This window comes from Coregonus clupeaformis, unplaced genomic scaffold (genome assembly GCF_020615455.1).
Source record: "Coregonus clupeaformis isolate EN_2021a unplaced genomic scaffold, ASM2061545v1 scaf0012, whole genome shotgun sequence".
Taxonomy (NCBI): Eukaryota; Metazoa; Chordata; class Actinopteri; order Salmoniformes; family Salmonidae; genus Coregonus; species Coregonus clupeaformis.
This window is the reverse complement of record NW_025533467.1, coordinates 962,801-1,106,979: the sequence shown is the minus strand read 5'-3', so window position 1 is coordinate 1,106,979 and position 144,179 is coordinate 962,801. Positions and strand designations below refer to the sequence as shown.

At 44.7% G+C, this 144,179-nt stretch overlaps 4 protein-coding genes and 1 pseudogene across 7 annotated transcripts in view; 2 read left to right on the top strand and 3 right to left on the bottom strand.

The window, feature by feature from the left end:
* LOC121545441 (adenylate cyclase type 6-like) overlaps nucleotides 1-43,175 on the bottom strand; it is a 51,659-nt gene extending 8,484 nt beyond the window's left edge. Inside the window, exons 1-9 of one of the 3 annotated variants that reach the window (XM_041855973.2) lie at nucleotides 42,940-43,175; nucleotides 35,026-35,287; nucleotides 33,847-34,783; nucleotides 6,344-6,493; nucleotides 6,082-6,203; nucleotides 4,732-4,843; nucleotides 4,450-4,577; nucleotides 4,133-4,291; nucleotides 3,880-4,021 (exon numbers count right to left, since the gene is read on the bottom strand). In XM_041855973.2, coding sequence (XP_041711907.1) covers nucleotides 3,880-4,021; nucleotides 4,133-4,291; nucleotides 4,450-4,577; nucleotides 4,732-4,843; nucleotides 6,082-6,203; nucleotides 6,344-6,493; nucleotides 33,847-34,783; nucleotides 35,026-35,045 — 1,770 coding nt within the window. In that variant the 5' untranslated portion in view covers nucleotides 35,046-35,287; nucleotides 42,940-43,175. The other 2 variants (XM_045212417.1, XM_045212416.1) reach the window with 2 other exon arrangements.
* An 8,218-nt stretch (nucleotides 43,176-51,393) lies between these two features.
* LOC123483025 (putative nuclease HARBI1) lies at nucleotides 51,394-53,032 on the top strand. 2 transcript variants are annotated; one of them, XM_045212422.1, is made up of 3 exons: nucleotides 51,394-52,406; nucleotides 52,485-52,848; nucleotides 52,983-53,032. In XM_045212422.1, the coding sequence occupies exons 1-2, from the start codon at nucleotides 51,737-51,739 to the stop codon at nucleotides 52,829-52,831; spliced, it is 1,017 nt and encodes a 338-aa protein (XP_045068357.1). In that variant the 5' UTR covers nucleotides 51,394-51,736; the 3' UTR covers nucleotides 52,832-52,848; nucleotides 52,983-53,032. The 2 variants fall into 2 exon arrangements, with proteins under 2 accessions (XP_045068357.1, XP_045068356.1); XM_045212421.1 differs by having other exon boundaries at nucleotides 52,485-53,026.
* Nucleotides 53,033-69,213: 16,181 nt separating this feature from the next.
* Nucleotides 69,214-105,959, top strand: LOC121546445 (voltage-dependent L-type calcium channel subunit beta-3-like). The gene is made up of 14 exons (XM_041857725.2): nucleotides 69,214-69,279; nucleotides 78,764-78,856; nucleotides 90,986-91,105; nucleotides 94,658-94,780; nucleotides 97,533-97,648; nucleotides 99,452-99,529; nucleotides 99,660-99,684; nucleotides 99,814-99,891; nucleotides 100,484-100,542; nucleotides 100,783-100,883; nucleotides 101,048-101,199; nucleotides 101,382-101,477; nucleotides 101,718-101,888; nucleotides 103,819-105,959. Exons 1-14 carry the CDS (start codon nucleotides 69,214-69,216, stop codon nucleotides 104,266-104,268), a joined length of 1,728 nt encoding a protein of 575 aa, XP_041713659.1. The 3' UTR covers nucleotides 104,269-105,959.
* A 3,315-nt stretch (nucleotides 105,960-109,274) lies between these two features.
* Nucleotides 109,275-128,687, bottom strand: LOC121546444 (annotated as a pseudogene).
* Nucleotides 128,688-144,037: 15,350 nt separating this feature from the next.
* The window catches only part of LOC121545440 (rho-related GTP-binding protein Rho6-like), a 13,450-nt gene continuing 13,308 nt past the window's right edge, over nucleotides 144,038-144,179 (bottom strand). Inside the window, exon 5 of the mRNA XM_041855972.2 lies at nucleotides 144,038-144,179. This exon is cut by the window's right edge and continues 2,827 nt beyond it. The gene's annotated coding sequence lies outside the window, so the exon portion shown is untranslated.

Here is a 144,179-nt window from a genome sequence, read left to right as displayed (position 1 = left end):
ACAATGAAAAACTGGATATCCTCCCATAGCCCCCCCGCCACCCGGACACGCACAGGGACAATGCGCCGGGTGATGAAGCCCGACCCCAACGGCCGGCCGTCCAGGCCCATGACCGGAACCGGCTCGGAGAGGGAGAGTAACGGAACGCTCCACCCTTGGGCCAACCCCGCGTCCATCAGGTTTACCGCGGCCCCAGAATCCACCAGTGCATGCTCCCGATGCGCAGTGCAGGCCCACTGAACCCTTACGGGGAGAAAAGTCTGGGAGTCTCTGGAGTTGGGGTTTCGGTTCCGCCTCTCGAGCCCGGGTCTGAAACTCCACGGAGTAGTACGCCACCGAACGGTCACCCTGCCGACAGGCCGTGAGCCGCCTCCCGGCCTCGTGTCCCGACACCACACGAGAGGTGTCGAACACCTTGCGTAGCTCCCGGGTGAATTGGTAGGAGTCGGAGCACGCTGGAGTTTGGCTATCCCACTCCGTGGTAGCCCAGGAAAGGGCCCGACCCGTCAACAGAGTGATGATGTAAGCCACCCGGCCCTGCTCCGTCGGGAAGGAGGAGGGTTGTAGGCTGAATATCAGGGAACACTGGGTGAGGAATTCCCTGCAGCCCTCTGGACGTCCGTCATACCTCTCCGGAGGTGGTAGGCGGGGTTCCTGCGATGTCGCAGGTGAGACTGAAGACGCCGCGGCCGCGGCTTTCGCTCCGCCGGCTGCCGGGGCTGGTCGGGTGTCCACCCGGCCCTGCGCGGCGATCATCAGCTGGCGGAGATTCTCGATGATCTGCTGCAGGCTGCGGTCGTGTTGGTTCAGCATAGCTCCCTATGTTGCCAATGCGCTCCGATACTGTGCTGCCTCCGCTGGGTCCATATTGGCTCAGTTTTCTGTAAGGGTTGGTGTGAGGTGTGACACAGGTGCGGTGCAGGATATACAGTAGGCTGTAGGCAGAGATGGTGAAACAAGGATCTTTACTGGTGGTCCCGAAGCCAAAATACAACAATACGGACTTATCACGATAAAAGAAAGGCGGAGCAAATAAGTCTCCAAAAACCGGCTGACAGCCAAAATACGAAATACTACCTACGACTGAAACAAATAACGAAACAGGGAGAACATTTCTCAAGTACCTGTACATAGGTCTCCGATCAGACACTGAGTAGTACTGCTGGATATAGAGAAACTAACAGAGAAAACTGAGCAAGGGAACACAGGGAAGTGAGGGCATAAATACACAGGTGAACAGGTAGACACAGGTGACACCAATAGGATACTGATTAGTCCAGACTGTGAGTGAGGAGGTGCCTGAGGGTGTTGGAGGATGACACCTGGTGGGTCGCTCCGGAACTGCGACCCCCTCCTGTAACAGTAACTTGGTCAAAAAATACCTTGATTTCACTTAATTTTAACATTCTGTCATAAAGGGCACATGTTCAATATCATACATTTTTTAAAATCTAATCTCAATAGGTTAAAGAGCAACTATGCCACTTTTCAACCTCATATTCATTATCTTCAGCACCAAACCAGTGTCTGTGTGAAAACAGGCGCATTTCTACATTTTATAGAAATAAATATATACTGAACAAAAATATAAACACAACATGCAACAATTTCAAAGATTTGACTGAGTTTCAGTTCATATAAAGAAATCAGTCAATTAAAATAAATTCATTAGGCCCTAATCTATAGATTTCACATTGTCATGACTCATGGGTTGAGGATCAAACATGCCGGCTAGGCAAAGGTTTGAACACCCCCTTTCCTGGGGGCCAGTTTTATGACCGGTCATAAATACCGTGCAGACTTTCTCTTCCTTGCCATGATGTATTGGGAGAACCCCTTTGTTAACAAAGTAAGTTTTCCTGCCAAGACTCCAACAACCAAAAGTGGATAATGAAACAATATTCCTACTTAAAAGAATGTGGGAAATGGTTGGTGGGGACTTAAAGAAAAATCATGTCAAATTCGTTACTATGTTGTGATGTCATTAAAGATGGTGGAACATAACTGTATCTCTGGGGGTGTACACTTCCCAGTTATGAGGTTTGCATCCAATTGTTGTATAAAACGAATGATTAAATATAATAATACTTTTGTGAAGATAACAATGTGATTTTAGCATTCTAGATGAGATGATTGTTTTCCATATTGATTTGTTCTCAGTCAGTGGCCACGCCCCTTTTACCCTGAGTGCATAAAAAGCCTCGTGAAGAAATTCACCTCAGACCAGCAGACGTGAAGTGTGAGCTAAACGTTGCAAATGGTTGAATTTCATACCAGACCAGGAAGCCCACGGCTTAGAATGGTTGACACTCTACAAGACCAGCAGACGTGAAGTGTGAGCTAAATGCTTCAAAATGGGTTAAACTACAACTCCATTACCAAAGGAAGACCAAGCAGATTTCGGTATAAGCCGAATGTTGCAAATGGTTGAATTTCTATTAGACCAGGAAGCGTGAAGCTGAAGCTACACGGCTTAAAATGGTTAGACCAAGAAGACCAGGAAGCCCCACGGCTTAAAATGGTTGAAACTCTACAGACCAGCCGACATGCAGCGCGAGCTGAATATGGCAAAATGTTGAAACGAGGTGAAGAAGAAGACAACGCACCAGACCTTATCATCTCAGTCTGCAGCTGGCATGTATAGTCGTCTAGAGAACTTTCACTACAGACATGAGAGGAGAGGACAATCCCTCTCAGACAACCGCTGGTACATCTGAAGTATATATTCTAACCACTAATACGACAAGAAACTCTACAAAGGACATTGGGATCTCTGGTGGGCAAACCAGAGTCCTACATCATCAACTCAACTATCGAGTACAGCTACACGTAAATACATGTTGCATTTCTAATCCGAATGAGCGTTATTAGGCTGCATAAGTATTATGATTTCCGTGAGTGTAACCACGATAGTTTGAATCTCTGTCTCTCCTTTCCACTCTGACCCTCCTTCTACCCAAGCATTCATGCTATTGTTGGTCCAGTCCACTAGGGACCTGTTTTCATTGTATTACGTTAGTAATCAATAACCTATGTGTGTGTATGTGTGTGTGTGTTTGTATTGTGGTATTATTTAGTTAGTTAGTAAATAAATAATTAAGCCAATTTGTGTATTGCTGATTGATCAATACATTTAGGGTTCTTGCAGGTTCAAGGATTTTGCGACATTCAGAATGAGACTGATAAGAGGTAATTATTTAATAAGTGACTGTTATCGATATATAAAATATATATATCTTCGGGAGATGGTAACTTGTTAAACAACTTCTTCCGTGGTGCCCCAAATTCCTAATGAGTTAATTGTTACATTATTAATTTAATTGAGTGACAAACATAGTTAAGTGATTCGATAAATAACAGTCATACATTAAAGTAAGTCACCTCACGACAACATGACTGGGCAAGGGCGCAGGCATGGGTGGGCCTGGGAGGGCATAGGCCCACCCACTTGGGAGCCAGGCCCACCCACTGGGGAACTATGCCCAGCCAATCAGAATGAGTTTTTCCCCACAAAAGGGCTTTAGAAAAGGGCTTTAGAAATGGCTTGACATTTTGGGGTTAAGTAGTTTACAATCTTCCTAGACGTCACAGAGGGTGCACAGAGTGACATGTCAAAGTCTTTATCAAGTCTTTATTCATATAAAAAATCAGATATATTGAATTATCCATGTGGTCTATATTAAAGGGCACTTAATTTAATATAACATGCTTTTAAAATATATTGGTGCACAATGTCTACTTCAAATATCAAAGGGACGCAAAAGGCACTCTTCGTGGAACAACCTCAATTCTCTAGTGTTTGGAGAGCCCTGTAAACTGTCACACAACTGTATGTATGTGTGGTGGTTGGCAAGAATAGGAAGTATTTTTATCCCTGACCCGTTTCTGGCTGCAGCCCAGCACTAGGAAGGTCTCAATGCTGTTCTCCTTCAGGTAGGCGTTCCTCTCCCCTCCGAAACCCGGCTCCACCTCATAATCCCCATTCAGATACTGCAGGGTGGCCTTGGTGATGTGGATCCTCCTGGGAGAGGGACACAAGGTCAGTCTGTGTGTGTGTATGTGTGCGCACGCGCGTGTATGCATACGTGTATGCGTGTCTGTGTGTGTGTGTGTGTATGTGTGTCTCCCTCACCCTGCCTTGCCCCCAGCCTCCATGTGGTTGGCTAGTGTGACATCGTTGGACCACACGTCAAACTGCCACTTCCTGAGTCCCAGCACCCCACAGTGCACACGGCCGCTGTGTATGCCCACACGCATGTTCACGTTGACCCCCGTCACCTCACGCACCAGCCTGCACACACACACAGAGAAGATTTATGTTACATTTCTTTCCAAAAAACACATGATACTCCAACAGGCTGAGGCAATTCATTTATGATTTATATTTTATGATTTGTCATATCTAGAAAATATGGCATCTCCCCACACACAGACGTTCCCCATACTCACGAGATGGCCTCTATCATGTCGACGCCCATCTCCACACAGCAGTGGGCGTGGTCAGCGCGGGGCTCAGGCAGCCCAGAGACACAGTAGTAACAGTCGCCCAGGATCTTGATACGCAGACAGTGGTTCTCCTACAGACAGAGAGACAAAGCAGTTATGACAGTTAGCGAGACAGAGAACAAATGATATTCAATTGGATGGGGAAGACAGTAGTTAACGGAGAACATTTTCAAAAAAAATGGGGGGAAGGTGAAAAGAGAGAGGTGAAGAGAAATGCTTATTTACCGATGCTAGTTTGTCGAAGCGGGCGAAGAGCTCGTTGAGCGTCATGACCAACTCCTGAGCCGTACACTGAGACGCCAAGCTGGTGAAACCCTCAATGTCTGCAAACAGAATACTGAGGAGAAAGAGAGAGATAGGATTGATTGATCAGTAACTAATCAGATGACCCTTCATCCTCCTGTTCTGTGAGGCCAGTCTCTGTGTGTGTGTGTGTGTGTGTGTGTGTGTGTGTGTGTGTGTGTGTGTGTGTGTGTGTGTATGTGTGTGTGTGTATGTGTGTGTGTGTGTGTGTGTGTATGTGTGTGTGTGTGTGTGTGTGTGTGTATTTGTGTTTGTGTATTTTTGTTTGTGTGTGTGTGTGTGTGTGTATAGTCGCTGTAATTGAATCTGGGCTTGAGCTCCCATTCTTTGGGGATTATTTTATCTTGGCTGCTGGTAATTAATTATTCCCTTACTAGTGTTAATTAGCCTGCTCTCTGCCAAGCCCTGAGTAAGGGTGTGTGTATATGTGTGTGTGTGTCGGCGTGCATCTCTATACAGTGTGTGTGTATGAGAATGTTGATCTGCATGTGTGAATAAATATAAAAGTACCCAGACTTTATTTGATCAAAGATACCGTTGAATATGTGGCACAGAAATGCTAACAGTAGTTTGCTTAGAGCAGTTAAATGAGGTCAAGTGATAAAACACATCAACATTATGTTATATGTTAAGGCGTCCGCATGCTTCCCAGCGAAACAGTTCGGAAGAGCTCGTGTATATATTATGACGACATTTTGTGACGTTTTTGTTCATTTTGGAATTCGGTGAGGGTTTTTTCAACTGTTCGGGCATAATAAAAAAAAATCTAAAGGCAAGCCAAAGTTCGGAGCAGAAGTCTAAACCCCTTCGTCGGTGATTGGTCAACATTCTTCTTTGTTGTCATTCAATTAGGGACAACTCGTTTTCATGCAATTTTTTCATTGAGAAATACTGCACCAAACATCTTAGTTAGATGTAAAATTGTACAACTAAGATCTCCTCGGCAAAAACATCAAAATTAAAGACAGATTTCTTGAGTTATTTTAGATTAGTTCTGACTATTTTGGCTACGGCGTCTCAAAATGGACAAAAAGTACAATTGCGTTTTTTTCTCGTTTTTCAAGCGAAGGTCTTTTAAGGGAGTATCCGAGCACACTCGTTCGATTCTCCTAGCCGACTTCGGCTGGACGGCAGCCGAACTGAAGCATGCTGACGCCTTTAGAGGTCATAGCTCTTGTCAGTTTGGTTTGTTCAAGTAATGCTGTGGTTATTGATATGTAGTTGTCAGGGCAGGGCTACTGAGGTTACCAGGATGATTGTGTCTATGCTGACCTGACGTTGTCGTGTTTCTGGATGTAGATCTTATGGAACATCATGTCTTCCTTCTTAGCATTGATGTCAGCCTTCATCTCCATGGCAACATGCCTAGGCAACACAGACAGCAAGAGGCGTTCCTGAAGTGTTGGGAGAGAAGAAAGACAGAGAGAAAGAAACTGGCTTAGTTAGTATCTGCATTTAATACATATGTCCTTCAAAATTACTGCTTTTTGTCAGTCAGTGGAGGTGTTTACGCAGTGTGTGCGTGTGGGTGTACCTGCTGCTGGTTCTCTCTCTGCAGGTGCAGTCGGGCCTGAATGTATCCTCTGGTCTCCTGGAAGGCCTGTCTCTGAGACACCTCAGCAGGGTAGTGGGTACAGATCCCAATGATGTTAGTGCACAGGAAGATCAGCACATTGGCACTCAGCTAGAAGAGAGGAGGGTGAAGAAAGGGGGGACATTTAGAGACTTGACCCCACATCGGTTTTTCCAAAACATTCTGTGCTAGGGAGCATGGTAGAGCCTTGTTGTGGGTATTTGGATAGGGATGTACAGTATTAAACACAGTGATGAAACACACATGGAATCTGATACTGAAATGGTGCTTTCCTTGTCTTGCATTAAAACAGTGGCATAGGTATATTGACATTTCTACAGTTGACAACAGTTCCAGGAAATGCACCTAATTCTCTAGTGGGAATTGAAAGCAATGAATACATGTACCGATAATCTAAAATCTATTTCACCCCATCTTTCTCTCCCACTCTCCCCCTCTCTTCTTATACCTCTCTACCTCCCCCTTCTATCTGTATATATCTCTCTGTCTCTCTCCCTGCACATCTCTCCCTCTCTTTAATTCTATGATGGCATACATACAGATTCACTGGTCATACTGTGGTCAATGACACATTGTGCTTCATTTTACATTTTAGTCATTTAGCAGACGCTCTTATCCAGAGTAACTTACAGTTAGTGAGTGCATACAGAACGCCATGCTCTACCAACTGAGCTACACGGGACTCAAGGACTGAGATGTACAGTTACATCATTATAATACATTACATACACCTGACCTTGTATGGAAATACACAATATCCATGCATTTACTCACACATGCACTCCTTCACGCACACAAATTCACACACACACACACACACACACACACACATACACACACACACACACACACACACACACACACACACACACACACACACACACACATGCAAGCATGCATGCACACACACGTGCAAGCATGCACACACACACAGACAGAGCACACACACAAATATTAACATTCCCTGTGGAGGCATGATGATCCTGTTTGTGGGACCGTGTTTCCTCCTGCTCTCGTCCTCTCATGGCAGTCCATTGACCACCTCATGTTTTACAGCTTGCTTTCTGAACTTGTTAAACTTGAAATGAAACAGGCGTTTTTTTTGTTTCCTGCCTCTGGGACCTCCCCTGTCACACTGTCCCCGGAGTGCCCCAGCTGTAGCGTGGGAAAAAACGCTGCCCTCTGACACGCCAAGAGGCTGTTTCCTTTAAAGATGGCCTCTTGTTTACAGTCTGCTGCGTGAGAGAGTGGAAACACTCCACTCCTCCCAAGGCTGTTTTTGGACACAAACACCGGCTTGCCGCATGCCAACAGGAAACACTGTTATGTCACACCCTATGTGGCTACCCTAAATTAGCACAGCAAATAAGTTAATGGGCTAATGTGCCAGCTAGGGTTAACCAAGGTCTTCCCAATCTAAACCACATCTTTCCTTGGAGGTATAAGATTAGATATTTTTCTAAATTCAACTCTTTGCCAAACCTCACTCTCTCTTTCTCTCTTATGCACTCCCTCTACTTTATATGAAAGTGATTCTACCGTCCTTATAAAACTTTTAATCATCCTGAAATAGACAGTTGATTGCCCCATCATTATGCAGGTGAAGTCTGACTCCTACTGGGCAGAAACTGTAACACAGGTAGGCTTGGTTTGAATGACTTCAGTTTACAGCAAACATACAACCATTATATTGCACACTTTAAAATATTCCTCCTCCTAAGAATATTACACAAGACAGGGATGAAATTCCACCTAGCCCATATATGTGCATTTCGTCAAAGAGTGAAATTAACTGAAGAAGGCTTGGTTTAGCTTGATCTCTTAATCCACATCTGGCCCATTAATTTACTTTGAACTCTCCCTGACCTCTCCGAGAAAAAGTGCATAGGTGAATATGCAGAGTTTTTACACCAAGGAAGAGGGAAATAAATAAAACAGGAAGAATAAGAGAAAAGAGAAATAAACAAGATACATGGAGAAAATGGGGCAAGAGGGAGCGAGAGATTTAGAATGAGAAGCAGCAATAAAAAAGAGAGAGAGGAAGATATGTGAGCTAAGGGAAGGGGGAATAGACTGGGAAGGGAGGAGCGGTGAGAGTAGAAAATAGAATAGCATACAACGGACAACAACAGATAACATGGAGACAGGGGGATGTTAAGGGGAGGAAGGATGTGGTGGTAGTGGAGTGAGTGAGAGAGAGAGAGAGAGAGAGAGAGAGAGAGAGAGAGAGAGAGAGAGAGAGAGAGAGAGAGAGAGAGAGAGAGAGAGAGAGACGGAGAGAGACGGAGGGAGTGAGGGACAGAGAGAGACGGAGAGAGACGGAGGGAGTGAGGGAGCGGGAGAGAGAGAGAGATGGAGAGAGAGAGAGTGAGAGAGAGAGAGAGAGAGAGAGACAGAGGGAGAGAGAGACAGAAAGAGACGGCGGGAGTGAGGGCAGAGGGAGAGAGAGAGACGGAGGGAGTGAGGGAGTGAGTGAGAGAGAGAGATAGATAGAGAGATAGAGAGGGGGGGGTGAGGGAGAGAGAGAGATGGAAGGAGTGAGAGAGAGAGCGGGAAGAGGGGGAGAGAGAGAGCAAGAGAGAGAGAAAGAAAGAGAGAGAGAGAGAGAGAGAGAGAGAGAGAGAGAGAGAGAGAGAGAGAGAGAGAGAGAGAGAATGAGAGAGAGAGTGTGAGAGAGAGATATAGAGGACAGATATGGGACACAGTGACATTAGGCAGATGGTTCTGAGCGCTCAGCTCTGTTTACATTACTCTCACTGTTCAAGCAAAAACAGCCCAGCGAGAAGAGAGAAACCTGCTGTGTGCGTGCGTGTGGTGTATGTTTACTTAAGTGGTCTGTAGAGAGAGTACTGGGTGCATATTTGTGAGGGAAAATTGACATTGCCTTCTTGTCTTCTTGCCTGTCTTCTTGTCTGTGACGGAGTGTTGTCTGTGTGTATAGTTGTACTGTACGGTATATGAGTAGGCTCACAATTGCTTGCTTTTCTCAAGAGGGAGAGGGCCTGCAGGTTGACATGGTACACACATTCAGGTCCTGTGTTTACACAATAGACACACACCTACTCTTCAGGAGCTCCACTCAGCACTATCTACCTGTAGTGGGCCTACAGCTGTCCCAGAACATAGTCACTGTGTACACACACACACACAGTAGGGCCCTTATAGTGTCCATGCCACAGTACAGTTGGAGGCATACTCCTATTGTCCACTAATAATGTTATGTCCCCTCTATTACATAGTGATTATGAGGACCCTCTAAAACAATAATACTTGTTGTATCTAAGGAGGTATAGTCCATATTTCCCTCAGAGTGACATACTGAGGGCAGCCAGCCACTCTGTAGACAGAGAACCTAATCCTTGGTTATCAAAATGGAGTTACGTAAGCCAGTAGTCCCTGATCTAGAAAGGGAAAAGAACAACAGCAGCAGCCATGACAAAACAACACAGGATAGATTAAAATGCATTTATTACACAATAAACCTCCAAAAAAGGCTTAGAGAGTATGAACAGGCTCAATCAATGAATTTCCAAATTACTCAATGAATACACAGCGGAATAAAAGACTGACTGACTCACTCAGTGATGACCTGAGATGCCAGAAGTCTTTGCTGCTCTACATAGGGTTCTGACAGTCATGGAATTTTGGATGACGGTTATTGGTCGTTTGAATAGCAAAAAGAAACACACCAAAAAAGAACATTTTCTCCTCTCCTCCTCCTGACTGCAAGTGCTGCTGCTGCAGGGAGGGGGCGTTGCCTAGGCAACCAAAGACTCGTTTTCTACAACATCTTGCTTGTTTCACCAAGGAGCAACAAAGTTTTATCAGGTTGTAAAGAGTCCATGTTACTGCGGAAACGGACTCAACTGCATGAATGCTCAGCTGTCCGTCTTCAGTCAGCTGTTTGTTCCACACAAAAAAACTAAAGCAAATATAGATATTTTTTACAGTTACAGTGGTTATTTTATTTTCATGACAGTCTTTATCTATAATCGTCAGTTACACAATTATTTGGTAATTGTGCCAGCCTTAGTTCTACAGTCTATACTTTTACATTACAGAATCTGGTACAACTTAGTTCCTCACAGCAAGAGAATGTTCCAATGAATTCGCAGTTAAGTTTTGTTTTCAATCAGTACACACTGTTTTGTTCAGAGTTGTATAATACTTAAGTAAAAATACTTTAAAGTACTACTTAAGTAGTTTTCTTTTATATCTGTACTTTTACTTTGCTATTTATATTTTCGACAACTTTAACTTTTACTCCACTACATTCCTAAAGAAAATAATGTACTTTTTACTCCATACATTTTCCCTTATACCCAAAAGTACTCGTTACATTTTAAATACTTAACAGGACAGGAAAATGGTTCAATTCACACACTTATCAAGAGAACATCCCTGGTCATCCCTACTGCCTCTGATCTGGCAGACTCACTAAACACAAATGCTACGTTTGTAAATTATGTATGAGTGTTGGAGTGTGCCCCTGGCTAGCCGTAAATTAAAAAAACAAGATTGTGTCGTCTGGTTTGCTTAATATAAGTAATGTGAAATGATTTATACTTTTACTTTTGATACTTAAGTACATTTTAGCAATTCCATTTACTTGTAATACTTAAGTATATTTCAAACCAAATACTTTTAGACTTTTACTCAAGTAGTATTTTACTGGGTGACTTTCACTTTTACTTGAGTCATTTTCTATTAAGGTATCTTTACTTTTACTCAAGTATGACAATTGAGTACTTTTTCCACCACTTTTTCCACCACAATGTCAGACACCTCTCTGCGAGGCACAGAACAGTAGGCTAAGTTATGAGGGGAAAAGGGACCAAATTATTAGGGTGAGGCATATGGGCTACTAACAGCTTACTACACAACATACACTTAGTATTACTTTCTTAGTTACAGTATACATATCTCACCGGCATATTACATCATTTATGCAGCAGCATACAAGATATCTTTGGACTCACCTTGTTATGCTGTGGTCACTTGAAAAGGAAGGTTGCGCGACTCCTTCATGGGTAGATTTTGTAATCAAACTTTGTCATCAAAGTCTGTCATTCTCTGGATTTATGGTGCTTTCAAGACAACTGGGAACTCGTAAAAAACAAGGTTGAATCATGATGACGTCAGTGATCTTCAGGTTGGAGCTCTAGAAAGAGGCCCGAGTTCCCGACTTGCAATTCCGAGTTGGATGACCATTCAAAATGTGTTTTCCTAGTCGGAGCTCGTTTTTTTCAGAGTTCCCAGTTGTCTTGAACACTGAAGTCTGCGATTTCCCAGTTCTGAGTTTCCAGTTATTTTGAGCGCGGAAGAAGTCATACTGGATTGACAGCATGGCCAATGTTGAATGTTTATCCTTTTAAGCTTGGAAAATAGAACCTTAAACCCAGACTTGGACCACACTCCCACTCCACTGAATAGCAGGCTAGTGATTGCTTTGCAATGCTTGCAGTTAACCACTGATTCCTTCCAAACCACTCATTGTTGAATTTGCGATTTCCAACTTGTTGTGTAATATTTATGTCCAATGGCCGGTGAATACCGATACGTTTAATCTATAATTTATCTTCATTATTTCTCTTCATATGACAAGGATTGAAAAGGATTTGCCAGTAGATTGTCGACTTGATTCATGATGATGACTGCTAGCTTGCTAGCTAAGATTTTGAAAGTACGATGTTGACATGATCAGTCCAATCAAAGCTACGGTAGATATAACATGATTTGACGTCATTTTATCTGTGGCCAATGACCTTGAGCCTTTTTGGATGGGCATTTCTAATGTAACTCCATGGCAGCTTGAATTTTCGAACTCTACCCATAGATTTTGCGGTGACGTGGTGTCCCCATGAGTGACACAACACTGACCCAATCATGGCGCAACTAGAAAACATGACCAACCCCTACGCTCCGTATTTTCCGCTGGCTGCCCCACCACCACAGAAAGCACTGAGCTAGGCTGAAACACCTGCATTTTGGAGCTGCCTTACTCAAGAAAGTAAAAAAGAGACCAAATTTGTATGCGGCTTTATTAACTCAATGATTATTTCTTAATTTTTTTACATTGTTTGCAAACTGATATGTGACACATATTAATGTCAAAATAACATGCAAAACAGGCACAAAATAAATATATATACACTACCTGTCAAAAGTTTGGACACACCTACTCATTCAAGGTTTTTTCTTTACTTTTACTATTTTTTACATTGTAGAATAATAGTGAAGACATCAAAACTATGAAATAACACATATGGAATCATGTAGTAACCAAAGAAGTGTTAAACAAATCAAAATATATGTTATATTTGAGATTCTTCAAATAGCCACCCTTTGCCTTGATGACAGCGTTGCACACTCTTGGCATTCTCTCAACCAGAGATAGTCACCTGGAATGCATTTCAATTAACAGGTGTGCCTTCTTAAATGTTAATTTGTGGAATTTCTTTCCTTCTTAATGCATTTGAGCCAATCAGTTGTGTTGTGACAAGGTAGGGGAAGTATACAGAAGATAGCCCTATTTGGTAAAAGACCAAGTCCATATTATGTCAAGAACAGCTCAAATAAGCAAAGAGAAACGACAGTCCATCATTAATTTAAGACATGAAGGTCAGTCAATACAGAACATTTCAAGAACTTTGAAAGTTTCTTCAAGTGCAGTCGCAAAAACCATCAAGCGCAATGATGAAACTGGCTCTCATGTGGACTGCCACAGGAATGGAAGACCCAGAGTTATCTCTGCTGCAGAGGATACGTTCATTAGAGTTACCAGCCTCAGAAATTGCAGCCCAAATAAATGCTTCACAGAGTTCAAGTCACAGACACATCTCAACATCAACTGTTCAGAGGGGACTGTGCGAATCAGGCCTTCATGGTTGAATTGCTGCAAAGAAACCACTACTAAAGGACACCAATAAGAAGAAGAGACCCGCTTGGGCCAAGAAACATGAGCAATGGACATTAGACCGGTGGAAATGTGTCCTTTGGTCTGGTGTCCAAATTTGAGATTTTTGGTTCCAACCGCTGTGTCTTTGTGAGACTCGGTGTGGGTGAACGGATGATCTCCGCATGTGTAGTTCCCACCGTAAAGCATGGAGGAGGAGGTGTTATGGTGTGGGGGTGCTTTGCTGGTGACACTGTCTGTGATTTATTTAGAATTCAAGGCACACTTAACCAGCGTGGCTACCACAGCATTCTGCAGCGATACGCCATCCCATCTGGTTTGGGCTTAGTGGGACTATCATTTGTTTTTCAACAGGACAATGACCCAACACATCTCCAGGCTGTGTAAGGACAATTTTTCTCACATATTAGTGTTATTTAACACTGTAAATGAAAAGGAATTAGTTGTTTTCGGTGGATTTTTCCATCGTGGCATAAACAAGAATTTCCGCTTATATGGACAGACTGAAACATAACTGCTTATAACTTTGGAAATATGATGAGTATATGCATAACCATAGTATCACAAGAAAGGAAATACCTGACTGGAAGAATATGGTGTAGGCTAATGCTCAGAACATACTGTAGTAGGTAGGAATTACAAAGTTCAAATCACTAAAGTGCCCTTGCACCGTCCAACCACCCACTAGCCCTTCACACCTAGTCCAGGCCTTGCTCCACCAAGCTGAGCTCCAGGGGGTATACTCCCCCTGAACTCCTCTCCTCTCCCTTGTACTCCCTGAACCCCACCACATCTCACCCTGCTCTCCCTTTGCTTTTCCCAGCCATCATCACCCTGGGAAGCCAGATGAAGATGAGAGTGAGTTAATAGAACCTCCAGAGGGTTTATTTATCATTTCTGCTCCTTTATGATGGATTTAGCTCACCGGTCATTTACTTTAGCAGGATGTCTGTGCTCTGGCCCCAGTGTCTATAAACATTGTCTTTTAAGGCCAGAAGATATCCTTTCAATATGTCAGTCCCACCGGGGAGAGAATTGCGCTTAGAAGGAGAGAGAAAGTGAGAATGTATTTGGAGAGAAGAGACAGCTGGGAGAAGAGTAAGACGCACAGCAAAAGTTACCTCTTATACTTAACATCATCTGACACTGATCGCACCATCTGAGTCATTTAGCAGTGTCATATCCAATATACTTAGCTAATAATCTGTCAAGAACCCCTATCTAGTTGCCATTAGAAATCAACCATGCACTGCCCAAGCCTAACATCTCACACCTTATACGATCTATGATCAAATGGGTTTTACTTGGGGAATGCTCGCTTTGACCTAATCTCAGAACCCAGAACCAAATGTTACGCACGCTATAGCTAGCTAACTGTTCTGTTAACGTCTTTCACCAGAGATGTGTGACCTAAAACTGAGAGGGAGGACAGGGTCTATTTGGGGTGCTTATTCGTGGAAGCACATGGAAGCACATGTTTCCTTTCTTTCTTTTTCTGTTCCCAGCAAGGACACATACAGTATAGTAGTACTACAGCAGGCTATCTCACGCCCACCCCTCTTCCCCACATCCTCCTCTCCTTCTTCCCCCTTTACAATACTCACCCAACACCCAACACTGAGGAACCAATCACAGCTGGGTGCTAGGAGCTGGGAGTGTGTGTGTGTGTGTGTGTGAGAGTGTGTGTGTGTGTGTGTGTGTTTGTGTGTGTGTGTGTGTGTGTGTGTGTGTGTGTGTGTGTGTGTGTGTGTGTGTGTGTGTGTGTGTGTGTGTATGTGTGTGTGTGTGTGTGTGTGTGTGTGTGTGTGTGTGTGTGTGTGTGTGTGTGTGTGTGTGTGTGTGTGTGTGTGTGTGTGTGTGTGTGTGTGTGCGTGCATGCGACTGCGCATGCATGTTTGTATGAAACCAGCAACCAGTGAAATCATTTGACACTTGAGTTTGCACCTTTGAGCATTCCCCCTCACATCCATTTCACTTTCTGTGACCGTGAGCATGCAATTGTCTCCATGTTTGATGTCGTTGTTCAGTCCAGTCATAAGCTCCTCCTGTGCTCTTACACAGACAGAGATACACAACATTCAAATCAAAGGCCAAGGAAAAATAGAAATACTGTATAGTTGACATTATCCGGGAAAAAAGTATTTCGTCATTAATTTAGGTGTAACAGATAATATGCCTTGATGATGATAATTATACTAATGATGCTGATGTTTTTTTCATCAATATTCCTCTGTCCTCTCCCACTCTTTAACCCTGGGGCTAAAGGGTTGTGGTTAGCATTAGCCCTTGATGGGGCGAAGGCCAGTGCCTCACACCCTGAAAGACTGTGACCTGTCAGAGACGCTATCACCACACAGAGTTCACTTAGCAGTCATCACCCACATTCCACAGGCTCCCTCCAAAGACCTGCCATCCCCTGCCCAGGAGGGGTCACTGAGGGTACAGACCTGGACCTAGAGAGGGAGGGTGGAGGGTACTACAGACCTGGACCTAGAGAGGGAGGGTGGAGGGGTCTCAGGCTAGCAGCTAGCTATCACCGTTTGGGACCACTATCACTGACGTGCACTCACTGTTTGTTCACTGTAACCAGAACCAGATCTATTTGGAAACAACCAGGCTGCCTTCTACATGGAGAACAGTAATATCATGGCTCTACAGTAGGAATTATATTACTATTGTGGTCATTTCAAGACATGGAGTAAGACATGTAGCACTAGCTGGGAAAAGTCATTTAGTGGAAAATAACAGTACAGGAAGTGGAGAGGAGGAGAGCCGCAGTGAATTTATAAGTCCATTTTCCCAGTGGGAGCAGTGACAGATGGGATATTGTTGTTGAAATGGGGCCAGGGAGAGAGCAGTCGGAGCGCTATGGCCTTTGTGAAGCATCTGGAAGTCCTTCAAACATCTGTGTTAGATCAGTCTATAAAACGCACTCTCGCACCCAAAAAGAGTGAACTAGTAACAAATCACTAACAGAAGATGCATCATTCTTTCTGAGCTGTGCCTCGTGTCTCCCTGTGTGTGTGTGTGTGTGTGTTTGTGCATACGTGCGTGCGTGCGTGAGTCTGCCTGTGATTGTCTCTCTTTTTCTTTAGCTATCTCTCTGTTTTTCTGTCGCATTTTCCCTTCTTTTTGGTTTCTCATTGGCTCCCTTTTTCTCTCCCTCACTCAGTACCAGTCTCTTCCTTTCCATTCCTCCCTCCCTCTGTTGTGCATCTGCTGGGTTTGTGTACTCAGCCTGAGCTCCATGTCTACACAGCTCTCTCCCTGCCCCTATCTGAAATGACCAGAGTTGTATGGACAAATAGAGAGAGGGAGGCCCCGCCTATTCCAGTTCTTTAAGCCTCCATGTCTTCTGTATACTACTGTCAAAGGGTGCTGACTGACTAACTACTGTCAAAGGGTGCTGACTGACTAACTACTGTCTATGGGTGCTGACTAACTACTGTCAAAGGGTGCTGACTGACTAACTACTGTCAAAGGGTGCTGACTGACTAACTACTGTCTATGGGTGCTGACTAACTACTGTCAAAGGGTGCTGACTGACTAACTACTGTCAAAGGGTGCTGACTGACTAACTACTGTCAAAGGGTGCTGACTGACTAACTACTGTCAAAGGGTGCTGACTGACTAACTACTGTCTATGGGTGCTGACTGACTAACTACTGTCTATGGGTGCTGACTAACTACTGTCAAAGGGTGCTGACTGACTAACTACTGTCAAAGGGTGCTGACTGACTAACTACTGTCAAAGGGTGCTGACTGACTAACTACTGTCTATGGGTGCTGACTGACTAACTACTGTCTATGGGTGCTGACTGACTAACTACTGTCTATGGGTGCTGACTGACTAACTACTGTCAAAGGGTGCTGACTGACTAACTACTGTCAAAGGGTGCTGACTGACTAACTACTGTCTATGGGTGCTGACTGACTAACTACTGTCTATGGGTGCTGACTGACTAACTACTGTCAATGGGTGCTGTCTGACTAACTACTGTCTATGGGTGCTGACTGACTAACTACTGTCTATGGGTGCTGACTGACTAACTACTGTCTATGGGTGCTGACTGACTAACTACTGTCTATGGGTGCTGACTGACTAACTACTGTCTATGGGTGCTGACTAACTACTGTCAAAGGGTGCTGACTGACTAACTACTGTCAAAGGGTGCTGACTGACTAACTACTGTCTATGGGTGCTGACTGACTAACTACTGTCAATGGGTGCTGTCTGACTAACTACTGTCTATGGGTGCTGACTGACTAACTACTGTCAAAGGGTGCTGACTGACTAACTACTGTCAAAGGGTGCTGACTGACTAACTACTGTCTATGGGTGCTGACTGACTAACTACTGTCTATGGGTGCTGACTGACTAACTACTGTCAATGGGTGCTGTCTGACTAACTACTGTCTATGGGTGCTGACTGACTAACTACTGTCTATGGGTGCTGACTGACTAACTACTGTCTATGGGTGCTGACTGACTAACTACTGTCTATAAGTGCTGACTGACTAACTACTGTATATGGGTGCTGACTGACTAACTACTGTCTATGGGTGCTGACTGACTAACTGCTGTCTATGGGTGCTGACTGACTAACTACTGTCTATGGGTGCTGACTGACTAACTACTGTCTATGGGTGCTGACTGACTAACTACTGTCTATGGGTGCTGACTGACTAACTACTGTCTATGGGTGCTGACTAACTAACTACTGTCTATGGGTGCTGACTGACTAACTACTGTATATGGGTGCTGACTAACTAACTGCTGTCTATGGGTGCTGACTGACTAACTACTGTTTAACTACCCCTTTCTCTCACAAACTCTCAGCATCATAATTCAGAATCTGTGCCATCAAAGAGGTCTGTTTAACAGAGTTCCACACAGACAGGATCATAGAATAATAACACCCAAACAAAACCCCAGCCAAACCATTATCAGAGCGAGGCGATCGGGTTATAGAATGACAGCCTCCTTTTTATTGTATTTTAATGTTTACATTGGCTCATCCTCCACCACATATACATTTTACACACATGTTTCATATATGTTACTTTTATACACAGTAGTTACATAAAAAATATATAGTTTTTTTGATTATACACATTACATTTTGGATACATAGTAGTCAGACATCTTTATAGTGTTTTCAGTAATAACTATTACCGATCATTCGTTTTTTAATCCCACCCCTCTGCTACTCTCAGCCCATCCCACCTACAATACATGTCCAAAAGTATGTGGACATCCCTTCAAGTTAGTGGATTCAGCTATTTCAGCCACACCCGTTGCTGACAGGTGTATAAAATCAAGCACACCGCCATGCAATCTCCATAGACAAACACTGGCAGTAGAATGAAGAGCTCAGTGACTTTCAATGTGGCACCTTCATAAGATACCACCTTTCCAACAAGTCAGTTCGTCAAATTTCTGCCCTGCTAGAGCTGCCCGGGTCAACTGTAAGTGCTGTTATTGTGAAGTCAAAACGTCTAGGAGCAACAACGGCTCAGCCACGAAGTGGTAGGCCACACAAGCTCACAGAACGAGTGCTGAAGAGCGTAGTGCGTAAAAGTCGTCTGTGCTCGGTTGCAACACTCACTACCGAGTTCCAAACTGCCTCTGGAAGCAACGTCAGCACAATAACTGTTCGTCGGGAGCTCACTAATGCTCTTGTGGCTGAAGTCCCCACAGCAATGTTCCAACATCTAGTGGAAAGCCTTCCCAGAAGAGTGAGGCTGTTATAACAGCAAACATGATTTTGGAATGAGATGTTAAACGAGCAGGAGTCAACATACTTTTGGCCACATAGTGTATCTCTGTAGACCATCTTCTTTTGATTTCCACGTGCCATATATTCTCCAACTGTGCTATGATGTCTTACATTAATTTTTTTACCTTTCTAGTCTCATAGTATCCACAGATTGTAAGTTAAACATTAATATTTTCCCCATAGTATTATATTGTTGATTGATTGACTATGACTTTCCAAATCACCCAACAGTGCTATTTGTAGGGTTAATTTTAAATGAATGTTGTGATTTTTCAGCCATTCCTGAACCTGTGACCAGAATCAAGCTACATGGGGACATTTACATTTTTACATTTTGGTCATTTAGCAGACGCTCTTATCCAGAGCAACTTACAGTTAGTGAGTGCATACATTATTTTTTTATTTTTCATACTGGCCCCCCGTGGGAATCGAACCCACAACCCTGGCGTTGCAAACGCCATGCTCTACCAACTGAGCTACATCCCTGCCATTCCCTCCCCTACCCTGGACGAATTGTGCGCCGCCCCATGGGTCTCCCGGTCGCAGCCAGCTACGACAGAGCCTGGATTCGACCCAGGATCTCTAGTGGCACAGCTAGCACTGCGATGCAGTGCCTTAGACCACTGCGCCACTCGGGAGACGAATACCAGAATAAATTATCTAATGATTCTGTTTCTTCGCAGCAAAATCTGCATATCTGAGATTGTTGTATGCCCCATACTGTATATTTAACATTCTGTTGTTGGCAATAATTTTTTAGAATAATTTAAATGGTAAAACTCAAAATGTTGAATCAAGCGTTGTTTTGTGTATCAGTTCATAAACCATGTGCCATGGAATCAGTACATCGAAAATCTCTTCCCAACTATTTTGCAACCTGTATGGTGCAGCTGCCAAAGTGTTTGTCCACAAATGAAAGTAGTGTATTATTCTATTTATGCCAATCTTTTTCAGCCAATTTTGGTCTTTATTATAAGTTCCCTACATTCTCCCCCTTCCACTTGCCTCCTCCATTTTTGTGGTAATGCTGCAGTTGGTTATAACTTTGGATTGAGCAAACGTTCCCATTTATTTTCGATAGCTGCATGTGTGACATAACTCCACCATTCCTATTCATAATATCATTAATAAAATATAATAAAACAATTTATATATTTTTTTATCAATCAATTTGAGTTTAACCATAATATTTGTTGTAATATTTGTTCAGTTTTTTTCTGGAGGATAACATTTAAATTGTAACCAGCATTGTATGCCTTGTTTAAGAAAGGGCGATACTTGAAAAAGGTTTGATTTTCTTACTAACCGAAAATGAGAAGTTGTAATCTGTATAAAGGCAACAAAGGATGAACGATGGATGAGCCTTCCTTAGTCATCTACTGGAGAACCAGTTCAGGTTTAAGTATAACTTATGTATTAGTGAAGATTTTAATGAGACGTTTAATGCTTTATTATTTAATAATTTCAGCCCCCCAAACTCATATTCATTATATAAATAGGCACGTTTAATATTGTCTGGCTTAGCGTTCCAAATAAAGTGCAATATTTTTTGCTCCTTGATTTTTTTTTAAACGAGTCGTCTGGAGTAGGCAGCGTCATAAGTAAATTGAGTAAGCTGTAATATACCTAAAGAGTTAATCAGTGTGATTTTTTTAACAGCCTCCTCTTCCCTCCCCCACACTAGGCCTGAAAACACAGTGAGCTTTTACAATGCCCCGGAAGCATCCAAAACGTGCAGCGTCACAGACCCCTCAGCTAGCTGACCACAGATAAGCTTCTCTGAACCAGACGGACGATGGCAAAAAACAACACACTGTGTGTCCTTCTCCCTCCCACATATTGCCCACAGTCTCCACTCAAGTGCCTTCTCTCCCAGCCATAGTCCATTCTACATTTGGACTGTGCCACGTCCACACCAGAGGGGAGAACAAAGGCCTCTACGCAGCCCAACAGCTCAGCAACAGAGCACAGCTTGTATACAGCACAATGTACTATGCCTATGGTCATGCCTGTGGATGGCAGCGGAATCTAGCCGCCATTTTGTAATTTGTGTTAGAGAACAAAGCTGAGTCCTAGAACAACGGTCAGTGCTATATATACACACACACAGAACACAACCCCTGGTTTCTGTTGGTTGACGGTCAGTGCTATACACTACCCTAACCTTAACCCCTACCCTAACCATAACCATAACCATAACCATCACCCTTGCCTAACCCTAACCTTAACCCTTACCTTAACCATTTTAAATTGCTACTTCAATGGGGTAGGGATGTCACAAGGAACCCGGATAGCACGGACCCTAGAACAACCCAACCACTAACATAAACCATTACCTTGGCCTTAACCCCAACTCCTCATTCTGCTGTCCGGATGTAAAACAATTGTCACAAAACTAAGAGGTCCCTCAACATGAATGATACAGGCTCAGAATCATGGTACGGGCTCAGAATCATGGTACGGGCTCAGAATACGCCTATATGGTTTCCTTTTCCACAATCTGATGGATAGAGGAGAAAAAGTATAGTATGATCTGATTTAAAATGTGCTAAAATGCAACAGCAACTCAACTGTATATATACCAACACAGCCTACTGGGTCTTGACTACTTGAGCCATAGTTGTTTCCGTGGCAACCGCTGGACTGAACTGAACACAAGCACTGAGGGAGACATCATTGGTTAGCAGTGGTGCTGCTTTTTTTTGTCCTAGTCATTCTCAGAAGTGATGCTAAAATGATGATTCCTTTCTTATGTTGCTCATTGGTCCTTACTTCTCTAGGGGGCCTGTTACAAAGATCATAGAAAACCTTGCTGCTTCACAAGAAACAAAACAACAACCTTCATGAACAGCAAATACTGAATATCAAATGTGTGAACTGTGTAAAGTGTGAACATGTGTCAAGTGTGAACATGCAGACTGCAGACATGAGTAAAAACCCTGTATGTCTGCGTTTATGTATAGGTCAGTGTGTAATATCTCTTGTAAAAACCCTTGTGATCCCGTCTGTCAGAAGACGTCCTGGTAGGAAGGAGAATCTCAGCATGACAGGTAGCCTCGTTAAAATGCTGCTGCGGCGTTAAATCCACAAATAATTTATCAGTGAGGCAGTGGAAGCCTGCATGGGGAGAATATCAGATTCTCCTCCTCCTCCTCCTCCTCCTCCATGAGGTATCTTATTCTACACTTACAAACCTGAATGGCTGGTTAGGGGTTAACACCTCTTGTGACCGGTTCTACACTGCTGAATAGGATGCCATGGGTTAGGATGCCATGGGTTAGGATGCCATGGGTTAAATAGTGTTTCCTTTAGTGTTTTCCTTGTCTAGGTGGGGTTCTTCACCTATAGCTTCACCGCCAAGGCCGAAGATCATACATGTAGGCCTGCCGCTCAAGACACTTATCTCCCTCACTATCTTTAAGCATCAGTTGTCAGAGCAGCTTACTGATCACTGCACCTGTACACAGCCCATCTGTAATTAGCCCACCCAACTACCTCATCCCCATATTGTTATTTACATTGTTATTTATTTTCTCATTTGCACCCCAGTATCTCTATTTGCACATCATCTTCTGCACATCTACCACTCCAGTGTTAATACTAAATTATAATTGTAATTATTTTGCACTATGGCCTATTTATTGCCTTACCTCCATAACTTACTACATTTGCACACACTGTATATAGATTTTCTATTGTGTTATTGACTGTACGTTTCGTTTATTCCATACGTAACTCTGTGTTGTTGTTGTTTTTGACCTCACTGCTTTGCTTTATCTTGGCCAGGTCGCAGTTGTAAATGAGAACTTGTTCTCAACTGGCTTACCTGGTTAAATAAAGGTGAAATTTTTTTTTTTTTCAAAAAGCTTAATATGGGAATATTCAACAGAATTTGTGGGTCACATATTATGAAAGACCTACAACACACTGTATTATTCAATATCCATACAAAAACAATGACCCTTGCGCCATAAACACAGTTGTTTACCCAGGAAAGAGCTATAAATACTCAGTCATTTTCAACTTATTTAGTCTAATAAAATAAATACTTTTTTTAACCGTGTTGTGAGAAGGAGACAAACATGCTATTGAAACGTATTGACTGTCCCCTGACTCAGAGTCCCACAGCATGGCTCGATGTTCTGTCCATCCATCTGTCCGTCCGTCCATCCGTCCATCTAATGGGCTTTCAGGAACTCTGCGGTGGTTGGGGATCAAAGGGGAGAAAATATCTATCCCACAATGCATTAGGTTCGGTGTCATGAAGTGCCACGGAAAAAATTACCAGTGTGTTTGACTTTGTGTGTGGATGTGTAGTACCTGTGTGTGTGTGTTTGTGTGTATGTGTGTGTGTGTGTGTGTGTGTGTGTGTGTGTGTGTGTGTGTGTGTGTGTGTGTGTGTGTGTGTGTGTGTGTGTGTGTGTGTGTGTGTGTGTGTGTGTGTGTGTGTGTGTGTGTGTGTGTGTGTGTGTGTGTATTTGTGTGTGTGTGTGTGTGCGCGTGTGCGCGTGCATATGTGTGTGCATAAGCGTTAGTGATTGGGGAAGAAATCTATACAGATACATATTGATATATTATTTTTGACTATATATTGTATCGTTTTGACAATATCGCAATATTATTTTTGCACTAGTTGGCTGTACCTGCACCAATATTTTTCCTTCATAGCTTGTTCTCCATCTTCTTTTTAAATAGGAAGCCAATTTGTTTTCAGGACTTTTATTTCCATGACTGATCAACACTAGTTTTCTCATGCTCTCTCTTGTCCCTCTGCAGCAGACATATGGTGTGTAATATGTTGGGAACATTGAATCACAATAACATCACAGTATCGAATCGCAATACATATAAAATCGTGATAATCATGATAATCGCAATACATATCGTATCGGCACCTAAGTATCGTGATAATATCGTATCGTGAGGTCAATGGAAATTCCCAGCCCTAATAAGTGTCACAGAAGAAATTACCAGCGTGTTGTGTGTGTGCGTGCAAACAGTGGCTTGCGAAAGTATTCACCCCCCTTGGCATTTTTCCTATTTTGTTGCCTTACAACCTGGAATTAAAATGGATTTTTGGGGGGTTTGTATCATTTAATTTACACAACATGCCTACCACTTTGAAGATGCAAAATATAAGACAAAAAAACAGAAATCTTGAGCGTGCTTAACTATTCACCCCCCCCAAAGTCAATACTTTGTAGAGCCACCTTTTGTAGCAATTACAGCTGCAAGTATCTTGGGGTATGTCTAAGCTTGGCACATCTACCACTGGGATTTTTGCCCATTCTTCAAGGCAAAACTGCTCCAGCTCCTTCAAGTTGGATGGGTTCTGTTGGTGTACAGCAATCCTTAAGTAATACCACAGTTTCTCAATTGGATTGAGGTCTGGACTGACTAGGCCATTCCAAGACATTTAAATGTTTCCCCTTAAACCACTCGAGTGTTGCTTTAGCAGTATGCTTAGGGTCATTGTCCTGCTGGAAGGTGAACCTCCGTCTCAGTCTCAAATCTCTGGAAGACTGAAACAGGTTTCCCTCAAGAATTTCCCTGTATTTAGTGCCATCCATCATTCCTTCAATTCTGACCAGCTACCCAGTCCCTGCCGATGAAAAACATCCCCACAGCATGATGCTGCCACCACCACGCTTCACTGTGGGGATGGTGTTCTTGGGGTGATGAGAGGTGTTGGGTTTGCGCCAGACAAAGCATTTTCCTTTATGGCCAAAAAGCTAAATTTTAGTCTCATCTGACCAGAGTACCCTCTTCCAAATGTTTGGGGAGTCTCCCACATGCCTTTTGGTGAACACCAAACGTGTTTGCTTATTTTTTTCTTAAAGCAATGGCTTTTTTCTGGCCACTCTTCCGTAAAGCCCAGCTCTGTGGAGTGTACGGCTTAAAGTGGTCCTATGGACAGATACTCCAATCTCCGCTGTGGAGCTTTGCAGCTCCTTCAGGGTTATCTTTGGTCTCTTTGTTGCCTGTCTGATTAATGCCCTCCTTGCCTGGTCCGTGAGTTTTGGTTGGCGGCCCTCTCTTGGCAGGTTTGTTGTGGTGCCATATTCTTTCAATTTTTTAATAATGGATTTAATGGTGCTCCGTGGGATGTTCAAAGTTTCAGATATTTTTTTATAACCCAACCCTGATCTGTACTTCTCCACAACTTTGTCCCTGACCTGTTTGGAGAGCTCCTTGGTCTTCATGGTGCCGCTTGCTTGGTGGTGCCCCTTGCTTAGTGGTGTTGCAGACTCTGGGGACTTTCAGAACAGGTGTATATATACTGAGATTATGTGACACTACCTGGCGCCGACGAAGATGGCGGCCTCGCGACTAGCTCTTAGGAAACTTTGCAGTATTTTGTTTTATGTATTATTATTTACATTATTAGCTCAGAAAGTGTTTTGCATCATTACATACAGCCAGGAAAAACTATTGGATATCAGAGCGGCAGTAACTCACCAGCATTACGACCAGGAATACGACTTTCCCGAAGCAGATCTTTTGTTTGCTCTCCCCAGGGCAACTGAACCGATTCCAGCGGCTGACCCAAAACATCAGCGGCGGAGGAGATGCACTCGGAGTGGCCTGCTGGTCCGACTTAGGAGACGCGCACACCACCCACCGCTTCCAAGTATTCTATTCGCTAATGTTCAATCTTTGGTTAACAAAGTCGACGAACTACGGGCAAGGATTTCTTTCCAGAGAGACATCAAGGCCTGTAACATACTCTGTTTCACGGAAACATGGCTCTCTTGGGATATTATGTCGGAATCGGTCCAGTCAGATGGGTTCTCAGTTCATCGCGCAGACAGGAATAAATATCTCTCCGGGAAGCAGAAGGGCGGAGGTGTGTGTTTCATGATTAACGACTTGTGATGTAATTGTAGTAACATAGAGGAACTCGAGTCCTTCTGTTCACCCGACCTAAAATATCTCACAATCAAATGCTGACCGTATTATCTCCCAAGATCATTTTCTTCGGTTATAGTCACGGCCGTGTATATCCCCCCTCAAGCCGATACCACGACGGCCCTCAAAGAACTTCACTGGACCTTATGCAAACTGGAAACCACATATCCTGAGGCTGCATTTATTGTAGCCGGGGATTTTAACAAAGCAAATTTGAGGACTAGGCTGCCAAAGTTCTATCAACATATCGACTGTTGTACTCGCGCTGCTAAAATCCTCGACCATTGCTATTCAAACTTCCAGGATGGTTATAAGGCCCTCCCCCGCACTCCTTTCGGCAAATCTGACCACGACTTCATTTTGCTTCTCCCTTCCTATCAGCAGAAACTCAAACAGGAAGTACCCGTGCTAAGGACTATTCAACGCTGGTCTGACCAATCGGAATCCACGCTTCAAGATTGTTTTGATCACGCGGACTGGGATATGTTCCGGTTAGCTTCCGAAAATAATTTAGACATATACACTGAAACAGTGACTGAGTTCATCAGGAAGTGTATAGGTGATGTTGTGCCCACTGTGACTATTAAAACCTACCCTAATCAGAAACCGCATTCAACCATGGCAAGGTGACTGGGAATATGGCAGAATACAAACAGTGTAGCTACTCACTCCGCAAGGCAATTAAACTGGCAAAACATCAGTATAGAGACAAAGTGGAGTCGCAATTCAATGGCTCAGACACAAGACGTATGTGGCAGGGTCTACAGACAATCACGGACTACAATAAGAAAACCAGCCACGTCGCCGACACCGACGTATCGCTTCCAGACAAGCTAAACACCTTCTTCGCCCGCTTTGAGGATAACACAGTGCCACTGACGAGGCCCACTACCAACGACTGTGGCCTCTCCTTCTCCATGGCCCACGTGATTAAGACATTTAAGCATGTTAACCCCCGCAAGGCTGCCGGCCCAGATGGCATCTTTAGCCGCGTCCTCAGAGCATGCGCAGACCAGCTGGCTGGTGTGTTCATGGACATATTCAATCTCTCCCTTTCCCAGTCTGCTGTTCCCACATGCTTCAAGAGGGCCACCATTGTTCCTGTACCCAAGAAAGCAAAGGTAACTGAACTAAATGCCTATCGCCCTGTAGCACTCACCTCTGTCATCATGAAGTGCTTTGAGAGTCAAGGATCATATCACCTCTACCTTACCTGTCACCCTAGACCCACTTCAATTTGCTTACCGCCCCCAATAGATCCACAGACGATGCAATTGCCATCACACTGCACACTGCCCTATCCCATCTGGACAAGAGGAATACCTATGTAAGAATGCTGTTCATTGACTATAGCTCAGCATTCAACACCATAGTACCCTCCAAGCTCATCATTAAGCTCGAGGCCCTGGGTCTGAACCCCGCCCTGTGCAACTGGGTCCTGGACTTCCTGACGGGCCGCCCCCAGGTGGTGAAGGTAGGAAACAAAATCTCTACTTCGCTGATCCTCAACACTGGGGCCCCACAAGGGTGCGTGCTCAGCCCCCTCCTGTACTCCCTGTTCACCCATGACTGCGCGGCCAAGCACGCCTCCAACTCAATCATCAAGTTTGCAGACGACACAACAGTAGTAGGCTTGATTACCAACAATGACGAGACCGCCTACAGGGAGGAGGTGAGGGCTCTGGGAGTGTGGTGCCAGGAAAATAACCTCTCACTCAACATCAACAAAACAAAGGAGATGATCGTGGACTTCAGGAAACAGCAGAGGGTGCACCCCCCTATCCACATTGACCTGACCGCAGTGGAGAAGGTGGAAAGCTTCAAGTTCCTTGGCGTACACATCACCGACAAACTGAAATGGTCCACCCACGCAGACAGTGTGGTGAAGAAGGCGCAACAGAGCCTCTTCAACCTCAGGAGGCTGAAGAAATGTGGCTTATCACCTAAAACCATCACAAACTTTTACAGATGCACAATTGACTGCATCCTGTCGGGCTGTATCACTGCCTGGTACGGCAACTGCACCGCCCGCAACCGCAGAGCTCTCCAGAGGGTGGTGCGGTCTGCCGAACGCATTACCGGGGGCAAACTACCCGCCCTCCAAGACACATACAGCACCCGATGTCATAGGAAGGCCAAAAAGATCATCAAGGACATCAACCACCCGAGCCACTGCCTGTTCACCCCACTATCATCCAGAAGGCGAGGTCAGTACAGGTGCATCAAAGCTGGGACCGAGAGAATGAAAAACAACTTCTATCTCAAGGCCATCAGACTGTTAAATAGCCATCACTAGCACATTAGAGGCTGCTGCCTATTGAAATCACTGGCCACTTTAAGAAATGGAACACTAGTCACTTTAATAATGTTTACATATCTTGCACTACTCATCTCATATGTATATACATTTACATTTACATTTACGTCATTTAGCAGACGCTCTTATCCAGAGCGACTTACAAATAGGTGCATTCACCTTATAGCCAGTGGGATAACCACTTTACAATGTTTTTTTTCTTTTCTTTGGGGGGGTTGGAGTAAAGGGGGGGTAGAAGGATTACTTTATCCTATCCCAGGTATTCCTTAAAGAGGTGGGGTTTCAAATGTCTCCGGAAGGTGGTGAGTGACACCGCTGTCCTGGCGTCGTGAGGGAGCTTGTTCCACCATTGGGGTGCCAGAGCAGCGAACAGTTTTGACTGGGCTGAGCGGGAACTATGCTTCCGCAGAGGTAGGGGAGCCAGCAGGCCAGAGGTGGATGAACGCAGTGCCCTCGTTTGGGTGTAGGGACTGATCAGAGCCTGAAGGTACGGAGGTGCCGTTCCCCTCACTGCTCCGTAGGCAAGCACCATGGACTTGTAGCGGATGCGAGCTTCAACTGGAAGCCAGTGGAGTGTGCGGAGGAGCGGGGTGACGTGAGAGAACTTGGGAAGGTTGAACACCAGACGGGCTGCGGCATTCTGGATGAGTTGTAGGGGTTTAATGGCACAGGCAGGGAGCCCACCAACAGCGAGTTGCAGTAATCCAGACGGGAGATGACAAGTGCCTGGATTAGGACCTGTGCCGCTTCCTGTGTAAGGCAGGGTCGTACTCTCCGAATGTTGTAGAGCATGAACCTACAGGATCGGGTCACCGCCTTGATGTTAGCGGAGAACGACAAGGTGTTGTCCAGGGTCACGCCAAGGCTCTTCGCACTCTGGGAGGAGGACACAACGGAGTTGTCAACCGTGATGGGATATACTGCATTCTATTCTATAATATACTTTTGTATCTTAGTCCATGCCGCTCTGTCATTGCTTGTCCATATATGTATATATTCTTAAATCCCATTCCTTACTTTATTGTGTGTATTGGGTATATGTTGTGAAATTGTTAGATATTACTGCACTGTCGGAGCTAGAAGCACAAGCATTTCGCTACACCCGCTATAACATCTGCTAAACACGTGTATGTGACAAATAAAATTTGATTTGATTTTATTTGACTTAGATTGCACACAGGTGGACTTTATTTAACTAATTATGTGACTTCTGAAGGTAATTGGTTGCACCAGATCTTATTTAGGGGCTTCATAGCAAAGGGGGTGAATACATATGCATGCACCACTTTTCCGTTATTTATTCTTTCTCATTTTTTTAAACAAGTTATTTTTTTCATTCCACTTCACCAATTTGGACTATTTTGTGTATGTCCATTACATGAAATCCAAATTAAAAAAATGCCAAGGGGGATGAATACTTTTGCAAGGCACTGTATGAGTGTGTGGGTACGTGCCAGCCTGCCTGCCTGTGTGCGCATGTGTGTGCTTGTGCATGAGGGAGAGTGTGTGTTAGTGTGTGTGACATGGTACACACACACGAATGTGAGTGTAAGTGTGTGTATACAGAGAGGGATAGAGTGAGTGGCTGCTATGACGCAGACTCTGATAAGACTGTTCCATGTGACGCAACACAATGGTTAGCAGAAATGTTAAATACGCAGAACAACAAATGAGCTTGTACTACGTAAGGGGACAAAAATGTCCTTAGTCATTTATAGTTGCACTTTGTGGTGTCTTCCTGTGTTGTCTTTGTCTCTGCTGTTTAATTTGTCTGTGGTGGCCGAACATTGAGAAGAACCAACTTTTCCAATGTTTAGATCTGAATCACACAAATATTACGACAATTTCTCAGTGAGATGGTTACACACACACACAGTGTGTGTGTCTGTGTGTGTGTGTGTGTGTGTGTGTGTGTGTGTGTGTGTGTGTGTGTGTGTGTGTGGTTAATTGATTCCAGCTGGGAAAAGAGAAGACATTCAGGATTACAAAGAGAGAGCGAAGGAAAGAGCAGAGAGTATTTTCTAATTGAGTGAGGCTTACTTCCCAAATGTTTAATTTGGTTGTTTACAATAAAAAACTGAGAAGAAGTTTAGGTCTATTTCGCTGGCTTCGACACAAAAATACCCAAACATTAAAAACAGCAGTTTTAGGCTACACTACACACAATACGCTATAATGACTATCCAAGTGACAAAATAAGTGGCATGTACCTAAATGTTATCCATAAGAAATATTTGGTTCCAAACACAGAGTTTAGTACCTATGATGCAGCTAAAGGTATTAGTCTAGCATAGTCTCTCCACAAAGCATTTTTACCTGAACCATGATCTGATCTGGGTGTTAGATCTGTAATCCCCTTTGTTCTGCCAAAGGAAATACAAACAAACAAATGATAATGACGTGCATCTGAGGAGCCCTACAGTGTGAGCAGATCTACTAGGTGCAGGATCTACAGTCTGTGAAGGGTTTGGCCTGGAGACTCTTTGAATCGCCCTTGACCTCTCAGCGAGCAGTAAAGCTATTCCAGGATTTTTCTAAAGCTATGCAATTATTACAATCTTTAAAGACTTATAAGAGTTGCATTGGAATTGCAAATTCACACATGCATCATGCACACACACAGCATCTACCCACCAAGGCTTTTCAGAGAACACAGCCCTCCATTATTGTAAATGGAAACAATATGTGTACAGTCCCTCAACCCACACAGAAACACACACATACGCACACATTCATATGCACACACACACACACACAGTCACACACACACATTAAAAAGGCTACAGCACCAGTGAGTGAAGAAGAGGTCTTATTTCCACACAGACCATGACAGATTAAAGGCCCAAACACATCCTGGTTCTAGAGTTGTAATCCAGCCCAGGGAGACGTGCTCTCAGCAGGGGGCTTGGATCAGTGACAGGTGGAGAGAGGCCAGCGATACATACGAGTGACAGGCAGACAACATACCCTGCATCCTAATTACACCACAATGTCCTTACACTGTGTGCGTGTGTTCGTTCATCATTATCTGTGGCTAACGACGCCAACAGAAACCCAGTGAGGTTAATGAGTTATCAAAGAAAGGGGAAATACTTGCACACAATCGTAAAGAAGTGATGGATGGCACTTTATTACTGTACACACATGGACGATCACAGGAAGGATCTCACCATCGCTCGGCTCTGCTCATTCAATAGGACCCTCATTCATTTTACCACAGCAAGCAAAACACTCTGTGCATTGTGTCATATGCATGATGTGGGGGTCATTGAGAACACCTTTACATTATGCACATGCCCAGTAGCCCAGTTCTCACCATATAGCACCATAGAGATGTTACACAGATGTTGGCAGGCTACCATATTCTTGAGCAGTGATCTTTCCTACAGTGGCTTGATCAATAATAGGCATGAGTCTAGTCAGGAGTGACAGTCCAGTATAGTTCTGTCTCAATGAATGAAAAACAACATGTTGTAAACTATCTCTTATCTCTCTTTCACGGAAACCAAATGGGTTCCCTTTTCCTCTTCCCAAATAACGTCCTTTGGTAAACAATTCTGTTTTCTACAAAATATGTGTATAGACATATAACACCTTCCTAATATTGTACACTCAGTGTATCTATCTATATATATATAAAGCCTATAATTCTGACATGAAGTTATTTCATGCACAATTGCCTTGTGAAAATGTGAACCTGTACCAAGGCTGAGCACTCTCTCAGTGGGCAGTTATCAAATCATGTCCTCTTCAATCAACATATAACGACTAATGTTCTACCATGAAGCCAAAAATTATTCTGTGTCCCCTTATTGTTTTTCCTGGAATGATCGCCCCATTATTCCTCTCCCATACCTTCTCCCAATGGTCATAAACTGTTACACAACAATTACAGTAGTACAGAACGCACCTAGCCTCAGCCTCCATACAGAACCCCCCACCCTTGGAAAAAGTACAAAGTGTCTCTTGTGTGGGAGCACAGAGACCTGAGTGATACTGATTTATATTATCATGGGCCATGGTATTCTCTCTCTGGCAAACACTCACTCACACCCGCATGCGCCATGAGCATGCGCACTTACATGAGTGTGCATGTTAGCATGTGCAAAAACATACACACACGCACGTACACACACACACACACACAAACACGCACGCAGAAACAAACACACACACAGCCGGCCGGCCGAGGCAGTTCATTTAGCCCACTGACCTTCAGCTAGCCCCTGGGTCCTTGGCATGACGCACAAACAACCTACAGTAGGCCACACACACACACGTACATACACAAACACACATATACACACTCGCACACACACACACCTGCACGCACCCACACACACACACACACACACACACACACACACACACACTCACTGCCTCAACACACTGACAAACACACTGTTACAAAACATTCAGAAATATACTGACAACACAGTGACAAACACACTGTTCCATCCAGTGACCAAAACGTCTTTACATTTTGCTGCCTTAAAATTTAATCTAAAAAGGAATTACATTTGATTTATTTTCTTACTGATCTACACAACCTACTCAAAGTGAACGGAAATTCAAGTATTCAAGTAACATTTTCAAGTATTGTGGTAGCAGCATCATGTTATTTGTATGCTTGTCAACAGCAGGGACTTGGGAGTTTGTCAGGATCAAATTAAATATGAAAGAAGCAAAGACTATGTAAAAAGTTATCGGATAAACTGCCTCAGTCTTCTGAAAACCCTGGGATAGAGTATTTTTTTTCAGCGGGACAATAACACCCATTTTAATGCCAAAGACACCAGAATGGTATTTCCAAGAGGTGTTGAGTGTTCCTGAATGGTCCAGTCTCAGTCCTGACTTAAATCTGCTTGAGAATCAGAGACAAGGTTTGAATATTGTTGTCCAGCAATGATTCCCAACCAAATGTACTGAGCTGAGCAATTTAGACAAAAACAATGGATATATGTTGCCCTAAGAGTTGCCCTAGGTTGGTAAAATCTTATTCAAAATGATGGTCCTGAAAACAATGTCTTGTCAGACTAGTACCACATGGTTGGCTGCACTGATACAACAATAATATTGTAGCCTGTGTTGTAGGTCCAAGAGCAAGACCCAGATACCACAAAGTATCAGCTTGCAAAGACACACTCACTGCAGCCGTAGAAATCAATTAATACAACAAACTGCAGGCCAAGAAGCCCATCTAACCCAAAAAAGTGGGCTAGTAAGCTGCTGCCTATATGGGTCATCACCCAAATGTCTCATCAACCGTGAGTGGAATGAAGGCCTACGCTCAAGCCAAAGCAAAAACTCAGTCAATTAACATAGCCGGACAGCCAAAGGAGTAGTGCCGGTCACAATTTATTTGGATAGTCCTGTCTGTGTTTATTCATTGTCATGCCAAAGACGTCACTTAGCAACAATAGAAGAGTTGCCTTCAGTTGTGTACACTATGGCACCCACATAATTATATAGAACATATACTATATCTCTATGATGGATTGGGAGCAGGCTGAGTTCCTACCTGTTTCCAGAGGAACACGTCTTCCTGGTTGAACTGCCAGGTGGTGACCAGGTGAATGGTGGAGAGCACCCCTCCGCTCAGCACGGCTGCTCTCATCCTGACAGGCAGCAGCGTGTAGATGATGTAGATGAAGAAGACAGACCACCAGATGCCCTCAGACGCGCTGCGAGGCGCCACCATCAGCACCCCGAACACCTGCACCAGCAACAGCACCCCGATGACCAGGTAGCTCACCATCCACATGTAGTCCTGGTGGAAGCCGTTCCGGTTACACACAAACATGAAGGCCATGAACAAGGCCATGGCCACAGAGAGGGCCGAGGAGTAGGCCACGTCCGGGGGTGCATGGACACAATGGAAGGTCAGCATCACGCCGCACACGATCACCAGCACCCCCATCAGCATGGTGAGGGAGCTCTGGTTGAGCCTGAAGAAGTAGCGCTGGTACAGACGCTCCAGTTTATGAGACTGGAATTTCTTGGACTGGAACACCTGCATCACCCGCAGCCAGCAGTCCGCCACCGTCACCTCCCCTTCCCCATTGGGACCCTCTTCCCCCCCTTCCCCACCACCCCCGCTACACCCCCCCTTCCTCCCTTTCAGGTCCCCGTCCTCAAAGCCCAGGTCGACAGATTTGAGCCCCACCCCTTCCCCGGTGGCGCCGCCCCGTTTGCCATAGTGGTCTTCTTGCCAGATGCAGCGCACGCCAAAGTTGCCCCCCCCGCCCGCCGCCCCAGCCCCCCCTCCGCGGTGGTGGGGGTGGAGGGGGGCTCCAGAGGGGGGCTCCATGGCGTCCGGGTCCCGCAGGCAGCTCATGTAACGCGGGTTGCAGAAGGATGAGCCTCCCTTCTGCTTGGACTTCTTGCCATTGCGCTCCCCCCACGAGGTCTTGCGGTCGTCCACTCTGGCCACTAGGAAGCCGCTAAACCAGGACATTCTGTGTAGGAGGGAAGGGGGACAAGCACAATGTAGGAGGGAGGGGGCGGTGGCAGTTAGAGTTTCAATAAACTTGGAAACATTCATAGATCCACCAACTTAAATTAGACATGCAACATAGTCTTTCTGAAAATTCTTTAAGAAAAAAAAGAACAACCTTCACATGTATTTTCTTAACCTAATGTCCAAAATAAAACTGTTCACCTGTTATTCTAAGGTCACCTGTATGACTGTGGACATTACCTGTGTGGGTTCTGGTACATATCCCAGCCCTATCCTCTCCAGCCGGTCCACTCATTTATCCCAGTAGGCAGAGGTCTGAAGAAGTGAGGGGTTTCAGACGCAGTTCTGCAGGGGTGTGGGTAGGTGGTTGGGTGGGTGGGTGAACGTGACCGGGGTAAGTCCAGGGGCGTGTGAAACCAGAGTTTCGGACCGAGCAGGTGATGTGAAAGGCAGGGTTTAGGGAATCACTCTATGATCCGGCCTATCTCCAGTGCTTCTGAGTCTTGGAGGAGAGACACAAAACACACACAAATACAGGTGAAATTAGAAGGGAATTAGAAGTAAGAAATGTGTTAGCAAGAACCTCAGAAAACCACTTAACCATACATTTATGTCATGGGTCAGTGACAGCACCCAAAAACAAAGTCATACATGGAAGTTGTACAATCATCATTCGGTGATGAAGAGCAACTCTCAATAAGTGCATTCTAAGAATAGTCAGACAACAATACCACAATCATCACAAACAGAGGCGTCATGCCCATAGGGGGCACAAGGGCACATGCCCCCTCAGAATTGTCCTGTAAAAAAATATAATATATATAAATAAAAGTCTTTAATTTTTTGTTGTTGTTTCTCTGTAATACTACTAGCCACATAGCAATTTTATGAAGTTGGCTTTAGCTAGCCCAGATAGGTTCCCAATCTCCCAACCTCATAACTAGCTACCAAGAAGCCATTTCAGGCTATCAATCAAGTTAGAGTAGCTAGCTTGTGTAACTATCTTAGCTGGCGTACCTGCTGGCAAAGTTGGTAGACTTTAGAAAAAGCAAGCGATTACTAAATGTACTGATTAAGACTCACATTCTTTTCACTCTTTTACTCAGATCTTTGCAGAGACGCAGAGAAGCATATTTAGTTTATTTATTTTTTTAAACCACCAGTCAGGAGGATACAGAGGTATGCTTAGAGGTATGCTTAGACAGCTCAAGAGCTATGCTTAGATATGTCCCCTCAGATTTTTTTTGTGTGCATGACACCCCTGATCGCAAATTAAACATTTGTCAAGGTTTAGGCTATTCTTTGGTGGCTTGACTCAGAGAAGCATATTTAGTTTATTTTTTTTAAATACCACCAGTCAGGAGGCTATTCAGACAGCTCAAGAGATATGCTTTGATATGCAGAAAAATAAACATATTTTTGACATAGAATTAAGCATAATGATTATGGCTCTAGATTGCTGGAAAAAAGCTGTTTCAGGTTTTGGCAAAATGCAAAATTCTCCAACTTCTTGGAAGGGGCCTAGCCCCCATCCAGACTACCCCCCATCCTCACGTACTTTGTGCCCCATCAGATGTTTTGGGTGCTATTCTTTCTTTGGTGGCTTGACTCATTAGAGATGTAAAGAGGAAGGTGTGATAACAGGTGGTGGGAGTCAGAGCCTGTCATCACTGGTAGGAAACACGGATGACATGAACAGTATCACTGACTCATTCTCTCACTGATGAAGACAAGATCACTGGAAAATAATCAGATTGGGCAACCATCATGGACATGCTGCCTGTATCACTACCCTCCTCCATCTGCCTCCAAATACAGATTAAGGGTCAGTTTGACTCTTTAGCTCATGGTGTTAGAGGTGGACATTGGGGTAGGAAAAGCTGGACCTAGATCTGTGGTTTAGTGGCAACTTTGATTCCAAGCAGCTAACACACCTCCATCAATGCTAATGATCATTCAGACATTTCCTGAATCAATTAGACAAAGGAGGGATTTCTCCTAATTTCTGTAAATTAAGATAGGCTATATTCGGGCACAAGCACAACAAATCTTGTCACTGATATACATTGTACACATTATAGGCTTTTCTAATGTATTCAAGGAATTGTGCATTATTTTACCAATGACTACTGTAACTGATTTATAATCTGTGCAGAACTATAGGCTACCCATCCATTATAATAATAAGACTAGTGCAACATATTTTATAGGCTATAGTAGCATAGGCATATTTATATGCACATGGATGACATAATTATGTATAGTTATTATATGGTTATATATAATTATTACTATATGTCTAGTTCTTCCTAAATCAGCAGAACAAAGAAAACATTGCCTAATAATTATAATGATCACCATCACGACTCTACAGTATCAAAGCTGATGCAGCCTCATAAGTCTCAGTATTCCCTAAACCTATAGGCTCATCAGCTGAGCGTACCAGGGACAGGCCTCAAAACGACCTGAGCTCTTGAATGTGCAGAACGGCTTATATCAAGGCAACGCTGATGTGCTGTCGCCTCTCCTTGCATTTTTGTTTTCATTGGGAACACGAACTGCCGCTCATGTCGAAAGGCATGTTGTGTTGTTGAAGCAAAAATAGATTTTCCTCGCTATGGCTATCGTATGCCTTCTCTGGCACGTAACCATCCAGCCTGCTGGTTGTGGCTTCTGGTTGATCAAGAGGTGTTCAAGGAGAATAGCCTTCAGTCAAAGTGGACGCTACAACCCCTCCGGCTCCGAACACTCCCTTCTCTCCGGTGCACAAGGTCGACCAGTGCGGTGCCCCTATTGCAAATGTCGTGATGTTGCCAATCGTTACGGCGTTCAACAGCTACAATTATCTCTGTGTTTGTGTGGCTGTGCTGTAGATATCCTGCCTGAATCCTTTCCTTCCTACCTCGCTATCGCCTGTAGAATAGAATGCGGGGGACTATTCCTCCGGGACGTTTGCGCGACATTTCGACCGGACAGCAGCATGCTGGCGTTACATAATGCAAACAGTGTGTGCATACCCAGCTAGCACATTTGGTTCCTTGGAAGTTGTGGGAACGTACGTTTTTGGTTTCCCATTGGTTCTGGGAACGAAGCCATATGTTTCCTGACAGGTATAATATAATAATAATATGCCATTTAGCAGACACTTTTATTTTTTTTAACATTCTGAGAACGGAAGTGAACATTTCACCTGTTCTGGGATGTTCATTTTTAGGTTGCAGTGAGGTTCTAAGAACATTTTACTATAGTTCACTGAAAGTTTTTCTGGGAGGTTTTATTAACGTTCTGAGAACGGAAATAATAGGTTATTTGAAGGTAATTAAATAACCTTCTGAGAACATGTTTCAATAATACTTTTCATAACACTGCTAGTTTAGTTTGGGTTAACGGTTTTGAACTCCAAGCATAGATAGGACACATGGAAATTAATTTGCTTAGGCATTAATCATACAAACACCTTTATATTTTATTGTGGCACAACGTCAGTGAGATTCAAACCTATGATCTTCTGTTCTATATCCATGGAATTAGTGTACTGCACCACCAGGATGGAGCTAGCATGCCATGTTTTTTTAACTCATACAAAGCTGTTCATTTTAGTCTATTCAAACATTTCCATGGAAAAACACTAATTAAGATGAGGATTGAGGAATAGCAACTTTGCTTAACTTTCTTCTTAAATCTTTAGTTAAGGAAAAAATGGCAGTTAAGAAGACATTTTTTCTTAAGAAGGTTTTGTGAATCTGGGCCCTAGTGTGGCCAATTAGTGGGTGCGGCCAACACACCTGAACACACTTAATAAGATAGAAAATAGAGAGAGTTTTGTTGATGCAGAGAACGGAATGTATATGTTTTTAAATAACATTCTTAGTAGGGGTGTGCCGACATGGCCATACTCGTATTTGTAATCGTATGCGTAAATTGACAGTTGATAGTCGGATCGGATCTGATGATACTCATGATTGGAAAAAAACGGAAGTGTTTTAATATGCCTAAATAGATGTTGGCAAAATACCTCCCTGCACATTCTCACTACAAAAAATATGCAGATTAGGAGCAGTGCGCGGAGGAGTGGGTGTGTCTGTGTGTGTGTGTCTGTGTACTCAACTTGCAGCGGGCAGCCAAGTTTGCTGTCACTCAGTCAGAATGCACATTGATAGCTTGACCACTGTGCCACCTCCCGAGTGGCTGTGCCACTAGAGATCCTGGTTCGAATCCAGGCTCTGTCGTAGCCGGCCGCGACCGGGAGACCCATGGGGCGGCGCACAATTGGTCCAGCGTCGTCCAGGGTAGGGGAGGGAATGGCCGGCAGGGATGTAGCTCAGTTGATAGAGCATGGCGTTTGCAACGCCAGGGTTGTGGGTTTGATTCCCACGGGGGGCCAGTATGAAAAAATAATTTTTAAAAATAATGTATGCACTCACTAACTGTAAGTCGCTCTGGATAAGAGCGTCTGCTAAATGACTAAAATGTAAAAAAATGATAGCAAACGTCCTCGCTATGTGATTTATCATAGTAGCAGGCAGCAGCAATCTAATTGATCAGACCGAAAACATGCAAAGAAAAGTGATTGGGTGAAATTATGAAGCAAGTGGACAGAGAAATACAGCTTCACTCGATCCAATCAGAGCAACAGGATCAACGTACAGCCCGCCCTTCTCTTTACAGACAGGCAAACTAGCCAGTTGAGTTATTTAGACCACGCACATGACTGACTCAAAGACAGTTCAGTATGGTTTAGAAACTATGTGACTGACTGACATGAGAAAGATGCTTGCTGGCACCCGAAAAAAAAAAAAATCAGATCACGGATCATTTATAAAAAATACTCGGATCATAATCGTCTTCAGAAAATGTCCCATATCCGTTACGATACTCATTTTGTCCGACTACTCGGCACACCCCTAATTCTTAGAACATTCTCTGAATGTTACTAATGTTTTCTTGTGGTTTTTATGGAAAGTTTTCTTAACATTCTTGGAACAATGTGAGAACATGACTTTAAATAGAACCATGACGAAACCAGCAGGAAACGTTATGCTGAAATTCCCAGAGTAGACCGTTGTTTCTTAACCTTTTCACATGTGAGTTCCAAATATCTCTAACGGTCGCCCCAGCATGAGTTGTTTTAAGCACGTGATGTTAGAATGCACTCACTGTTCCAAAATGTGATTGTTACGAAACAGGACAGTTAACACGCTGCTATTTACAACCTGCTATTTATCTATAGGCTATGTTTCAACTTGTCAATTTCAAATTATTTTCTAACAGGTTTTATTTTCTAACAACAGTTTGAATTGAGGTGTGTTCCGCCTCCTCATTAATTCACATAGAAGTAGCCCATTTCAGTGTTGCGGACAATTTATGTTTGAGGCTTTACTGAGCTGGCCAAACTTCTCTCTTCGAGGAGAGCCCAAACACGTCTTCACCAATGTTTCTGCAGATCAAATATGTAGACATTTGAACAGTCTTGCACAATTTGGAACATTTTCTGGCTGGCACTCGCATTGCCTTCCTTGTTGTTTTCCTTACAAATAATAACTTTGGATATGTGTGCGTTCCTATCAAAGTAAGTGCCTTATTTTCTGTATATTGTGTTGTTGTTTCTACTGTAGCATACAGTTTGTATGTATGTATGTTTTGTATGTATGGAGCATAATGTATTTACAGTTTTCAAGTACTGGTGACAAATAATGCATTCCAATTTTTGCATAGATTGTAATGGACACCTATGATGTGTGTAAAATACTTTTTTGAAGGTTCTAATGATTATAATAAGCTAATGTTAAGCTATTTGCCAGCTATGTGTGGAGCCATGTTTGTTGACATTATACAATGCATTCTGGGTGTCACGTAAACGTCTGTCAGACCAAAAATGTTATAATGAGGTGAAGGGTAAACTTCCGGAAGTGAAAGAAGGGAAGTGTAATAATAAGATAATAAGAGGAGACAAGATGAGTTTGGTCAGTTTGCAGTATGCATGTTGAGGCGAAAAACATGCATACTGCAAACTGACCAAACTCATCTTGTCTCCTCTTATTATCTTTGGTTGAGGCGAAAAAACAAACATGGCGGCGCTTACAAACTACTCATCGTCGGATTACTTTCGATTTCTAGAAAGTGGTTTACTTAATTATTTTGATCAATGGTGAGCTCACCTGGGATGTGATGAATTATAAATATTAATTGCTATTAGCTAATTCATATTGTGGTTTCTGACAGCTGAGAGTTATCTAAATATGACCGCTTGTGTTACGTCAATCTTTCCTCAGTTAGCGCTAGGACTAATGTAGCCTACATTTTCCGATTTGGATGATTGAGTATACTGTCGCTACTTCTGTGAATGTCTGAACATTGCATCCAAAAAATTAACTGGTCACATTCAGGACATAACTTTGTAAGGACTGTGTTTGTGCAAAATGTTTCTGTGAATAAACAGTATGGCTAGCTCAAATGCTGACTGTTGCGTCAATCGAAACTGGACGTTCTAAATAAGCGTTCTAATCACAGCAGTTTGAGCGTACGCTGCAGGGACCACTGTAGAATGATCACACCCGTTTGTTGGTAAGTGTGAAAAGGTTAACATTCTCTGAACTATTTGAGAACATTCCCAATCTCAAACTAGTTGGAGAACGTTCTTAGAACATTACCAACATTGAAATTAAATGTAATCATGTTTGAACTTTTAGGAAACGTTCCGTTAAATTAATGAAATACCAAGAAAATAAAGTGTTTTTGTCAAGTTCCTTAAATGTGCTGAGAATGTTTCAAAGCCAAGCAACTATCCTGCACCATTCCCAGAAAGTTGTGGGAATGTTGTATGCAAAATAACCATAGGACAACCATGCTCTCACCAAGCTCTAAGAAACATATGGTTCTCAGAACGTTATGTGCTAGCTGGGTAGAGATTGGCATCGTTCGTAATTGTTATTAATCAGATCCTTATTTCCGTTTTTAGAGGACAGCTCCTATTTCTATTACCCTATAGTCTACCGTGTTGTGTGAGGAGCGCATCAAAGTAAAAACATATTTAATAATCGCATCATCAGATATATTGCCTGTTATAGGCTATTTATTATTGTAGACTGGTGTAATTAATATGTCAGCATAGGCATACGGTTTAATTAATGGAATGTAGGCCTAACAACAGTGTAGCCTAATAACATAGGCTAATGGTAAGAATGTATCCAAGGTCTGCAAGAGGCTAATGTAACATTCCATGCGAAGGCGGTGAGCTATCATATCAGCCGCATTCACAGTTCACACACTCGTTACATAACTCTGTTCAGCGTAGCCTATGTGACAATCATAGCGGAGATCACAGCTATTACAATTGTTATGCTGTGTTACGGTGTGCGGCTACTTGTAGGCTACAATGTTGCATGTCACATTCGCCCGCTGTGTAGCCTATGTGTCTTGTTCTTCAACCAGCGAGGGGAGAATACATTCTAGCATGGCTCAGGCCCTGACTGACAAACGCCACGAGTCAATAAACACACGACAGACATTACAAACGAGCGGTGGACTATTCCACATTCCAACGCATCACATCGCCTTATTTACTTTTTGTAGGGCTGGCTCAACAGTAGGTTAACCTTCTTACTTCCCGTTATGATAACCTAGCCTATATTTAATTAAAAATAACTCAAACATGGAAACAAACAGAAGCGTTGCGGTTGGAAATTCATTTTAGATGTGAAGATCCCTGCAGCTGCAACCTTTGAGATAGCAGCTATGACAGCCATGCCTAGATGGCAGCAGTAATTTTAGTGTGGTTCGCTAACCTGCAAACTAATTTATGTGAAACTCAAGCATATTAGAGCCTATAGCGTTAAATGTCAGTTTATTTTATTTTATATCCGTGTTATATAGGGCTATTCACATCATTGAGCCATAAGAAACACGGATCGATTACTGAGACACTACTACGATAAACACAGAGGACTCAGGCGCACAACCCCTATAATAATATAATAACATTCCGCGGACTGCTCTGAATTACGCACTGATAGAATGGCAATAATGCCGTTTTCTCAAATTAGATGGCTGTAAAATAGAATAAGGTTTGGCCTGCCCTAGATAGCATACGACTAAAGAAGCCTACATCAAACATGCACACTAGGACGGATCACACTGGAAGGAGGACTAACTCACCATGATCATCCTTATCGCTTCTTTCCCTCCAAACTAGACCGCACGAGCCAAGCCAATACTGGGAAGGATAGGCCGAATTGAAGTCCTCCGTACTGTTGACGGTTTGAATGGTCAGAGAGGGATTCCAGTCCAGTGGTGACAAACAGACATAAACGCACAATATCCCTCTCCTGTCGTTTTATTTCTCTCTTTCTCTCTCTCCACTCTGTTGTCTCTCCCTCTCTCTCCTCAGCTCCGACGCGCCACCACTCACACTCTCCAGTTCTGTCTCCCTCTCAGCATCTCCGCACTCCCTCTAGAGGTGCAACTCTGTATGAGACAGTGCTGAGAGGTATACTACAAAGCAGGATCCATGAGTTAGCCAGCTAACTTCGATAAGCAACAAGAAATAACTATTGATTTTCTAGTTCATTAAGAAAGCTAAACATAGATATGTGTTTTTGGTTTGTTGAATCAATTAGACCATGGTTCCCCAACTGGCGAATTTAGACCGCGGATGATTATATTTGGCCCCCCAAGTTTTCTGAGCAAAATAAAAAGGTTATTGTTGGACATAACATACTTCAAAAACACCAGCATATCAGCTCCAAGTAATTTTAATTTAGGAAATCTGTTCCAAAGTATTCCCACACATAATATAAATATATATGTGATGGTATACAAATGTAAGCCAGGTTTGAAATTATTATGTTTTAGTCAAATATTATATATATCTGTTTGGGCATCTTGCGTCAATTTGCAGTCTACAAATTATTTGTAATTATCTTCCGGCCCACTGACCATCCACTCAGGAAAAAGTCGACCCACGACTGAACCTAGTTGATGATCCCTGAATTAGACCATGTCCATTTCAAGTTTATCATTCTAAAAAGTAAAACAGTTATATCCGAATATTTAGACAAGTTAGCTTCTTGTTTCTGCCTTGTCGTATACCTCTCTGGTCTATGCTCTGTATGACCCATAACACAGTCTATGAACTCCAATATTTTTGTCACCTGCTACTATGTGTTATGAGGAAAAGTTGTGATGGGGATATGTCCCCATGTACCTGTTACCCACTTAGTTCCAAACCAGATGGCAGATATCCCACATCTAATCTCAAATAAAATTTTACTGGTGGTGTACACTGTTTAGCAGGTGTTATGGTGGGTGCAGTGAAACGCTTATGTTCCTAGTTCCTATCAATCAATGGAGTAAATGTCAACAAGCACACAATAATCCAACATTTAAAAATAATTAAAAATGGCTACCCAGATCGAAAAGCAGGAAAATTATCTGCAACAAGAGAGTGATCAAGTTAAGATCCGACATCGGTATTTGGCCCCAAAAAATATACGGGTGTTGCGTGTTCGTAAATTCATCAGTTGTTCTGTGACGAGAGTGCTCACAGACGAGAGCGCTCTGAAATCAGAGTAGATAGCCAGAGTGAATATACGAACACACCCTTAATCACAGAACAGATAGAGAGGGCTTTATAGATGGAGACTAAATCAAACCAAGTCATGAAGTTGAGCTGTGTAAGCATAAAGTGATGAAGAGATAATAGCACACAACAGTTAGATAGATACAGTGTTATAGCAACCAATCACAAACTCTTGTTTGCTATGTTTATCCAAAGATCATACAACACACTAAAGTTTCAGTAGCATCTAGATGGCATTCTTACTAGCAGGACAGTACCAAAGTGTCTGGTTAAACTACAATAAGGTGCACAGGTACGGTCCTCTGGGGCCACAACGTCTGCTAGTTTTCATAGACTGATTTATATCTGGGTAGCCAGGAGTATGCACTTCTTACTGTCCCCAGCCAAACAACCAATTAAGTGAAAGGAGAAATGAAAATCAAAAGGACTGCAGAACCCAACTCAACTACCTCAACTAGCCGGTGCCCCCGCACATTGACTCTGCAACGGTACCCCCCTGTATATATAGCCTCCGTACTGTCACTTTATTTTACTTCTGCTATTTTTTTCTCAACACTTTTTTTGTTGTTGTTTTATTCTTACTTTTTTTGTTTAAAATAAATGCACTGTTGGTTAAGGGCTGTAAGTAAGCATTTCACTGTAATGTCTGCACCTGTTGTATTCGGCGCATGTGACCAATACAATTTGATTTGATTTGATTTGAGAACCACAATAGAGTGTGGGTGTCTGATTATTTGAGAGAAAGAAGAAATCTTCATGAGAAGAAAACCTTATTTTTATCTAGGCTAAACTTGATCAATCAGTTTAGAGCTAGTGCATATAGTTGGTGGGAGCGTTACATATGTTAATACCAGAGTAAATCACAGAGTGTGAGTGCATCAAAGTGATCAACATAGCCCTGAAATTACCCGGTCAACTTATAATGAGAATGGTTAGACTAGGTATCCACACTTCCATGCTATGAATCCAAATCAAGATATACTGTATATCTTACTATTAAAAGTGTGCTACAGACTTCTTTTAAAACTGGAACTATACCCAATCCAGTATAATTAAACTAAAAATCAAACCATCAAGATTTTTCGTGTTAGAGTGGAAACAGAATGTATGTGCTCTGTAACTGTGCCGATGCCTGAGCTGGAGGGAAGTTAAATGTTAAAAGGCTAAAAGTCAATAGAGCTGTGTTTGCCTAGGGCTCAGCTGACTGATGGCTCTGCCTCTGCAGCCAACTTGGTGCCTTTGGCAGGTTCACTGTTGCCTGAAGGTAGGACTGAGTAGTGCCTGCCACTTGTGTTTTTATTTTATTTATTTTTTACAATATATTTCCCTTTATTACTTTCCAACCGCACCACCCCTTCCCTAATTGGAGTAAACTAGTGAACAACGACGCTTAGGCCTCTACTTCCAGCTTATACATACTATATACATTTTATGGACACAGTCAATTTTACAATCATTATATTTTGTTTGTTTTTACTCCTTAACTTCCTCTTCCCTCAACCTCTACGATCATTTTCATGATGTCCATCCGGTTTGCTTCTATATGCCATATCTTTCTAACTGTGCTCTTTCACAAAAGCTCTCAACCTATAACCTATATACTTATTATGGACACAGTATACTTTAAATTAGTTATCTTGTTGTTATTAGTTGTTGTTAGTTGTTATTAGTCCCATCCTTCAGCTCCATTCAACACCTCCCATCTACAGTGAGGGAAATAAGTATTTGATCCCCTGCTGATTTTGTACGTTTGCCCACTGACAAAGAAATGATCAGTCTATAATTTTAATGGTAGGTTTATTTGAACAGTGAGAGACAGAATAACAACAAAAAAATCCAGAAAAACGCATGTCAAAAATGTTATAAATTGATTTGCATTTTAATGAGGGAAATAAGCATTTGACCCCTCTGCAAAACATGACTTAGTACTTGGTGGCAAAACCCTTGTTGGCAATCACAGAGGTCAGACATTTCTTGTAGTTGGCCACCAGGCTTGCACACATCTCAGGAGGGATTTTGTTCCACTCCTCTTTGCAGATCTTCTCCAAGTCATTAAGGTTTCGAGGCTGACGTTTGGCAACTCGAACCTTCAGCTCCCTCCACAGATTTTCTATGGGATTAAGGTCTGGAGACTGGCTAGGCTGCAGGATTTCAGTCCTTCACGGCGTAGTGTGTTACCAATTGTTTTCTTGGTGACTATGGTCCCAGCTGCCTTGAGATCATTGACAAGATCCTCCCGTGTAGTTCTGGGCTGATTCCTCACCGTTCTCATGATCATTGCAACTCCACGAGGTGAGATCTTGCATGGAGCCCCAGACCGAGGGAGATTGACAGTTATTTTGTGTTTCTTCCATTTGCGAATAATCGCACCAACTGTTGTCACCATCTCACCAAGCTGCTTGACGATGGTCTTGTAGCCCATTCTAGCCTTGTGTAGGTCTACAATCTTGTCCCTGACATCCTTGGATAGCTCTTTGGTCTTGGCCATGGTGGAGAGTTTGGAATCTGATTGATTGATTGCTTCTGTGGACAGGTGTCTTTTATACAGGTAACAAGCTGAGATTAGGAGCACTCCCTTTAAGAGTGTGCTCCTAATCTCAGCTCGTTACCTGTATAAAAGACACCTGGGAGCCAGAAATCTTTCTGATTGAGAGGGGTCAAATACTTATTTCCCTCATTAAAATGCAAATCAATTTATAACATTTTTGACATGCGTTTTTCTGGATATTTTTGTTGTTATTCTGTCTCTCACTGTTCAAATAAACCTACCATTAAAATTATAGACAAATAATTTCTTTGTCAGTGGGCAAACGTACAAAATCAGCAGGGGATCAAATACTTGTTTCCCTCACTGTATCTCTTAACACCATCCATATTGGAATTCTATTTGCCATATATTTTTCAACTGTACTGTGATGTTTCACAAAAGTTCTGAACCCTTCTATTCTCATTGTTTCTACAGATTGTAAATTGAAAATAAACATTTTTGCTAAAAGTATTATTATATTATTGATCGATTGCCTATGACTTTTCAGATCACCCAGTTGTTGTGTTACTATTTGACTGGTTCCAAACACTACAAACTTGCCAATAGGGTACACACACTTCATCACAGAAATTACACTCCTACCATACAATGCACCATCCAATGCACAACGAGGTAAAGATGCTTTTTGGAAGAAACAAAAATATGTTCTATCTGTCTGGTTGTGTGTGTCTCTGTGTCTTTGTGTGTGCGTGCCTGTCTCTTTGTTTGTCTGTCTGTCTGTCTGTTGGAGGGCATTGGGGGTTGAATGGCCACCCACAGGCTCATTGTCAGGTGATTGAAAGCTGGGGTGTTTGATTGTGACAGGCGTGAAACTCAGGAAATGGGCCCGGGGTGTCCATATGTCACCGTACACTGATGTACCCGTCACTGAGATTTAACTGCTAACCCATCTCTCGCTCTCTCTCTCTCTCTCTCTCTCCCAATTCAATTCAACTAACTCTCTCTCTGTTGAAGAGAGCCAAGTGGTTTTGGGTGTAGGAATATCTTTATCTTTAATCAAGCTACTGCCACGCTGTTGCACACAAATGGTTAGTGCCAGCAGGAGGACCTATACTACAGTTTTTCTCGATTGCTAAGACACATTTCTTGAAAGCTGCTCTCCTTTTCTCTTAACTGTGAACACAAAACCCAATTTTCAAGCTACATTCACAAAACCTCAGACTCTTCTTGCAAAACCAAACTTTCACCTCAAAACAGTTCAATCTGTGCTCAAAACTGAACTATGTTGTCAAATCGTGCCCCGAGTCAATCAAAATTAAAAACACTACTGAACAGTCACTAAACACTACGTAGAAAAATAGAAAACACAATGCTCAGGACATGAAGCTGGAGAAATAAATGTTTATTGTTCACTGTAGGCTAAATGCATGTTGCAAAACAAAAAAAACCTGTGCATTTAGCACTTGTACAAAAAGACAAAACAGAAATCTTGTGCATTTACATGTAGCACTTGTAAAAACAAACAGAAATCTTATGCGTTTGCCACTTGTGTACAGTAAGCCCATGTAAAAATAAAGTACAAAAATATACAAATAAGTGCATTACTCAGCCACAGCATCATGTCTCCGTACTGGGTCAGGCCACAGGACTTCATCCACATCACAGGCCACATTTTGTCTGGCCAGGCAACGGGGGAAAAAACCCCTGGCATGCCGTATCCAGGCTTGGCATGCCTCCACACCTATGTCACCACAGGCAAGTCCCATGGCTTGCAGGAGATTTTCCCTGGTGTAAGGTTGGCGTTCATATACCTTCCACCGCCATGAGGAGAATAATTCCTCAATGGGGTTTAGGAAAGGGGAGTACGGTGGAAGGCAAAGATTGAAAAACCTTGGTTCATATTGTACCACTCTCTAACCTGGAGGGCTCTGTGAAAACTCACATTGTCCCAAACAACAACTTAGATGGGATGCTCATCCTGCTGCCCTAACAAAGCATCTCGCATGTGATTGAGGAAAATGAGGAGCTCGTGAGTGTTGTAGGGCCCCAGGTTGGCATGATGGTGGACAACCCCATGATTGCTGATGGCAGCACATAATGTGACATTGCCACCACGCTGCCCAGGAACACCAACAATGGCCCGATGGCCAATCACATTACGGCCTCTCCTTCTCCTTTTGGTGAGATTAAACCCAGCTTCATCCATGTAGATGTATTGATGGGGTCTTTCCATTGCATCCAGTTGAAAAACCCTCTGTAGAAATAGATATAGTTTTGTAAGTGATACGGAAAAAGTGATTTAGGCCACTACAGTAAATCACTACTTAGAGTAATCAACATTGAATGTGTCTGGATATATGCCAACCTGTACATACTGGAATCTTTGCTCTTTGACTCTGTCTGAGTTGCGATCAAAGGGCACTCTGTATAGCTGTTTCATGCGCAGTCTGTTGCGCTTGAGGACACGATCAACAGTAGAGAGGCTGACTGTTGATACCCTCAAAATGTAAATGGTCCTCAATGATCTTCTGCTGAATTTCGCTCAGTTTAATGGCATTGTTCTCACGGACCATATCAACAATTAGGGTCTCTTGGTGTGGGGAGAACATACCTGTCCTCCCACCCCCATGTGGCAGTCTTTCAATTCTACAAAAAGAGAACATGGAGTTACAAAAAAATATACATGGAATACTAGGCCTACAAACAGTTAGACCAACCCTCCATTACAATACTACAGTACATTGGTACAGTGATGTACTGAAACATATATTTACTTACAGTATACTGTGGTACAGTATATAGTATGTCATACAGTAATTGCTGTCAACATTTACATACTGTACTATAATGTCAAAAAAGGTAATTACCTGTTCTCTTCTCTAAATCTTCGGATTATGGTGGACACAGTGAATCTACTGATGTTTGGTTGTACCCTTTGTCCAGCCTCCCTCATGCTCATACCATGGACAAGAACATGGTCAATCACAGTAGCTCTGATTTCATCAGATATTACTGTTCTTTGTCTTCGCTGACCACCTCGACCACCTCGACCTCCTCTCACACGTTCTCTTCCTCTCAGATTTCTATCCATTGTAGGGCCTCACAAACCAGTGCTCTCTGAACTGGCTTACTGTATATGTTCCCTCACATCATTAGCCACAAGTGTGATCAATTTTGAGTTGTTGTGTTCAAGTGGTGACACCTGTGCTCTAATTGTGTTTGACTTTTGTCACCTGTGCTCACCATTATGCAGCACGGGTGCATCACAATGAAAATGTGTTGGCAAGTTATGTCTAAACAGGTGAAAAGTGCTTATGGTTTTGCCAAAAGAGTGATTGATTCAATCAGTGGGTTCAGGCAACTGAGCATTTGGTTCAGACAATAGGGTTTAGTGTTTTAGCAATTGAGAAAAACTGTAATCAGAGGCCACAACAATTAACCCTTTATAGTTAGTTAACATTGGGGTCAACGATCAATGCACTTCACGTGAATGTACAAAACGTGACAATTTCATTAAAAAATGTCACAGCAAAGATTATTATATTATAAATGTTAGATGTTGCTATAGAAGAATCACAGATACCCTGTATGCTCATTGTTGCTAGAGGGCGCTGTAGGTCACAGATGCATTCAAGGATTCCAGTAAATGGTATGGGGCAATTCCATGGTAACAGAACGATGCTGAGACTCAGATTCTTAAATGTATGTCAAACAAAAGCCAATAATTGCAAAATTAAACAAACCATACAACTCTATGCATTTGACAAAAGCACATTTACTTGAACAACAGTGAAGATGCAAAGTTTGGTAACAGAATGACGGTTTGTGCTGGTTGTGCTGTCATTCCATTGCCAAACTTTGCATCTTACCCTATCCAGCCCCCCTCAGTGAGGTGAGTGAGGTGAGCTGGGCGCAGTAAAATAGGTGTGGCGCGGTAACATAGGTCCAGGGCTGTCCAGCCGCCTATGGTGCTGAAATCCTATATTTTCTTTGCACTGATCTGTCCATGGTGCTGAATGTTTGTGCGGCGGTTGAGGGCCCAATGGATTCACGCAGACTACTTTAGTATGTCCTAAGTAGTCTATGTCATTATCTACCTGCAGCCTTTGACATAGGTTACTCAAAAAATTGACTGATTAATTGACCTAAAGTACAGTACCAGTCAAAAGTTTGGACACACCTACTCATTCAAGGGTTTTTCTTTATTTTGACTATTTTCTACATTGTAGAATAATAGTGAAGATATCAAAACTATAAAATAACACATATGTAATCATGTAGTAACCAAAAAAGTGTTAAACAAATCCAAATATATTTTGTAGCCACCCTTTGCCTTGATGACAGCTTTGCACACTCTTGGCATTCTCTCAACCAGCTTCATGAGGAATGCTTTTCCAACAGTCTTGAAGGAGTTCCCACATATGCTGAGCACTTGTTGGCTGCTTTTCCTTCACTCTGCAGTCCAACTCATCCCAAACCATCTCAATTGGGTTGAGGTCGGGTGATTGTGGAGGCCAGGGGCCTCATGTATCAATCTTGCATACGCACGAAAACACGGCGTACGCCAGCTTTCACGTTCACGGTCAGATGTACTAACAGTGAAATTAACGTAAGAATGTGCGTTCTTCCACGTAAACTTCAGGCCTGGCGTACGTACATTTTTGTGATGTTTGTCCGTTGGCGACTCATAGAGGCAATAAAGTGAAGTGGCAAACATTACACTACGAACTGTTCTATCGCACCTGCCAGATATTGCTTATAATTTGTAATTGATAAATGATTTGCCATATTATTGTCACACGAGTCTTATTAGAATATTCTATTAATTATGCAATTAAGTAAGAACATATATAAAGGATGTGAAAATTGATACAACCCGTCTAGCAATGGCAGCTTTGGCTTTATTAGAAGACATTTTCAATGGACAAATCCGGAGAGAACGAGTTTTTAGGGACCACGGTGATTTTCTGGCCCACGACGATGACTGGCTCATCAGCCGTTTCAGATTTCCAAGGGCTATACTCTTGGAGCTCTGCGCTGAGTTGGGTCCGAATTTGGAAAGAGAGACAGTGAGGAGCCACGCATTACCCGTTCCTTTACAGGTGCTTACTACACTTGGTTTCCTAGCAACCGGTTCTTTCCAAAGAGAACTGGCAGACCGCTCAGGAATAAGCCAGTCGTGTTTGAGCCGTGCAATGCCACCTGTATGGGACGGCATCATCCGCTTGTCTACCAGGTATATAACGTTCCCATACGATGCAGGTGACCAGCCAAACATCAAAGCGCAATTTGCAGCGATAGCCGGTTTTCCTAATGTAATCGGAGCGATCGACTGCACACATATTGCTATAAAGGCGCCATCTGAAGACGAATTTGCATATGTGAATCGGAAACATTTCCATTCAATAAATGTGCAGATTATATGTGATGCACAAATGCGCCTAACAAATATTGTGGCAAGGTGGCCTGGGTCAACCCATGATTCATATATCCTTACAAACAGCATGGTTGGGATGAGACTCCAAGCTGGCAGGGTGCGCGATGGGTGGCTACTTGGTAAGTTATGCATTTAAATGTATGGTTCTATCTAAAAGTAAAATGTTTGTGTCTGTAATTATTATTACTGCCCATCAGGAGACAGTGGTTATCCACTAAAGACGTGGCTGTTAACCCCCCTCACCAACCCACAAACTGACCGAGAGCGCAGATACAATGATGCCCATTCCCGCACTCGGTCAGTTGTGGAGCGGGCGATTGGGCAGCTGAAATGTCGGTGGCGCTGCCTTGACAGGACCGGGGGATGCTGTTATACCGCCCTGACAAGGTTTGCCGCATCATACTGGCCTGTGGAGTGCTGCACAATGTCGCGCACAGGCATGGCATACCCCTTGGTGAGGTGGGGGCACCGCCAGATGACCCTGACCCAGGACCAGTATATGTGCAGCACAATCAACAAGCCATTCAGGCCCGTCAACGTGTAATTGCGACAATATAAATGGTACTCAGACACAAAGTTCATTTTTTGACCAATTCTTTTAATGAATGGCTTATTTCTGTGAGTGCGTCAGTGACATTTTTAAGGTGACTGTTCATTTCTTCAATGGCCCTAACAATTTGTTGTTGTGACTCCAGAACAGCATGCGTCAAGACACGGCCAGATGGACGGGCTTCAGCACTGGGGGAACATTAGAGACACGGGAGACGCTGGACTGAATGGGCTCTGGCTGCTCAGGTGGTGCGGACTCTGAGTGCGTGCCAGTGGACGTTCCTGCGGTTCCTAAGTCCAATTAAACACAGGCACATCTTAACAGTAATTTGAGTCTGTTCCTTATTAATGGGTACACGCATTTGCAATAAAAGCAGTGGATACGTGAAATCTCTGGTGTACCTTTTGCTATATTGCATGCATTTAAAAAATTAAACGGTGGCTGGCTATGTATATCAAAGTTAAGGAAATAAATCTGAGTCACCTTGCTGGCAGTCCTGTAGTATATCCGAGTCTCCTACATCAGCGGATACGATTCCAGAGATTAACGTGTCTCCTACAATAGAGGCAACTCTCTGATCAAAGGGTGCAAGTTCATCGGTCCCTGTACCACCGCCTGTTCTGCCCACACTTTGTCGGTGCGCAGCAGTTCTCCGCTTAACTTCCACCTTTATGTCTGACCATTTCTTCTTCAGTTCATTTACGGTGCGACTCTCAGATCCCACCGCGTTGACGGCATCAGACAAACTCGCCCACTTTTTTTTCTTTCTTTTGTTATTAATTCCAGAGGACAGATTTCCAAATAAAATATTTTTTCTTGTTTCTACCTCTGATAGTAGCACCTCTAATTCGTTTTCAGTGAAATTTCGTTTCTTGCTTGCTTTAGCCATGTTCTTGCAGGTTTCTTTTGCCAAATTGGACTAATTACCATATTTAAATTGATTTAATTGAGGGAGGAGACAGGGTGTGGTGTGGTGCTCGTGCATGTGCGCTCAATTTCGCGTTGATTGGGATGTTCAAAGAGAATGTATGTGGAATGCTGCGTACGCAGAGATTCATACATCAGATTTTTTTGGTGCGTACGCACATTTATGGCTTTGTCCGTACGCAATGTTTTAGTATGAATTCAACGCAAGTCTTTGTACATGAGGCCCCTGGTCATCTGATGCAGCACTCCATCACTCTCCTTGGTCAAATAGCCCTTACACAGTCTGGAGGTGTGTTTTGGGTCATTGTCCTGTTGAAAAACAAATGATAGTCCCACTAAGCACAAACCTGATGGGATGGCGTATCGCTGCAGAATGCTGTGGTAGCCATGCTGGTTAAGTGTGCCTTGAATTCTAAATAAATCACAGACAGTGTCACCAGCAAAGCACCCACACACCATCACACCTCCTCCTCCATGCTTCACGGTGGGAACCACACATGCGGAGATCATCCGTTCACCTACTCTGCGTCTCACAAAGACACGGCAGTTGGAACCAAACATCTCAAAATTTGTCTCATCAGACCAAAGGACAGATTTCCACCGGTCTAATGTCCATTGCTCGTGTTTTTTGACCCAAGCAAGTCAATTCTTCTTATTGGTGTCCTTTAGTAGTGGTTTCTTTGCAGCAATTCGACCATGAAGGCCTGATTCACACAGTCTCCTCTGAACAGTTGATGTTGAGATGTGTCTGTTACTTGAACTCTGTGAAGCATTTATTTGGGCTGCAATTTCTGAGGTGCAGTTAACTCTAATGAACTTATCCTCTGCAGCAGAGGTAACTCTGGGTCTTTCTTTCATGTGGCGGTCCTCATGAGAGCCAGTTTCATCATTGCGCTTGATGGTTTTTGCGACTGCACTTGAAGAAACTTTCAAAGTTCTTGAAATCTTCCAGATTGACTGACCTTCATGTCTTAAAGTAATGATGGACTTGTCATGATTTAACTGGATATGAACCCAAATGCAGACAACTACACCGAGCCAGAGAAGGTTTAACAGGTTTATTGCAAAGTAAAATTGTCCAGGTTTCCAAATATAGGGGGAAGAGCAAGTCCAGGTCTACAGGGAGGGTAACAGATCCAGGTTCTGAGCAGGAGTGGTACCGTAACGTCCTAGTGTCCGGGGGGAGTCCAAAAGGGAAGTCCAGTAGTGGTAAACGGAATGGTGGTGGCAGGAGTGAAGCGGAGGCAGGAGTCAGGTTCCAATAATCTGTGGCACAGGAGAAATGTAATAGAACAGGCCAAAAACACAAAGAGCGAAAACAAGCAGGTGGAATCAGCAGCGAGACTAACATGGTTGTCTTGACTATGATCTGACAATGAGTGGCAAGTTTGACCGGGTCTTAAAGGCTGAGGTGATTATGGTGAATGAGCTGCAGCTGGAACCCTGACTCCCGCACACCAGACTTCACTCCTGCAATCAAGAACAGACAGAGGGGAGGGGGAGAGCAGAGAGAGAGCTACCTAGCAGCAGTAGGCCTAACAGTACCCCCCCCTCTACGGACGCCACCCGGCGGCCGACAGGGTTTATCAGGATGTAACCTATGAAACTCACGGACCAGAGCAGGATCCACAATGAAGCTCCTGGGAACCCAGGAACGTTCCTCAGGACCATAACCCTCCCAATGCACCAGGTACTGGAACCCACTGCCCCGGCGGTGAACATCCAGAAGTCGCCGGACAGTGTAGACAGGACCCCCACCCACGATCCTGGGCGGAGGAGGGGGACGAGAGGGCGGGCACAGAGGGATAACAGACACAGGCTTGATCTGGGACACATGAAAAGTGGAATGAACCCGTAGGGAGGCAGGAAGCTGTAGTTTAACCGCGCAGGGGTTAACAATAGACAGTATCTTGAACGGTCCTATAAAACGCGGTGCCATCTTCTTAGATTCCACTTTCAATGGAAGATCACGTGACTTAAGCCATACCTCTTGACCAGGAGAGTAACCGGGAGCCTGGGACCGGTGACGGTTGGCTTGCCTCTGCATGTACGCCGAAGCTCAGGACAGAGCTACCCTGGCCTTCATCCAGACCTTGAAGCAGCGGCGCATGTGTGACTGCACCGAGGGTACCGCCAGTTCCCTCTCTTGAGAAGGGAACAGGGGAGGTTGGTAACCAAGAGCGCACAGAAAGGGAGACAAACCAGAGGAAGCGTTAGTCAAGGTGTTATGAGCATATTCCACCCAGGGGAGCATGGAGCTCCATGACCCAGGGTTAGACCCTGTGACACAGCGGAGAGCGGTCTCCATCTCCTGGTTCGCTCTCTCGGCTTGCCCGTTGGTCTGGGGGTGATATCCAGAGGACAGGCTGAATGTGATGCCCAAAGCCTTACAGAAAGCTTTCCATACCTGGGAGACAAACTGGGGACCCCTGTCAGAGACAATATCAGTGGGTAGACCATGAGAGCGGAACACATGTTCCACCAAAATATCAGCAGTTTCTCTGGCAGTGGGCAGTTTAGGTAGGGCCAAAAAATGAGCAAACTTAGAAAAACGATCAACTACAGTAAGAATGACAGTCTTTCCAGTTGAGGGGGGAAGTCCAGTGACAAAATCCAATGCAATGTGGGACCAGGGCCGGCTGGGTATTGGCAGAGGTCGTAGATGACCAGCACTGGCCTGGGTGGAGTTCTTACTTCGTGCACATACCGTACAAGCAGCAATGAAGGCTTGTGTGTCCGCCTCCATCCTGGGCCACCAGAACTTCCGTCGCAAAAAGTCAAGGGTCCGAGTAACTCCAGGGTGACAGGTAAGGGGAGACGAGTGAGCCCACTGAAGTACCTGGGAGCGAACAGACTCAGGGACAAACAACCGGTTAGGAGGACCGCTCCCAGGGTCAGCTTGATGATGTTGAGCCTGTCTAACAATCCCTTCGATGTCACATGTAATGGCAGCAATACTGCAGGTAGGAGGCAAGATGGGTTCAGAGTTACTACCAGTATCAACAGCAGAATGTACACGAGACAGGGCGTCAGGCTTGACGTTGCGTGACCCAGGACGGTAAGACAGGGAAAAATTGAATCTACCAAAAAATAGTGCCCACCTGGCTTGACGGGGATTGAGCTGCTTCGCTGACTGGATGTATGCCAGATTTTTATGATCCGTCCAAACGATGAAGGGTTGTTCCGCCCCCTCCAACCAATGCCGCCACTCCTCGAGAGCCAGCTTAACGGCGAGCAGTTCACGATTGCCAACATCATAATTCCTCTCTGCCTGAGAAAGTTTTCGTGAAAGAAAAGCACAGGGATGCAGTTTGTTATCTTCAGGTGAACGTTGTGACATCACCGCACCTACCCCAGTGTCGGAAGCGTCCACCTCCACGACAAACTGGCGGTCGGGGTCAGGCTGCATCAGAATGGGAGCCGAGGCGAAGCGATGTTTCAGCTCTTCGAACGCTGATTCGGCCCCTTCATTCCAAGCGAACGGTAGTGAGATGGAGGTGAGAGCGGTGAGTGGCGCAGCAATGCGGCTGTAGTCCTTGATGAACCTCCTGTAGAAGTTCGCAAACCCCAAGAATCGTTGAAGTTGTTTGCGGGTGGAGGGGGCTGGCCAGTCCGTGACAGCAGAGATCTTAGCTGGGTCCATCCGCAACTCCCCCTGAGCTATTATGTAACCAAAAAAAGAGGTTTCAGACACATGAAATTCACATTTCTCCATCTTCACAAATAGTTTGTTCTCCAACAACCTTTGCAACACCTGGCGCACATGCAGTTCATGTTCCTGGGAGGACTTCGAGTAAATCAAGATATCATCCAGATAGACAAAAACAAAACGATTCAACATGTCCCGAAGGACATCATTCACCAGTGCCTGAAAAACAGCAGGGGCATTAGACAAACCAAAAGGCATAACCAGATACTCAAAATGTCCCAAGGGTGTGTTGAAGGCAGTCTTCCATTCATCGCCTTTACGAATGCGCACCAGGTGATACGCATTTCGTAGATCCAGTTTCGTAAAGATGGTTGCACCATGAAGGAGGGGAAAAGCAGAATTAATTAAAGGCAGAGAATATTTGTTCTTAATGGTGATGTTGTTAAGTCCACGGAAATCAATACAGGGTCTGAGGGTCTTATCCTTCTTTCCAACAAAAAAGAATCCCGCTCCTACAGGTGACGAGGAAGGACGAATAATACCTGCCGCCAAGGAGTCCCGAATGTAGTTCTCCATAGCCTCCGTCTCCGGGCGGGAGAGATTGTACAGGCGACTGTTAGGGAGCGGGGCTCCTGGCTGGAGGTCAATGGCGCAGTCGTATGGCCGGTGAGGAGGAAGAGAAGTAGCTCTGTGTTTGCAGAAAACGGATGCCAGGTCATGATACACGTCAGGGACAGCAGAGAGATCCATGGACTCCAGTGGAGGTTGAGGCACAGTGCTGGCAGGGGTCTGAGCAGAACACAAACAGTTCACATGACAAAATGTGCTCCATGAAACAATTCTACCTGTCACCCAATCAATGTGTGGATTGTGTCTTATGAGCCAGGGGGATACCAAGGACCAGGGGGTCTGTGGGCAGTCAATTATGTGAAATTGAATGTTCTCCTGATGATTACCCGACACTCTGAGACAAACAGGGACAGTCTGATGAGTAATACGGGTCAACAATTGTCCATTTAGACCCTTAGCCTGCAGCGGACGGTCCATAAGAACAGTCTCTAAATCCATTTGTTGAGCCAACTCTCGATCCAAAAAGCTTTCATCGGCACCAGAGTCAACCAGCGCACTAACAGGGAAATTCTGGGACTGCCACTGGAGGGATGCCTGGAGCAGAATGCGGGGAGAAGAGGAAGAATCCGCTGCTCGGCTCACCAAAACTTCTCCCATTAATGATGAGCCGGCCCTTTTCCCGGACGAACTGGGCAGGAAGGAACGAAATGACCAGCTTCTCCACAATACAGGCAGACACGAGCCTGAATACGACGTGCACGCTCCTCTGAGGACAACCGTGCCCGACCCACCTCCATGGCTTCGGGTTCAGTGCTCCTAGTATTGACTCGGGAAGACTCGGCCTTCTCCGTAGGGAAGAGGCGGGGAGGAGTTGGTTGACGACAGACAGGTTGCTTGGAACTAACACTCCTCTCACGGCGACGCTCCCGAATCCGATTATCCAACCTGATGGTGAGTGAAATAAGATTATCCAGCGTAGGCGATTCATCATATGACACCAATTCATATTTCAAAGTCTCAGACAAAGCATTAATGAACACTCCTTGTAATGCCTCGTCATTCCAACCACTCACTGCCGCTAAGGTCCGAAACTCCACTGCCATCTCCCCCACACTGCGAGACCCCTGCCGAAGAGAAAACAACCGTTTAGCAGCCTCCTTGCCCCGTACGGGGTGGTCGAAAACCTTCCTCATCTCAGTGGTGAAGGCAACGTAAGCGTTGCAAATGTCCGACTGACTCTCCCAGACCGCGGATCCCCAAGAACGAGCGGAACCACTAGTAGAGTTGATAAGGTAGGCAATACGGGCTCTTTCTGAGGCGTAGGTGAGGGGCTGTTGTTCAAACACTAACGAGCATTGAGTCAAAAAATCACCACAGGTTCCCATGTTCCCGTCATAGCGCTCTGGAGCAGGAACAAAAGGCTCTCTGATCTGGGCTGGAGGAGCAGGAAAAACAGGCGGAGCAGGAGAAGGAGCAGTCTGTATGCCATGAACGAGGGGTGCATTATTTTTTTTATTTTTATAATATGTTTATTATTTTCCAATAAAAATAAAGTAAAAGAGACAGCAATACAAACAATGACATTCATTGTACTGTTGGATGGGATGGCCAGTTTAGAGGACAAAACAAAAGTTAACTCACACATACACAAAATAAAACAAAATCCTATTAGGTGGTACGTGTATAAGAAGACAGCATATAGTCATTACAAGCAGTGTAGTTCAGCCAAAAATAAATATTGAGTGGAGTACAGCACAGAGTAGCAGCAGATCGTCAGCCCAGTTATGAAGCGGGACTAGACCATTTATCCAGTATCGGCTGCCATATTTTGTAAAACAATGGACTTCTATTGGAGGTGTTGTATCGAATCTTTTCCATATGGATTACATTCCCTAAATCCCGTAACCACATTTCAAAGGTAGGTACAGTCTCCAATTTCCAAAATTGCAATATGAGCCTTTTGGCTAATAGAGTACAAAGAGAGACAGCTTTCCCCTCCTGGTTATTCCCATCAACTGTACCAAACAGAGCGATCAATGGGTCTGGGGCTAGAACTCTATCAAAGGCCTTAGATAAGTAATCAAAAATGAGAGCCCAGTAAGCCTGTAATTTAGGGCATGTCCAGAATAAGTGGGACAACGTCCCCTCCTCCTGCTTGCACCTCTCACACAGTGGTGAGGTGTCCGGGAATATTTTATGCAGTTTTACTTTTGAGTAGTGTAACCTGTGTATCACCTTAAACTGTACAAGGTTGTGTCTGGCATTCACTGAACTGTGGTTTATATTCCTGAGAGCTTCTATCCAGTCCTCATTTGAGATTTCTGAACCAAGTTCTTGTTCCCAAGCCCTTTTAATGGTGTCTGTGGATACCTCTATGTGGGCCTGTAGCACATCATACAGTCTGGAGACCGACCCTTTTGAATGGGGTTTGACAAGGATCAAGCTATCTAATGTAGGACTATTTGGCTTCATGCCATACTGTGGGATGTGTGTCCTTAAGAAATTCCTGATTTGGAGGTATCTGAAAAAAATGTGTTGTTGGCATGTTGAACTTTGCCTGTAGTTGTTGAAATGAAGCTAACTGACCATCTATGTATAGATTACCAATTGTTGTGAGCCCCTTCTCCCTCCACTGTGAAAACACCACATCATCCATTGCAGGGTGGAAAGCATGATTCCGGCTAATCGGGCTGTCTATGTACACAGTGGGTATGTTAAGAAAATCCCTAATCTGTTTCCAGATCCTAAGAGTATGACAAATGACTGGATTGGAGTCATAAGTGGCTTTTTTCACATATGATGGGCTATTAACAAGTGCAGGGAGTGAGGAACGTTGACAGGAGGCCTGCTCAATCAAAAGCCATGAAGGCATATCCTTCCGTCTCATCTCAGGTAAACTTTCCCTCCAGAAAGACACAATGTTCAGATTAGCAGCCCAATAATACAGTTTGAAGTGAGGAAGGCCAAAGCCCCCCTCTATCTTGTACTTGCATAAATGCTTCTTTGCAATTCTGGCTGCCTTGTTATCCCATAAAAATGGAGTTACTATTGAATCCAGTTTCTTAAAATAGCTTTGTGGTATGAAATTGGGTAGACATTGGAAGAGGTAAAGAAACCTGGGTAGGACAACCATTTTAATAGCGTTTATACGACCAACCAAGGAAATAGGCAGAGTTTTCCAGAACTCTATATTTTGTTTAAGCTGATATATTTTCATGTCCCAATTCACTTTCAATAGCTGGTCAAGGTCTCTTGTCACTACAATGCCAAGGCTTGTGAACTTGTCCCTCACTGTTCTAAGCGGGGTAGATTGCAGAAATTGCATATCCACAGGCCGTGATATTGGCATCATCTCACTTTTTTGCCAGTTTATCTTGTAGCCAGAGAAGGAGCCGAATGTGTTTATCAAGTTAAGTAATGGTGGAATAGACGTTTTAGGCTTGGACAAAAACAAAAGAACATCGTCTGCATATAGGGAAATTTTGTGCTGTGTGTCTTTTATTTTAACAGAAGCTATATCGGCACATGCCCGAATGCGCGTAGCAAGGGGTTCCATGGCTATAGCGAAGAGAGCAGGCGAAATAGGGCACCCCTGTCGGCACCCCTTGAACAGGCGGAATGACTGCGACATTTCCTGATTGGTCACCACGGACGCCATTGGGTGTGCATAAATAATTCTTATCCAATTAATAAATTCCTTTCCAAATCCGAAATGCTCCAGAACCGACATCATATACTTCCACTCAATCTGATCAAACGCCTTCTCTGCATCAAGAGCTATTACCACTGCCTCAACTTTATGATCATGATACATTACGTTGAAAAGGCGTCTCAAATTGTAGTATATATGTCGGCCCGGGATAAAACCTGTCTGGTCAGGGTGTATGATGTCGGAAATATATTTTTTCAATCGGTTTGCCAATATCTTTGTCAACACCTTGTTTTCTATGGGGAGTAACGACACGGGGCGATACGACGACATCTCCATGGAATCTCTATCTTTTTTCAAGATCAGGGCTATTGTAGCCTCATACAGTGTTTGCGGGAGTTTGGTATTTTCTTTGGATTGTTGGAAACATTCGCAGCATAAGTGGAGATAGACTAGCGCAGTACTTCTTATAGAATTCTATTACATATCCATCGGGCCCAGGGGCCTTGCTGTTTGGAAATTGTGCTATCACTGTGTTAATTTCATCTAAGGTTATCCCTGCATCGAGTGCGGCAGCTGCCCCCTGTCTAGTTTAGGAAGTTCACAATCAGCAAGAAAGCTTGCCCATAGTTTGTGGATCAGTAGCATCGCATTTTGATTGGTATAGCTCTGAGTAAAACTGTGCAAAGCATTTATTAATGTCCTGCGGATCTGTTACTATTTTACCCTTCTTGTCTTTTATTTTGTGAATAGCTCTAGATGCTTGTACATGCCTTAGCTGTCTTGCTAATAATTTATGTGGTTTGTCCCCCAGTTCAAAATAACTTTGTTGCGTTCTAGCAAGTAAAGAGCCCACCCGTTCGAAAGGATGGTATTGTATTCATACTTTAACTTTGTGATCTTCTCAAGGACTGTATACGAGGAATTTGTCCTAAAAACGTTCTCCTGTTCCCCTAACTCTCTTTCAATTTCTCTCAGCCTAGTATTGGCACGTTTCTTCCTCTCTGATGTATAAGAAATAATGTAACCTCTAATCACAGCCTTTAGAGATTCCCAAAGGGTGGAGTCGTCAACATCCCCGTGTCGTTAGTACTGAGGAAAAAGGCAATCTGCTCCTCCAAATACTGACAAAAAGCCTCATCTTTCAACAGGTATGCGTCTAAGCGCCACGGTCGCCGACCTGTCGACATATTGTCGAGTTTCAGCACCATGGACAGAGGAGAGTGGTCCGTAATTAGAATGGGGTGATAGGTAACCGACTCAGCTGCTGAGATTAGTTTGGAGTCCAACAAAAAATAGTCAATTCTGGAATATGATTTATGAACTGATGAGAAGAAAGAATAATCCCTGTCTGTTGGGTGCGTCAGTCTCCAAATATCGACAATGTTAAGGTTTGTCATCAATGTATTTAGACAGACACTGGCATTTGATTGTTGAAGTGACCTTGATAGCTGTTTATCTAAAAGAGGGTCTAACGTACAGTTAAAGTCACCTCCAACAATAACACTTGTATCTGAGATATTTGGTATGGCCTTAAATACCCTTTGAAAAAATAATGGATCATCGAAGTTGGGTCCATATAAATTGACCAAGGTTATTGGTTTTGAATTCAGTGTACCAGCCACAATAATATACCGACCATTAGGATCTGAAATCGAGGTTGAGTAAACAAAAGGAATGTTTTTCCTTATCAGGATTGCTACCCCTCTCACTTTTGCATCAAAGTTAGACTGGTATATCTGACCGATCCAGCCGACTCGTAGCTTGGCCTGCGCGGGGCGTTTAATATGAGTTTCTTGAAGAAGCACTATGTCAGCACCCAGTGATTTAAGATGAGAAAAAACCTTAGCTCGTTTCACGACATGCCCTAATCCATTACAGTTCCAGCTGACTATCTTTATTCCACCTGGTCTACTCTGTGCTCGGTCACTATGTGGCATTTCTTATTTTAAAGCAAATTGCTGCTGTCATACAAAACCCAGAAGAAAACGTCCCGCCGCGGAGCTTGTCATGCCACCTGTACTAATAAACGTGAACATAAAACACAGACCCCAACCCCCCTCCCGTCCCTTTACTGAGTGACTTCCCCAAACGAAGCACTCCTTGGCTAACACACAAACGTTAGGGTGTCTAGACATAAAGCTTGAACTAACTCGTCGTCTATAGATGCTCCGCATATAAACTAATATTAAATAACACTTAACTTAACTCTCATGTTAGGGGGGTGAGTGGCGCTAAAACATGACATGCCAAACAATGCTATATTAGCCACAACATCTCACCTATCCTATAAGTCCCAATTTCTGATCTTCTGATCGAAAAGACATAGGCCGGAAATTCAATTCACACACATTCCTGGCCTGTATTTGGCCATTTAGCCTGCTGGCACAGCCGTTCTGTATCGTCAGCCGGGGAGCTTGCTTGTCAAGAACAGATCTGCCTCTTTTGCGTTGTCAAACGTACGTGTTGATCCCTCGACTGTCACCTTAAACCGGGCTGGGAAGAGGAATCCATATCGGATGTTGGCCGCCCTGCATTTGTTGCGTACCTCATCATACTCTTTCCCGTTGGTTCCTCACCTCCAAGGTAAGATCTGGGTAGAAAGACACCCTGGCTCCGTTGTAGTTAAGGGGGAACTTTTGACTAGCCAGCTTGAGGATGAGGTCCCTGGTGTGGGGATAGTGCAGCCTTACAATGAATGGCCTTGGTGGCCCGCCCTTGGCCGGCTTCGTTGCCTGTGCTCTGTGTGCGCGGTCGATCAGGATGGCCGTTTTGAAGTGTTCACTCCCCAGCAATGCCGGTATCAGCTCCGAGACAAATTCAGTGGGTTTCCCTTTCTCCGTGTCCTCCTGGATCCCACATATTCGGATGTTCTGGCGTCTTGAATGCGACTCGAGCATTTCCAGTCGGGCCTTCAGGGTTTTGTTGTCATTTTTGAACGTTGCGCACTGTTTCTCTATGTCCTGTAGCCTGGCCTCGTGATCGATTGTCGTCTGCTCAACCTCGTGCACCCTTCCCTTAGTTGCCTTCACAGTTTCGGCCAAAGTCCCAATACTCTTTGAGATATCAGCCAACCTTGTGTCCACCTTCTTGCTTAGTGCGTTTATGGCAGCCAGTATGTCACTTTGAGTAGGATCTGTGGGGAACTCTTGGAAGCTAGCCTCTTCAGCTAGCTCCTCGTGGGTCGGCGACGTTGAAATTGGTTCGTTGTCTATCTCATTCCAATTATCTTGTTTAGCGCCCCCTTTTTTGTTGCCTTTTCCCTTTGTCATATTTGTTTGAAGTTATAGGTTGTGAGAGGTTAAGATAAATATTAATTTGTTTCAAAATTGAGCGGAGCTCTAGCAATGCACGTCTACTCCATAGCACGCTCTCTAGCGCCCCCGAGGGGTGCATTATTAACTTGGGTAGTAAGGGCAGACACTTGATTGGTGAGTACTTGAACTTGATTAAGCAGCATCTGTCTGTTCTCAGAAATAGTCTTAAACAAAGTATCATGTTGGCCAAGTAAAATGCCCTGATTGGCTATGGCAGTCCGAATTTGAGTGCACTCTGGGGTGGTATCTGAGCTGCTGTCTGCTGGGTTCATGTTGGTCAGATCATACTGTCATGATTTAACTGGATATGAACCCAAATGCAGACAACTACACCGAGCCAGAGAAGGTTTAACAGGTTTATTGCAAAGTAAAATTGTCCAGGTTTCCAAAAATAGGGGGAAGAGCAAGTCCAGGTCTACAGGGAGGGTAACAGATCCAGGTTCTGAGCAGGAGTGGTACCGTAACGTCCTAGTGTCCGGGGGGAGTCCAAAAGGGAAGTCCAGTAGTGGTAAACGGAATGGTGGTGGCAGGAGTGAAGCGGAGGCAGGAGTCAGGTTCCAATAATCTGTGGCACAGGAGAAATGTAAATAGAACAGGCCAAAAACACAAAGAGCGAAAACAAGCAGGTGGAATCAGCAGCGAGACTAACATGGTTGTCTTGACTATGATCTGACGATGAGTGGCAAGTTTGACCGGGTCTTAAAGGCTGAGGTGATTATGGTGAATGAGCTGCAGCTGGAACCCTGACTCCCGCACACCAGACTTCACTCCTGCAATCAAGAACAGACAGAGGGGAGGGGGAGAGCAGAGAGAGAGCTACCTAGCAGCAGTAGGCCTAACAGGACTGTCATTTCTCTTTTCTTATTTGAGCTGTTCTTGCCATAATATGGACTTTGTCTTTTACCAAATAGGGCTATCTTCTGTATACCACCCCTACCTTGTCACAACACAACTGATTGGCTCAAACGCATTAAGAAGGAAAGAAATTCCACAAATTAACTTTTAAGAAGGCACACCTGTTAATTGAAATGCATTCCAGGTGACTACCTCATGAAGCTGGTTGAGAGAATGCCAAGAGTGTGCAAAGCTGTCATCAAGGCAAAGGGTGGCTACTTTGAAGAATCTCTGATATAAAATAGAGTGAGGGAAAAAAGTATTTGATCCCCTGCTGATTTTGTACGTTTGCCCACTGACAAAGATATGATCAGTCTATCATTTTAATGGTAGGTTTATTTGAACAGTGAGAGACAGAATGACAACAAAATATTCCAGAAAAACGCATGTCAAATATTTTCTACATTGATTTGCATTTTAATTAGGGAAATAAGTATTTGACCCCCTATCAATCAGAAAGATTTCTGGCTCCCAGGTGTCTTTTATACAGGTAACGAGATGAGATTAGGAGCACACTCTTAAAGGGAGTGCTCCTAATCTCAGCTTGTTACCTGTATAAAAGACACCTGTCCACAGAAGCAATCAATCAATCAGATTCCAAACTCTCCACCATGGCCAAGACCAAAGAGCTCTCCAAGGATGTCAGGGACAAGATTGTAGACCTACACAAGGCTGGAATGGGCTACAAGACCATCGCCAAGCAGCTTGGTGAGAAGGTGACAACAGTTGGTGCGATTATTCGCAAATGGAAGAAACACAAAATAACTGTCAATCTCCCTCAGCCTGGGGCTCCATGCAAGATCTCACCTCGTGGAGTTGCAATGATCATGAGAACGGTGAGGAATCAGCCCAGAACTACACAGGAGGATCTTGTCAATGATCTCAAGGCAGCTGGGACCATAGTCACCAAGAAAACAATTGGTAACACACTACGCCGTGAAGGACTGAAATCCTGCAGCGCCCGCAAGGTCCCCCTGCTCAAGAAAGCACAAATACATGACCATCTGAAGTTTGCCAATGAACATCTGAATGATTCAGAGGAGAACTGGGTGAAAGTGTTGTGGTCAGATGAGACCAAAATGGAGCTCTTTGGCATCAACTCAACTCACCGTGTTTGGAGGAGGAGGAATGCTGTCTATGACCCCAAGAACACCATCCCCACCGTCAAACATGGAGGTGGAAACATTGTGCTTTGGGGGTGTTTTTCTGCTAAGGGGACAGGACAACTTCACCGCATCAAAGGGACGATGGACGGGGCCATGTACCGTCAAATCTTGGGTGAGAACCTCCTTCCCTCAGCCAGGGCATTAAAAATGGGTCGTGGATGGGTATTCCAGCATGACAATGACCCAAAACACACGGCCAAGGCAACAAAGGAGTGGCTCAAGAAGAAGCACATTAAGGTCCTGGAGTGGCCTAGCCAGTCTCCAGACCTTAATCCCATAGAAAATCTGTGGAGGGAGCTGAAGGTTCGAGTTGCCAAACGTCAACCTCGAAACCTTAATGACTTGGAGAAGATCTGCAAAGAGGAGTGGGACAAAATCCCTCCTGAGATGTGTGCAAACCTGGTGGCCAACTACAAGAAACATCTGACCTCTGTGATTGCCAACAAGGGTTTTGCCACCAAGTACTAAGTCATGTTTTGCAGAGGGGTCAAATACTTATTTCCCTCATTAAAATGCAAATCAATTTATAACATTTTTGACATGCGTTTTTCTGGATTTTTTTGTTGTTATTCTGTCTCTCACTGTTCAAATAAACCTACCATTAAATTTATAGACTGATCATTTCTTTGTCAGTGGGCAAACGTACAAAATCAGCAGGGGATCAAATACTTTTTTCCCTCACTGTATATTTTGATTATTTTTAACACTTATTTGGTTACTACATGATTCCATATGTGTTATTGCATAGTTTTGATGTCTTCACTATTATTCTACAATGTAGAAAATAGTAAAAATAAAGAAAAACCCTTGAATGAGTAGGTGTGTCCAAACTTTTGACTGGTACTGTACATGTTAGCAGCATACATTTGCAGTATATTCACATATCATGTATCATTACACATATCACACATAGAATATCACCATATGTTATGAAGGGAATGTGACCAATCAATATTACTGTGTCCAAACTTTTGACTGGTACTGTAGGTCTGTAAATGTGAAAGAAAAATTATCAAAATCGTATATGACCTACTGAATTTTTTACATATATTTTTGATAATGCATATTCATCAATATAGTTATGTAAGAGGACAAACTTGTTAAATCCACTCTCACATTTAGCATGAAAAAAAGTGCTATAACTGACCCATTCCATGGTTACAACTAACCTCGACTAATAGTGTAGACCTAGCCTACTCTTAATTCTGCCAATAGTTACATTTATGTCATTTAGCAGATGCTCTTATCCAGAGCGACTTACAGTTAGTGAGTGCATACTGGCCCCCCGTGGGAATCGAACCCACAACCCTGGCGTTGCAAACACCATGCTCTACCAACTGAGCTACATCCCTGCCGGCCATTCCTTCCCCTACCTTGGACGACGCTGGGCCAATTGTGCGCCGCCCCATGGGTCTCCCGGTCGCGGCCGGCTACGACAGAGCCTGGATTCAAACCAGGATCTCTAGTGGCACAGATAGCACTGCGATGCAGTGCCTTAGACCACTGCGCCACTCTGGAGGTTGGTAGATGAATTGTTATTATGGTACATTTTCATCATAAATAGTAAAAGAAAACACAATTTATGTTACACCTGTCCCCAGTATCCCCCTGACCTATAGGGCCTACTAGATAACTATAGTTTAAAGGGTATTCCAAATTATGAAACACATAATTCAACCATAATCATATAGGAAACACCAAGCCTTTATACAGTATTGAAATAGTCCTAAAACAATATGTCTGTTGTTGTTTATTTAAAAAAATATCATTTGCACAAATGTATAACCTACACTTTATAATACCAGCTTGAAAAACAGAAACATTTCATTTCTGTACGGATTAGTTGTGATGCCAATTAAGCCGCCTTCTGTAAACCAGCAAGACCCTCTCAAAGCGCGTGCAGAGTGAGAAAGAGAGAGCACGAGGATGCGACGCATATATAGGCTACTGGGATGCTCGATTGACAGCAACTGAGAGCTTATCTTCTACTATAGTAAACATCTTGACTCGATATCTTTTTATATAGTAAATTTTGTTTATCATACATCCATGTAGAGCTATCGCCCCTACACCCTCACACTATTCTACTACCGTACACCCTTCCTCTTCACTGCACATTTATTTGGTATCACTGCTTCTTCCAATGACCCATGTCTGTGTGCATCCCGCCTCCCTGGGCTCTCAAATAGATGGTGCAAGTCAAAATGTCAAAATCGTCCGCAGACCCACTGTCTGGTGTCGGAACAGGCTCACAGTCTCACCATTTTCAGGTAAGGGTCTCTTCTTTTTGGATTCCATGGCACTCAGCAAAGTAGAGCTTTAAAATGGTGAACATCTTGCTACTTGTTGTTTAAATGAAAGCGTACAGCCTTGGCATTACTTTCTACCTACGCCAGTTAAACTGCCGATTGATGCCAATACAGCATTATAAGCAATTGGCTATGCCACACGATATGATATGTTATCCGTTGAACATTATAAGTTGTCTATGCAATTTAATTGTCGTTATAGAGACAAAGTAGACAAGATCATTTGATACAATGTTCATTGCTGAAGTGGGTTCTTCACTCACTGATTTCTAACCCCAATTCAGGCCTCTGATTATCTAAGCATTGTGCAATGGTGTTTTATTATTTATTTTAATGCATTTCCTGCTTAAGCTCTGCCTATAATGCGTTGTACTCAACCAAATCAGATCAATATTATCATGTGTCTTATATTCATCTGTAGCTGGAAATAAACCGTAAATATCAAGCACTTCTTGACAGGTGTATGTTGGAGTAGTTTAGATCACCTGTAGCCTATGTCTGCGAGCGCTTTTATTGAAACACCATTGCAAAAGCACTCTACCATCTGGTTTTGGCATTAAAGAGACTTCGGGGATTCATTGGCCTACAGTGCGATATTATGTTTAACAGTTTGTCCATATTCTGTATAGTGAATGCATGTCCATTTTCAGGTCCAAAAACCTTTCCTCCATTAAAATGCTCCGCTCGCAATCACAGTCCTCTGGGCACAGACTTAATTTTAACGTCTAGTTTTGATTTACATTTGGTTGAGTTGTCAAATTGAGTTGATTAAATTGAGATTTTGTGTGACTGATCTACACACAATACCCCAAAATGTCACAGTGGAAATTAATAATAAAAAATAAATAATAATGGCAAGCCTAAATACTTTCTGAAGTAGAATTGTGCTTAACAAATCACATAATAAGTTGCATGGACTCATTGTGTGTTCAATAATATTGGTTAACATGATTTTTGAATGACTACCCCATCTCTGTACCCCACAATTTCAATTATCTGTAAGGTCCCTGAATCGAGTAGTGAATTTCAAGCACAGATTCAACCACAAAGACCATGGAGGTTTTACAATGCCTCGCAAAGAAGGACACCGATTGGTAGATGTGTAGAAAATAAAAAAAGCAGATGCTGAATATCCCTTTGAGCATGGTGAAGTTATTAATTAGGCTTTGGATGGTGTATCAATACGCCCAGTCACTTCAAAGATACAGGCGTCCTTCCTAACTCAGTTGCCGGAGAGGAAGAAAACTGCTCAGGGATTTCACCATGAGGCCAATGGTGATTTTAAAACAGTTACAGTTTAATGGTTGTGAAACAATAGTAAGATAACAATAGCAAGGCTATATGCAGGGGGTACCAGCACAGAGTCAATGTGCGGGGGTACCGGTTAGTCAGGGTAATTGAGGTAAACTGTACATGTAGGTAGAGTTATTGAATAACAATGCATAGATAATAAACAGAGAGTAGCAGCAGCGTAAAGGGGGGGGGGCAATGCAAATAGTCTGGGTAGCCATTTGGTTAGATGTTCAGGAGACTTATGGCTTGGGGGTAGAAGCTGTTTAGAAGCCTCTTGGACCTAGACTTGGCGCTCCAGTACCGCTTGCCGTGCGGTAGCAGAGAGAACAGTCTATGACTAGGGTGGCTGGAGTCTTTGACAATTTTTAGGGCCTTCCTCTGACACCGCCTGGTATAGAGGTCCAGGATGGCAGGAAGCTTGGCCCCAGTGATGTACTGGGCCGTACGCACTACCCTCTGTAGTGCCTTGCGGTTGGAGGCCGAGCAGTTGCCATACCAGGCAGTGATGCAAACAGTCAGGATGCTCTCAATGGTGCAGCTGTAGAACCTTTTGAGGATCTGAGGACCCATGCCAAATCCTTTCAGTCTCCTGAGGGGGAATAGGTTTTGTCATGGCCTCTTCATGACTGTCTTGGTGTGCTTGGACCATGTTAGTTTGTTGGTGATGTGGACACAAAGGAACTTGAAGCTCCTCTTCTTTTTCCTGTAGTCCACAATCATCTCCTTTGTCTTGATCACGTTGAGGGAGAGGTTGTTGTCCTGGCACCACATGGCCAGGTCTCTGACCTCCTCCCTATAGGATGTCTTGTCGCTTTCGGTGATCAGGCCTACCACTGTTGTGTCATCGGCAAACTTAATGTTGGTGTTGGAGTCGTGCCTGGCCATGCAGTCAAGAGTGAACAGGGAGTACAGGAGGGGACTGAGCACGCACCCCTGAGGGGCCCCCGTGTTGAGGATCAGCGTGGAGTGGCGCATACTAACCTAAATGACAGAGTGAAAAGAAGGAAGTCTGTACAAAATAAAAATATTCCAAAACATGCATCCTGTTTGCAACAAGGTAAGTCATACTGCAAAACATGTGGCAAAGAAATAAACGTTTTGTCCTGAATGTAAAGTGTTATGTTTGGGGCAAATCCAAGAGAACACACTTTTTAAGCATGGTGGTGGCTGCATCATGTTATGGGTATGCTTGAGTTCTGTCATGAACCCTGCGTCCTGAGTCGGTTCCTGCCTGTGTTGCCAGTTTTCTGCCCTGAATCTCCTGTTCCTGAAGGTTCTTGAACGCTCCCGGCCTGGTTGCCGGGCGACGTTGCTAGGCGGGAGATCTCCCGATTACCCGCACCTGCATCTCATCAGCGATCTGCACACCTGGTCCTGATCATCACCCTTCATAAGCTCTGACCTGACATCCATTCCCTGCCGGATCGTTAGCCATGAACAGTATGTTTGTCAGCGTATCAGCCCTTGAGTTTCTAGCGTTAGTTTTGTTGTTTTGCACCTTGTTGGCTTGTCGTGTACTTACCTCCGTTTGTTTCTATCTACAGTCAATCTCCCGGAAACTTCACCCAACCCCTGCCTGGTTGTCGGCGGCTGCCGAGCCATTATTGGATCTGCCACTGCACCTCCACCAACTCATCTCCGCCGCCCGCTCTGTCCCCTGGATTATTCTGCATCGTTTTGTTGAATCTGTTAATAAATACTCACCTTCGTTTCAACTCACCTTGTCCTGGTCTGCTTCTGGGTTCTGGCTTAGAAAACCGTGACAGAACGATCCGGCCAGAAATGAACCCAGCGGACCTGGACTCTGTTCGCCATGCCGTTACCCATCAGGAGAGGATGTTGGGACAACATAGCACAGCACTACAGGAGATAGCGTTGTCAGTTCGGAACTTTTCTACCAGTCTGACGAAGATCCAGGCTCAGCTCAGTTTGCCGGTGGAGAATCCACTACCGGTTTCACCCATCTCGCCTGCCGCTTCTGGAGCTGTGCCCTTCCGTGAGCCCAAGGTTCCGACGCCTGATAAATATGAGGGGGAGTTGGGAAGATGCCGTTCTTTTCTTATGCAGTGTGGATTAGTGTTCGATCTACAGCCCCACTCTTATGCCACAGACAAGGCTAGGATAGCCTTTGTCATTGAATTGCTGCGTGGTAGAGCTCTGGAGTGGGCTTCAGCCGTATGGGAACGACAGGACACCTGCATGGCTTCATACCAGGAGTTCACGGCCGAGATGAGGAAGCTGTTTGACCATCCCGTCCGAGGTAAGGACGCAGCTAAGCGCCTGTTTTCTCTTCGCCAAGGAACTCGCAGCGTTGCCGACTTCGTTATCGAATTCAGGACATTGGCTGTGGAGAGTGGGTGGAATGAGGAGTCACTGCAAGCGGCCTTTTACCAGGGGCTGTCGGAGCAACTCAAGGATGAGTTGATCTCCTATCCGGAGCCTAGTGACCTGGACAGCTTGGTAGCCTTGTCTATTCGGGTGGATAACAGAGTTCGAGAGAGAAGGAGGGAGAAGCAATGGGGCCCGTCCAATCAATCAGCTTCTCAGTTTCCAGTCGGGTCAGGGGGTGGACCAGAATGCGTCGATCATTGTCCACCACACAGGATTAGTGGAGAGGTCCTACCTCCAGATTCTGAACCCATGCAAGTGGGGCGGCACGGGTTAACCAAGGAGGAGCGCCAACATAGACGTAAGACCAACCGCTGCCTCTACTGTGGTAGTTCGGGACATTACATCTCCACTTGTTCCCGGCGGTCGTCAAACTGCTCGGCTCGCTAAAGTTGGGAGGACTTTTAGCGAGCCAGTTTCAACCTCTCAATACCTCTGTCAGACCCCGTTTCCCGGCTACCCTCATGAACAGGAGTCAGAGTTTAGCGATTAACGCTTTCGTCGATTCAGGTGCCGATGGAAGCTTTATTGATGCTGACGTGGTGGAACAGCTGGGGCTTTCCAAGGAGCGATTACCGGAAGCCATTGAAGCTACCACTCTGAACGGCAGTAGTCTGGCACGTATCACGATGAGGACTGAACCGGTTAAGATGCTGTTGTCAGGGAATCATTCTGAGGTTATCTCATTCTTCATTCTGCCTTCTTCCCATGTTCCTCTGGTCCTTGGATACCCCTGGCTGAAGGAACACAATCCCACGTTCGATTGGGTGACTGGCAAGGTAACTAGTTGGAGCATTGATTGTCATGCTAACTGCCTCAAGACTGCCTGTTCCCATTCTGTTCCCAGTCAGGTGATTGAGGCTAAACCCCCAGATTTGTCCCTGGTTCCTGAGACATATCACGATTTGGGGGAAGTGTTCAGTAAGCAGAGGGCTCTGTCACTCCCTCCCCACCGACCATATGATTGTGCCATAAACCTGTTCCCTGGAGCTGTCTATCCCAAGGGACGGTTATACAGCATCTCACGACCTGAACGTGAGGCTTTGGAGACCTACATCAAGGAGTCCCTAGCTGCTGGTCTCATTCGTCCCTCGTCATCACCCCTGGGGGCAGGATTCTTCTTTGTGGGTAAGAAGGATGGCTCTCTTCGACCGTGTATTGATTATCGGGGGTTGAATGATATCACGGTCAAGAACAAGTATCCCCTGCCCTTGATGAGCTCTGCTTTCGACTCCTTACAGGGTGCTACTGTGTTCACCAAGCTGGACCTACGCAATGCGTATCACCTGGTCCGGATCAGAGAGGGGGACGAGTGGTTGACGGGTTTCAATACACCGATGGGTCACTTCGAGTATCAGGTGATGCCGTTTGGACTGACCAATGCTCCAGCAGTGTTCCAGAGTATGGTGAATGACGTCCTGAGAGATATGATCGGTCTCTTTGTGTTTGTTTACCTGGATGACATTCTTATTTTCTCGAAGGAACCTTCCAGCCACGTCCAGCATGTCAGGTAGGTTCTGCAGCGATTGTTGGAGAATCGCCTGTTCGTGAAGGCCGAGAAGTGTGAGTTTCACGCCCACACTACATCCTTCCTCGGGTACATCATCTCCAGGGAAGAGATTAGGATGGACCAGGAGAAGGTTAGGGCGGTTCTGGATTGGGCCCAGCCCGGTACGAGATTGCAGCTCCAGAGGTTTCTGGGGTTTGCGAATTTCTATCGCAGATTCATCCGGGATTACAGCCGTGTGGCCGCTCCTTTAACTGCCCTGACTTCCAGTACCAGGACCTTCAGTTGGAATCCTGAGGCGGACCGAGCGTTCCTGGATTTGAAGAGGCGATTCACCAACGCACCGATTCTCTCTCAACCTGACACGGCCCGTCAGTTCGTTGTTGAAGTGGATGCGTCTGATGTGGGGGTTGGCGCCATCCTGTCCCAGCGATGCTCCACTGACGGTAAACTCCATCCCTGCGCCTACTACTCTCGTCGTCTTTCGTCTGCAGAGAGGAACTACGATGTGGGTAACCGGGAGCTTCTCGCAGTGAAGCTTGCCTTGGAGGAGTGGCGCCACTGGTTGGAGGGGGCGGAGCAACCGTTTATTGTCTGGACTGACCACAAGAATCTTGCTTACCTGCAATCGGCTAGACGTCTCAACTCCCATCAGGCCAGGTGGGCTTTGTTTTTCGGACGCTTTAATTTTTCCCTGATGTTCCGACCTGGGTCTAAGAACGGCAAGGCGGACGCCTTGTCCCGGCTGTTCTCCAAGACGGAGGAGAGTGGGGCCAAGACCGAGACGATTCTTCCCCGGAACTGTGTCGTGGGAGCAGTTATGTGGAGGATTGAGGAGGAGGTTATGGCGGCCCTTCGGACGCAGCCCGGTCCCGGTAACGGTCCACCCGGTCGGTTGTTTGTGCCTGAGTCGGTTCGTTCTGCTGTCCTCCAATGGTCCCACGCCAGCAAGATGGCTTGTCACCCTGGCGTGGCTCGGACGATGGCGTTACTTCGCAGACGATTTTGGTGGCCTGCCATGGGAGAAGATACTCGGAGGTTTGTTGCTGCCTGTCCAGTGTGTGCGCAGAATAAGAGTGCCAATCGGCCCAGCTCTGGACTACTTCACCCCCTCCCTATTCCCCGGCGACCATGGTCGCATCTGGCCCTGGACTTTGTCACTGGGTTGCCCTCTTCTGAGGGGAACACGGTCATTCTGACTATCGTGGACAGATTCAGCAAGTTCGCCCACTTTGTGCCCATTTCCAAGCTTCCCTCTGCCTCTGAGACGTCCGAGATCCTGGTTAGGGAGATTTTCAGGGTCCACGGGTTGCCCAGTGACATAGTTTCCGACCGTGGTCCTCAGTTTACCTCTGCTGTCTGGAAGTCCTTCTGTTTGGCCATTGGAGCTACAGTCAGTCTCACATCTGGTTTTCACCCCCAATCTAATGGTCAGGCGGAGAGAGCCAACCAGAAGATGGAATCCACGCTACGCTGCCTTGTCTCCTCCAACCCCACCTCCTGGGTCTCTCAGTTGCCTTGGGTTGAGTATGCCCACAATACTCTCCCTACATCTGCCACTGGGATGTCTCCCTTCCAGTGCCTGTATGGCTACCAACCTCCCTTGTTTCCTTCTCAGGAGAGGGATCTCTCAGTGCCCTCTGTTCAGGCCCAAATTCGTCGTTGCCACCGGACCTGGCATCGGGCCAGAAAGGCCCTCCTTAGAGTTTCTGACCGGTATCAGCTCCAGGCGAATCGTCGCCGGATTCCCGCCCCCACCTATACCATCGGAGATAGGGTCTGGTTGGCCACACAGGATCTTCCTCTGCGGACTGAGTCTAAGAAACTGTCACCGAAGTTCATTGGTCCGTTTGTGGTGGAGAAAGTGATCAATCCTGTTGCGGTTCGACTCAAGTTACCCAGAACGCTCAGAGTCCATCCCACCTTTCATGTCTCCTGCCTCAAGCCTGTTCTCCTCAGTCCTCTGTTTCCCCCTCCGCCTCCTCCTCCTCCTCCTCGGATGATCGGAGGTGGTCCTGCCTACACGGTGCGCCGCATTATGGATTCCAGACGGCGGGGCCGGGGTTTCCAGTATCTCGTGGACTGGGAGGGGTATGGGCCTGAAGAGAGGAGTTGGATTCCTCGGCGTCAGATCCTTGATGCTGACCTCCTTCGTGACTTCTACCGCCTCCATCCTGGCGCTCTGGGTAGTCCGCCCGGTGGCGTTCGTCGGAGGGGGGGTACTGTCATGAACCCTGCGTCCTGAGTCGGTTCCTGCCTGTGTTGCCAGTTTTCTGCCCTGAATCTCCTGTTCCTGAAGGTTCTTGAACGCTCCCGGCCTGGTTGCCGGGCGACGTTGCTAGGCGGGAGATCTCCCGATTACCCACACCTGCATCTCATCAGCGATCTGCACACCTGGTCCTGATCATCACCCTTCATAAGCTCTGACCTGACATCCATTCCCTGCCGGATCGTTAGCCATGAACAGTATGTTTGTCAGCGTATCAGCCCTTGAGTTTCTAGCGTTAGTTTTGTTGTTTTGCACCTTGTTGGCTTGTCGTGTACTTACCTCCGTTTGTTTCTATCTACAGTCAATCTCCCGGAACCTTCACCCAACCCCTGCCTGGTTGTCGGCGGCTGCCGAGCCATTATTGGATCTGCCACTGCACCTCCACCAACTCATCTCCGCCGCCCGCTCTGTCCCCTGGATTATTCTGCATCGTTTTGTTGAATCTGTTAATAAATACTCACCTTCGTTTCAACTCACCTTGTCCTGGTCTGCTTCTGGGTTCTGGCTTAGAAAACTGTGACAAGTTCTTTAGGATAAAATGAAACGGAATACAGCTAAGCACAAGCAAAATCCTAGAGGAAAATCTGGTTCAGTATTCCTTCCACACTGGGAGATGAGTTCACCTTTTAGCAGGACAATGGCCTAAAACACAAGGCCAAATCTACACTGGAGTTGCTTACCAAGACGACATTGAATGTTCCTGAGTGGCTTAGTTACAGTTTTGACTTAAATCTAATTGAAAATCTATGACAAGACTTGAAAATGGCTTTCTAGCAATGATCAACAACCAACTTGACAGAGATTGGAGAATTTGAAAAAGAATAATGTGCAAATATTGTACAATCCAGGTGTACAAAACTCTTAGAGACTTACCCAAAAAGACTCACAGCTGTAATCGCTGCCAATGGTGTTTCTAACATGTATTTTCTCAGGGGGTTGAATACTTATCTAAAGAAGATATATAAGTGTTTTATTTTCATACAATTTTAATAAATCTTTAATAAGTCTTCCACTTTGACATTACTTTGCCCCCCTCGTATTTTGTGTAGCTCGTTGACCAAAAATGACAATTAAATCCATTTTAATCCCACTTTGTAACACAACAAATTGTGGAAAACGTTGAGGGGTGTGAATACTTTCTGAAGGCACTGTATGATCCACTAGGCTACTAGACACACTTATTATTAGCCAGACAGTAATTACATATATCCAGCCAGAACAACACCATGCAATACAGTATGATTTGAGAAATGTAGATTTGAAGATTTGAGGATGCACTTGGCTTGTTCTAGTCTCTATCTTTAGAAATGCTTGCGTAAACATGTATATGATATAACTTATTAATATATACTGAAGCCACTAATATATTAATATACTGAAGCCATTTGTTTTAGGAAAGCATAATAGGCTAGGTGAAACCTACCAATCTATAGCTCTGCACTGCAGCCATAACACTGGTGAATGTGCCCAAAGAGAAAGTGGATAAATTACGATAGTTCACTCAGGCTTTTTACCATTGAAAAAAAAGGTAATTTCCTGTCTACTTAAGGGGGTGGCTCTCCCATAGACACCAATGTGATAGCAGCTGGGTCTGGTCTACTAAGTTCATTAACTTCCATTGAAACATAAAAAATGAAGGAGTGGGATGTCTCGCTTCCTCTTCCGTCATTGATGTGCCTACTCCAGGGTGAAGAGACAACAATGTTTATAATAATGGTGCCAAAGCCAGATATCTTGTACGATCGACTATCCCCTCTTCCCCTTCCACTCGCTTCTCTTCTTTTCTCATTCTCTTTCATCCTTTACCTTACTACTCTCTCTCTCCTCCTCCTTCCCTTTGTTCTCTTGCCTCATAACTTTGTCCTCACCTTTGTTTATACCCTTTCTTTCCCCCTGTCTTTTTATATGATTCCTGTCTGATTCCTGTCTCATCTCTCTTTGCCCCTCTTGCTTTCTTTCCTTTCTCATCCCTCTCTCCTCTGCCAAAGCTGCCCAGGAAGTTGCCTAAGAGGAAAAGTCGGTTCAAACGTTCGGATGGCAGCACGTCCTCAGACACCACCTCCAGCTTCATCAAAAGACAGGTAACTTTAGAGTTCTTCACTATCTCTTGTTACCATGTGAATGACATAACCAAGGATCTTGTGTCAATTCAGTACTCTCATACCACATTCCACAAGCACTAATAAAATGAAAGGGTATCAAAAAGGTTTTTGGGATGCCTCCAGATTTAAAAGTGGCCATTTCCTTTGTCTTCTTCCGAGTCTTATGGGAACCAATCTCTGTGATGTCTTTATTATGAGGCTTTTAATTTGGTTTCATTGGCTTTTACTAGTATGAGTAAATTTTTTCTGTATTGTAATTCTCAACATGTCCAATAGAGTGCAGTATTGGTGTGTTAGATGAAAATCCCAACCCAGCCCCGTTTTTAAAATTAATGTTTTCAGGTCAAGCAAGCGTGAGTGGCAGGGGTGGAGATTTGCTGTTATTTAAGAAAATCTCAAGAACTGGTGAGAAAAAGGAGAGAGAAATAAGGTTAAGATAACACTGCCACATAATTTAGATTCATCACCACGCCTAAACAGCACCCTTTTTGGTCTCTTTTACCCTAATAATTTCATGCAGTGAATTCAGTATGGGGAGTATGGGTGTTTTATTTCATTCTGTATGTTTGATGTATGTTTGATTGCCTGGTTCTGCATGCTCTGTGTCTGGTGATGAATCTGGCTTGGTAAGCGTGTCAGTGCAGCAACCAGCCAGGCAGCTGCAGTTTAGTGCCTGGCCCAGTAGAGGGGATCCCTGGCCTCTGTAGAAGCTCTATGTGGATAAATCAGAGTTAAGAGCTTCAATCAGGTTACAGTGCATGAGTCCAAGACTGACAACAACACTGTGGTTCAGGGGCCTCTTCTTCACAATGATTATGGGAGCAGAGGGAATGCCAAAAGCCAGGGGGTAGATTCTTACACCCCTCGGCAAATGGAATAATGTGTGTGTGAATGCATGCCAGCCACCAGTTAGCAGGGAGAAGCTAGTGTTTTATTATGCCTAAGTAGCTAGATGTTGGCAAAATACCTATCTCCCTGCAGGTTTATAGACCCATAAAGATGCAGATTAGGAGCAGCGTGTGGAGATGTGTCTGTGTGTCCTGTCCTCAAAACATGCAGCAGGCAGACAAGTTTGCTGTCACTCAGTCAGAATGCTCATCAGCGTTTCTTCTTCTTTCCCTACTCTTGCTTCACTTGTTAGATATTATGCACATTGATAGCTTGCTAGCAAACGTCTTCGCCGATTGATTTATCATAGTAGCAGGCTAACAGGAGGCAGCAGCAATCTAAATGATCAGACCGAAACATAAGATGAGAAGTGATAGGTGAAATAAGAAGCCAGTCAATGGAGGGAGCTTCACTCTATCCAATCAGAGCAGCTGGATCAACATACAGCCCGCCCTTTACAGACAGGCAAACTAGCCAATTTAGTTATTTAGAACACGGTGCACGATGCTGAGAAGGAAGACGATGCGCTGTTGCCTTGGCTGCCTCCTTGTAGCTGCTATTTTGGTGTTCACAATTCTTCATCATTATTACACTATTGTTCTAAATTCAATCACCCTCTTCACCCTCCTCATAATTTTTGCCTGCGCTGCCCCATGCGCTCCTCTGTGTGTGTGAGTATCCATAGCAACAGCTCCGTTTGGGCTGCTCAATGACAAAACATGAGAGAGCTGTTAGCTAACATTAGCTAGCTACTTTTTGTCACGCTAAACTCCGACAAATAGCTGTAACTTTTGATTGGTAGAAGATCATTCTGTTCTGATTCCTGATTTAAATAGCCGAGAAGTAGACCAAGATGCCATACCCTCTAAGTTTTTGTCTAAAGTGCTGCAAAAGTTGTCAACATTTCAGTTGTTTATAAAACGTTAGAGGAAATGTGGTTGATGCAGTTTATTAAACAGCTGTATCGTTAGATTGCTAGGAGATATTTTTGTTACGATTTCAGATCTGAAGAGGTGAGAAGTAAAGGAAGATTTCTTGTTTCGGAAAGTGGTCAAAGTAGCTGATTTGTGTCAAAAGTATCATTGTTCACAATGAATGGAATGTTGGAAGTCTGGGAGTTGATTATGTCACAATGGGACCTTTAGAATGTTGACTAAATCCCATGAAAGTGAATGAAGATGGACAAAAAAGGACAAAAAGCTTAATAGTTTAAAAAGTATTAAATATATCAAAAAGTTGTATGCAAGCACACTGGTCCTGACCGCTCTGCACGTTTTAAAGTTTGAATTATGTTTCTAGCTTAAACAGTCTAAGAAGTTGCGTTCAAAATAATAATAATACGTTTGACGAAGAAGTGGGGACTCATTTGGAGGGCCAGGGTGAGGTGGTGTGTTTAACCTCCTATATCTCATCAGCTTCACGCCTTACATCTATACAAATACAGCTGTATTGCTCCTTCTTACCTTCCTCATTGGGGATTTGTGTTTTTTGTGTTTGTGTGTGCGTGCGTGCGTGCCTGCATGCATGCATGTACTGTATGTGTGCATGTATGTGTGTGTGTGGTGTGTGGTGTGTGTGTGGTGTGTGAGTGGCTCTGTATTTGTTGGATTGTTGTCACTACTTATTAGCACTTGATAATACCTTAATATTACAAATTATTAACTTTTTTTGTTAGACTATGTTTTCCTTGTGATAGGGATGGTATGGGGTTCCTTCCCATAGTGGAGCAGTATGACTCATTGCTGCAGTAGAATACAATATACTTTTAATATGTACAATGTATATGAAATATATACCACCTGATAGTGGAAATAGACATTTAAAACACTCTCATGGACATAGCTGTGTTAGAAATCTTGCTTATAATGCTGTGGAGTTAAATGCTGATCTGTTCCTATTCTCAGATGCTCTTGTGAGAGTGTGTGAGTGGAGGGGAGGGGAGGGGAGGGCTATGTTAACACTGAACATGACATAACATAATGTACTGTAGGTTTCAAGTTTCAAGTTTTATTAGTCGTATGTACGGGATACACATGGTATACACCATCCAACAAAATAATTACTTGCAGGTTCCTTCTCGACAATGCAACAACAATAAGAAATAAGAAATTATAAGAATTCGAACACAAAGTAAATGGCTCAGTAGAATAGAATAGGTAGGATATAATAGGTAGGTACAGAGAGACAAAGACATAGAGAAAGAGGTGGATTTGATCAAGTGACGTACTTCAGCTCTCAGCAAAAGGTCTGTGCGTGTGTCTGTGTGTGTGTGTGAGGGAGAGACAGAGAGAGAGCGAGAGAGAGAGAGAGAGAGAGAGAGAGAGAGAGGAGGGAGATAGGGGATCATAGGAGTATGTTCCAGTGCATGTCTTCCCTGGCTCGGGGAAGGAGCACAGTACAGTACAGCATGTAGCCTAGAGGAGAGACAGGCTGGCTCTATCATCACAATGAGTAAGGACACACCTCTTCCTCTCTCTATTTCTTTCTCTTCCTCTCCTCTCCTCAATGTCTCTCCATCTCTTCTGTTTCTATCAGCCTTTCTCCTCATCTTCCCTGTTCTTTATCTTTCATTCTCCTCTCCCCCTCCTCCACATCTCTCTCCCTCCACTTCTCTCTTTCATTCCCTTCACATCTCTATTTATCTGTGAAGCCCCCTAGTCTTTCTGTTTCTCCATCTCTTCTCTGTCTCTTACATCTTATTCTTCCGCTTCCTACTTCATTATTTTCATTGAATCCAAATACCTCATGAATTAAAATGATGGATACTACACTCCTAGAGAAAAAGGTGCTATCTGGAACCCAAAAGAGTTATCCTATGGGGTTCTCCTATGGGAACAGCCGAATAACCCTTTTGGAACCCTTTTTTCCAAGAGTGTATAAGTTGTCCATTTCAGATCAGTTCAGATCAGATCTTAGTTGGTAGTGATTGTTGTGGCTGTGGTCTGTGATCTATGAGTGTATGTACGCCTTGTTGACTGTTAAAGGAGAAACCTGCCTTTACTTAACCACCTGTTTTACAACTACTAAGCAGATGTACCCAGTTTGCATTAGCACCTGCCTGTGTCGTATTGGAAACAGCATAGAGTCATCATCTTTCAAGACGTGTGTGTGTGCCTGCGTGCATGTGTATGCGTGTGTGTATGATGATGATTTTGGCCTCCAGAGGACTTGATTGGCTGATGACTGATACCCTTGTCACCCTGTCTCACCCACCACCACCCCCCAGTAGAGTCGGGGGTCAAAAGCTCTGGTGTGAAGGCTAGAAGACTAATCACAGAGAGGCAGAGGACAGGGGAATGGAGTCCAGGCTAAATATAGCCTGACTGAGATTAACAGGGAAAAACTGCAATTCTGGAGTCTGGGTTTCAGCCAAACGGCAGCCCCGCCACTTGGTTTGGAACAGAACAAGCTACATTGTCAGGAAATTTATTAATTTGTCAAATGTATAGATGGCGCTATGAATGTAAGGGTTGATACTCCGCCAGATCAACATATACATGACAACGAAACATTAACAATGGAGTAATACAACCTTAGATTTGGGGTTATGATAGGGTAAGACGGTTGTAAAAGTGTACAGGGCTTATACTGTAAGTTACAGTGCATTTGGAAAGTATTCAGACCCTTTCCCTTTTTCCACATTTTCTTACGTTACAGCCTTATTCTAAAATGGATGAAATAAACATTTTCCTCATCAATCTACACAAAATCCCCATAAGGACAAAGCAAAAACAGGTTTTTAGAAAAGTTTGCAAATTAAAAAAATTGCTATGAGACTCGAAATAGAGCTCAGGTGCATCCTGTTTCCATTGATCATCCTTGTGATGTTTCTACAACTTGATTGGAGTCCACCTGTGGTAAATTCAATTGATTGGACATGATTTGGAAAGGCACACACCTGTCTATATAAGGTCCCACAGTTGACAGTGCATGTCAGAGCAAAAACCAAGCCATGAGGTCGAAGGAATTGTCCGTAGAACTCCAAATCAGGATTGTGTCGTGGTACAGACCTGGGGAAGGGTACCAAAACATTTCTGCAGCATTTAAGGTCCCCAAGAACACAGTGGCCTCCATCATTCTTAAATGGAGGAAGTTTGGAACCACCAAGACTCTTCCTAGAGCTGGCCGCCAGGCCAAACTGAGTAATCGGGGGAGAAGGGCCTTGGTCAGGGAGGGGACCAAGAAGCCGATGGTCACTCTGACAGAGCTCCAGAGTTCCTCTGTGGAGATGGAAGAACCTTCCAAAAGGACAACCATCTCTGCAGCACTCCACCAATCAGGCCTTTATGGTAGAGTGGCCAGACGGAAGCCACTCCTCATGAAAAGGCACATGACAGTGCGCTTGGATTTAGCTTAAAGGCACCTAAATGACTCTCAGACCATGAGAAACAAGATTCTCTGGTCTGATGAAACCTAGATTGAACTCTTTGGCCTGAATGCCAAGCGGCACGTCTGGAGAAAACCTGGCACCATCCCTACGGTGAAGCATGGTGATGGCAGCATCATGCTGTGGGGATGTTTTTCAGCGGTAGGGACTGGGAGACTAGTCAGGATCAAGGTAAAGATGAACGGAGCAAAGTACAGAGATCCTTGATGAAAACCTGCTCTAGAGTGCTCAGGACCTCAGACTGGGGCGAAGGTTCACCTTCCAACAGGACAACGACCCTAAGCACACAGCCAAGACAAGAGTGGCTTGGGGACAAGTCTCTGAATGTCTTTGAGTGGCCCAGCCAGAGCCCGGACTTGAACCCGATCGAACATCACTGGAGAGACCTGGATATAGCTGTGCAGCGACGCTCCCCATTCAACCTGACAGAGCTTGAGAGGATCTGTAGAGAAGAATGGGAGAAACTCCCCAAATACAGGTGTGCCAAGCTTGTAGCGTCATACCCAAGAAGACTCAAGGCTGTAATCACTGCCAAAGGTGCTTCAGCAAAGTACTGAGTAAAGGGTCTGAATACTTATGTAAATGTGATATTTCAGTTTATATTTTTTTATAAATGTGCAAGAATTTTCATTTTATTTTATTTCTTTCATTTTGGGTTATTGTGTGTAGATTGATGAGGGAAAAAAACAGTTTCATCCATTTTAGAATAAGGTTGTAATGTAACAAAATGTGGAAAAAGTGAAGGGGTCTGAATACTTTCCGAATGCACTGTATATTCTTCAAGATGAATGAAATTGAAAGTGATAGGGAGAGAGGGAGTAAGAGAAAGACGGTGTGTGTCAAATAAAATAAAATAAAATAATATTTGTCACATGCTTCGTAAACACAGTTGTAGACTAACAGTGAAATGCTTACTTACGGGCCCTTCCCAACAATGCAAAGAGTAAACTATATAAAAAAGAATAACACGAGGAATAGATACACAATGAGTAACGATAACTTGGCTATACACACAAGGTACCATTACCGAGTTGATGTGCAGGGGTACGAGGTAATTGAGGTAGATATGTACATATAGGTAGGGGTAAAGTGACCAGGCAACAGGATAGATAAAAAACAGTAGCAGCAGCGAATGTGATGAGTCAAAAGAGTTCAATGCAGTGTGCAAAGAGGGTCAATGCAGGTATCTATTTGGTTAACTATTTAGTAGAAGCAGGGTCCTGTCGGTTCCAGTGCATCGGTACTGCTTGCCATGCGGTAGAAAAGAGAACAGTCTGTGACTTGGGTGGCTGGATTATTTTAAAAATTTTAGGGCCTTCCTCTGACACCGCCTGGTATAGACGTCTTGGATGGCAGGGAGCTCAGCCCCAGTGACGTACTGGGTCATACGCAACACCCTCTGTAGCGTCTTGCGGTAGGATGCCAAGCATTTGCCATACCAAGCAGTGATGCAGCCAATCAAAAGGGCTCTCAATGGTGCAGCTTTATAACTTTTTGAGGATCTGAGGGCCCAGCCTCCTAAGGGGGAAGAAGTGTTGTCATACCTTCTTCACAACTGTGTTGGTGTGTTTGGACCATGTTAATTCCTTAGTGATGTGGACACCAAGGAACTTGAAGCTCTCAACCCGCTCCACCACAGCCCCGTTGATGTGGATGGGGGCGTGCTCGGCCCTCCGTTTCTTGTAGTCCACGATCAGCTCCTTTGTCTTGCTGACGTTGAGGGAGAGGTTGTTGTCCTGGCACCACACTGCCAGGTCACTGACCTCCGCTCTATAGGCGGTGTCATCGTCATCAGTGATCAGGCCTACCACTATCGTGTCATCAGCAAACTTAATGAAGGTGTTGGAGTTGTGCGCGGCCATGCAGTCGTGGGTGAACAGGGAGTACAGGAGGGGACTAAGCACGCACCCCGGAGGGGCACCCGTGTTGAGAGTCAGCGTGGTGGATGTGTTGTTGCCTACTTCTCCACCTGGGGGGCGGCCCGTCAGGAAGTCCAGGATCCAGTTGCAGAGGGAGGTGTTCAGTCCCAGGGTCCTGAGCTTAGTGATGAGCTTGGAGGGCACTATGGTGTTGAACACTGCGCTGCAGTCAAGGAACAGCATTCTCACATAGGTGTTACTCTTGTCCAGGTGGGAGAGGACAGTGTGGAGTGCAATAGAGATTGTGTCATCTGTGGATCTGTTGGGGCGGTATGATAATTGGAGTGGGTCCAGGGTGTCTGGGAGATGGTGTTGATGTAAGCCCTGACCAGCCTTTCAAAGCATTTCATGGCTACAGATGTGAGTTCTATGGGGCAATAGTAATTTAGACAGGTTACCTTGGCGTTCTTAAGCACAGGGACTATGATGGTCTGCTTGAAACATGTAGGTATTACAGACTGGGTCAGGGAGAGGTTGAAAATGTCAGTGAAGACACTTGCCAGCTGGTCAGCGCATGCTCTGAGTATGCGTCCTGGTAATTAATCTGGAACCCCGGCCTTGTGAATGTTAACCTGTTTAAAGGTCCTACTCACATCAGCTACGGAGAGCGTTGTCACACAGTCGTCCGGAACTGCTGGTGCTCTCATGCATGGTTCAGTGTTGCTTGCCTCGAAGCGAGCATAGAAGGCATTTAGCTCGTCTAGTAGGCTCGCGTCACTGGGCAGCTCGCGGCTGGGTTTCCCTTTGTAATCTGTGATAGTTTTCAAACCCTGTAACAGCTGACGAGCATCAGAGCCGGCATAGTAGGATTCGATCTTAGTCCTGTATTGACGCTTTGTCTGTTTGATGGCTCGTCGGAGGTCGTAGCGGGATCTTTTGGCCACCAGATTAGTGTCTCCTTGAAAGCGGCAACTCTAGCCTTTAGATCAGTGCGGATGTTGCCTGTAATCCATGGGATATGTACGTACGTACGGTCACTGTGGGGATGATGTCGTCGATGCACTTATTAATGAAGCCGGTGACTGATGTGGTAAACTCCTCGATTTTATCGGATGAATCCCGGAACATATTCCAGGGACCGACCAGGACCAACCCTGCTTAGCTTCAGAGGCAAGCCAGCAGTGGGATGCAGGGTGGTATGCTGCCGGCCCAATTATTATCCATGTCCTTGTTCAGCCACAAATGTGAGAAATATAGGATATTACAGTTCTTCAGGTCCCGCTGATAGGACAGTGTTGAACAGAGCTCGTCCAGTTTGTTCTCTAGTGATTGTATGTTCGCCTACAAAACAGAGGGCAATGGCAGTCTAGATGCTCGCCGACATAGTCTAATCATGAGTGCTCTCACCACTGGTGTCCCCCAGGGCTCAGTTCTAGGCCCTCTCCTTTTCTCCCTATACACCAAGTCACTTGGCTCTGTCATATCCTCACATGGCCTCTCCTATCATTGCTACGCTGACGATACACAACTAATCTTCTCCTTTCCCCCTTCTGATAACCAGGTGGCGAATCGCATCTCTGCATGTCTGGCAGACATATCAGTATGGATGACGGATCACCACCTCAAGCTGAACCCTGGCAAGACGGAGCTGCTCTTCCTCCCGGGGAAGGACTGCCCGTTCCATGATCTCGCCATCACGGTTGACAACTCCGTTGTGTCCTCCTCCCAGAGTGCGAAGAGCCTTGGCGTGACCCTGGACAACACCCTGTCGTTCTCCGCTAACATCAAGGCGGTGACCCGCTCCTGCAGGTTCATGCTCTACAACATTCGGAGAGTACGACCCTGCCTTACACAGGAAGCGGCACAGGTCCTAATCCAGGCACTTGTCATCTCCCCGTCTGGATTACTGCAACTCGCTGTTGGCTGGCCTCCCTGCCTGTGCCATTAAACCCCTACAACTCATCCAGAATGCCGCAGCCCGTCTGGTGTTCAACCTTCCCAAGTTCTCTCACGTCACCCCCCTCCTCCGCACACTCCACTGGCTTCCAGTTGAAGCTCGCATCCGTTACAAGACCATGGTGCTTGCCTATGGAGCAGTGAGGGGAACGGCACCTCCGTACCTTCGGGCTCTGATCAGTCCCTACACCCAAACGAGGGCATTGCGTTCATCCACCTCTGGCCTGCTGGTTCCCCTTCCTCTGCGGAAGCATAGTTCCCGCTCAGCCCAGTCAAAACTGTTCGCTGCTCTGGCACCCCCAATGGTGGAACAAGCTCCCTCACGACGCCAGGACAGCGGAGTCACTCACCACCTTCCGGAGACATTTGAAACCCCACCTCTTTAAGGAATACCTGGGATAGGATAAAGTAATCCTTCTACCCCCCCCCCCCCAAAAAATAAAATAAATAAATAAATAAATGTTTTTAAAGTGGTTATCCCACTGGCTATAGGGTGAATGCACCAATTTGTAAGTCGCTCTGGATAGGAGCGTCTGCTAAATGACGTAAATGTGCCCTTGAGCAAGGCACTTAACCCTAATTGCTCCTGTAAGTCGCTCTGGATAAGAGCGTCTGCTAAATGACTAAAATGTAAATGTAAATGTAATGACGCTGCCTCGCCTGCGTCTCTCACCACCGCTTCCTCTTGCAAGTCCCAGGAATCAGGGCCTGCATAATATCCAGAGCTGCCGACTCATGTACATGTGTTCATCCAAATCAAGGTTAGTGATCGCTGATGCTGTTCTGATGTCCAGAAGCTGTTTTCGGTCATAGGAAATGATGGCAGCAACATTATGTACAGAAGAAGTTAAGATCAGCGTAAAAAAAACACACAGAATAGCAGAATCGGTCAGGAGCCCGTAAGACGGCAGCTATCCACTGCAGTGCCATCTTGTGTGTGTGTCTATGTGTGTTTTATTGTGCTCTAATCTCTATCCTACCCTTTTTTTTCTCTCTTCTCACACTCCCTCCATCCATCCCTTTCTTGCTATGTCTCTGTCCCTGCACATCTCCTTTAGTGTTATCTTTGAATGCATCTCTCTCTTTTCTCTTTTCCCCTTTGCTCATCTCTGTGTATTTTTTCTTTAATGTATGTCTCTGTCTATCCTTCCCTCTCTTCCTCCCCCACCTCCTCACTCTGTCCTTCCCCTTACAAAAAAAAACACATGTCAAATTTGCAGTTTAATATTTCCACGTGTTAAATTTAGTTTACATGTTAACACCACCTTTTTACCTCATGTGAATTGCAGTTGCATATGTGAAATTTGCTGTTTCACATTTTAAAACTTTCACATGTGAAAAACTTTCTCATGTGAAAATCTCACGTTCACAGGTGGAATTGCAAGTTCCCTTGTGAAAAACAATCATATGTGAAAATCAAAATAACAGTTACATGTGGAGTTGAAATGGTGTTATTCTCCTCACATGTGAAGAGGTGGTGTTAACATGTTTCAGTAGCAATGTTTCCACATATGGAATTGCAAATTCTGTAATGCCATTCTGTAAAAAGGTAACTTAGCCTACCTGAGTAGTGAGTATAATAATTGAAGTGTGTTAAAAAATATATTATTAAGCCATCCATTCGGAGTGTTACTGCTGCAGGCGCACGCCTCTCTTCTTCATACGTTGGTCTGTGACCGTTTGAAGAAGCCCAGTGAAAAGAACAGAGAAGCTAGCCCTCCATGTCTCTTATTTCTCGTTTTAACATGTTAAAATTAGCGCTGTCAGAGTTAATCAGTTAACTCAAGTTAACTTTTTGTAATTTTAGTACACAATTGTTTTTAATCGCATTGTCTGAAAGCGTCCAAAATACATAATCTATACAGCTAAAAACAACAATGCAAGGTGACTTTGAGGTTAAAGAAAGTGTGTTTATCAATTTACCTGTAATTGCTAACCGTAACTTTGGACAAAATCAAAACGGCAATATTCTTGAAATGCTATTTGTATTAAAAAAATCTTACATTAAAACACACATCAGCACATAGAGGTTCATAAAGCCCCAAAGTGTTTCTCTCCTCCCCTCAGGTCCCCCCTTTTTCTCTCTCTCTCTCTCTCTCTCTCTCTCTCTCTCTCTCTCTCTCTCTCTCTCCACCCCTTTCACTCTCTCTCTCTCTCTCTCTCTCTCTCTCTCTCTCTCTCTCTCTCTCTCTCTCTCTCTCTCTCTCCCACCCCTTTCTCTCTCTCTCGCTCTCTCTCTCTCTCTCCACCCCTTTCTCTCTCTCTCTCTCTCTCTCTCTCCCACCCCTTTCTCTCTCTCTCCCTCTCTCCACTCTCTCTCTCTCTCTCTCTCTCTCTCTCTCTCTCTCTCTCTCTCTCTCTCTCTCCTCTCTCTCTCTCTCTCTCTCTCTCTCTCTCTCTCTCTCTCTCTCTCTCTCTCTCTCTCTCTCTCTCTCTCTCTCTCTCTCTCTCTCTCTCTCTCTCTCTCTCTCTCTCTCTCTCTCTCTCTCTCTCTCTCTCTCTCTCTCTCTCTCCTCTTCTCTGTTCTCCTGTCCGGACAGCTTTGTTCGCCGCAGCATTCTGTAGTGTTGACAGAATCAGGGCTGAGTTTCTTATAGGAGCCAAATATAGGAGAGCAGGGAGCTTGTGAGAGGTAGAGAAACCATGACAGACATTGGATGATGAAGAGGAAGAGAGAAATCCAAGAAAGAGAAAATAGGATGATTTAGAGTGTGTATATTACCACCAATATGACACAGCAGTAGAACACGGCTCTGTGTGCTCAGGCTATTTTTAGTGTGATCTATGACCATCACCACACCACTATTTAGATAACAGCAGGAAAGGGATGCAGTAAGTTCACGTCTATGTGTGTGTGTGCGTGCAGGCATGTGTGTACCTATGTCTGTGAAAGAGAAAGGCTGCCTTTGTAAATGGTTCCTCTGACCCCTGTCCTGAAATCAACCACAACCACCTCTATATTTGTCTCACAACAAATTTACCCTCTCTCTCCTCTCCGCCTCTCCTCTGCCTCTCCAGGGGTCGGCTGATTCGTACACCAGTAGACCGTCGGATTCCGACCTGTCAGCAGAGGAGGACCGTGAGGCGTATCGGCGTGAAGCCGAGCGCCAGGCCCAGATCCAGCTCCACAGAGCTAAGGTGAGTTTTGTTATGACACACGCACACAAAAATATACACTACCGGTCAAAAGTTTTAGAATACCTACTCATTCAAGAGTTTTTCTTTATTTGTACCATTTTCTACATTGCAGAATAATAGTGAAGACATCAAAACTATGAAATAACATATATGGAATCATGTAGTAACCAAAAAAGTGTTAAACAAATCAAAATATATTTGAGATTTGAGATTCTTCAAATAGCCACCCTTTGCCTTGATGACAGCTTTGCACACTCTTGGCATTCTCTCAACCAGCTTCACCTGGAATGCTTTCCCAACAGTCTTGAAGGAGTTCCCACATATGCTGAGCACTTGTTGGCTGATTTTCCTTCACTCTGAGGTCCGACTCATCCCAAACCATCTCAATTTGGTTGAGGTCGGGGGATTGTGGAGGCCAGGTCATCTGATGCAGCACTCCATCACTCTCCTTCTTGGTAAAATAGCCCTTACACAGCATGGAGGTGTGTTTGGTCATTGTCCTGTTGAAAACCAAATGATAGTCCCACTAAGCCCAAACCAGATGGGAAGGCGTATCGCTGCAGAATTTTGTGGTAGCCATGCTGGTTACAGTGCCTTGCAAAAGTATTCATCCCCCTTGGTGTTTTTCCTATTTTGTTGCATTACAACCTGTAATTTAAATGGATTTTTATTTGGATTTCATGTAATGTACATACACAAAATAGTCCAAATTGGTGAAGTGAAATGAAAAAAGTTACTTGTTTCAAAAAAGTCAAAAAAATTAATAACGGAAAAGTGGTGCATGCATATGTATTCACTCCCTTTGCTATGAAGCCCCTAAATAAGATCTGGTGTGGCCAATTACCTTCATAAGTCACATAATTAGTTAAATAAAGTTCACCTGTGTGGAATCTAAGTGTCACATGATCTCAGTATATATACACCTGTTCTGAAAGGCCCCAGAGTCTGCAACACCACTAAGCAAGGGGCACCACCAAGCAAGCGGCACCATGAAGACCAAGGAGCTCTGCAAACAGGTCAGGGACAAGGTTGTGGAGAAGTACAGATCAGGGTTGGGTTATAAAAAAATATAAAAAACTTTGAACATCCCACGGAGTACCATTAAATCCATGATTTAAAAAAATGGAAAGAATATGGCACCACAACAAACGTACCAAGAGAGGGCCAACCACCAAAACGCCCGGACCAGGCAAGGAGGGCATTAATCAGAGAGGCAACAAATAGACCAAAGATAACCCTGAAGGAGCTGCAAAGCTCCACAGCGGAGATTGGAGTACCTGTCCATAGGACCACTTTAAGCCGTACACTCCACAGAGCTGGGCTTTACGGAAGGGTGGCCAGAAAAAAGCCATTGCTTTAAGAAAAAAATAAGCAAACACGTTTGGTGTTTGCCAAAAGGCATGTGGGAGACTCCCCAAACATATGGAAGAAGGTACTCTGGTCAGATGAGACAAAAATTGAGCTTTTTGGCCATCAAGGAAAATGCTATGTCTGGCGCAAACCCAACACCTTTCATTACCCCGAGAACACCATCCCCACAGTGAAGCATGGTGGTGGCAGCATCATGCTATGGGGATGTTTTTCATCGGCAGGGACTGGGAAACTGGTCAGAATTGAAGGAATGATGGATGGCGCTAAATACAGGGAAATTCTTGAGGGAAACCTGTTTCCGCCTTCCAGAGATTTGAGACTGGGACGGAGGTTCACCTTCCAGCAGGACAATAACCCTAAGCATACTGCTAAAGCAACACTCGAGTGGTTTAAGGGGAAACATTGAAATGTCTTGGAATGGCCTAGTCAAAGCCCAGACCTCAATCCATTTGAGAATCTGTGGTATGACTTAAAGATCGCTGTACACCAGTGGAACCCATCCAACTTCAAGGAGTTGGAGCAGTTTTGCCTTGAAGAATGGGCAGAAATCCCAGTGCTAGATGTGCCAAGCTTATAGAGACATACCCCAAGAGACTTGCAGATGTAATTACTGTAAAAGGTGGCTCTACAAAGTATTGACTTTAGGGGGGTGAATAGTTATGCACGGTCAAGTTTTCTTGTTTGTGGTAGGCATGTTGTGTAAATCAAATGATACAAACCCCCCAAAAATCAATTTTAATTCCAGGTTGTAAGGCAACAAAACAGGAAAAAATGCCAAGGGGGGTGAATACTTTCGCAAGCCACTGTCAGTGTGCCTTGAATTCTAAATAAATCACAGACAGTGTCACCAGCAAAGCACCCCCACACCATAACACCTCCTCCTCCATGCTTTACGGTGGGAAATACACATGCGGAGATCATCCGTTCACCCACACCGCATCTCACAAAGACAGAGCGTCTGGAACCAAAAATCTCAAATTTGGACTCTAGACCAAAGGACAAATTTCCACCGGTCTAATGTCCATTGCTCGTGTTTCTTGGCGCAAGCAAGTCTCTTGTTCGTATTGGTGTCCTTTAGTAGTGGTTTCTTGCAGAAATTCGACCATGAAGGCCTGATTCACACAGTCTCCTCTGAATAGTTGATGTTGAGATGTGTCTCCCGGAACCTTCACCCAACCCCTGCCTGGTTGTCGGCAGCTGCCGAGCCATCATTGGATCTGCCACTTCACCTCCACCAACTCATCTCCGCCACCCGCTCTGTCCCCTGGATTATTCTGCATCGTTTTTTTGAATCTGTTAATAAATACTCACCTTCGTTCAACTCACCTTGTCCTGGTCTGCTTCTGGGTTCTGGCTTAGAAAACCGTGACAGTCTGTTACTTGAACTCTGTGAAGCATTTATTTGGGCTGCAATTTCTGAGGCTGGTAACTCTAATGAACTTATCCTCTGAAGAATAGGTAACTCTGGGTCTTCCATTCCTGTGGCGGTCCTCATGAGAGTTTCATTATAGCGCTTGATGGTTTTTGCGACTGCACTTGAAGAAACGTTCACATTTCTTGAAATGTTCCGTATTGACTGACCTTCTTGTCTTAAAGTAATGATGGACTGTCATTTCTCTTGGCTTATTTGAGCTGTTCTTGCCATAATATGGACTTGGACTTTTACCAAATAGGGCTATCTTCTTGTCACAACACAACTGATTGGCTCAAACACATTAAGAAGGAAAGAAATTCCACAAATTAACTGTTAAGAAGGCACACCTGTTAATTCAAATGCATTCCAGGTGACTACCTCATGAAGCTGGTTGAGAGAATGCCAAGAGTGTGCAAAGCTGTCATCAAGGCAAAGGGTGGCTATTTGAAGAATCTCAAATATAAAATATATTTTGATTTGTTTAACACTTTTTTGGTTAATACATGAATCCATATGTGTTATTTCATAGTTTTGATGTCTTCACTAGTATTCTACAATGTAGAAAATAGTAAAAATAAATAAAAACCCTTGAATGAGTAGGTGTTCTAAAACTTTTGACAGGTAGTGTACATACTGCAGGAACGCATGCACACACAGACACACACACACACACACACACACACACACTGTTAATACTAATTCATGCCCACACACACACACACTATTGGCAACACTAATTGAAACGTTAATGTTTGCTGTGCCTGCAGTCTAAACTTGTAGCGTTTGCAGTAAAGACCAATGTGAGTTACTGTGGAGCTCTAGATGGCGACTGTCCTGTTGAAGGAGCTGCAATCAACTTCGAAGCCAAAGATTTCCTACACATTAAGGAGGTGAGGAACACTCCTCAAAAGGGGAGAACACACCTCTTACGTTCTCCCCACTTCATCTCACTCCTCTTCCGGGCTCCACTCTTCTTCTCACTCCTCTTCCGTTCTCACCTCATCATCTCACTCCTCTTCCTCTCTCCCTTCTTCCGCTCACTCTTTGTCCTCTCACTCCTCTTCCTCTCTCCCTTCTTCCGCTCACTCCTCGTCCTCTCACTCCTCTTCCTCTCTCCCTTCTTCCGCTCACTCCTTGTCCTCTCACTCCTCTTCCTCTCTCCCTTCATCCGCTCACTCCTCATCCTCTCACTCCTCTTCCTCTCTCCCTTCTTCCGCTCACTCCTTGTCCTCTCACTCCTCTTCCTCTCTCCCTTCATCCGCTCACTCCTTGTCCTCTCACTCCTCTTCCTCTCTCCCCTTCATCCGCTCACTCCTCGTCCTCTCACTCCTCTTCCTCTCTCCCTTCTTCCGCTCACTCCTTGTCCTCTCACTCCTCTTCCTCTCTCCCTTCATCCGCTCACTCCTTGTCCTCTCACTCCTCTTCCTCTCTACCTTCATCCGCTCACTCCTCGTCCTCTCACTCCTCTTCCTCTCTCCCTTCTTCCGCTCACTCCTCTTCCTCTCTCCCTTCATCCGCTCACTCCTTGTCCTCTCACTCCTCTTCCTCTCTCCCTTCTTCCGCTCACTCCTTGTCCTCTCACTTCTCTTCCTCTCTCCCTTCATCCGCTCACTCCTTGTCCTCTCACTCCTCTTCCTCTCTCCCTTCTTCCACTCACTCCTTGTCCTCTCACTCCTCTTCCTCTCTCCCTTCATCCGCTCACTCCTTGTCCTCTCACTCCTCTTCCTCTCTCCCTTCATCCGCTCACTCCTCGTCCTCTCACTCCTCTTCCTCTCTCCCTTCTTACGCTCACTCCTTGTCCTCTCACTCCTCTTCCTCTCTCCCTTCATCCGCTCACTCCTCGTCCTCTCACTCCTCTTCCTCTCTCCCTTCATCCGCTCACTCCTCGTCCTCTCACTCCTCTTCCTCTCTCCCTTCTTCCGCTCACTCCTTGTCCTCTCACTCCTCTTCCTCTCTCCCTTCATCCGCTCACTCCTCGTCCTCTCACTCCTCTTCCTCTCTCCCTTCTTCCGCTCACTCCTTGTCCTCTCACTCCTCTTCCTCTCTCCCTTCATCCGCTCACTCCTTGTCCTCTCACTCCTCTTCCTCTCTCCCTTCATCCGCTCACTCCTCGTCCTCTCACTCCTCTTCCTCTCTCCCTTCTTACACTCACTCCTTGTCCTCTCACTCCTCTTCCTCTCTCCCTTCATCCGCTCACTCCTCGTCCTCTCACTCCTCTTCCTCTCTCCCTTCATCCGCTCACTCCTCGTCCTCTCACTCCTCTTCCTCTCTCCCTTCTTCCGCTCACTCCTTGTCCTCTCACTCCTCTTCCTCTCTCCCTTCATCCGCTCACTCCTCATCCTCTCACTCCTCTTCCTCTCTCCCTTCTTCCGCTCACTCCTTGTCCTCTCACTCCTCTTCCTCTCTCCCTTCATCCGCTCACTCCTCATCCTCTCACTCCTCTTCCTCTCTCCCTTCTTCCGCTCACTCCTCTTCCTCTCTCCCTTCATCCGCTCACTCCTCATCCTCTCACTCCTCTTCCTCTCTCCCTTCTTCCGCTCACTCCTTGTCCTCTCACTCCTCTTCCTCTCTCCCTTCATCCGCTCACTCCTCGTCCTCTCACTCCTCTTCCTCTCTCCCCTTCTTCCGCTCACTCCTTGTCCTCTCACTCCTCTTCCTCTCTCCCTTCATCCGCTCACTCCTCGTCCTCTCACTCCTCTTCCTCTCTCCCTTCATCCGCTCACTCCTCGTCCTCTCACTCCTCTTCCTCTCTCCCTTCATCCGCTCACTCCTCGTCCTCTCACTCCTCTTCCTCTCTCCCTTCTTACGCTCACTCCTTGTCCTCTCACTCCTCTTCCTCTCTCCCTTCTTACGCTCACTCCTCGTCCTCTCACTCCTCTTCCTCTCTCCCTTCATCCGCTCACTCCTTGTCCTCTCACTCCTCTTCCTCTCTCCCTTCATCCGCTCACTCCTTGTCCTCTCACTCCTCTTCCTGTCTCCCTTCATCCGCTCACTCCTCGTCCTCTCACTCCTCTTCCTCTCTCCCTTCTTCCGCTCACTCCTTGTCCTCTCACTTCTCTTCCTCTCTCCCTTCATCCGCTCACTCCTCGTCCTCTCACTCCTCTTCCTCTCTCCCTTCTTCCGCTCACTCCTTGTCCTCTCACTCCTCTTCCTCTCTCCCTTCTTCCGCTCACTCCTCGTCCTCTCACTCCTCTTCCTCTCTCCCTTCTTCCGCTCACTCCTTGTCCTCTCACTTCTCTTCCTCTCTCCCTTCATCCGCTCACTCCTCGTCCTCTCACTCCTCTTCCTCTCTCCCTTCTTCCACTCACTCCTTGTCCTCTCACTCCTCTTCCTCTCTCCCTTCATCCGCTCACTCCTTGTCCTCTCACTTCTCTTCCTCTCTCCCTTCATCCGCTCACTCCTCGTCCTCTCACTCCTCTTCCTCTCTCCCTTCTTACGCTCACTCCTTGTCCTCTCACTCCTCTTCCTCTCTCCCTTCATCCGCTCACTCCTTGTCCTCTCACTCCTCTTCCTCTCTCCCTTCATCCTCTCACTCCTCTTCCTCTCTCCCCTCATCATCTCACTCATCTTCCTCTCACTCCTCTTCCTGTCACTCCTGATGTGTTTCATGGTGTAATGTTGAGTTATGTTGTATTGTAACAGAAGTACAATAATGACTGGTGGATTGGTCATCTGGTGAAGGAGGGGGCAGACATCACCTTCATCCCCAGCCCTCTACGCCTGGAAGCTATGAGACTCAAACACGTGCAGAAACAAAGGTGAACCAAAACTAACACTAAAGTTACATTATACACAATTCTTGCCACAAATGTTGTGTTCATACGATGTCCTGATGTTTGTAAGAATTTGGGACATCTAGGGAATATCGGGGGCACAATGTAATATTGTATTGTGTCCTCACACTAACATTGAACTGGCCTTCTTTACACTTAAGCCTTAACATCATAACCATAACAGTAACCTTAAACCCCAACTATGACCCAGGCTGTAACCCCTGACCTTTGTTCTGATTTGTCTGTTGTCAAAGATTGTCTATTATATTGACAAGATAGTCAAGTGACTGCTCTAACAATGGAAATACATGTCCTCAAAGATGAAAGGCAGGCAGCAGGAGGTGAGATCAGGTAAACTCAAATCAAATTGTATTTGTAATGCTTCATAAACAACAGGTGTAGAATAACAGTGAAATGCTTACTTACGGGCCCTTCCCAACAATGCAGAGAGAAACATTTTTAAATAATAGAAAGATAATAACATGAATAAATACACAATGAGTAACGATAACTTGGCTATATACACAGGGTACCAGTACCGAGTCGGTGTGCAGGGGTATGAGGGAATTGAGGTAGATATGTAAATACAGTTAGAGGTAAAGTGACTAGACAACAGGATAGATAATAAGCAGCAGTAGCGTATGTGATGAGTCAAAAGAGTGCAAAGGGGGGTCAATGCAGATAGTCCGGGTAGCTATTTGGTTAACTATTTCGCAATCTTATGGCTTGGGGGTAGAAGCTGTTCAGGGTCCGGTTGGTTCCAGACTTGGTGCAACGTTACTGCTTGCCGTGCGGTAGCAGAGAGAACAGTCTATGAGAGAAGCTGGAGTCTTTGACAATTTTGACACGAGCGTCTACTTATATCAGTGCATTCGTTACCACGTAAACATTAGAAAACTTCTATTCAATCAAATAAGCCTCAAATAGCAAATTAGCAATTACATTTTTTGTTGACCAAATTCAACACTCTCTCATTGACCTCCATACAAAAATGCCTTACTTCGTGGGCTTATATCAATTTTTTTGTTTTTTTTATATAGCCCTTCGTACATCAGCTAATATCTCGAAGTGCTGTACAGAAACCCAGCCTAAAACCCCAAACAGCTAGTAATGCAGGTGTAGAAGCACGGTGGCTAGGAAAAACTCCCTAGAAAGGCCAAAACCTAGGAAGAAACCTAGAGAGGAACCAGGCTATGAGGGGTGGCCAGTCCTCTTCTGGCTGTGCCGGGTGGAGATTATAACAGAACCATGCCAAGATGTTCAAAAATGTTCATAAGTGACAAGCATGGTCAAATAATAATCAGGAATAAATCTCAGTTGGCTTTTCATAGCCGATCATTAAGAGTTGAAAACAGCAGGTCTGGGACAGGTAGGGGTTCCATAACCGCAGGCAGAACAGTTGAAACTGGAATAGCAGCAAGGCCAGGCGGACTGGGGACAGCAAGGAGTCACCACGGCCGGTAGTCCCGACGTATGGTCCTAGGGCTCAGGTCTCTCAGTTGGCTTTTCATAGCCGATCATTAAGAGTTGAAAACAGCAGGTCTGGGACAGGTAGGGGTTTCGTAACCGCAGGCAGAACAGTTGAAACTGGAATAGCAGCAAGGCCAGGCGGACTGGGGACAGCAAGGTGTCAGCATGCCCGGTAGTCCTGACGTATGGTCCTAGGGCTCAGGTTCTCAGAGAGAAAGAGAGAACGAGAGAATTAGAGAGAGCATACTTAAATTCACAGATTTTGGGCAGAGTAAATAACACCTCTCGCTTCGCCTCTTCCTCTCTGCTGTTGTGCAGGAAAACAGGGGGGAACTCTTCCTCTAGTTTGGGTGACATGGTGTCTGGGAGCTGGAGGACCACGTCACCATCTGGTGGTAAGTAGAAGTATTACAACATCAGACCTTTTCCACAGGAATGTAATATTGTATTATCACCTCAATCTTGATCTTTCTTCTCACTCACTGATATAATGTCTTATGTCACTGATTGTAATTCTCTTGTTTTCAAAAGACAAACAGAAGCAAATGCAGGTAGATTTTTATCATGTAGTCTTCTCTGATACAAGCCTTACAGGGTGTGATTTTTAACCAATTATAGGAACTTCTAGCTTTGATTGACACTCTCTCTTTCTCTTGGTATCTGGCTCTTCTTTCATACAGGAACACATTCCTCCATATGACGTGGTCCCATCTATGCGGCCGGTGGTCTTAGTAGGACCGTCACTGAAGGGCTATGAGGTAAACGTCTCTCTCTCTGGCTCCCTTCCAGTAAGGCCTAAAACAGTGTTTCTCTACCAGGGGCAGACAAACTATGGTCCTTCTTCCTTGGGGGACCGAATTACACCTGAGATTTGACTAAATGGGTGTCAGCTAAGCTAACCATCTGAGGTAACGGTTGGTTGAGAAACACTTTCCTAAAACCAGTTAGGGGCAACCTCTAGTCTGCTCCAACTAGTGATACGGATTCACATTCACATTTCTCTCTCTGCTCCACAGCTGAATAATATCTAATTCAGACAGTGGAATTAACACCAAACATGGCTAATTCATTGATCTATATTTAGCTGCTGTGTGATGTTTATTTGATCTAGGGTTCAAATTCAATACATTTCAAAGTATGCTTATTTAGGGAAGAGGATTTCTCACATACACTTGTTTATTGTTTTGCCAAGTATGCATGTTGAAGCTGGAGGCTTAGAGTTAGAGATACTGGGGTAAAGTTGTATGTTTTTTACCCTAATGCTTAGCTAGTTTCTTTGACAATGATATGTGTGTATCCAAGACCTTTCTCTCTCTTTCTCTCTCTTTCTCTTTCTCTACCCTCTCTCAGGTGACAGATATGATGCAGAAAGCTCTGTTTGACTTCCTGAAACACAGGTTTGATGGAAGGTTAGTATAGACAGGCATCATGATTAACCTACAGCTGCTCATTAATGTAGTTAGTTGTTTACTTCTCTATTTTATGTACATCTATGACAAAAGTGTTATTTTGTTTGCTTGCTCTCTGTTTGATCCCTTTCTGAATCTTCATCACATTTACCACTGTGGTCTTCTATCTGTAGTGTCTATTAGCAGCGTATTTGTGTTATTTTCTGTGTGTTTATCATGTTTCGTTTTGGACGCCTGCAGAATCTCCATTACACGCATCACGGCAGACCTTTCTCTAGCCAAGACATCTGTCCTCAACAAGAGGCCCATCATGGAGAGATCCAATACTCGCTCCAGCCTGGGTGAGTACTCACGCATGCACACACACACGCACACACACACACATTCACTTTAACAAACACATTTGCTCATGTTAACACTATTACGAAATGTGTTAAGCGGCCAGAGTGCATGGATAGATCTCAAGGTCAGGTACAGTAATGTTATGTATCTCTCTCCCCTACAGCTGAGGTCCAGAGTGAGATAGAGAGGATATTTGAGCTGGCCAAAACCCTGCAGCTGGTGGTTCTGGATGCAGACACCATCAACCACCCGGCCCAGCTAGCCAAGACTTCCCTGGCCCCAATCATCATTTACGTCAAAGTTTCCTCACCAAAGGTACATAGACACAATCAGTCACCTCATACGTGTCCTGCAGATGTAGTGTAAGTGGGCCTCATTGAGGATATATGAAGATATATTTTCATCTTTTGAATTTGTCTTCTTTATTAAGCCTTTATAAAGCTACCTTCTCCCTCTATCTCCCTCTCTCCCTGTCTCTCCTCCCCACTCTCTCTCAGGTGCTCCAGAGGCTGATCAAGTCCCGGGGGAAGTCTCAGAGCAAACACCTGAACGTGCAGATGATGGCTGGGGACAAGCTGTCTCAATGCCCCCCTGTAAGTGGACACATTTTAAGTTTTAGTCATTTATCAGACGCTCTTATCCAGAGAAAGTTACAGAAGCAATTAGTGTTAAGTGCCTTGCTCAAGGGGAACATCGACAGATTTGTACCTTTTGGTTACTGGCCGAACGCTCTTAACCGCTAGGCTACCTGCTGCCCCACCATACAGTACTATTCACCATTACAACCCAACCAACTGTCTGACTTTGTTTACCCTCCCACTGTTCCCTCATAGGAGATGTTTGATGTAATTCTGGATGAGAACCAATTGGAGGATGCATGTCAGCACTTGGCTGAATACCTAGAAGTCTACTGGCGTGCCACTCATCTTCCCGGCACCACCCCTATCAACGTGCTATTGGAGCAGAACCTCATGATCCCGCCCTCATCCATCTCTAGCCTACAGGTGAGATGCTTCCATATGGATGGAGGGTTAAGGTGGAGAGGAACAGAGATAGTTGGAGAGGGGAGAATGGAAAGAGGACAGATTATGGGATAGTGAGGATTTTCTTTAGAGGAGGGGGGTCTTTATGTGGTTGTTGTGTTGCATCTGTCCTTACCAGCTCTTACAGTACTATGCCAGATTCCCCCTCTCCCCTCCCATGTCTGTCTGTCCATCTGTCTGTCCATCCGTCCTCTCACTCATCCCTGCTTAACGTTTTTGCAGTTTTCTGAAACACAGGAATTAATTGAATGAGCGCTTACCAAACGGGGTGAGTAGGAGGGTTTCTGTATGTGCATTACTTCTCCCCTGCCCTCCTTAACCCCACCACCCCACCACCCTACACCAACCACACTTGGTGGAATAAGATCAACCAATGTGTCTTATTTCCCTCTCACACAATAAACTCTCCTCCACACACAAAAGTCATTAATACCTAAGGTATCTAGACTCCGTCCCATCTCTTATCCACCTGCCACCTCCAAGCCCCTGCATATTTGTTTGACACTGTGCTACAAGCTTCAAGGATTCTATAATGAACTCCGCAAAGCAGCCACAGGTTCAGGGCTTGACAGGGTAACATGCTAGGTAACATGCTATATTAAACAAAGTGTAATAATAAGAATGTCATAATGTCTGATAAATGGCATATATGTTATAATGCACACAGTGGATGTATTAGATGTCTGCTGTAAACAAATGGACCTGTTCCATGACCAGACTCATGCTTTTTGAATGGCACACCCTCTCACGCTGACACAGAATGCTACACTGAATGAAACCTTTGGCTTGCGTTAAAAAAATGGAAGTACGTCTAAACAATTCATAAACAATTTAATTGTTGAGCGGTGACCCGATCCTGCAGGTTCATGCTCTACAACATTTGCAGAGTACGACCCTACCTTACACAGAAAGCGGCACAGGTCCTAATCCAGGCACTTGTCATCTCCCGTCTGGATTACTGCAACTCGCTGTTGGCTGGGCTCCCTGCCTGTGCCATTAAACCCCTACAACTTATCCAGAATGCTGCAGCCCGTCTGGTGTTCAACCTTCCCAAGTTCTCTCATGTCACCCCGCTCCTCCACACACTCCACTGGCTTCCAGTTGAGGCTTGCATCTACGACAAGATCATGGTGCTTGCCTATGGAGCTGAGAGGGGAACGGCACCTCCTTACCTTCAGGCTCTGATCAGACCCTACACCCAAACGAGGGCACTACGTTCATCCACCTCTGGCCTGCTAGCCCCCTACCTCTACGGAAGCACAGTTCCCGCTCAGCCCAGTCAAAGCTATTCGCTGCTCTGGCACCCCAATGGTGGAACAAGCTCCCCCACGACGCCAGGACAGCGGAGTCACTGACCACCTTCCGGAGACACTTGAAACCCTACCTCTTTAAGGAATACCTGGAATAGTATAAAGTAATCCTTCTTCCCCCACCCCCCATTAAAAAAAATAAAACAAAGTGGTTGTCCCACTAGCTATCATAAGTTGAATACACCAATTTGTAAGTCGCTCTGGATAAGAGCGTCTGCTAAATGATGTAAATGTTGAGATTGCTCCAGTTGAAAGTATATTGTTAAGAGGTGTGTTCAAGGTGATTGGTTCAGAACATAAAAATGTCAATGCAAAACATGCCACTAATTTAAGAGACTGTATTAACACTGTAATACCATGGAATCCTTGTAACTGTTCCACTGTCATTAGTGGTATTTCCTTTGTGTAGAGTATTATCATCTGTCTGTTAGTCTTATGTTTGCTGCGCCCACCAGTTGTAGCTTCTTTGGTGTGATGAGGATAATAATAGACGAGGAGGCTACTTTTGGAAGCTGCCCCGGATACTGTGATGGAGCTCTCATTTAATCTCGCCCCCCCCTCTCTCCAACAACAAACCCCAGACCCAGAATAAGAACCAGCCTCCAGTGCAGCATGGCGGTGTGGGGGTGGAGGGTGAGGAGGAGGTAGGGGAGGAGGCCCACTCCACCCTGGAGCAGGACAGCCTGATGCTGTCTGAAGAGGGCAGTGACTCCCTGTCCCGCGGCCTCAGGGAGGGCCCACCCCGGGAGGGCCCACCCCTCCGGGGGGGTGAGGAGGACAAGGAGGAGGAAGAGCTGGTGGAGGAATTAGAAGAGGAACTAGATGAGGAGGAGGAGGATGAGTTCGAGTCTCCCTGCCACGCCCAAACTTACAGGGACAGGTACCCCCCTCACCGCGGGCACCCCGGGGGCGTCCACAGCGCCAACGGGCATGAGTCACAGGACCGGCTGCTCCAGCGTGAAGCCCAGCAGGGGCACAACCAGCGCAACAACCGCCACCGCAGCCGCCCCTGGCTCCGAGACAACTACTGACATCTCTAATGTACCCCTGGCCCAGAGACAACTACTGACATCTCTAATGTACCCCTGGCCCCCAGACAACTACTGTCATCTCTAATGTACCCCTGGCCCAGAGACAACTACTGACATCTCTAATGTACCCCTGGCCCAGAGACAACTACTGTCATCTCTAATGTACCCCTGGCCCCCAGACAACTACTGTCATCTCTAATGTACCCCTGGCCCCCAGACAACTACTGTCATCTCTAATGTACCCCTGGCCCAGAGACAACTACTGACATCTCTAATGTACCCCTGGCCCAGAGACAACTACTGACATCTCTAATGTACCCCTGGCCCCCAGACAACTACTGACATCTCTAATGTACCCCTGGCCCAGAGACAACTACTGACATCTCTAATGTACCCCTGGCCCAGAGACAACTACTGTCATCTCTAATGTACCCCTGGCCCCCAGACAACTACTGTCATCTCTAATGTACCCCTGGCCCAGAGACAACTACTGACATCTCTAATGTACCCCTGGCCCCCAGACAACTACTGACATCTCTAATGTACCCCTGGCCCCCCCAGACAACTACTGACATCTCTAATGTACCCCTGGCCCAGAGACAACTACTGACATCTCTAATGTACCCCTGGCCCAGAGACAACTACTGTCATCTCTAATGTACCCCTGGCCCCCAGACAACTACTGTCATCTCTAATGTACCCCTGGCCCCCAGACAACTACTGTCATCTCTAATGTACCCCTGGCCCAGAGACAACTACTGACATCTCTAATGTACCCCTGGCCCAGAGACAACTACTGTCATCTCTAATGTACCCCTGGCCCCCAGACAACTACTGTCATCTCTAATGTACCCCTGGCCCCCAGACAACTACTGTCATCTCTAATATACCCCTGGCCCCCAGACAACTACTGTCATCTCTAATGTACCCCTGGCCCCCAGACAACTACTGACATCTCTAATGTACCCCTGGCCCCCAGACAACTAGCTATACCCAAACTACAATACTACCTAAGACACAATAATATACACAACTTTGGCCACAAGACACCCACTTATACACAGCACGTGTGCTCTATGTCCCCCCACCACTCACCCCTCACTACGGAAACAATGGAGTTTCAATTGGCCTCATAACAATTACTTCTGTGTACATTGCCACCTTCTACAATCACACACTTCCAGGCTTCCGGTTTCACTAATTCTGATTAGCTGGGGTCATGTTAATCAGATAAAGGCTATACATCAACAGGGCTAATCACCTCTACAATGGAAAGCCAGTAGCAGGTTATAACTACTGGCTGTAGGTCAAGTCAAACCTTAAGCTGCTTCACGCAAGGTTTCTCTATTGTAGGACAATACATTTACTGGCCTTAAATCCCTAAGACATTTATGTATCTTTATTATTGCATGTATGCATATGATTATTGTAGGACTATTTGCACGTTATGGTCAGAACAGGAACCATAGGCTCTTTCTGAATAAACAAAAGTAGGAACGTCTACTTTTTAGTAACCTGCAATGGGAAATAATAATGCATCCGAATGTAATGTACATATTGAATGGGAACCTGGTTATAATAAGTATAATTGATTATTATTATTGAATTTCGTCAGTATGGACTTGTTCTTCGTTTCAGAGAAATGTTGCCATGTTTTTTAACGGTAGTGTGTATATATATATACTACCGTTCAAAAGTTTTAGAACACCTACTCATTCAAGGGTTTTTCTTTATTTTTACTATTTTCTACATTGTAAAATAATAGTGAAGACATGATGACAGCTTGATGACAGCTTTGCACACTCTTGCCATTCTCTCAACCAGCTTCACCTGGAATGCTTTTCCAACAGTCTTGAAGGAGTTCCCACATATGCTGAGCATTGGTTGGATGCTTTTCCTTCACTCTTCGGTCCAACTCATCCCACACCATCTCAACTGGATTGAGGTCGGGTGATTGTGGAGGCCATGTCATCTGATGCAGCCCTCCATCACTCTCCTTCTTGGTCAAATAGGTCTTACACAGCCTGGAGGTGTGTTGGGTCATTATCCTGTTGAAAAACAAATGATAGTCCCACTAAGCACAAACCAGATGGAATGCTGTGGTAGCCATGCTGGTTAGTGTGCCTTGAATTCTAAATAAATCCCAGACAGTGTCACCAGCAAAGCACCCCCTCACCATCACACCTCCTCCTCTATGCTTCATGATGGGAACCACACATGCGGGGATCATCCATTCACCTACTCTGCGTCTCACAAAGACACAGCGGTTGGAACCAAAAATCTCAAAATTGGACTCATCAGACCAAAGGTCAGATTTCCACCAGTCTAATATCCATTGCTCGTGTTTCTTGGCCCAAGCAAGTCTCTTCTTATTATTGGTGTCCTTTAGTAGTAGTTTCTTTGCAGCAATTCGACCATGAAGGCCTGATTCCCACGGTCTCCTCTGAACAGTTGATATTGAGATGTGTCTGTGTCATGAACCCTGCGTCCTGAGTCGGTTCCTGCCTGTGTTGCCGTTTTTCTGCTCTGAATCTCCTGTTTCCTGAAGGTTCTTGAACGCTCCCTGCCTGGTTGCCGGGCGACGTTGCTAGGCGGGAGATCTCCCGATTACCCGCACCTGCATCTCATCAGCTATCTGCACACCTGGTCCTGATCATCACCCTTCATAAGCTCTGACCTGACATCCATTCCCTGCCGGATCGTTAGCCATGAACAGTATGTTTGTCAGCGTATCAGCCTCTGAGTTACTAGCGTTAGTTTTGTTGTTTTGCACCTTGTTGGCTTGCCGTGTACTTACCTCCGTTTGTTTCTATCTACAGTCATTCTCCCGGAACCTTCACCCAACCCCTGCCTGGTTGTCGGCGGCTGCCGAGCCATCATTGGATCTGCCACTTCACCTCCACCAACTCATCTCCGCCACCCGCTCTGTCCCCTGGATTATTCTGCATCGTTTTTTTGAATCTGTTAATAAATACTCACCTTCGTTCAACTCACCTTGTCCTGGTCTGCTTCTGGGTTCTGGCTTAGAAAACCGTGACAGTCTGTTACTTGAACTCTGTGAAGCATTTATTTGGCCTGCAATTTCTGAGGCTGGTAACTCTAATGAACTTATCCTCTGCAGCAGAGGTAGCTCTGGGTCTTCCTTTCCTGTGGCGGTCCTCATGAGCCAGTTTCATTATAGCGCTTGATGGTTTTTGCGACTGCACTTGAAGAAACTTTCAAAGTTCTTGGAATTTTCCGGATTGACTGACCTTCATGTCTTAAAGTAATGATGGACTGTCATTTCTCTTTGCTTATTTGAGCTGTTCTTGCCATAATATGGACTTGGTCTTGTACCAAATAGGGCTATCTTTTGTATACCACCCCTACCCTGTCACAACACAACTGATTGGCTCAAACGCATTAAGAAGGAAATAAATTTTACTGTCAACCTCAGTGGTTCATGAGGCAGATCCTCAAGTCTCCCTGTACAGGCAGGTTTTTGTTCCAACCATCACTTGTCCATGCTTGACTGATCACTTATTTTATTGGCTAATCACGTGTGAACTTGTGGCTTCTGTATTTCTCTTTTATTTCAAAAGGACTCACAGCTGTAGCAACTGTCAGATGTGCAGTGTATACACAGGCAGCCAATTCTGATCTTTTTTTCACTAATTGGTCTTTTGGCCAATCAGATCAGCTCTGAAAAAGATCTGATGTGATTGGTCAAAAGACCATCGAGTGAAAAGAATATCAGAATTGGGCTGCCTGTGTAAACGCAGCCATGATGTCATATACCTGCATTTTTAGTCTATGAACAGATCAGTTGGGGATATTGTGGAACAAAGACCTGCATGAACAGGGGTCCCTGCAGACCATGTCTGGGGACTAACTGGTCTACTACTTCCATGTCTAACAGGTAACTTTATCTAGTGTTCATATTTTTTGAAAAATCACAGCATGATTGAAAAAATAAGAAAACAAAATCTATGCAAGTGTTGCGTGAAACCTGATAGTTTTTTTCAGCAGTTTCTCTATACTTTATTTAGGCATAGATTCTGATTCTCCTATTTATATCTTAATAATATTGTCGTTAGGACAATTCTCTGTTTGTAAAAGGCATCGAGTCACTCCAAGTTACAAATCAATCACCACTATTAACCATTTAAAAAGCAGAATGCATCTCAAATATGGAATAACCTGACAACAGAGAATAATGTATTGAATTAGATTTTTCACTCAACATTAAATGAATAAGGATTAATGTGGATAAATGTCAACACTTTGTATTCCTAAAAAAAAGGAAGAAATAACAGTTCAGTACTTTCCTCCCCCAGAATCCTCTCTTAACGATACAAACTGATTTTAAAAAAATGTCTTACTTTAGAATCAAATGTGTTCTATTGAGCACAACTTGGATCTTAAGTTATTTATTCCTACTTCCTCCTTGATCTCTTGTGTGAGTGTGAGAGGACTTGCATGTCTTAGGCCACTTAGCTACTTTCACTGTACTTCGGCAGAATATGATTTACAAAGCAGACCAATGTAGTAATTGATCAAAATAATGTTTTTTTGATTTATGAAGCACAATTTTTAAAAGGGTTACAGTTTCCTCTGTCTTAAATTCTGTATGCAATACAAAGCCTAAGATTGAAAGACTTAAAACGCCTTAGCCTATTGGGACTTCCACTTTGTGTGAGTAGAAAAAAGTTATTTGTTGATGGTTGCTTTGTAATGCAATAACTGCACTAAATATAACCATGTATTATCTATCACAGTGTGCTAGCGTGAACCAACACGCTCCTTTCCTACATTTCTGAGAACAAAACAAAAATGTAAAAAAATAGAAATTTCCTGCCTGATGCTGTATCAAATGCTTTCTATTTAATACATTTAAAAATGCTAAGTAAAATAAACATTACATTTTATGTAATTTTAACGCGGCTGTTGTGCTTTCTTGAACGTTATAGTTCTTAAGACACCGATCTTGTTAGTCGAGTCCATGAAGTTGATAGAGAACCTTTGTAGGGCTATGAACAATAATTTTTTTTTAAGGTGTCAAAGTTGGTTTTATTCATTTCATAGATATCAATGTAGCAAACATCACATTCCAATATAATCATCATAACCAGCTGACTGAAGAAAGAACACATCACATCTACCAGGTATTCACTGTATTGGTCTCTTTACACAATTGTTTAACTGGCATAACTCAAATATTGTAATTTTTTTTACACAATGACATCACACTACCGCTTTTCTGTGTTGGTGTTTTGGGGCCGCTTTTGTTTGGTTACAGGGCCTCTTTGAAATATGTGTAGACTTGGAGCTCACATGACGTTCCATACCTTCCCTCCCCACACATCAGACCCAGAGCCCTCTATTCTCCTGTAGTTAAACCAGACAGCTATATGACCCCCCCAGGCCCTAACATCAGCCTAACATTTCATACAGCAGCCGGAATACAGAAGAGAAAGACGAACTATGGAGTTATGAGAAAGGACGAGGACTGGAGAGTGGCAAGAGGCAGACAGGAGCAACAGAAAGAGGATGAGAAAAGTATAGAAGAAACGGAGGGAAGGAGGGGGATACAGTACATGTTGAGCCAGCAAAAGAGAGACATGATAAAAAAAGACTGAAAACCCAGTGTGTGTATGGGGTGGCATGTCAAAGCGAGGTGTATACATATAACTTGATCTGGCACTTTAGGCAAAGATGGTCTCCTCTCGTCTCTTCTTGGTGAGGATGGTCCCAGGCTTGTGCTGGGCATCGGGGTGGTTGGACAGCTCGGGGGGACAGGTGGACACTGGGCTCTCCAGGAAGGCCTGCTTCAGGTCGTAGAACACTGACGAGTCCTCCTTGGTGAGGAAGGTCAGGGCCACACCGCTCTTCCCAGCACGACCCGTGCGACCAATACGATGGATGTAGTCTGGAGTGGTGGGAGAGGGGGAAAAGTCACAATATGTAAAAATAAACCGTCTACAAATATGGAGGGATGTGCAATGGCAGCCTGTGTAAAGTCGCTATGACGTAACAATCCAACAGACAGGTGAGTGACCCCAGGGTCAAAGGTCATGGTGGTGGTCTTACCCTCAATGTTCTTGGCCATGTCGTAGTTGAGCACCATCGAGACATCGTGGATGTCGATACCTCTCCCAGCCACATCGGTGGCCACCAGGATGTCCTTGGCTCCAGCCTTCAGGTTGGACAGAGCAAACTATCTCTGCTCCTGGCCCTTACCACCGTGAAACATGCAAGCATTGTACTGAGAGAGACAAGGAGAGAGGGAGAAAGTAGATAGATGTATTTGACCCAGGTCAGAGTGGTAAACATATCCTAGAATAATAGCGCCTGAGGTCTCACCCCCACCTTCGCCAGAGACTTAGCCAGCACGTCGACACCCTTCTTCTGGTTGACGAAGATGATGATGGGAGGCTCAAACCCGCGTGCCAACACTTCCAGCTGCCTCTTTCTGGAAGACGAGAAAACAAGGGAGACTCAGCATTAGCTACATCTTCAGGGAAAGCAGTGTGTGTGTGCTACCTCTTCTCTCCCTCTCCCATGAGCAGGACCCTTTGTTCCACTCTCTCGTGGGGTTTCCCGGCTGAGCCGATGTACACCACAGCCGGACGACGCAGGTAATTACGGGCCAACCGCTCTACCGCTGCAGGCATGGTAGCTGTGAACATGACCGTCTGAAAAAGAGACAGACAGATGGAGGAAGGAAGGTCCAGTTCTTCCGCCGGATTCACTGGACCTCTAACTCCGGATTCATCGCCACCAGCTGGCTACAACAAAACGGACGCTGTGGTCTGGCTAATCAACCTGAGCTAGGCCCATCTCCCGGCTATCTACCTCTCTATCAACTGGACGGGACCACCTAGGATTGACGCGGAGCCCCGCCGATCCTACACGACTGGTCTGCCGACGAAATCGTCTGATGTGGTTACGACGTAACCACGAAGATTCCATCCATCTGCTAGCCCTGGCCCGTTAGCACACGCTTACTCACTAAACTGAACTAGCTACTGAACTAGCTACTTGCTATTGGCCACAGCTGGCGGTGTTTCACCCAGAACATTTGATTTTTTTTTTCCGCGGGATTGGTTTTAATCACTGGACATTGATCACCGGATATTCGGACAGTCAGCACTGCGCGTTGTCGACCCAGAACATATCAGTTTTTCCGTCGCTACCAGCTGGCTACAACAAAACGGACGTAGCACACGCTAGCCGTGGCCTCTTGCTCACTGGCGCTTCACCACCGGACCTTGTGATAACTCAGCTATACAGCTGATATCTGCTGGACTGTTCCTTTTTACGGTACTACATCCTGTTTATGTTTAGCCTCAGCCCAAACATGGTTAGTTTATTGTTGTTTCGGTTATTTCTAATTGTACTATATCACTGTAGACCCCCCAGCCTAGCTGAACCTGCCTTGGTTAGCCCCTTTGTCCCTCCACCCATACACTCACAGACCGACTCAATTTATGCCTCTAGAGATACTATCTCTTTCAGTGTTACCCAACGCTTAGGTTTGCCTCCACTTTACTCATGTCCTTCCATATCCTTGTCTGTTCATAATGCCCTGAATCTTTTCTATAACACCCGGAAATCTGCCCCCCTTTATTCTATGTACCCAACGCACTAGAAGACCAGTTCTTAAAGCCTTTAGCCGTATCCTTATTCTAGTCCTCCTCTGTTCCTCTGGTGATGTAGAGGCTAACCCAGGCCCTGTAGCCCCCAGTATCACTCCTACTCCCCAGGAGCTATCATTTGTTGACTTCTGTAATCGCAAAAGTCTTGGTTTCTTGCACATAAATATCAGAAGTCTACTTCCTAAGTTTGAGTTATTCACTGCGTTAGCACACTCTGCCAACCCTGATGTTCTAGCAGTGTCTGAATCCTGGCTCAGGAAGGCCACCAAAAATTCTGAAATTTCCATCCCCAACTATAACATTTTCCGTCTAGATAGAACTGCCAAAGGGGGTGGAGTTGCAATCTACTGTAGAGATAGCCTGCAGAGCTCTATCATACTATCCAGGTCTGTGCCCAAACAGTTTGAGCTTCTACTTCTAAAAATCCACCTTTCCAGAAATAAGTCTCTCACTGTTGCCGCTTGCTACAGACCCCCCTCAGCCCCCAGCTGTGCCCTGGACACCATATGTGAATTGATTGCCCCCCATTTATCCTCTGAGTTTGTACTGCTTGGTGACCTAAATTGGGATATGCTTAATACCCCAGCCATCCTACAATCCAAGCTAGATGCCCTCAACCTCACGCAAATTATCAACGAACCTACCAGGTACAACCCTAAATCCTTAAACATGGGTACCCTCATAGATATCATCCTGACTAATATACCCTCTAAATACACCTCAGCTGTCTTCAACCAGGATCTCAGCGATCACTGCCTTATTGCCTGCGTCCGTAACAGGGTCCGCGGTCAAACGACCACCCCTCATCACTGTCAAACGCTCCCTAAAACACTTTAGCGAGGAGGCCTTCCTAATTGACCTGGCCCAGGTATCCTGGATGGATATAGATCTCATTCCGTCAGTAGAGGATGCCTGGTTGTTCCTTAAAAGTAATTTCCTCTCAATCTTAAATAAACATGCCCCATTCAAAAAATACAGAACTAAGAACCGATATAGCCCCTGGTTCTCCTCAGACTTGACTGCCCTTGACCAGCACAAAAACATCCTGTGGCGTACAGCATTAGCATCAAATAGCCCCCGCGATATGCAACTTTTCAGGGAAGTTAGGAACCAATATACACAAGCAGTCAGGAAAGCAAAGGCTAACTTTTTCAAACAGAAATTTGCATCCTGTAGCACTAACTCCAAAAAGTTTTGGGACACTGTAAAGTCCATGGAGAATAAGAGCACTTCCTCCCAGCTGCCCACTGCACTGAGGCTAGGAAACACTATCACCACCGATAAATCTACAATAATCGAGAATTTCAACAAGCATTTTGCTACAGCTGGCCATGCTTTCCATCTGGCTACCACTAACCCGGCCACCAACTCTGCACCCTCTGCTGCAACTTGCCCATGCCCCCCCCGCTTCTCCTTCACACAAATTCAGACAGTTGATGTTTTGAAAGCGCTGCAAAATCTGGACCCCTACAAATCAGCTGGGCTAGACAATCTGGACCCTTTCTTCCTAAAACTAGCCACGAAATTGTCGCAACCCCTATTACTAGTCTGTTCAACCTCTCTTTCATAACGTCTGAGATCCCCAGAGATTGGAAAGCTGCCGCGGTCATCCCCCTCTTCAAAGGGGGTGACACTCTAGATCCAAACTGCTACAGACCTATATCCATCCTGCCCTGCCTTTCGAAAGTATTCGAAAGCCAAGTTAACAAACAGATCATCGACCATTTCGAATACCACCGTACCTTCTCCGCTATGCAATCCGGTTTCCGAGCTGGTCACGGGTGCACTTCAGCCACGCTCAAGGTCCTAAACGATATTATAACCGCGATTGATAATAGACAGTACTGTGCAGCCGTCTTCATCGACCTGGCCAAGGCTTTCGACTCTGTCAACCACCGCATTCTTATTGGCAGACTAAATAGCCTTGGTTTCTCAAATGACTGCCTCGCCTGGTTCACCAACTACTTCTCAGATAGAGTTCAGTGTGTCAAATCGGAGGGCCTGTTGTCTGGACCTATGGCAGTCTCTATGGGGGTGCCACAGGGTTCAATTCTTGGGCCGACACTTTTCTCCGTGTATATCAATGATGTCGCTCTTGCTGCTGGTGACTCTCAGATCCACCTCTACGCAGACGACACCATTTTGTATACATCTGGCCCTTCATTGGACACTGTGTTAACAAACCTCCAAACGAGCTTCAATGCCATACAACAATCCTTCAGTAGCCTTCAACTGCTCTTAAACACTAGTAAAACTAAATGCATGCTTTTCAATCGAACGCTGCTAGCACCCGCCCACCCGACTAGAATCACCACTCTCGACGGGTCTGACCTAGAGTATGTGGACAACTACAAATATCTAGGTGTCTGGTTAGACTGTAAACTCAACTTCCAGACTCACATAAAGAATCTCCAATCCAAAGTTAAATCTAGAATCGGCTTCCTATTTCGCAACAAAGCCTCCTTCACTCATGCTGCCAAACATGCCCTCGTAAAACTGACTATCCTACCGATCCTTGACTTCGGCGATGTCATTTACAAAATAGCCTCCAACACTCTACTCAGCAAATTGGATGTAGTCTATCACAGTGCCATCCGTTTTGTCTCCAAAGCCCCATACACTACCCACCACTGTGACCTGTACGCTCTTGTTGGCTGGTCCTCACTACATGTTCGGTCGTCAAACCCACTGGCTCCAGGCCATCTATAAATCACTGCTAGGCAAATCCCCGCCCTATCTTAGCTCATTGGTCACCATAGCAGCACCCACCCGTAGTCTGCGCTCCAGCAGGTATATCTCACTGGTCATTCCCAAAGCCAACACCTCCTTTGGCCGCCATTCCTTCCAGTTCTCTGCTGCCAATGACTGGAACGAATTGCAAAAATCTCTGAAGCTGGAGACTCTTATCTCCCCCAATAACTTTAAGCATCAGTTGTCAGAGCACCTTACCGATCACTGCACCTGTACACAGCCCATCTGAAATTAGCCCACCCAACTACCTCATCCCTATATTGTTATTTAATTTGCTCTTTTGCACCCCAGTATCTCTATTTGCACATAATCTCTTGCACATCTAGCATTCCAGTGTTAATACTATTGTAATTATTCTGCACTATAGCCCATTTATTGCCTTACCTCCATAACTTGCTACATTTGCACACACTGTATATATATTTTCTGTTGTATTTTCTGACTTTATGTTTTTTTCTTTACCCCATATGTAACTCTGTGTTGTTTTTATTGCACTACTTTGCTTTATCTTGGCCAGGTCGCAGTTGTAAATGAGAACCTGTTCTCAACTGGCTTACCTGGTTAAATAAAGGTGAAATAAATAAATAAAAAATAAAAAAAAAGGAAGAGAGAGGGAGAGAAGAAAAGGCAGGGGAAAGAGAGAATTTTCTTCTTAAGCTGACATTTTCTTCAGTGTGTGCGTTTATCTGTTTAGGCTTTAACTCTGTCATACATCACCTACTGTAGCTGAATGTGTGGAACAATCTGTTACCTGTCTGTACCTGTCTCACTGACTGATCATGTCTTTGTCAGTGGGCAAACGTACAAAATCAGCAGGGGATCAAATACTTTTTTCCCCTCACTGTATGTATGTATGTGTGTATGTACAGTGAGGGAAAAAAGTATTTGATCCCCTGCTGATTTTGTAGGTTTTCCCACTGACAAAGACATGATCAGTCTATAATTTTAATGGTAGGTTTATTTGAACAGTGAGAGACAGAATAACAACAACAAAATCCAGACAAACGCATGTCAAAAATGTTATTAATTGATTTGCATTTTAATGAGGGAAATAAGTATTTGATCCCTCTGCAAAACATGACTTAGTACTTGGTGGCAAAACCCTTGTTGGCAATCACAGAGGTCAGACGTTTCTTGTAGTTGGCCACCAGGTTTGCACACATCTCAGGAGGGATTTTGTCCCACTCCTCTTTGCAGATCTTCTCCAATTCATTAAGGTTTCGAGCCTGACGTTTGGCAACTCAAACCTTCAGCTCCCTCCACAGATTTTCTATGGGAATAAGGTCTGGAGACTGGCTAGGCCACTCCAGGACCTTAATGTGCTTCTTCTTGAGCCACTCCTTTGTTGCCTTGGCCGTGTGTTTTGGGTCATTGTCATGCTGGAATACCCATCCATGACCCATTTTCAATGCCCTGGCTGAGGGAAGGAGGTTCTCATCCAAGATTTGATGGTACATGGCCCTGTCCATCGTCCCTTTGATGCGGTGAAGTTGTCCTGTCCCCTTAGCAGAAAAACACCCCCAAAGCATAATGTTTCCACCTCCATGTTTGACGGTGGGGATGGTGTTCTTGGGGTCATAGGCAGCATTCCTCCTCCTCCAAACACGGCAAGTTGAGTTGATGCCAAAGAGCTCCATTTTGGTCTCATCTGACCACAATACTTTCACCCAGTTCTCCTCTGAATCATTCAGATGTTCATTGGCAAACTTCAGACGGGCCTGTGTATGTGCTTTCTTGAGCAGGGGGACCTTGCGGGCGCTGCAGGATTTCAGTCTTCACGGCGTAGTGTGCTACCAATTGTTTTCTTGGTGACTATGGTCCCAGCTGCCTTGAGATCATTGACAAGATCCTCCCGTGTAGTTCTGGGCTGATTCCTCACCGTTCTCATGATCATTGCAACTCCACGAGGTGAGATATTGCATGGAGCCCCAGGCCGAGGGAGATTGACAGTTCTTTTGTGTTTCTTCCATTTGCGAATAATCACACCAACTGTTGTCACCTTCTCACCAAGCTGCTTGGCGATGGTCTTGTAGCCCATTCCAGCCTTGTAGGTCTACAATCTTGTCCCTGATATCCTTGGAGTGCTCTTTGGTCTTGGTCATGGTGGAGAGTTTGGAATCGGATTGATTGATTGCTTCTGTGGACAGGTGTCTTGTGTGCTCCTAATCTCAGCTCGTTACCTGTATAAAAGACACCTGGGAGCCAGAAATCTTTCTGATTGAAAGGGGGTCAAATACTTATTTCCCTCATTAAAATGCTAATCAATTTCTAACATTTTTGACATGCGTTTTTCTGGATTTTATTGTTGTTATTCTGTCTCTCACTGTTCAAATAAACCTACCATTAAAATTATAGACTGATCATTTCTTTGTCAGTGGGCAAACGTACAAAATAAGCAGGGGATCAAATACTTTTTTCCCTCACTGTATGTATGTATGTATGTACAGCTCTGGAAAAATTTAAGAGACCACTGCAAAAATATAAGTTTATCAGATTTGACTATTTATAGGTATGTGTTTGGGTGAAATTAACATTTTTGTTTTATTCTATAAACTACTGACAACATTTCTCCCAAATTCCAAAAAAATATATAGTAATTTAGAGCATTTATTTGCAGAAAATGACAACTGGTCAAAATAACAAAAAAGATGCAGTGTTGTCAGACCTCGAATAATGCAAAGAAAATAAGTTCATGTTCATTTTTAAATAACTTAGGAAGAGTTCAGAAATCAATATTTGGTGGAATAACCCTGATTTTCAATCACAGCTTTCATGCGTCTTGGCATGCTCTCCACCAGTCTTTCACATTGATGTTGGGTGACTTTATGCCACTCCTGGCGCAAAAATTCAAGCAGCTCGGCTTTGTTTGATGGCTTGTGACCATCCATCTTCCTCTTGATCACATTCCAGAAGTTTTCAATGGGGTTCAGGTCTGGAGATTGGGCTGGCCATGACAGGGTCTTGATCTGGTGGTCCTCCATCCACACCTTGATTGACCTGGCTGTGTGGCATGGCGCATTGTCCTGCTGGAAAAACCAATCCTCAGAGTTGGGGAACAATGTCAGAGCAAAAGGAAGCAAGTTCTTCCAGGACAACCTTGTACGTGGATTGATTCATGCGTCCTTCACAAAGACAAATCTGTCCGATTCCAGCCTTGCTGAAGCACCCCCAGATCATCACCGATCCTCCACCAAATTTCACAGTGGTTGTGAGACACTGTGGCTTGTAGGCCTCTCTAGGTCTCCGTCTAACCATTAGACGACCAGGTGTTGGGCAAAGCTGAAAATTGGACTCATCAGAGAAGATGACCTTACTCCAGCCTCTACGGTCCAATCCTTATGGTCTTTTGCAAACCTCAGCCTGGCTTTTCTTTGCTTCTCATTGATGAAGGGCTTTTTTCTAGCTTTGCACGACTTCAGCCCTGCCCCTAGGAGCCTGTTTGGAACCGTCCTCGCCGTGCACTTCACCTCAGCTGCCATTTGCCATTCTTTTTGTAGGTCACTTGATGTCATCCTACGGTTGTTGAGAGACATTCGAATGAGTTGGCGGTCATCCCAGTCAGTAGAGAGTCGTTTTCGCCCTCTGCCGGTCTGTAGCTTTGTAGTCCCCAATGTCTGCTGCTTGACCTTGTTCTTATGAACCGCCGTCTTTTAAATTTTAAGGATGGAAGCAACCTGACGCTCAGTGTATCCCTCTGCCAGTAAAGCCAGAATTGAACCCTTCTTTTCCTCACTCAAAATTTTCCTTTTCAACTCTTTTGACATTGTCAATAGTTATATTTTTTATTAATATTACTTTTGAGGTACTATTAGCACTGTTTTTGCCATCCAGCTGGTCCTATTGCAAGAGGATAGTGATGACCACAGCAGTGGTTTTTATACTTTTCCTCGTTAAATAAGATTTGGTTCAGATGATCACCTAAACAGTACCTAATTCAGTAGAATGGGGTGTGCCTGTGTTTGAATTCAACAGACACTGGAATGGAATGGCTGTCATACATGTAGAGATGCTGATTTAAGAAACATTTGCAGTGATCTCTTCATTTTTTCCAGAGCTGTATGTATGTGTGTGTTTTCTAGCGTCTGACCTCGTAGCCCATCCGGAGGCGGAAGCCCTGGTCCTCCCTGGAGTACATTTACATTTTAGTCATTTAGCACCTCTGATGACAGCCACGTTGCGGATGCCCAGAGGTTTACCAAACTTAAGGGTCTCCTCCTCAATCTGCTGGGCCAGCTCCCGGGTGGGGGCCAGGATCACTGCATACGGACCCTGGTCCGAGTCCTCAATCCTACAGGGACAGGGGAAAGACGAGGTGAGAAGATGTGGTTCGAAAGAAGGACATGCAACTGTTGGCTGAGTAGTGAGGGGTAACCCTCTGGCTGGGGAGATGTGGCCTCACCTTTCATCCTTGGGCAGGGTAGTGATCCAGACCAATAGCGGGATGAGGAAGGCAGCCGTTTTACCGCTACCAGCCCCAGCCACACCGATGATGTCACGGTTCTGTAAGCCAATGGGGATAGCTTGTCTCTGGATAGGCATTGGATCCTGGGTAACAAGGGAAACAAAGAGGAAGACATTTTAATACAGCGAGTAATGGCTTCAGTGCTGATCAGGGGAAGACCCAAAAGGTGGCATGTGCGCGCGCATCAAATCAAGTTTTATTGGTCGCTTACACATATTTTGCAGATGTTATTGAGGGTGTAGCTAAATGCTTATGTTCCTAGCTCCAACAGTGCAGTAATATATAATAATAAAAACAAATCTAAAAAGTAAAATAATGGAATTAAGAAATATATAAATATTAGGAAGAGCAATGTCAGGGTCCGGAATATAAATATATACAGTGGGGAGAACAAGTATTTGATACACTGCCGATTTTGCAGGTTTTCCTACTTACAAAGCAGAAATTCACATTGTATGATTTTTAAGTAATTCATTTGCATTTTATTGCATGACATAAGTATTTGATACATCAGAAAAGCAGAACTTAATATTTGGTACAGAAATCTTTGTTTGCAATTACAGAGATCATACGTTTCCTGTAGGTCTTGACCAGGTTTGCACACACTGCAGCAGGGATTTTGGCCCACTCCTCCATACAGACCTTCTCCAGATCCTTCAGGTTTCGGGGCTGTCGCTGGGCAATCCGGACTTTCAGCTCCCTCCAAAGATTTTCTATTGGGTTCAGGTCTGGAGACTGGCTAGGCCACTCCAGGACCTTGAGATGCTTCTTACGGAGCCACTCCTTAGTTGCCCTGGCTGTGTGTTTCGGGTCGTTGTCATGCTGGAAGACCCAGCCACGACCCATCTTCAATGCTCTTACTGAGGGAAGGAGGTTGTTGGCCAAGATCTCGCGATATATGGCCCCATCCATCCTCCCCTCAATACGGTGCAGTCGTCCTCTCCCCTTTGCAGAAAAGCATCCCCAAAGAATGATGTTTCCACCTCCATGCGTCACGGTTGGGATGGTGTTCTTGAGGTTGTACTCATCCTTCTTCTTCCTCCAAACACGGCGAGTGGAGTTTAGACCAAAAAGCTATATTTTTGTCTCATCAGACCACATGACCTTCTCCCATTCCTCCTCTGGATCATCCAGATGGTCATTGGCAAACTTCAGACGGGCCTGGACACGCGCTGGCTTGAGCAGGGGGACCTTGCGTGCGCTGCAGGATTTTAATCCATGACGGCGTAGTGTGTTATTCATGGTTTTCTTTGAGACTGTGGTCCCAGCTCTCTTCAGGTCATTGACCAGGTCCTGCCGTGTAGTTCTGGGCTGATCCCTCACCTTCCTCATGATCATTGATGCCCCACGAGGTGAGATCTTGCATGGAGCCCCAGACCGAGGGTGATTGACCGTCATCTTGAACTTCTTCCATTTTCTAATAATTGTGCCAACAGTTGTTACCTTCTCACCAAGCTGCTTGCCTATTGTCCTGTAGCCCATCCCAGCCTTGTGCAGGTCTACAATTTTATCCCTGATGTCCTTACACAGCTCTCTGGTCTTGGCCATTGTGGAGAGGTTGGAGTCTGTTTGATTGAGTGAGTGTGTGGCCAGGTGTCTTTTATACAGGTAACGAATTCAAACAGGTGCAGTTAATACAGGTAATGAGTGGAGAACAGGAGGGCTTCTTAAAGAAAAACTAACAGGTCTGTGAGAGCCGGAATTCTGGTTGGTAGGTGATCAAATACTTATGTCATGCAATAAAATGCAAATTAATTACTTAAAAATCATACAATGTGATTTTCTGGATTTTTGTATATGATGGGATTTAGAGACATTGCAGTATATGTATAGAATATGTAGTATCTCTCAAGAATACGTGGATAGAATAGTATATGTACAGCAATAGTTGAATAGGATGGACTTGACTAGAATACAGTATATACAGTCGTGTTCAAAAGTTTTGAGAATGACACAAGTATTGGTCTTCACAAAGTTTGCTGCTTCAGTGTTTTTAGATATTTTTGTCAGATGTTACTATGGTATAGTGAAGTATAATTACAAGCATTCCATAAGCGTCAAATACTATTATTGACAATTACATTACGTTTATGCAAAGAGTCAATATTTGCAGTGTATGTAAACTTTTGACCCACTGGGAATGTGATGAAAGAAATAAAAGCTGAAATAAATCATTCTCTCTGCTATTATTCTGACATTTCACATTCTTAAAATAAAGTGGTGATCCTAACTGACCTAAGACAGGGAATTTTTTACTAGGATTAAATGTCAGGAATTGTTAAAAACTGAGTTTAAATGTATTTGGCTAAGGTGTATGTAAACTTCCGACTTCAACTGTACAGTTGTGGTCAAATGTTTTGAGAATGATACAAATATTAATTTTCACAAAGTCTGCTGCCTCAGTTTTTATGATGGCAATTTGCATACAGTGGGGAAAAAAGTATTTAGTCAGCCACCAATTGTGCAAGTTCTCCCACTTAAAAAGATGAGAGGCCTGTAATTTTCATCATAGGTACACGTCAACTATGACAGACAAATTGAGAGAAAAAAATCCAGAAAATCACATTGTAGGATTTTTAATGAATTTATTTGCTAATTATGGTGGAAAATAAGTATTTGGTCACCTACAAACAAGCAAGATTTCTGGCTCTCACAGACCTGTAACTTATTCTTTAAGAGGCTCCTCTGTCCTCCACTCGTTACCTGTATTAATGGCACCCGTTTGAACTTGTTATCAGTATAAAAGACACCTGTCCACAACCTCAAACAGTCACACTCCAAACTCCACTATGGCCAAGACCAAAGAGCTGTCAAAGGACACCAGTAACAAAATTGTAGACCTGCACCAGGCTGGGAAGACTGAATCTGCAATAGGTAAGCAGCTTGGTTTGAAGAAATCAACTGTGGGAGCAATTATTAGGAAATGGAAGACATACAAGACCACTGATAATTTCCCTCGATCTGGGGCTCCACGCAAGATCTCACCTCGTGGGGTCAAAATGATCACAAGAACGGTGAGCAAAAATCCCAGAACCACACGGGGGGACCTAGTGAATGACCTGCAGAGAGCTGGGACCAAAGTAACAAAGCCTGCCATCAGTAACACACTACGCCGCCAGGGACTCAAATCCTGCAGTGCCAGACGTGTCCCCCTGCTTAAGCCAGTACATGTCCAGGCCCGTCTGAAGTTTGCTAGAGTGCATTTGGATGATCCAGAAGAGGATTGGGAGAATGTCATATGGTCAGATGAAACCAAAATAGAACTTTTTGGTAAAAACTCAACTCATCGTGTTTGGAGGACAAAGAATGCTGAGTTGCATCCAAAGAACACCATACCTACTGTGAAGCATGGGGGTAGAAACAACATGCTTTGGGGCTGTTTTTCTGCAAAGGGACCAGAACGACTGATCCGTGTAAAGGAAAGAATGAATGGGGCCATGTATCGTGAGATTTTGAGTGAAAACCTCCTTCCATCAGCAAGGGCATTGAAGATGAAACGTGGCTGGGTATTTCAGCATGAAAATTATCCCAAACACACCGCCCGGGCAACGAAGGAGTGGCTTCGTAAGAAGCATTTCAAGGTCCTGGAGTGGCCTAGCCAGTCTCCAGATCTCAACCCCATAGAAAATCTTTGGAGGGAGTTGAAAGTCCGTGTTGCCCAGCGACAGCTCCAAAACATCACTGCTCTAGAGGAGATCTGCATGGAGGAATGGGCCAAAATACCAGCAACAGTGTGTGAAAACCTTGCGAAGACTTACAGAAAACGTTTGACCTGTGTCATTGCCAACAAAGGGTATATAACAAAGTATTGAGAAACTTTTGTTATTGACCAAATACTTATTTTCCACCATAATTTGCAAATAAATGTGATTTTCTGGATTTTCTTTTCTCATTTTGTCTGTCATAGTTGACGTGTACCTATGATGAAAATTACAGGCCTCTCTCATCTTTTCAAGTGGGAGAACTTGCACAATTGGTGGCTGACTAAATACTTTTTTTCCCCACTGTATACTCCAGAATGTTATGAAGAGTGATCAGATGAATTGCAATTAATTGCAAAGTCCCTCTTTGCCATGAAAATGAACTTAATCCCCAAAAAAAACATTTTCACTGCATTTCAGCCCTGCCACAAAAGGGCCAGCTGACATCATGTCAGTGATTCTCTCGTTAACACAGGTGAGAGTGTTGACGAGGACAAGGCTGGAGATCACTCTGTCATGCTGATTGAGTTAGAATAACAGACTGGAAGCTTTAAAAGGAGGGTGGTGCTTGAAATCATTGTTCTTCCTCTGTTAACCATGGTTACCTGCAAGGAAACACGTGCCGTCATCATTGCTTTGCACAAAAAGGGCTTCACAGGCAATAATATTGCTGCTAGTAAGATTGCACCTAAATCAACCATTTATCGGATCATCAAGAACTTCAAGGAGAGAGGTTCAATTGTTGTGAATAAGGCTTCAGGACGGCCAAAAAAGTCCAGCAAGCGCCAGGACCGTCTCCTAAAGTTGATTCAGCTGCGGGATCGGGGCACCACCAGTGCAGAGCTTGCTCAGGAATGGCAGCAGGCAGGTGTGAGTGCATCTGCACGCACAGTGAGGCGAAGACTTTTGGAGGATGGCCTGGTGTCAAGAAGGGCAGCGAGGAAGCCACTTCTCTGACAGCATGCCAGGGCATGCTGTCAATTAACTTCTGGACAACATCCTGACTGATGGCAGCCCATTCTTGCATAATCAATGCTTGGAGTTTGTTTGTCCACCCGCCTCTTGAGGATTGACCACAGGTCTTGAAAAAGAAGGGTCAACACTGCAAATATTGACTCTTTGCATAAACTTAATGTAATTGTCAATAAAAGCCTTTGACACTTATGGAATGCTTGTAATTATACTTCAGTATACCATAGTTACATCTGACAAAAATATCTAAATACACTGAAGCAGCAAACTTTGTGAAGACCAATACTTGTGTCATTCTCAAAACTTTTGACCACACCTGTACACTTTCTGCCTGTGGACATCTGTGCTACAATGTGCCAGCAGCAAAGCATGAGACCCTTTGTTGGCATAATTGATCTCTTTCAGGCAGAGTACACCTGGCATACCCCTTTTTATCCACCGTATTGAAAAAATGAGAAAGAGGGAAAGTGTGTGGTGTTCGTTTCACCTATAGAGGCATCCAGTTTAAGCCAGGCCCAGCTCCAGCTAACGTTACACTTCATCCCTGAATCCACTTGTTTAACAAGCAACGCCTCATTTTCACCTAATTCTCTCATTCTGAAAATGAACCACACACTGTATAGGGAAAACATTAGTTCATAGATAGCTAGTTAACTAGCTGACGAACTAACTTACTAACGGATAATTTGATCCAGCTAGCGTAGCAAGATACTTAACAATGCTAACAATTCTTGTTCCACCACACTTGCTCCCTCACCTCAAACTTTCCAAATGCCAGTTGTTTTTCGGTTACAGGGGACGCGCTGCTGTAACTGGCAAACTGCCTTTCCACTCTCCGCTGTCTTTCCAGAGCACGCGCTGATACTGTAAGTAGCACCCAATCCGGTGCAACTAGCAAGTTGGTTGTCTCTTCAGTCGCGTGCTGCATTCTGTTGTTATGTGAACGATTGGCTGAGCCTTGGATATAGCCAGTATTGCTCCAAACGTGCATCACTCGTTCGCTTACAGCCAGTAGTGATCCAAATTCCCCCTCCCCAAACTTTTCTCAATGGAGCTACACGAATCACGTAGGCTACCTATTTTGGATTCAAAACGGCGAATTTCGCCGAAAGGTGACTAGTTTGCACCCCTGATTAAAGTGACCAGTGTTCCATGTCTATGTACATAGGGCAGTAGTCTTTAAGGTGCAGGGTTGAGTGACCGGGTGGTAGCCGGCTAGTGACAGTGACTAGTTCAGGGCAGGGTACTGGGTATGTGTGTATCCGTGTGTGTGTGCATCCGAAGTCTTCACAGCTGACCTTGTAGCCACAGTTATCGATGACCTCCACGATGTGTGGGGGCAGGTTGTACTCCTTCCAGCTCCTGATGGGGTGGGGGATCTTGCCACCCTTTGTGGTGATACTGTAATCCTCTCTGAAGATACGCCAGTCCCTGTCCGCCATCTCCTCCAGCTTCTTCTGGGACCAGTGTCTGTCGTCCCAACGCTGCTTGGCCTCCTTCTTACGCACCTTCTTCAGCCGCACCCTGAGCAGCAGGAGGGGAGAGGGAGGGCAGAGATTAGAAAGTGACAATGAAGCTGTTTCTGTAAATCAAAGACAAAGATTTTATGTTAGAGAGCATGGTAGTTTGTCAGGTGTGTTAATGTGTGTATGACTCACTCCTCCTGCTCCTTCTCCTCCAGTGTGCGTCTCGTCTCCATCATGTCGACATAGAAATGTGACTGGTCTCTCTTCTGCTGCTTCAGGTCAATACCAGCTATGAAGCCCCGCCCATACAGCTGGACCTGGTGCTTCTCCTTATAACTGAGACAGGCAGAGAGGGATATAAGTTGGGGAGAGAAGAGAGCAGGTGCACAGGAGAAAGCCAAATGTCTATTTAAGGAGCAAAGTGGTTAAAGGTTGTAACCAGGGGTTACCACACCATGGCCGTATCAGAAAAATGCAATCTTATTCGGACACATCTCATCTGTAACACCATGTTTGTGAAACTGTGACTATCGTCCCAGCGTTCATATGCAGACTCACATGGGGTTGTAGTCGGTAGACGTGTCTTCAGAGGCGTCCCACTCAAAGACAAACTTCCTGTCGTTCAGGTGACGTGTCCGCCGGCGCTTCTTAGTCCCGCCCAGGTAACGCTCCTGATTGGACAGAGACAGACAGGTGTGAGAAGGCACAGTACACCTGCTCAAACACTACATTACGTTGCCAATAAGAAACTTTGTTTTAATGTTCTGTTGCAAAATGTTTTGCTATGTTTTGCTAGTGTGCACAAATGAATACAACCAAGAAATGGGCTTAACCTGTGTTCCTGAAGCCAGCCCATGGTAGAACCTCAATCTCCAGACTAACCTTGATGGTCTGGAGCTCCTTGCCTTTATCCTTCTCCTCTCTGATCTTCTGTCTTCCGTCGTCCTCTTGGTCCCCGTTGTTCTCACGCTCCATCCGCTCTCTCCCTTCTCGTATGTCCCTTTCCTGGGGGTCCTCTGGGACCCGTACAGCCTGGCTGCAAGCCTTCAAATAATGTTAGAGACCTAACCAGAGGTTTAACAGTGTGATACCAAACTGCCAGAGACGTAGGCCATGTTCAGTGGGGTGCAACGTTACTGAACGTTCAGATAGAAATACATGATGTATTTGTAAAATAGGGAATCATTTAAGCTCTTTAGAAGACATTTCTGTCAGTAACTTTCAGAATGTTGCAACCTGACTTACCATCTCCCACTCACCCATCATCTTCTTCCAAACACTAAGCCCCTCCTATTCACCCAACATCTTCCTCCTAACCCTAAGCCCCTCCTATTCACCCATCATCTTCCTCCTGACTAACCCCAAGCCCCTCCTACTCACCCATCATCTTCCTCCTGACTAACCCCAAGCCCCTCCTACTCACCCATCATCTTCCTCCTGACTAACTCCAAGCCCCTCCTACTCACTCTACATCTTCCTCCTGACTAACCCCAAGCCCCTCCTACTCACCCATCATCTTCCTCCTGACTAACCCCAAGCCCCTCCTACTCACCCATCATCTTCCTCCTGACTAACCCCAAGCCCCTCCTACTCACCCATCATCTTCCTCCCGATGTCCTGGAACATCCTCCTCTTCTTCCTGTCCTCATCGATAGTCTTCTTCCTCTGCTCCGTCTGCTGCTGCCTCCATTTCAGAGCCTCCGCCTCACGTTCCGTCTTGGACAGGAACTTGGGCTGAGAGAGAGAAAGAAAACGAGGTGGAGAGAAATAAAGGGAAAGATGTTTTAAACTTCAAACACATTCACATTTTGTGTGGAGAAACGTAGTTTAAGATTTTTGATTGTTACACTCCCATCTTGCGCCTTCATCACTGCAACACCAAACAGAGACTACTAAATGGGCACTCTTATGGTCTCACCTTTGCCTCGGCCTCCTCCTCTGCCTTCTTCTTGGCTAGAAGCTCTTCTAGATTGTGGCTGTACCTAAGAGAGAGACACCATCACAACTCAAGATACATCACTAAGTGGTAGCTATCTGGGCTTTGGAGAGACCATTCCCTTGTCTTACCTTTCATTTCTTCTTTTTCTCATCTTCCTCCTCTCCGTCTCCCTCTTTATCCTGTCCTTGGACTTGGGGGAGATGCTTCTGTAAGGAGAAGCAACCACTCAAGTTGAAAAGGTAAAGAAAAAAGCCCTGAAAATGGCTCTGCATATTACGTGAGGGATGTTTTAAAGACACAAAGCTCACACTCAGTTACTGGATGGCACACAGTGGGCGAGTTCCAAATACACACATTCTGCTGAGAATATCAGATCTTTATAATGCCTACAGAAGTTTTTAACGTCTCTAGTTGGAACCATATCATTAGGACACAATGATCTTGTAATCTGCTCAAGCCTGCACCGAATAGTCACCCTGGGACTAAAAACAGCAGTCTGACTCAAGCCTACACACCTGGATTTCTTACTGTGGTCTTTGTCTCTGCGGTGAATGTCCTTGTCTTTGTCCTTGCGACCCCTCTCTCTGTCCTTGTCCCGGTCGCGCTCCTTCTCTCTCTCCTTGTCCTTCAGACAGCGATCTCTGGAGGGGAAGGAAAGGTCAGATACATAGAAATATTACCAACCTGTGATACACATTTTTAGAAACCCACTGGACACCTTTCACATACAGTGGGAAGATAGAGTCAGATACCAGATCTTGTTCACTAGACAGAACCGGTCGGTCGCAGCAAGTACATCTTCGCTACAGGTCGAAATGCACTGCTGCCATAATCAGGGCAGCGCGGAACCGGCGTGTAATTTGGCTAGAAAAACGTACCTCAATCCAGGGATGGAAGTTGTCGCTGTACTCCTAATTCTCACATTATCCAAAGAGATAAATCGAGAAGACTGAAATAGTTTTTTAAAAATTAAACTGCCTTTTTTTCGTCCTCATGCTAGGTAGCAGAAGCCACAGCAACCATTTTGGAATGGCACGTAGAACGTCGCATTAAACAACAAAGGAGAGTCAACCAATCAGGCTCCGTATGGACTACGTCGTCACGCTATGGAAATGTCATAAATACAATTCCCAAATGGATGCTGTGGCTTCTGCTATTAAAAACTAACTGTCACAATGGATAATGGGAATATTAGGAGTACAGCGACGTCTTCCATTCCTGGATTGAGGTACGGTTTTCAAGGCATATCGTTGGGAAGATGTACTCACTGCAACCGAAAGATCGAAACTATTCTGGCTACTTGTTTGCATGCACCCACTACCAGTAAGCAGTGCATTATTCAAACCTTTCTGCCGATTTGGATCGGTTGCGTTCACGAGAGAGTTGGCGTGGTTTCCAGTCCTTCGATGGGGAGCCTTAGCGTTTCCACTCCTTATCCTTGACTCCAGAGGTATCTGCTGCATCGTTCTTGTCGGTTAATTCACCAGCCATCTGTGAGGACAGAAGGAGCTTTGAGTTGTAGGTCTTCAAGTCCATGTTGCCATCGCCTCAGTGTATTAGGTTACCAACCCCCATTAAGTTCTGACTGTCTTCATTTATCGATTTCATGTCCAACACCTAATGGTGTTACCATCATCCTATCAACTAGCTAATCATCAAAGACAATGACAATTTGAGTCAAGTGTTTAGTGCTGGAATAAAGCACACTCCATAACTAGCCCTTGATCATGACTCTCAGTTACATTACATTGCACATACAAGTCGTTGGACAAAGGAGTCTTCTGTAGGGAGGAGTTTTGTTAAAAGCCGCGACGCTCGGTCTGAACATTAACATGCATCGGACCTTATCTTTCATATCAGCAAGTAATAATTTTCAAAAAACAAAAGGTTAAATTGATACACAGCTTTATAGGGTTAGGGTTCCCACATGTCCATATTTCCATGTTACAGCGCTTGTTCAGGGAAAACAGATGGAAGACAGAGTGGACTACCTGTGTTAATTAGCTATCTGTGTCTCCCAACACCTGTGTGTAAACGGAAGACAGACTCCACAAACATGTCACTGAAAAATATTGTTGACTGCAACCGTTTTAAAACCGGTTAAAACAGTGTACACAGTAAGTGTGTATTTTGCATTTGTGAAAATGTTATGTGATATGAAAGTAGATGGATTTATGTTTCTAGAACCGTAGCGCAAATGAGAATCGGTTCACGTTTAGATGGCATATTTTGGCTTGCTAATTCACCCTTTAAACCAGAACATGAAGCTAAGGTCCTTGGACTAAGAAGTAATGTTAGCAAGGCTCCTTTAGTCCAATATTGGGCTATCCATAACTATACTGAACAAAAATATAAAAGCAACATGCAACAATTTCAAAGATTTGACTGAGTTACAGTTCATATAAGAAAATCAGTCAATTGAGATGAATTCATTAGTCCCTAATCTATGGGTTTCACATGATTGGGAATACAGATATGCATCTGTTGGTCACAGATACCTTAAAAAAAGGTGGGGGCGTGGATCAGAAAACCAGTCAGTATCTGGTGTGACCACCATTTGCCTCATGCAGCGCGACACATCTTTGCATATGTTGTCCCACACCTCTTCAACGGCTGTGCAAAGTTGCTGGATATTGACGGGAACTGGAACATGCTGTCGTACATGACGATCCAGAGCATCCCAAACATGCTCAAAGGGTGACATGTCTGGTGAGTATGCAGGCCATGGAAGAACTGGGACATTTTCAGCTTCCAGGAAATGGGTACAGATCCTTGCAACATGGGCCATGCATTATCATGTTGAAACATGAGGTGATGGCGGCGGATGAATGGCACGACAATGAGCCTCAGGATCTCGTCATGGTATCTCTGTGCATTTAAATTGCCATCAATAAAATAGAATTGTGTTCGTTGTCCGTAGCTTATGCCAGCCCATACCATAATCCCACCATGGGGCACTCTGTTCACAACGTTGACATCAGCAAACTGCTCGCCTACACAATGCTATACACATGGTCTGCAGTTGTGAGGCTGGTTGGACATACTGGCAAATTCTCTAAAACGTTGTTGGAGGTGGCTTATGGTAAAGAAATTAACATTAAATTATCCGGCAACAGCTCTGGTGGACTTTCCTGCACTCAGCATGACAATTGCACGCTCCCTCAAAACTTGGAGACATCTGTGGCATTGTGTTGTGTAACAAAACAGCACATTTTAGAGTGGCCTTTTATTGTCCCCAGCACAAGGTGCACCTGTGTAATAATCATGTAGTTTAATCAGCTTCTTGATATGCCACACTTGTAAAGTGGATGGATTATCTTGACAAAGGAGAAATGCTCACAAACAGGGATGTAAACAAATTTGTGCATAAAAGTTGAGAGAAATACGCTTTTTGTGCATATGGAACATTTCTGGGATTTTATTTATTACCGCTCATGAAACATGGGACCAACACTTTAAATGTTGCATTTATATTTTTGTTCAGTAGAACTAGCTAGTTAGCAAACACTCTTGAATGAGTTGTTGTCCCCTGGCTTACATGGTTGGCTAGCGAACTAGCTAAATGTCAGGTAATTAGCTAGCTAGGTAACTAGTAAGTATGATATCATACTCATTATTATTGCAAGACTCACTCGCTAGCTACCTAGCAAGAAAGCTTGTTTACAACGACTAGCTGACAGATAGACCACGTCCAAACATTATTTATAAATACTGCACCTTTAGGGTTTTACAGCATACAGAGGTAAAATGCATGTATAAAACTTTAAGTACGAACCTTTGACACTTGAAAACTAAATGCTTGCGAACTACCTTCGTTTTACCAAGCCGCATTCTTACACGACGCCACAGGAAATTAACAGCGGATTCCGAGTATGGGAATTGTAGTTTTCTAAGGGCTTAGGCACAGATATAAAAAAAAACGGGGGTCGTTGCACAGTGGAATTTCAGCCATACCTCATACAGTAGTTCAAGTTTTAATGTCACATGCACAAGGACAGTGAAATGCCTTTCTTGCAACAATGCAATAATCAATAACAATGTATTACTAGAAAAAAACACATGAGAAATAAGAATAAGAAATACACAATAAAGTAAGTAAGTAAGTATACTATATACAGGAAATATTTAGAAAGTCAGTTCTAATACCATATTTACATGTGAAAGAATACTGAAGTGATGGAGGTAGATATGTATACGGGTAAGATGACTAGGCAACAGGATATAAGATAAACAGAGTAGCCGCAGCTTGTAAGTGAGTGGGTGTGCTGGTGTGTAGAGTCAGTATAAATGTATGTCCATATTACGGTATGTGTGAGTGAGTAAATTATGGAGTGAGTGTTTGTGTGTTGGAGTGACAGTGTGTGTGAGTGTGCATAGAGACAAATATTGCAAATATAGTGCAAATATTTAAATCAAAGGTTAATAAAGATACAAGGTAAACTCTGTCCGTGTAGCTATTTTGTTAACATTTTTCAGTCGTATTGCTTGGGGATAGAAGCTGTTCAAGAGCCTGTTGGTGTCAGACTTGATGCACCGGTACCTCTTGCCGTGTGGCAGTAGAGAAAATAGTCTGTGGCTTGGGTGGTTGGGGTCTTTGATGTTTTTCCGGGCCTTCTTTTCACACCGCCTGATATAGAGGTCCTGGATGGCAGGGAGCTCGGCCCCAGTGATGTACTGGGCTGTCCGCACAACCCTCTGTAGCGCCATGCGATCGAGGGCGGTGCTATTGCCATACCAAGCAGTGATGCAGCCAGTCAATATGTGCTCAATGGTACAGCTGTAGAACCTTTTCATGATTGTATTGTGTGTTTGGACCATTTTAAGTCTTTAGTGATTTGGACACAAAGGAACTTGAAGTTGTCTACCAGCTCCACTGCCGCCCCGTCAATGTGGATGGTGGCGTGCTCGCCACTCCGTTTCCTGTACTCCATGATCAGCTCCTTGGTCTTGCTGACGTTGAGGGAGAGGTTGTTCCTCCGGCACCACACTGCCAGGTCTGTGGTTTCAGCGTTGTGTTAAAACTATTTTCACTACATATCCCAGGAAACAGCGGTACAAGATTAGGACCTTGGCCTGCGTGGTAATTCATTGAGCTGTTACGCACTTTTGAAACACAAGGTGGCAAACTTGCTTAAATGTGTTTTCAACAAGACGACAGAAGCTGCTTTAGTCTGGAGCTCTCTGACAGATACGGTCAAGTAAATGATGTAGTGGCCCATGTAAACAACCTCATACAGCCTATGGATACAGTAGGCCAGATATAAAGAGCTTTACACATATATTCATTGAAGATCGCTAAGAGAGGAATCCTTATGTTATGAGATGCATCCTGTTTGGTCCCTAGTTTGCTTTGTTAATCCCTGGTCTGCCATCTAAATGGAACAAACAGTACATGGAGTCTGAGTCTTGAGCAATTTTCAGCAAATTGGTATGTAAACACAGCCCCTCACTCAGACAACTGACTGGAAAATTGCATTATTTTTAGGTAATGGATGTGATATGTGTTCAATGGTTTGATAATCTGTGTTTCCCTTCCTTTGAGTGAGGAACACTCCCTTTGAGTAATCTTATTACAATGCTCTGGAGAACAGAACGAAAACATTCTATCAATAGATATCCATTAATTAGGCCTACATTGGTTGGAATTAATTTGTGGCATTCCCCTTCTATATTTCACTATGCAACAGTAAAAGGAAAGGAAATCTACCATGCAACATCTAAATCTTCACCTAATTGTGTATCTCCCATTATTGAAAGGGCTTCTAGCTCCCCATTCCTGTGCAATATCATGAAACAGGTAGGTGGTAGAGACAGATGGAGGGAGAGGGGAATAGAGATATTAGATAGAGCCCAGCTCTATTTCTCCAGCTGAGATTTAATCAGCCCTCTGTTAGTGTAGAGCCTGTAGATCTGGTTCCAGTCAGTGAATGGCAGGTGTTTCTCTCCCCTCCCCCATTTGTCCTTGGAGTTATTGTTCCCCCTTTACCTTCACTGTATAGTAACTTGCAGCCGCTACTAGAATCATGTGCCCGCCTCTCCCTATCTCACTAAAAGCCACATGCCCCATTCCCCCCACCCTCTACCTACCATCTCTGCACTGTAGTCAGCAGATTTTTAAAAGTGAATGGCTCTCTCTGTGATTGAGTGTCATTTTATCTGGATGATCTGATTAAAGGATGATTTGTTTTATCTGCCATTTGGAGCCACAATCCCACAGCCACTCCTACAGAGGACACACACACAAGCAGGCAGGAACAGCAAGGCATAGTACAGAATGCTACTACAGAGTTAGAATAGGTGACAAGTAATTGATGGCTTTTGCAGGGTATGTCAGAGTATCAAAGTCACTGTACAATAGTACACTCTTCATATCAGGCCTCTCAATATTTACTATAGTCTGTGCAAGGGTAAACACAGAGTTTGGAGACAGCCTCGCCAGGCACTAAGATGAGAAAGGACCTGATTCTTATTCTGGGACTGCCTTTGGCTCCAGGGGAGTGTGAGAGAGAGGTGTGGAGCAGCTATGGTGGTGAAACTATATCAGCATGGAGGCAGATCAAAGTTGATGCTAACCAGGGGTGAAACTGGCAAATACAAAGGGGGAACAATACAATGGTTATTCACTAGGTTGCGTAGTAACGGTGGATCCTGTTATGAATATGGGGTGAGGCGGCTAATGAGAATCTTTCTCTCTCTGAATTGTGTTTTGTCTTTTCTCATCTGTGAACAAAAGAGGATAAATAATAAAAGGTGAAAATGAGGCGCAAGTGTAGACGGGGTTAATACTGTATCTCCATATTCATACATAGCTTCAGTGTCAGTCTTGTGAAACAAAGCTATGTACAGTGGCTTGCGAAAGTATTCACCCCCTTGGCATTTTTCCTATTTTGTTGCCTTACAACCTGGAATTAAAATGGATTTTTTGGGGGTTTGTATCATTTGATTTACACTATATGCCTACCACTTTGAAGATGCAAAATATTTTTTATTGTGAAACAAACAGGAAATAAGACAAAAAAACAGAACTTGAGCGTGCGTAACTATTCACTCTCCCAAAGTCAATACTTTGTAGAGCCACCTTTTGCAGCAATTACAGCTGCAAGTCTCTTGGGGTATGTCTCTATAAGCTTGGCACATCTAGCCACTGGGATGTTTGCCCATTCTTCAAGGCAAAACTGCTCCAGCTCCTTCAAGTTGGATGGGTTCCGCTGGTCTCTTTGTTGCCTCTCTGATTAATGGCCTCCTTGCCTGGTCCGTGAGTTTTGGTGAGACGGCCCTCTCTTGGCAGGTTTGTTGTGGTGCCATATTCTTTCCATTTTTAAAATAATGGATTTAATGGTGCTCTGTGGGATGTTCAAAGTTTCTGATATTTTTTTATAACCCAACCCTGATCTGTACTTCTCCACAACTTTGTCCCTGACCTGTTTGGAGAGCTCCTTGGTCTTCATGGTGCTGCTTGCTTGGTGGTCCCCCTTGCTTAGTGGTGTTGCAGACTCTGGGGCCTTTCAGAACAGGTGTATGTATACTGAGATCATGTGTTACTTAGATTGCACACAGGTGGACTTTATTTAATTAACTATGTGACTTCTGAAGGTAATTGGTTGCACCAGATCTTATTTAGGGGCTTCATAGCAAAGGGGGTGAATACATATGCACGCACCACTTTTCCGTTATTTAATTTTGTACATTTTTGAAACAAGTAATTTTTTTCATTTCACTTCACCAATTTGGACTATTTTGTGTATGTCTATTACATGAAATCCAAATAAAAATGCATTTAAATTACAGGTTGCAATGCAACGAAATAGAAAAAACGCCAAGGGGGATGAATACTTTTGCAAGGCACTGTACATCTACCAAACAAAGTTGTAAGTATAATGGAATATAGACTATGTAGGTAGTGACAAAATACAAAATACATCTCAAGGTGAAGGATTTTCTCACAAAAGAATGTATGGACACATCAAGGTCAACGACATGATTGTGTATTTTTTGGTGTATGAAAAACCTCAGCAGACTGTTCACACACACACACACACACACACATTTTATACCATAATACTGTTGCTATGACTACCTAGTTCTTGCCACAAAATAAATTGTCTGACAAAGAGAGATTTGAGAGAAAATGTAATGTTATCACGTTCTTTGCTTGCTCCTGACTAAATCATAATAAGTACGGAGTGAAAATTAAACAAATCTCCCACAAGCTCTATCATCAACCTGATACTGTGTGCTCTTACTGGATGGACGTTCTTTCCTGCTTCTCCTGTGTAAGAAAGGAATGCCTCAATCCCAGAGAAATGTCCAGAGTTCATACACCTTGGCAGAGGGCTCAGTCTTTCTCAAGGGCATATAGTCATCAAACAGCAGAGTGGACAATTTGTTGTGCAGTGTATACCGTTGGCATCCAATAACCACAGGGTAGCTGCAGTTGTCTGTTCTACATTATGTACTGTATGCTGCAGTGAGAGTAGTGAGTAGCCAACACAAGAACTGGCATGAACTGGATAACACACAGGTGACTCTCCATGAATATTCTAATGCGATTGGGAATTCTAACTGACCTAATTAGCTTCTGTTTATCCAGCAAGCTTAATTCACCTCTGTTATGGTACATGGTTTAGTAGCTCTGCCATGTGGGATCATTGGTCATTTTGCAGGATCGTTCGGTGAATTCAAGGACGTCAATACTATAGGCTTTTGGACCAGAGGACGTCAATGATTGGTTGTATAAGGCGATGTAGTGTTGCTTAGTGTTAATTTTGGTACTTTGAAACGCACACAAATGGTAGGCAGGGGGAGGCGGAGGATGGCAAGGTGAGGGGGGGCAGGATGGGTAAACATATGGGGTCTCTGTAGTAGGGCAGAGGGAGAGGGTTTGCCTGGGGGGGGGGGGACCCCTGATAGTCACATAGGAGGACATCAATCCAGCAGACGTAAACAGAGTGCAGGCATGTGTGAGCCAACCGGGCCGCTGCTGCTCACCTCTGTCGGCTACACATGGGAATGAGAGATATGCAAAGTACACAGCATAAACTGCTTAGTGGTATACACAGGAAAGAGATGCACACACACACGCAAACAGATAAAAGGAACCCCATAGGACTGAACTTACAAACACATGGGTACGAGACAATGATGCAGGGTTCAGGCCATAGCACACATTCTAATAACCACTATTGCTAACTCTCATCCCACTGCTCCAATTACTATCACCATAATGTAGCAATACAATATAAACCAGACAGAGAAGACTGATTGAAAAATAAGAGCATAGCAGTAATAGAAGTGATGTACTATCAGTGGTAGACATTTTACCATAAATGCTGTAGAACTTTGGTTTGATTGTGATAATATTAAGTATGCTAATATCGTTGAATATAGTTCATATTTATATGGCTCTGTCCTGCGGGTGCGGGGCCTACAGAAAAGCCCTGGCGTATGCTGTCTGGGGAAGTCTATGTGCTTCATTGGGCAGCCCAGAGCACACAGCCATGCACATCAAAATAGCTCTGGATAGAGATATCAAACTGAAATGTATGGGATGTCATGACAGAGGTTCGCTTAGATGAAGTCCTATGTGATCCTAGAAGGCGAGCGCTCCTCTTTATTTCTTGTTACACTTCTGTGTGTCACTCCATCTTACGATATTAAATTGGTGTGGACAACCAGACCTGCACACAGGCAAACATGTAGATACAAATAAACACACAAACAAATGTAGAAACAAACAAACAGAAACATGCAGATAAACACACACACAGACACAGACACACACACACACATGGTTGAAGCAGGGAGAAGTAGGCAGACACACCCAATGCACATACACAAACATACTATGTGCACGCACGCACATACACACACTAGGATGGAAACATGGGGAGACAGACGCTCAGAGGGTACAGACACAAACGTCAGTTCCCCCTCCTCGCTCTACTGAGCCTGTGTCATAGAGACCCATTTAGGAGACAGGAGTTATGGCACTGTCACAGCGGCCGCAGTAGCACTCGCTCAGGGGAGGCTTTGTGTGTGTGTGTGTGTGTGTGTGTGTGTCTCACTGGGTGCAGATAGCTCATCAGTAATCAGGCAGCATAGCTCTGACTCCCCTCCCTCGCCCCCTTTCTCACTCTCCTGCTGTCTCGGTGACACATCTGATAGAGGCGGTGTGTGTGTGTCTGTGCGTGTGTGTGTGTGTGTGTGTGTGTGTGTGTGTGTGTGTGTGTGGGAGGCCATATCTGATAGATGATGTACTTATTTGGTAAAGAGCAACACTGTAGATCGGCCATTTTCCCAGGCTAATAGTTGAACCCCCGTCGCTTCCCAAGAGGATTTCAGACCACTGGGGTAGAACTCTCCCCCTAAATCACCCTCTCTCTGGCTCCTAATTCCCCCCTGCCTGCGCCCCAACCTCGGCTACCCTCTCATCGCCCCCCTCCACCCTGGGCCCTTCTCTTCCATCCACAAGGGGAAGAGAAAATTGCCCTTTGTCTAGACTTCACAGATCAGTTGAAGAAATACAGTGCAAAAGTATTCATCCCCCTTCACGTTTTCCTATTTTGTTGCATTACAACCTGTAATTTAAATGGATTTCTATTTGCATTTCATGTAATGGACATACACAAAATAGTCCAAATTGGCGAAGTGGATTTAAAATAAATAACGGAAAAGTGGTGCGTGCATATGTATTCACCCCCTTTGCTATGAAGCTCCTAAATAAGATCTGGTGCAACCAATTACCTTCAGAAGTAACATAATTCGTTTTAAAACAGTCCACCTGTGTGCAATCTAAGTGTCACATGATCTGTCACATGATCTCAGTATATATACACCTGTTCTGAAAGGACTCAGTGTCTGCAACACCACTAAGCAAGGGGCACCACCAAGCAAGCGGCACCATGAAGACCAAGGAGCTCTCCAAACAGGTCAGGGACAAAGTTGTGGAGAAGTACAGATCAGGGTTGGGTTATGAAAAAATATCAGAAACTTTGAACATCCCACGGAGCACCATTATTCAAAAATGGAAAGAATATGGCAACAAACCTGCCAAGAGAGGGCCGCCCACCAAAACTCACGGACCAGGCAAGGAGGGCATTAATCAGAGAGGCAACAAAGAGACCAAAGATAACCCTGAAGGAGCTGCAAAGCTCCACAGAGGAGATTGGAGTATCTGTCCATAGGACCACTTTAAGCCATACACTCCACAGAGCTGGGCTTTACTGAAGTGGCCAGAAAAAACCCATTGCTTAAAGAAAAAAATAAGCAAACTGTCACGACTTCCTCCGACGCTGCCTCCCCTCCTTGTTCGGGCAGACTTCGGCGTTCGTCGTCACCGGACTTCTAGCCGCCGGCCTTCCATATCTCATCAATCCATTTGTCTTGTCTTGTCAATTACACACACCTGGTTCATATTCCCCTCATTAGTACGTGTTTAAGTGTTCCCTCTGCCCCCTTGTCCTTGTGGGTGATTGTTCATTGTGAGGATTAGTAGCTCGGTTGAGCTCATTATTTTGTATTGCCGGGGTATTTTCCCCGTGTGCATGTTTGTTCCAGTGCGCTGGATTACGGAATAAACTCTGTATACTGTGATTTATCCTCCTGCGCCTGACTCCTTCAAATCACGCATCACACAAACACGTTTGGTGTTCTCCAAAAGGCATGTGGGAGACTCCCCAAACATATGGAAGAAGGTACTCTGGTCAGATGAGACTAAAATTGAGCTTTTTGGCCATCAAGGAAAACGCTATGTCTGGCGCAAACCCAACACCTCTCATCTCCCAGAGAACACCATCCCCACAGTGAATCATGGTGGTGGCAGCATCATGCTGTGGGGATGTTTTTCATCAGCAGGGACTGGGAAACTGGTCAGAATTGAAGGAATGATGGATGGCGCTAAATACAGAGACATTCTTGAGGGAAAGCTGTTTCAGTCTTCCAGAGATTTGATACTGGGACGGAGGTTCACCTTCCAGCAGGACAATGACCCTAAGCATACTGCTAAAGCAACACTTGAGTGGTTTAAGGGAAAGCATTTACATGTTTTGGATTGGCCTAGTCAAAGCCCAGACCTCAATCCAATTGAGAATCTGTGGTATGATGGCTGTACACCAGCGGAACCCATCCAACTTGAAGGAGCTGGAGCAGTTTTGCCTTGAAGAATGGGAAAAAATCCCAGTGGCTAGATGTGCCAAGCTTATAGAGACATACCCCAAGAGACTTGCAGCTGTAATTGCTGCAAAAGGTGGCTCTACAAAGTATTGACTTTGGGGGGGTGAATAGTTATGCATGTTCAAGTTTGTTTCACAAAAAAATATATGTTGCATCTTCAAAGTGGTAGGCATGTTGTGTAAATCAAATGATACAAACCCCCCAAAAATCCATTTTAATTCTAGGTTGTAAGGCAACAAAATAGGAAAAATGCCAAGGGGGTGAATACTTTTGCATGCCACTGTATCCAGCAAATCCCTTTGTTTTATACTGTAGATACTGTACAATATATCATAATCATCATATACAGCTAATTATCCTACAATGCATCCATCCACAGTGGCTTGGATCAAATATAATAAATTGCATATTTATGGTAATGATATCTGGGCCTTTCTCTAATGTATTTCAAATGACCGGTTTCAGAAGTGTGCTGAAAAAAAGAACAAATAAACAGATTTGTTTATGTTAAGATATTTTGTCATCTTTTATGTTTGGTTTTGTACTCATGAATCTTGAATAAATCCTGAATAAATCACTAGGCAGATCCCTTTTGGGAACTTCTTCCACACCAAATTAGAGGTACTATATTTGGATCCTAACATATTGTACAACAATTACAACTGTGAAAACAAAATGGCCTCTTTAAACGGCTGCAGTCTATAGCAAATGAGCTTGGCCTGGGCTGTGCCAAAACACCATTTACCAATTCACCATACCCATGCACGCCCTGGAGCAACCTGCCACAGCTCATTGGCTAAATGAACTCGCAGAGTCTGGCCAGATGTTTGCTTAATTTGCCAGGACTCCTGGCATATGCTCTGCTTTTTTTTTTAACCTTGTGTGCATGTGCGCAAGTGTGCGTGCGTGCTTTATAATGTGTGGTAAGCCTATGTACTGCAGACAGACAGACAGACAGACAGAGACAGTAAATCTATATAATCTGTGAATAACAATAAACATCCTATCTTAACCAATCTGCCCATTAGCATTGAGGTCATTTGTACTGTAAAAAGTACAAAACTTGCAGTTGATCCATGGATCATTGGCAGGAAATGGCAGGAGAGGAGATATGTCGTAGATTGGCAACAGGAGAGTGTGTTCCCACCTTGGCCTCTTTCTGCTGGCTTTTCCTGTGTCTCAGACAGCCACAAAGGAACAGACACCACCCCAGCCCAGATGCTCTCTGAGCCTGGACAGATGTGTCTCTGCCCCTCTGTCACTGTGGAGGAGATGCAGGAGTGTGTGTGTGTTTGTTTGTACGTGTGTGTTTGTACGCGCGTGTGTGTGCGTGCGTGCGTGCGTGCATGTCACTTAGGATAAGGTCATCTGTCTCTGATAAACTCAGGAATCTCAAACTCTCAGCTGCTCCTGTGTGAATATACTGTATCATCATGGCACAGAGAGGGTCAGCATGACACAGACAGAGATAAAGAGGCAGACAGGCAAAGATCATTAGAAGGAAAGATATAAATACAGAATGGGGTGGAGAAGAATGAGAGGGGACAGAGTGCAAGAGGGAGAGGACAGCAATGAGAGAGAGAGAGAGAGAGAGAGAGAGAGAGAGAGAGAGAGAGAGAGAGAGAGAGAGAGAGAGAGAGAGAGAGAGAGAGAGAGAGAGAGAGAGAGAGAGAGAGAGAGAGAGAGAGAGAGAGAGAGAGAGAGAGAGAGAGAGAGAGAGAGAGAGAGAGAGAGAGAGAGAGAGAGAGAGAGAGAGAGAGAGAGAGAGAGAGAGAGAGAGAGAGAGAGCGCTGGTCAGGGCAGTTCAGAGATGCTTGGATGGTTTTTAGTGCTGGGTTTGCCCAATAGGTCACTTCTTCTGTGGCACATGACTAAAATACCCAACCCCCTCCTCCAGAGGCATCACCCAGGTTGATTGTGTGTGTGTACGTGTGTACATGTGCGTGTTTTGGGAAAGGAGTGGCCCCAAGGCTATACTCACACTTCAGTGGCATGTGTCCATAGTCTCTTTTTGACAGAAATATCAGCTATACACACATTTTCTTTACATTTAGTTTCTACCATTTCAATTTTCAAGTAATGTTCGGCTGTTGAGTCATATCAGTAAACTCAAAGGCCAAACATACGGAAGCAGACTATTACGTTGTACCCTTGAACCAGGGATAAAACAACCATGTCAGGCTTCTTTGAAGACAAACCTCACAATGAGCTGTATCATCTATTCTACATTCCTTCACTGTAAGAACATTGAAGTAAGCTTTGTTGACCCAACACCACTTTGATATCATGGTTAAAGACACACAATGATTAACTGCAATTGATTTAGCCTACATCATAGCTCAAAGTAAAGTTGAAATACAACGCATCAAAATACTTTCCTATTTACCAAACCACATAATGTTATGAAGCTGCAATCATACTTAGGGCAGATACAGTATGTGTCAGTGTCACGATCGTTTACGGATGAGACGGACCAAGGCGCAGCGTGATAAGCGTACATATTTATTAACGTACTGAACACGAACAAAACAACAAACGATACGTGAAGTCCAAGGTAGACTAATAACATACCTATACGGAACAAGATCCCACACAGACTGGTGCCAAAAGGCTGCCTAAGTATGGTCCCCAATCAGAGACAACGAGCTACAGCTGCCTCTGATTGGGAACCACCCTGGCCAACATAGATCTACACGATCTAGAAACTAAACATAGAAAAACATAGTACCCCCAAAGGTGCGGACTCCGACCGCGCCCCATAAACATAACAGGAACAGGCCGGACCGGGCTGACGACGCGCACCATTGGCTTGGTGCGGGGAGCAGGAACGGGCCGTACCGGACTGGCGACGCGCACCACTGGCTTGGTGCGAGGGGCAGGAACAGGCCGGACCGGGCTGGCGACGCGCACCACTGGCTTGGTGCGAGGGGCAGGAACAGGCCGGACCGGGCTGGCGACGCGCACCACTGGCTTGGTGCGAGGGGCAGGAACAGGCCGGACCGGGCTGGCGACGCGCACCACTGGCTTGGCGCGAGGGACAGGAACAGGCCGGACCGGGCTGGCGATGCGCACCACTGGCTTAGTGCAAGGGACAGGAACAGGCCGGGCTGGACTGGGAATACGCACCACTGGCTTAGTGCGGGGATCAGGAACGGGCCGGACCGGACTGGCGACACACACCACTTGCTTGGTGCGAGGAGCGGGACTGGGTTCCCTTATAAACCTCCGCTCCTTCTGCTGCCTAACCAGCTCCTCTCGCCGTGCCTCTACACTCTCCTTCTCCCTTATCGCCTCCTGTAGCTCCTCCCTCTGACCAATTAACTCCTGCTCCCTCTGGACCAATAGCCCCTGTAACCTGGTGGCCTCCTCTCCTAGACTGCAGATTCGCCCTGTCGCTGCCTCCTGCTGCCTCGTCGTCCACGCCGTGTGCCCCCCCCCAAAAAATGTCTTGGGGTTGCCTCTCGGGTGTCCGTCGTCGGCACGGTTGGTGCCGTTTCTCCTCTCCTGCCTGGGCATTTACCTTCGCCCATGGCCCTTTCCCCGCGAATATCTCCTCCCATGACCACCATTTGCCCACCTGAGACATCGCTATTCTCTCTTCCTGGGCACGCTGCTTGGTCCTCATTTGGTGGGATCTTCTGTCACGATCATTTACGGATGAGACGGACCAAGGCGCAGCGTGATAAGCGTACATATTTATTAACGTACTGAACACGAACAAAACAACAAACAAACGATACGTGAAGTCCAAGGTAGACTAATAACATACCTATACGGAACAAGATCCCACACAGACTGGTGCCAAAAGGCTGCCTAAGTATGGTCCCCAATCAGAGACAACAAGCTACAGCTGCCTCTGATTGGGAACCACCCTGGCCAACATAGATCTACACGATCTAGAAACTAAACATAGAAAAACTTAACATAGAAACTACACACCCTGGCTCAACATTTAAGAGTCCCCAGAGCCAGGGCGTGACAGTCAGCCATCACAGTATAGCAGAGCATTTAGTGAAGCGGTTTCTCTACAGGTGGATGTGCTGCGGTAATGTAATAACCCTCACTGTCAACACTCTAATGGGCAAACTATGTCTTTCTGAGCTGATATAATGATAAAATTGGGCATTTAATGTAGACTAAATTACAACAATTTGATCAATTATGCTCTGGTACTATTAGACTGATCTGTCTTGTCCTAGCACGTGTGCATCACTCATTATCAATATCTCAAAGTATGTCCAAAGGTAAGAGGTCATCTATATCTGTGAATGTCTCTTAACGCTCAAGTTATTCTATATGGCTCACATTTTACTGCAGCATCTTCAATAACTTCAACCAACCATGTATGTACAGTATTCATCATAATGCTTAGTTAAAGGAGGATATTTCACCCAAAGACTCCTCTACAGAAGTAAGATACAGTAAGAGCTTGATGAGCTGGTAGTGCTGCTAGGGCCCTAGAGTGTTCCTCATCACAGGGAGAGTGTTGTGCTATTGAGGGTGTAGCCATCTGTTTAAGTTTCATACTGTATGTTGATAACACTTTACTTAAGGCACCTTCACATGTTATAATGCCTCAGAAACATTTTTTTACACAATTTATAGATGTTGCTTTTCCCCTTATGGCCCACCAAACCTGCACTCCACAAAAACTCAGAGACATCTGAGAATATGATCAACAAAGGCAAGCTTTATTCAGAACCCAAGAGAAAACGTATGGACAGAAAACAAAATTCAGTGTCCATTCAAATTAAGAATTCCCCCAAAAATGTACATGTCAAAAATAAAACGACAACATTGAGCAATACAGTA

What these genes read in the sequence shown, in the direction of transcription:
- LOC121546445 (XM_041857725.2), top strand. Translation starts at nt 69,214, where the DNA reads ATGTCAAAATCGTCCGCAGACCCACTGTCTGGTGTCGGAACAGGCTCA. An exon ending in CCAGCTTCATCAAAAGACAG is followed by an intron (nt 78,857 to 90,985) that starts GTAACTTTAGAG and finishes CTGCCTCTCCAG; the next exon opens with GGGTCGGCTGATTCGTACAC. An exon ending in AAACACAGGTTTGATGGAAG is followed by an intron (nt 100,543 to 100,782) that starts GTTAGTATAGAC and finishes GGACGCCTGCAG; the next exon opens with AATCTCCATTACACGCATCA.
- LOC123483025 (XM_045212422.1), top strand. Translation starts at nt 51,737, where the DNA reads ATGGCAGCTTTGGCTTTATTAGAAGACATTTTCAATGGACAAATCCGG. An exon ending in GCGCGATGGGTGGCTACTTG is followed by an intron (nt 52,407 to 52,484) that starts GTAAGTTATGCA and finishes ACTGCCCATCAG; the next exon opens with GAGACAGTGGTTATCCACTA.